This window comes from Hypanus sabinus, chromosome 3 (assembly GCF_030144855.1).
Source record: "Hypanus sabinus isolate sHypSab1 chromosome 3, sHypSab1.hap1, whole genome shotgun sequence".
NCBI lineage: Eukaryota > Metazoa > Chordata > Chondrichthyes > Myliobatiformes > Dasyatidae > Hypanus > Hypanus sabinus.
In genome coordinates this window covers 66,938,443-67,073,134 of record NC_082708.1, presented here as the reverse complement: position 1 = coordinate 67,073,134, position 134,692 = coordinate 66,938,443, and the positions used below count along the sequence as shown (strand labels likewise).

The window sequence follows — 134,692 nt, the reverse complement described above, 5'->3', positions numbered from 1 at the left end:
ATGAGGGTAGAAGCAAAAAGTAGTAAGGTGAAAAGTAAAAGTGGCAGGTAGGCAAATCCAGGACAAAAAGCAAAAAGAGCCACTTTTCAACATAATTGTATAAGGACTAAGAGTGTTTAAAAACAAGCCTGAAGGCTTTGTGTGTCAACGTGAGGAGCATTCGTAACAAGGTGGATGAATTGAATGTGCAGATAGTTATTAATGAATATGATATAGTTGGGATCACAGAGGCATGGCTCCAGGGTGACCAAGGATGGGAGCTCAACATCCAGGGATATTCAATATTCAGGAGGGATAGACAGGAAAGAAAAGGAGGTGGGGTAGCATTGCTGGTTAGAGAGGAGATTAACGCAGTCGGAAGGAGATTAGCCTGGAGGATGTGGAATCGATATGGGTAGAGCTGCATAACACTAAGGGGCAGAAAACGCTGGTGGGAGTTGTGTACAGGCCACCTAACAGTAGTAGTGAGGTTGGGCGTGGCATTAAACAGGAAATTAGAAATGTGTGCAATAAAGGAACAATAGTTATAAAGGGTGACTTCAATCTACGTATAGATTGGGTGACCCAAATTGGTAAGGGTGCTGAGGAAGAGGATTTCTTGGAATGTATGCCGGATGGTTTTCTGAACCAACATGTCGAGGAACCAACTAGAGAGCAACCCATTCTAGACTGGGTATTGAGCAATGAGGAAGGGTTAGTTAGCAATCTTGTCCTGCAAGGCCCCTTGGGTAATAGTGACCTTAATATGGTGGAATTCTTCATTAAGATGGAGAGTGACATAGTTAATTCAGAAACAGAGGTTCTGAACTTAAAGAAGGGTAACTGAAGGTATGAGACATGAACTAGCTAAGATAGACTGGCAAATGATACTTGAAGGGTTGACGGTGGATATGCAATGGCAAGCATTTAAAGATAGCATGGATGAACTACAACAATTGTTCATCCCAGTTTGGCAAAAGAATAAGGCAGGTAAGGTACTGCACCCGTGGCTGACAAGGGAAATTAGGGATAGTATCAAGTCCAAAGAAGAAACACATAAATTAGCAAAAAAAAAAAGCGGCACGCCTGAGGACTGGGAGAAATTCAGAGACCAGCAGAGGAGGACAAAGGGATTAATTAGGAAAGGGAAAAAAGATTGAGAGAAAGCTGGCAGGGAACATAAAAACTGACTGTAAAAGCTTTTATAGATACGTGAAAAGAAAATGATTGGTCAAGACAAATGTAGGTCCTTTACAGTCAGAAATGGGTGAATTGATCATAGGGAACAAAGACATGGCAGACCAAGTGAATAACTACTTTGGTGCTGTCTTCACTGAGGAGGACATAAATAATCTTCTGGAAATAGTAAGAGACCGAGGATCTAGTGAGATGGAGGAACTGAGGGAAATGCATGTTAGTAGGGAAGTAGTGTTAGGTAAATTGAAGGGATTAAAAGCAGATAAATCCCCAGGGCCAGATGGTCTGCATCCCAGAGTGCTTAAGGAAGTAGCCCAAGAAATAATGGATGCATTAGTGATAATTTTTCAAAACTCCTTAGATTCTGGATTAGTTCCTGATTGGAGGGTGACTAATGTAACCCCACTTTTTAAAAAAGGAGGGAGAGAGAAACCGGGGAATTATAGACCGGTTAGTCTGACATCGGTGGTCAGGAAAATGCTAGAGTCGGTTATCAAAGATGTGATAACAGCACATTTGGAAAGAGGTGAAATCATCGGACAAAGTCAGCATAGATTTGTGAAAGGAAAATCATGTCTGACTAATCTTATAGAATTTTTTGAAGATGTAACTAGTAGAGTGGATAGGGGAGAGCCAGTGGATGTGGTCTATTTGGATTTTCAAAAGGCTTTTGACAAGGTCCCACACAGGAGATTGGTGTGCAAACTTAAAGCACACAGTATTGGGGGTATGGTATTGATGTGGATAGAGAATTGGTTGGCAGACAGGAAGCAAAGAGTGGGAATAAACGGGACCTTTTCAGAATGACAGGCAGTGACTAGTGGGGTAACGCAAGGCTCAGTGCTGGGACCCCAGTTGTTTACAATATATATTAATGCTTTAGACGAGGGAATTAAATGCAGCATCTCCAAGTTTGTGGATGACACAAAGCTGGGCGGCGGTGTTAGCTGTGAGGAGGATGCAGGGTGACTTGGATAGGTTAGGTGAGTGGGCAAATTCATGGCAGATGCAATTTAATGTGGATGAATGTGAGGCTATCCACTCTGGTTGCAAGAACAGGAAAACAGATTATTATCTGAACGGTGGCTGATTAGGAAAAGGGGAGATGCAATGAGACCTGGGTGTCATTGTACACCAGTGATTGAAGGTGGGCATGCAGGTACAGCAGGCGGTGAAAAAGTCAAATGGTATGTTGGCATTCATAGCAAAAGGTTTTGAGTACAGGAGCAGAGAGGTTCTACTGCAGTTGTACAAGTCCTAGGTGAGACCGCACCTAGAATATTGTGTGCAGTTTTGGTCCCCTAATCTAAGGAAAGACATTCTTGCCATAGAGGGAGTACAGAGAAGGTTCACCAGATTGATTCCTGCGATGGCAGGACTTTCATATGAAGAAAGACTGGATCGACTAGGCTTATACTCACTGGAATTTAGAAGATTGGTGGGGGGGATCTTATTGAAATGTATAAAATTCTAAAGGGATTGGACAGGCTAGATGCAGGAAGATTGTTTCCGATGTTGGGGAAGTCCAGAATGAGGGGTCAGAGTTTAAGTATAATTCCCAGAATGGCGGGACTGTCATACGTTGAAAGATTGGAGCGACTGGGCTTGTATACACTGGAATTTAGAAGGATGAGAGGGGATCTGATTGAAACATATAAGATTATTAAGGGATTGGACACGTCAAAGGCAGGAAACATGTTCCCAATGTTGGGGGAGTCCAGAACTAGAGGCCACAGTTTAAGAATAAGGGGTAGGCCATTTAGAACAGAGATGTGGAAGAACTTTTTCACCCAGAGAGTGGTGGATATGTGGAATGCTCTGTCCCAGAAGGCAGTGGAGGCCAAGTCTCTGGATTCATTCAAGAGAGAGTTAGATAGAGCTCTTATCCCTTTACCCCGCTATCTATATGGGGAGAGGGCAGGAACGTGTACTGATTGTGTATGATCAGGCATGATCACAGTGAATGGCGGAGCTGGGTAGAAGGGCTGAATGGCCTACTCCTGCACCTATTGTCAATTGATAAAGGGGAAGCCTTTTAGGACCGAGATGAGGAAAAACTCCTTCACACAGAGAGTGGTGAATCTGTGGAATTCTCTGCCACAGGAAACAGTTGAGGCCGGTTCATTGGCAATATTTAAGAGGAAGTTAGATATGGCCCTTGTGGCTAAAGGGATCAGGGGGTATGGAGAGAAAGCAGGTACAGGGTTCTGAGTTGGATGATCAGCCATGATCATACTGAATGGCAGTGCAGGCTCAAAGGGATGAATGACCTACCCCTGCACCTATTTTTTTGTTTCTATGTCTCTTTGAGCCTTTTTCCATTATTCAAAGAGATCAATTATAGATCTGATCTGTAAATTCATTCAGGTTTTAAAAAAAAACAATTTGTATTCTTCAGTCTTGGTCCCATCCACCTCTGGTCACAGGCATTATAATGAATGACCCATTTATGGCCAGCCCTGAGGTAAAAGGATGGAGAAAGATCATCATTTTTTCTACCAGTCCCATGTTGTCAGCACCAGATTGTAGGAAGTACATCAGTGTTGTGCAACAAGGTTGAATCATTTGCCTGCTATAGTTAAATTGATGCCATTATGTGCAGAAAGATGTGGGCTGGAGACTTAACACAGTGGATGAGGATGTGCTTTAACATATAATGGCTAGCTGTTATTCATAAGTGATGGAGATTGGTAGTAGGTGGAGTATGTGGTGCACTGGACACGTCTGAGCTTAATAGCAGAGTTGGCAGGATATAGCAGATATCGATGTGTGTGTGATGATTAAACGTAATTTTATCAACATTGCGTCCTGGTTTACATCTGTCTGCAGCTGTTAACCTCTCGAGTTGGCTTATCATGTGCTGAAAGCCTACTGAAGCAAAGGACTTCTTGCTTTGATTCCAACTTGTCATAAAGGCGTCTAGTGTTGTATAGGAAAATCTATGTGCCTATGTACTTCAGTTGTCTTTTCCAGCAAATTGCAAGGATCTCATCAAATGTTCCAGCTGCAATGCACTATTTCTAGTTACAGTTATTATAGGAGATATTGTATCTTTGCCAATCATGTTGATTTAAGTTTCCTAGTGTCTCGTAAGGAAAGTATTACATACCCTTACTAAGTAATTGGTTGCTATTGAGTCAAGCATCTAAACTAATGAATACTAAGTCGTGACAAATGTGGAGGTGACCATTTCTAACTTAACTAAATAAAATAACTTAAAATCACAGCATATTTTACAAATTTAGAAATTGTGTTAAAGCATTTTCAAAGTCATTATATTAATGGTGATTATTGTTATGCCACCTTTCACATCATACATATCTCTTCACAGTCAATGAAATACAATTAAATGTAACCACTTTTAAGGCAGGATACGTAGCTGCCATTTTCCACACAAACAGCTCCCTCAACCAATGGCCAAAAGTGTCTTATGACATCTGCTCAATAGATAAGTTTTACTTGCGATACCAGGAAAATATTCTTTTTAGTGAAATAGATTTTATATATTCACCAGATAGAACAGGTATTTTTAATACTTCATGGAAAATTCTTCACTTGTGATGGTGAAACACTCCTTCAGTATTCTCTGTTTTATTCAAGTCTCTAGAGCAAAACTGATTACTTAAGGTTTTCAAATACACTACTCGTAGTGGTTACTTTAAGATGAACCAAAAATGCTGAGGGACTAACCCAGGAGATTGGTACTTTATGACGTGCTTCCAAATAACGAAGTTCCAAACTCAAAAGGGTATGTTAGTTCCTTTATTATGAAACCAGCAAAGATGAATGATCTTGGAGTGATTTATTTATTTTTAAACTAACAAAATTAAATTAATATAGCAATCTTAAAGCTCCAATCAGTGTAGCTAAGTGTTCTAATTAGCGATATCAGAATTGGTGTTCTATACATTTTTAAGCAGTCAGCAGAATTGTATCATTCTTCATGGCTCAACTGCCTCTACTAGACTAAACAACTAACTAAGAAAAAGTGAGAATACATAACTATATTCACTTGCTCCTTCCATGCCCCAACCCATGTGAGAGATTAATAAATGTGCTACAAAATACAATACAGGCAGAAAATAGAAATGTGGCTCCAAAGGACAGAAAATGGATACAGGGCTCCTACATCCCAGCCCCTTAATTATTACAACATAGTAAATACATTTCATACTACTAAAATAGGCGATTCAAAATCTTCAAGACCTAACATCCTAACATTTAGGCAAATGTCTTTTTTCCCTTCCTGCAGTCAAGTCATGTAACAGTTGCCAAGACCACAGGTTGCCAGCAGTTAGCCCAGTACAGAGTGATCTTTACCACCACTCTCTGTAAAGTCAAAGTCATAAAACCATGAGAGAAAGGAGTAGAACTAAGCCATTTGGCCCATCAAGTCTGTTCCAACATTTCATCATGGCTGATCCAATTTTCTCTGCCCTAATCTCCTGCCTTCTTGCCATATCTCTTCATACACTTTCCAATCAAGAATCTATCAACCACTGCTTTAAATATACATGAAGATGGCCTTCACAACTGCCTGTAGCAAAGAATTCCACAGATTCACCACTCTCTGGCTAAAGAAATTCCTCATCTCCATTCTAAAACTATGCCCCTCTATTCTGAGGATGTGTCCTCTCCCACCATTGGAAGCTCCTCTCCGCACCCACTCTATCAGGGACTTTCACCATTCAATAAATTTCAATTGGGTCACCTCACATTCTTCCGAATTCTAGTGATACCAGCCTGGAGCCATCAAATGCTCTTCTTGTGACAAGCCATTCAATCCTGAACCTCTTTGAACCCTCTCCAATGTCAGCACATCCTTTCTAAGATAAGGGGCCCAAAACTGTTCACAATACTCCAAGTGAGGTCTCACCAGTGCTTTATGAAGTCTCAACATTCCATCTTTGCTTCTATATTCTAGTCTCTTCAAATTTGCCTTCCCCTCAGACTCAGCCTGCAAATTAACCTTTATGGTATCCTGCACAAGATCTTCCAAGTCGCTTTGCACCTCAGTTGTTTGTCTTTTCTCTCCACTTTGAAAATGGTCTACCCTTTCACTTTTTTTCTATCAAAGTGCATAACCATAGACTTCCCACCATTGTATTCCATCTGCCTCTTCTTTGCCCATTCTCTTCATCTAAATCTTCTGTAGCCTCTTTGTTTCCTCAAAACAGCCTGCCCCTCCATCTATCTTCATATCATTCGCAAATTTGCAACGAAGTCATCAATTCCATCATCCAATTGATTGACTTGTAACTTAATTGGTCCCAACACAGGCCTCTGTGGAATACTGCTGGTCACTGTCAGCCAACCAGAAAAGCTGCTCTTTATTTTCACTCTTTGCCACCTGCCAATCAGCCACCGCTTTGTCCATGCTCGAATCTTCCCTGAATATCATGGGCTTGTGGCTTGTTAAGCAACCTCACTTGTGGCACCTTGTCAAAGGCCTTCTGAAAATTCAAATATACAACATCAAGCAATTCTCCTATTTTATCATGTACCTCCAAGTACCCTGAGACCTGACCCTTAATAATAATGAAGCTTCAGGAGCTGTCGCTTCTCAAACCTCTACCTCCTGTTGAAGACAGTTCTTGGTTATAGACCTGTCCAGATAGCTTGGAGTCTTGATGTGCACCAGCCACACAAATCCTCTTCTGTCTGGAAAGACTTGAATGACTCTTCCCCGTCATCCATGAGTTTCAAGATGCTGTGTCATCAGCTATAAGTACAAAGTCTCCTTGGAGGTAATTACATTTTATACCTGACCATTTCTGACATTCCTGTGACTGTGGTACATACTCTTTGCCCCACTATCTCCAAAACAAGTTTGACATGCATTGAACCTATGTCCACCTGCAATGAGCATAAGTATCTTCCATTTGGAGTTTTCTTGGTGATAAGGATGATGGGGTCTTCAGAAGCAACAGATGGTTGAGTGTTAGTGCTTCCATATCATTGCAATCAGAGGATGCTTAAGTAGTTGAATGACCATTCATGATAGCCTCTACTTCGCAAAGGACTGTGTGGAAATCTTCAAGATTCTGTACTCTCATGGTGGAATTGAGGACCTTTTTCACAGACCGGATTACTCTATCCTATGTTCCTCCACGATGGAAACCAGGGGTGTTAAAAATCCACTTGATTTTTTTTTTTTTTGAATGATTCTATTTCTGAATGGCTTCTTCTAACCTACATTCAGCTCCAACAATGTCTGTCACATTATCAGAGCACAGTTCACTAATGTGTCCTTGTCCTGGTATAAAACGTCAAAGTACATTAACAAAGGAATTTATGTCTAAAGAAGAGCTACTTCAATGTGTACAGCTCATATAACTAGACAGACAAATATGACCCCAAATCTCTTCACTCCTTCTGCTCTTCATCTCAAAAGGTCGAAAGTAGTCCACTCCTACACATGTATCTGGAAATCTTTCTTTAGCAAAACCCAATAATCTCCATTTCAGCCTTTCTAAACTCTTCCACCAAGAGACAACCTTCGCTGATCTGATCCTTGGACTTTTCGCAAGCTCTCCCTCTTTCTTTCCAATACTCTGTTCTTCATCCAATCAGACTGAGCAAGAGTGATGTGCAATTGTTTCCTCTTCCAACTAAGAAATGAGCAGTTTCTTAAATTCAAGAACCCAGTCCACTGTCTTCCTCAACAGATCCAAGATGAGAAGTCATGGATTACGTGTGTTACTGCACCCACCTCCTCTTCAATCTGCATGGCATTCACTGTAACACTCCTCTTGACCTCCGGATCATCCAGTAGAAGAATTGAGATTCACAGGCCATTCCCTTTCATGCTGGAAAAGATACTTAGGCCCTGACTCACATGTCACATTCTTCAGGAATGCTTTTACCTACAACCCTCCAGCCACCCTACTACCCTGTAAGTGTTTATGTACCTCCATTGAGATGCTTGTGGGAACTTGTGAATTTCTGAAATTGTTTGCAACAAAGGTTCAGAGCCTGTTAGTTTCATTTCTGATATATGGTACCTCCAGCACACAAAACACTGCATTCTGAAGCTGCATGTGCAATTCCTTCCTTCACAACATGTCCATAAATCTCTTTGTCATAGCAGTGCTGAGCTTTGTATGAAGGACGAAAACTGACTTCAATGGAGCTACCCTGGATTTTTCCAGGGTAAAAGCAATATGCAGCTGAGAGCACATGCTGACCAACAACAGGCAAGTCACAGTTCCACAGCTATCTTCTTTTGCATCTTAAAGTGCTGTAACAGTGCAGCAGTAATTTTTCAAAAATCCAGTGGCTTCAAACCTCTAACAGCCTTGAAGTCTTCCAACCGGCAGATTTCTTCCAATCATGAGCAACTGATGTTGGTATAGTGTCATCTCTTTCTTACATAGATCTTGTAGGATCATCTTAGCAGATAGAACCAGCAGACTCGAGATACCTGAAGGATCATGGACGGAGCTAAATGTGGAGAGGATCCCCCTTCTGCTGAGTAGTCAATCTTGGATCATGATCGTAGGCTTGAAATTATCAGACTGAATGCACCATTGCACATCCAGTACTCTACTAGAGGAATGTTAGTAAGATCTGATTCCTGTAAAAGCTGAGCATTAAGTGATATTCTCTGAAAAGTTGCTCCACAGTCAAACCACAACACAAAGTTTCTCTTTTGAACATTATGATGTGGAATATACCAGCCTTTCCCATCACTGTGTTTTAGATTTTCTGCTAGCACTCTTTTGGCATGTTCTTGAGAGATAATATCTTTCATGAAAGCTGTGGAGTCAGTGTGAAATGACAAATCCTCCTGAAGCTTCTTTACATTTAGAGCACGCTGTTCAGCAATCTTCCTATTATTTGACACGTTAACATCCTCCTTTCTCAAAGGTTAGCTAATCTGGTAGTGCCCATCCACCAGTTTTGCAGAATTTGTAACCGGTTCTTTGAACTTGTGTTCTTCTCTTAACCGACCAGGTTGTTCATCCTGACTGCATTCAGGAAAGCCTGCCTTAAACTACTGCTGCCAAAGCTCGTCAAGTTCAAAACCTGAGATCCTGTCAACTGTCAGCTCAGCTCAAGCTGTGCAGAGCTTCTCCCATCTCCATTGCCTCTATACAGTGGTTCATTTATAGTTCAACCCAACATTGTCTTAATTGCATTGGGTCCATCATTAACACGGCAAATCACTCGAATGCTTTAGCCCAATTCGGCTCTATCAACAGCTCAATTTCCGAATCAATCTCTGGCAAATGGACATGTTTCAGGTGAGACCATCCCTAGAGATCCATCTGTCATGGAATGTTCCCTTTGCGGACAGGTCTACTAATAAATATTAGGTAGCTCGCCGTAGTTTTCACCATCTAAGCCAGCCATTTGCAAACCTGAGACCATCCCTGGAAATCTCTCTCTGCAGAACACTGCTGTAGGTCCTTGATCTGGGAAAGCATAAGCAACTACTGTCTTGTCACCCTTCTTAGACTTCACTTGTACTGGAACCATGGGAAGTTAGCAATCATGATCATCAGCGCCTGCAAGGCCATTCGATACTCACTGAATAGTGATATCAGAAATAGTGTTCAATATATATTCAAGCAGGAAAAAAAATCATTCTCTGTGGCTCAGTCCTGCCCACTAGACTAAATTAAACAACTAAGACAAAGAGAGAATACGTAATTAAACTCTGCTTCCAGCACACCCCGACCCACATGACAGACTACCATATTAAACATGCCAAAAAAATACAATACAGACAGAAAATAGATGCATGGCTACAATTGACACAATGAATGGAACCTGCAATCTATTTGTGTTGCTAGGTCCCATGTGTGTCAGATAGGTAAAATAGAAAATCTAATATAGATCTGAGTTGTGAAATCAATTGGCAAATTTTCCATGAGCATTTTCCTATTCCTTGAAAAGTTGCTTGAGATCTTTTGACATCAATAGGTCAAATTCTAGGTGTTATTAAACAAAGCAGCCTGCTGTTCTTACTAATGTAAAATTTCCTTAATATTGATTTTTCTTATTAAAATGAGATCTAAATAGTGAAAATTCATTCATTTGTAAAATATTAGCTCAAACATTCATTTCTGCTGGACATTGCTGCTAAATTTGATATTAGATGTCATTTTGAATCCGTGATATGAATAATCAATTCTTGCAGCTGCTTGACAATTTTCAGAACTGCGACATTTGTAAGACTCTAAATCCTGATTTGAATGATTTTAAAAACAGGTTTATTCCCTATTTTTCTTGCAAATGCATTCAGAAGTATGCACGTTAAATGCATAAACATTCAGAAGTATGAATGCTTTACATCAAAACAGCACTTTACTTTGTCCAATTGATTTCGGTTCATTCAGCAGTTCTTTCTGGTGAGGAAAGAACACGTACTGACTTATTGCTTTCCATCTATCTGAAAGTATAACAAATGGAATTTGGGAATGATAAGGAATTTCAATCACTCCATGGCAGATGTTTTGGAACAGCACAATAGACAGCTTCAATTTTGTGACTTGTGTTATAGCGTAAGGTAGTTTTCATTTTGCAGTAAAATAAAATTAACATTGTAATGCAAGATCTGATCTCACTGCAGAACCTTGAGCTGCAGCTTCCCTTGGGCAAGCTATCTGGCATTGTTTAAAGTGGTATAAATAGACCAAGCCATATTTAACTGTTAAACAGATTATTTAAAAAATAATCTGTATATAAGAGAGCTGCTGCCTGTGGTTAAAAAAACATGAAAATTTGGTAGTTTGGAATAAATTTCCAAATTGATATTTTGCTACTCGAGCTGTTAAGAAGGCCTTCAAAATGATTTATTGTTTGTTTGTTTTTAATCAGCAAATTTTAAAGCAAATGTCTCATGGAAGGAGAGGCTGTTTTCATTTCATTTTCCTCTTCTAAAATGTACAATTCCAACCAAATATCATTGAGTGTTTTTCATCTTTGCATATGAAAAAATCTGATAATAATTTGTACTACTTTAAGAGAACCATTTCATGACCCCCCCCCCCAACTCCAACTCATAGAATCCCCTGGACTGATGACCCTCAATTTCTGTGTATAAACTATTTACATAACTATTAAACTGCAATTAATAGCAAACTCAGCAAGATTAAGCTAACAGGAGTCAAACATTTCATGCAAATTAAATTTACAAGCATTGAACATAGAACCATAGAACATTACAGCACAGAAACAGGCCTTTTGGCCCTTCTTGGCTGTGCCGACCCATTTTTCTGCCTAGTCCCCCTGACCTGCACCTGGGCCATATCCCTCCAAACCCCTCTCATCCATATACCTATCCAAGTTTTTCTTAAATGTCAAAAGTGAGCCCGCATTCACCACTTCATCTGGCAGCTCATTCCACACTCCCACCTCTGCGTGAAGAAGCCCCCCCCCCCCCGCCCATGTTCCCTTTAAATTTTTCCCCCTTCACCCTTAACCCATGACCTCTGGGTCTTTTTCTCTCCCCGCCTCAGTGGAAAAAGCCTGCTTGCATTCATTCTATCTATACCCACCATAATTTTATACATTGGGACTATTAATGGGTAACGTCCTGAGTAAAGAAGACAAAATGTAGAGATTTTCTGCAGCAAGTTAATATGTATCTGATTGGAAACTGTGCTATTGCTGCAAAGAATTAAGAAGCCACAAGCCAGGTGACAGAAAAGGGATTCATGAACCTGTGGAAGAGCAAGGGTGTGGCTCAACAATTTGCCTTTACTCCCTGCTTTTAGCAACCAAGTGCAAGGACCAACGATTTGCAAGGTCTTTCCCACAAGTCAGATTTGCATCGTCAATTATGTGTAGCCACTCTGAACCTATAAATGAGCAAAATCTAGAGATAAAGAAAGACTTCCATCAATGTTAATACCACATGAAGCCTCAAGTTGCTTTAAGTCTAGGAGCTCTTACAGTAAAACTTTGAGCCTCTGGACTGGCATATTTTCCCAGTTGATTCATATTTATTTCTATTAATACTTTATCACTTATCTGATTTACTTTTATTTTTAAATGTTTCTCAGCGTTATGATAGATTTTCTGGTGAACCTGGGAAGTTGAAGTAGAGTGAGGGACAGGGTCCAAATGAGTCGGAAGGGAAAGCAGGAACTAAGGCCCTGGTGAGTGGGAAAAGGGTACAGCAAGAATCATCTGAAGTGTGATACCAGACCATGGGCTTTTCCAAATTGTCAAATAGTCAATTATCAAACTTTTACTATATGTAATAAAACATGCCAGCAAATTTGTACGTCAATTAGAAAAAAGTTGTGATTATAAATTTCCTTTAATCAAAACTAAAAATATAAGGCCCTGAACACCTAGAGAAATCTCCTTTGTCGTAGATCGTATTCTATCTTTTAATAAATGTATCCACAAAACTATCAGAATCAGGTTTATCATCATTGAGACGTACTTTTAAATTCATTGTTTTGCAGCAGCAGTAGAGAGCAAGGCATAAAAATTACTATAAGTTACAAAAAATAAATAAATAGTACAAAAGAGCTGTATTAAGGTAGTATGCATGAAGCATTCAAAAATCCGATGGCAAAGGGGAAGAAGCTGTTCCGGAAACACTGAGTGTGAGACTTCAAATGAGAACTGGTGTGTGTTCTCCCAGCTTCCCCTTCCTGAAGTCCACAACCAGCTCCTGGTCTTGCTGACATTGAGCATGAGATTGTTGTTGTGACACCACTCAACCAGCTGATCTATCTTATCCCTGATGCATCTAAATGATGATACTACAGATGGTATAGCACTCGCTCAGTATTGAATTGAATTACCATAATAAACCGAGTGCTTAATTCAAATGCACAAGTTTTAGACCCAACTGATTCCCAAGCCAAGCCAGACATTCTATGCTGAATAGTATCTGCTTTGCAAATGATAAATATAAGGTCCTAGATTAGCCATGAACCCACTGAAAGGCAGAATATGTCAAGGAGCTAAATAAGCTGCTACTAATTTTATATTCTTAGGATAATGAAGAATAAAGTAAAGGAATGGTATTTACGAGAATTAGTAGGCTCATCTATTAAGTTTAGGATGATGGCACCTAACTGTGACTCTTTTGCTTGCACCTTTGGAAACAGCTCTATTTCTATCTTTAATATCTCTTTTTTTCCCCCTTTTCAGGGTTCTTTTGAAGACCCTGACTTGGAGTTACACGCTGACTTCAGCTCTTTGTGGGAATGGGACCCGATCTCTGAGCCTCACGACCAGACACTTTTTAATATACCAAGGACGTGGCCTAGAAGACTAGTGCGCCTTTTGGGTGCCGATTTTTCATTGCTCTGGAGGCGGTCGGTGCCGCCACAGAAAACTGGTGTGTCGGGGGAGACGGAAGATCGTAAGCAGTGAGCTGGCTGTGTGCTCAGAGACCCGAGATCTTTGGGTACAGAGCTTGGAAAAAGCAATGCAACCTACTTTTAACACCATAAATTGGTGAGTTGTTTTGTTATGTCTCCCCTCTTGCTTTCAAACGGGGACACCTCTTTTTCCCTTATTAGTGAGAGAGAGAGCCTGTGGTATGTTGAATTACTGGGTGAATGAGTAATCTTTGGGGTACTGCAAGTCTGTGTCTTTATTGGTGCTTTGCTGCACATTTGATTAGTCAGTGGAGGGTGCAGATGCTTTTTTGCTGGTGGGGGAGAGGGGGTCATCGCTTTGCTGCTGCTTATTGGTGGGGGGAGCTGGGGAGGCTGCGCAATTGTAACATTTAACTATCATTCATTCTTTGGGGCACTCCTCTGTTTTTGTGGATATTTGCAAAGAAAAAGAATTTCATGATGTATATGGTATACATTACTCTGACATTAAATTGAACCTATTGACCTATTGAAAGTGAAAGTACCACTTAAAATCCTTCCTGCACTTAGATGTGCCCATGACTTGGCCCTTTGAGTTATTATTAGAGTGAACAAGACTTGGGATTCAGCAAACTGCTGGAGCCAAAGCTCCCATGGAGCCTCTTCCTTCATTAAATTCCCATTCAGTCCTGACCTGATCTGACTGTCTCATACACATAGCTACAGATTTGTGGCTTCTTCTCTTCTAACAGCACTTTGAGATCTGCAAAGTAGGCAGATCAGAAAAAGAAAAAAATCAAAACAGCCCAATTAAGTTTGCACAAGTTTCAATTTACTGTTGTAATCTTATTTTGGAGCCTGAGCTAGTGAATTGCACTTTTTTTTTGGAAAGCTTTGAATTGTGTTGTTCTTTTAACTGTATTGGGAATAAAAGTAAAACCGAATGGCTGTAGATTCTTCAAAACAACTCAATACAAACTGCTGGTGTTAATGGTACAGGTATACACAGTCCTCAGTACTGATGAAATACAGTTCCTAAACAAGTCAGGTCAAGAGGTTCTGCTGAAAAAGTTGAATACCTGTACCATCCTTTGGAAAAAAATTAAGAAACATAAACACATTCAGCTCAGAATCTCACAAGCATTTGATATAAGACTGTGCAGCTTATGTTACCTGCAGCTTTCATTATAATTATAGCAGTCATTGTACAAATATCTTCATACATATGTAACATGTGCAGTATCATTTCATTTATGAATATCTTTTTCCATAAATATATTGTTAAAGACATAATGCACACCTTTAGTTTGTATAATTATTTCTCAAAAGAATTATAGCTTTCTTGCAAAAAAAATATGCTTTGAAATATTTCCTCTGCATCTCATCACAGTTTAAGAAAATATGGAAGTTCCAACTTTCAGAGTAATTTTGTAGGATCTAATTTTTTCAGTAGAAATATGAATCATTAGATTGTAAATCTCTTTGGCACTTCTCCAAAGTCAGGAAGGAACTTCTGCATACAGATGAAACTATCATGGATGCTAAAACCATTTTTGGTATCAGAGAATTCAATAACTCATTCCATTATTACCATTACTTTATCATTTCCTCTCAGTCACCTTGTGTATAGACACTCCTGTGCCTAGCGTCACTTTATGGACATATAATCAATTTAAATCTATAAGCTATCTTATTTACTTATTGTGTTTTATATTATAGTTTACTTTATCTTCCTATGTGTCTTTTTGTGCTGCATTGGATTCGGAATAACATTTATTTAGTTCTCCGTTACACTCGTGTACCAGAAATGACATTAAACAAACTTGAATCTTAAATCTGTAAGTATGTACACAGTGAGCCGATATCAGAAGTCTACAGGAAGTATGATCTGTGTAGGGTACTAACCATTTGGTTATGAGATAGAACCTTGGGGGTGCTTATCTGAACAATACAGGAGAGGGGGAAAACACTGGAGTGTTAAAAGATTGCATTTTCCATATATAGTTTAAATACTTTTTATTCATATCATCATAGAGATGGAAAATAATAGTGTTTGACTGAATAACATGAATCTAGCGAATGTGTAGTCATCACACTGTTTGCTTTCCAATAGGCATTGGAATGTGATGTGTACAGCCTGAAGCAAACTCTGTGTCGATAAATTTCAAAGTAAGGCACCACAGTAGTGTAGCAGTTAGTGCAACACCATACAGCTTGGGGCAGCGGAGTTCGGAGTTCAATTCTAGCGCCATCTGTGAGGAGTTTGTACGCTCTCACTGTGACCACGTGGGTTTCTGCTGGGTGTTCCAGACTCCTCCCGCAGTCCGAAGATGTACCAGTTAGTAGATTACTTGTTATTGTAAATTGTCTTGTGATTAGGATAGTGAAAAATAAGTGGGTTTCTGAGCAGTGAGGCTTGTTGCGCTGGCAGGACCTGTTCCGCACTATATCTCTGAACAAGATAAATTTGTTATCAAAGCACATATGTATCTATCACCAGATGCTATCCTGAGATTCATTTCCTTGCAGGCATTCACAATAGAACAAAGATATACAACAGAATCAATAAAAACCTACTCACAACAAAGACTGAGAAACAACTGAAGAATTTTGGCCTGTCCCCGCACCAATTTTGATAGGTGCACCATAGAAAGCATTCTTCTAGAGTGCATCACAACCTGGTATGGAAGTTGTCCTGATAAAGACCAGAAGAAGCTGCAGAAGATCGTGAACACAGCCCAGCACATCACACAAACCAATCTTCCATCCTTGGTCTCACTTTACACCACACACTATCGGAGCAGTGCTGCCAGGATAATCAAGGATAAGTCCCACCCAGCCAACACACTTTTTGTCCCACTTCCCTCCAGGAGAAAGTTCAGGAGCATGAAGATACGTACGGCCAGATTTGGGAACAGCTTCTTTCCAACTGTGATAAGACTGCTGAATGGATCCTGACCCGGATCTGGGCCGTACCTTCCAAATATCTGGACCTGACTTGCACTACCTTACTTTCCCTTTTCTATTTTCTAATTATGATTTATAATTTAAATTTTTATTATATTTACTTCGATTTGTACTTCAGGGACCACGAAGCGCAGAAACAAATATCACTGTGATGATTGTATGCTCTAGTATCAATTGTTTGATGACAATAAATTATTTGTATTTGTATGTGCAAAAGAAGATGTTGAAAATACAAAAATAACAATAATAAATAAGTAAATAAATAATACTGATGGTGTGAGTTGCAAAGTTCTTGAAAGTGAGTTCACAGATTGGGGCATCAGTTGAAAGTTGAGGTGAGTGAAGTTATCCACACTGGTTCAGAAGCCTGATTGATGGCTGTCGGGTAGTAACCGGTTTTGTGGCACCCGAGCCTCCTGTACCTCCCTCCCGATGGCAGCAGCAAGAAGATGGCAGAACGGAGATGGTGGAGGTCTTTCTTGTGGCAGTGCTTCTTGTAGATGAGGCAGGGAGGTTTTCCTGTGATGGATGGGAATGATTAAAAGCTTTATGTCATATGAAAGACCACAAAGTACATGACTAACACAATTTGATGACTGTAAAGCTGAATTGGTCAATGAAAAAAGTTGATCTGATCTTCAGCTGTAAGCTGTACAGAGGACAATGTTGATGTAATTACCTTGCTTTGTCCAGAGCCTATAAAAGTTTTCACCTGCCTTGGAAGTTTTCATGTTTTATTGTTTTACAACATTGAATCCCAGTGGATTTAATTTGGCTTTTTTGACACTGACCAACAGAAAAAGACTTTTGTGTCAAAGTGAAAACAGATCTCTACAAAGTGATCTGAATTAATTCCAAATATAAAACACAAAATAATTGATTGCATTAGCATTCACCTCCTTCAAGTCAGTGTTTAAGGGATGCACCTTTGGAAGCAATTACAAACTTGAGTCTGTGTGGATAGGTCTCTGCAACACACACAAAATACTGGAGGAAATCAGCAGGCCAGGCAGCATCTATGGAAAAGAGTCAACAGTTGGCATTTTGGGCCGAGACCCTTCATTAGGACTGGACAAAAAAATGAGGGGTCAGAGTGAGGAAGTGAGGGGATGGGGAGGAATAACCACAAGATGATAGGTGAAACTTGGGGCGGGGTGGTGAGAGGTGAAGAAAAGAGCTGAGAAGTTGACTGGTGAAGGAGATACAGGGTTAGAGAACAGGGAATCTGACAGGAGAGAACTGGAGGCCATGGAAGAAAGAAACAGGGATGGATCACCAGAGGGAGGTAATGGGCAAGGAAGGAGATAAAGGTGAGAGAGGGAAATGGGAATAGGGAATGGTGAAGGGGGGGCTTTTCCAGAAGTTCAAGAAATCGATATTCATGTCATCAGATTGGAAGCTGCCCAGATGAAATATAAGGTGTTGCTCCTCAAATATGTGTGTAACCTCATGTGACAGTTAATGAGGTCATGGACTTCTCTCAAATGCCATCCACTTCTCTCAAGTCTTCCATCACTGCCACATCTACTCTCAGGATCAGGCCTTTTCATTCCAGAACGTAAGAGATGTCCTCCTCCTTCAAAGAAAGGGGCTTCCCTTCCTCCACAATCAACTGTCCTCAACAGCATTTATTCCATTTCGTACATGTCTGCCCTCATCCCATCCACTCGCCACCACACCAGGGATAGGGTTCCTCTTGTCCTCATCTACCACCCCACCTACCTCCATGCCCAGCACATAATTCTCTGTAACTTACACCATCTCCAACGGGATCCCACCACCATGCACATCTTTCCCTCCCCACCAACCCCATTTTCTACTTTCCACTGGGATTTGTCCCTGCGTGACTCCCTTGTTCTTCCTAGCACTTATCCTCACAAGTGGGACAAGTTAACTCCAAGATGGCGGCGTGACGCAGCGCACAACGGCCACTCCAGGAATGAATATCTGTTATCTGTAAGTAGAGGCTGTATACAATCCTGATTTGATGGAGACGGACGTGTGAAGCATGGAGGAACATCTGGTGGAACTTTTGAAATGCCTGTTTCGCTGCCGCTGTTACTGTGTGATCGGAGAAACCTCTGGGAGGAAGGCCCCGAATCCTTGGCCTTGCCTGTTGTTTGGCGGCCGGTGCCAGGGTCGAAGCGCTCGGCAGAGATGGTGCTCGGTGTCGGAGGGCTGGTCAGAGGCTCGAAGTTTTCAGACGGACTCGGAGTTGGCTGTGGTCGGAGCTCCCAAAGTGCTGTATCGGCAAGCTGCGGTGCTGGAGGTTCATGGCAGGAAGAGTTTTTCTTCCTTCTACCATCTGTGTAAGATGATGGGCTGTTGGGACTTTGAGACTTTCCTCTAAACCGCGCATGGACTGCTCTTTATCAGATTATGGTATTGCTTTGCACTGTTGAAACTATGTGTTATAATTAAGTGGTCATTGTCAGTTAGTCTCTTATCAATTACGGTATTGTCTGCACTGTTGAAACTATATGTTAACTATAACTATATGTAACTATGTGGTTTTGTGTAGGTCCTGTAGCTTTAGGTTTATCTGATGGGTTTGGAGTTCCTTTCCGGGGAACATGCTAAGACGGTAGCGCGATATCGATACACAGCAGCCTCTCCGGACTCTGGATTGGGGATTACCAAACACAACGTGATTTTTATTGTATGGTCTGTTTTGTGCTTTTTCGTGATATCATTCCGGAGAACGTTGTCTCATTTTTTAACTGCATTGCATTTGTGGTTTATAAATGACAATAAGCTGAATCTGAAGTGCTACTATTCAGGGCCTCAAACAGTCCTTCCAGGTGAGGGGACACTTTACCTGCCAGTCTGTTGGGGTCGTTTACTGTGTTCAGTGCTCCCGGGGTGGCCTCCAGTATATCGGTGAGACCCGACGCTGATTGGGAGACTGCTTCGCCAAGCACCTAAGCTCCACCCACCAGAAAAAGCAGGATCTCCCAGAGGCCACCCATTTTATTTCCACTTCCAGCATGTCAATCCATTGCCTTTCTACTGCCACGATGAGGCCACACTCAGGTTGGAGGAGCAACATCTTAAATTCAGGGTAGCCTCCAGCCTGATGGCATGAACATTGATTCCTTGTACAACTGGTAATTGCCTCTACTCTTCACCATTCCCCATTCCCATTTCCCTTTCTCACCTTATCTCCTTACCTGTCCATCACCTCCCTCTGGTGCTGCTCCCCCTTTTCTTTCTTCCATGGCCTTCTGTCCTCTCCTCTCAGATTCCCCCTTCTCCAGCCCTGTATCTCATTCACTAATCGATTTCCCAGCTCTTCACTTCATCACCCCCCGACTGCCGGGTTCACCTAACACGTTGTTGTTCTTCCTCCCCTCCCTCCACTTTTTTACTCTGACTCCTCATTTTTTCCTATCCTGTTGAAGTCTTGGCCCAAAACGTTGACTGTACTCTTTTCCATATTTGCTGCCTGGCCTGCTGAGTAGGCCTCAGGCATTTTGTGTGTGTGCTTGGATTTCCAGCATCTGCAGACTTTCTCTTGTTTGTGATCGGATAGGTCTCTATCAGATTTGCATATCTGAACACTACAATTTTCCCCCGTTCTTCTTTACAAAACTACTCAGGCTCTGACAGATTGCATAGGGATTGTGAGTGAGCAGCCCTTTACAAGGCTAGCCACCATGTTCTCAATTGGATTGATGTTTGGACTCTGACTTGGCCACTCCAGGACATCAACTTTGTTGTTCTTAAGCCATTCCTGTGTAGCTTTGGCTTTATGCTTGAGGACGGAGTCTTGCTGGAAAACAGATCTTTTCCTCTGTCGCAGTTCTCTTGCAAACTGCATCAGGTTTTCCTCCAGCAATTCATTTCACCCTCTACCTTCATAAGCCTTCCACTGCCAGTTGCAATGAAGTAACCCCACAGCATGCTTCATGGTAGGGATGGTTTGTTTTTGATGATGTGCGATGTTTGGCTTATGCACATTCAGTCTGATGGCTAAAAAGCTTAATTTTGTTTCATCAGACCTTAGACCTTCTTCCAAGTGAATTCAGAGTTTCCAACATGCCTTCAGGCAAACACTATACAAGATGTGAGTTTTTTATCTCCCAACAGTGGCTTTCTCTTTGCCTCTCTCCCATAAAGCTGTGACTGATAAAGCACCTGGACAACAGGCTCTCCTATCTCAGCTACAGAAGCTTATAACTCCTCCAGCATTGGCACAGTTCTCTTGGTAGCCTCCCTCACTAATCCTCTTCTTACACGGTCACTCAGTTTTTGAGGACGGCCTGCTCTAGACTGTGCTATATTCTTTCCATTTCCTGACGACTGACTTGACTGTACTCCAAGGGATATTCAGTGACTTGGAAATTTCCTTGTATCCATCTCCTGACTTGTGTTTTTCACTAACTTTTCGCGGAGTTGCTTGGAGTGTTCCTTTGTCTTCGTGGTGTAGTTTTTGCCAGGATACTGACTCACCAGCAGTTGGACCTTCCAGACACAGGTGTATTTTTAGTACTGCGCGCAGGTCTCCAAAAACAGATCTCAATATACCTAACACGAGGAAATCTGCAGATCAGGACAGACGAAGGATCTCGTCCCAAAACGTCGACAGTGCTTCTCCTTATAGATGCTGCCTGGCCTGCTGTGTTCCACCAGCATTTTGTGTGTGTTGTCTCAGTATACCTAAAACCTATTGCCTGCATCAGTGATTATTTGGTGTATCATCTTAAAGGGTGGGTTAGTGTGAATACCTATGTAATCAATTATTTTGTATTTTATATTTGTAATTAATTTAGATCACTTTGTAGAGATCTGTTTTCGCTTTGACAGAAAAGAGTATTTTTCTGTTGATCAGTGTAAAAACATTAAATCCATTGGGATTCAATGTTGTAAAACAATATAACATGAAAACTTCTGGGGGGGTGAATATTTTTAATAGGCACTATATAGGAATCAATTCAATTAGACCTTCAGTGGAATCCTTTGACTAATATCAGAGACAGTAGTTTCAGTAGAATTAAAAATATGTTATGCAAATTAATATAATCAACTTTAATCAGTGACTATTCAGAAATGTTGGAAACATTTTGCAATTATAATAACAAGGGTCTAAAAGGATTTTTAAATGCATTAGCAAAAGGAATTGAAAATAATAATTTCTTGAAAAAAATTTTGTAACCAAATGGGGTGCTTTGTAACCATTCTTAATAAAGGCAAATCAAATAACTTCAATGTAATGGTCCTCTGACAAAGCTCTAGTTTCATTGTTAGTACCATTATTTATCCTAAATGTGATTGAGAGAGATATGCATTGTCATGATCATCAAATCCTTTTAAGGGAATGCTAGTATAAAACTAAAACAAGGTAGAAATGGTAATAAGTAAATGATTTTGATCTCTTTTGGCTTTTATTTTGCTATTTAATTACATTATTACAAATTAACTAAAGCTGTATTAATAAATTGTAAATTGTAACACTAACAGCAATTTTCAGAAGATTGCCTTTTTAATAGAAAAATAATTATCAATTGCTAAAAATTGTCAATTAACATGGAACTAGCCAGAGTTTTTATAATTATCGAGTTTCATTTCACTCAGTACATAGAGTTATTACTTAAGATTCAGATTCAGATTTATTTATCACATACACGAGGGGTGATTGATAAGCTTGTGGCCTAAGGTAGCACATTTATTTTTCAGCCTCCCCTAGTGTTGCTGCCATGTCCTCGTGGACCTCCTTGGGTGATAAGCACTTGAGACCGAGGTAGCGGATGACTTCACGAACGCCAATGTTGACCATTTTCTCAGACAGTGCTTACTTGCAATTTTCAGTGATCTGAAACAGAAATAACACAAAAGTTATTAACTTCAAACTTTCTGCATAGTCACTCAGAGTTGAACTGCACGTACATGTAACGAAAGCTGTATAACTCATCTCCTACCTTGGGCCAAGAACTTATCAATCACCCCTGCTGTGGACACTTTCTGGTGGTCCAAGATGCCGACTTCTACAAAGAAGGGATCCGTAAGCTCCATGACGACTGGACTAAGTGTGTAAATGTAGGAGGGGACTATGTCGAAAAATAAATGCGCTCAGTTTTCTAAAATTGACTTCTTCTACCTTTGGCCACGAACTTATCAATCACCCCTCGTGTATTGAAACAGATAGAGAAAAACTTCATTAGTGTTAAGAAAACAAAGCCTAAGGATGTGCTGGGTGCAGCCGGCAAGTGTTGTCACACATTCCGGCGCTAACATAGCATATTGACAATGCTTGGCAGCACGACACAGAGCACAGCAAGCAATGAAACACTTCCCAACCACCTGCCCGCAACACACACAGACCTCTGATCCCACGACAGGGTGTCTCTGGCCTCCAGACTCCAGTGAACTCGCTGATTTGCAGACGTTGGGACTTCAAATTTCAGGATTGATACCAAGTGGAATGGGGAAGAAGTGGGGCAAGTGAATGACAGGCATAAGTTTAATCAAACCTGTCTTTCAGGAGAAGGTAGGGATCAGGAATCCCTAGATAGAGAGATTGCACTCGAACAGGCTGGCTTCAGGAGTGGCCAAGGCACCGGAGACCAGCTCTTCAACATGCCCCTAATAATGGAGCAAATGAGAGAGGTCAGTACCCCCCCCCCCCCACCACACCGTACATCCGTTTCATAGACTACCCAAAGGCATTTGACTGTGTTCAATACACCAAACTATGGACAGCAATGATTCAACTGGGCGTGACACCACACCTAGTGGCTCTTCTAGAAACACTGTATGCTACACAATCCTCCAGCCTTTGGACCACATCTGGTGAGGCTGAATCATTCTGCAATGGGAATGGAGTCTGCCAAGGCTGCATCCTTTCTCCACACCTTTTTAACATCTACACTGAGATGATCATGAGACTGGCAATTCCAGACGACACAGGAATTAGAATAGGAGGAAGAACCACCAGTAACTTGAGATACACAGATGACACAACCCTGCTCGCCACAAGAGAAGAAGACCCACAGGCTCTGCTCAACAATGTTGCAAAAGTCTCTGCTGAATTTGGATTGCTGATAAGTGGCAAAAAAAAACAAAGTAATGGTGATAAGCAAAACTGCAATTCAAGCTGACATCCACATCAGAAACAACAAGATCGAACAAGTGTCCTCCTTTATATACCTTGGTGCAGAACTAAATAGCACAAATGAATCCAGCAAGGAAATAAGGCGAAGGCTAGCAAAGACACGCACAAGCACTATCAAACTCTGGAACATCTGGAAAGATAGATCTGTGAGCACTGACACCAAGATTTGCCTCCTCAGGAGTCTCGTCTGGCCAGTAGCCCTATTATGGCTGTGAAACATGGACCCTAAAAGCAGCTGACGAAAAGAAGTTGACAGCGTTTGAGATGTGGACATACAGACAGATCCTCAGGGTATCATACATTGAAAGGAGATCCAACAATTTCATCCTAGAAGAGATTGGCACGAAACCAATACTTCTGGAAACCATTATCCAAAGGAAACTTTGTTAATTTGAACGCATCTCAAGAACTGATGACACACTGGAACGCACAGTGCTTGAAGGCAGATTAGAAGGAAGCCACTCCTGAGGCAGACAGAGGACAACCTGGATCAACAACATCAATAAATGGACCAGCCTCACGGCCAGAAATGCAAGAGATTTGACTGCCAACAGATCTCAGTGGAAAGAAGTGGTTGCCAAGGTGCTGGCAGAGTATGGAACATGATGATGATGATGAGGGATCAGGTATAATACTAGCTTAACACAATGCTGAAATTTACCTTCTATTGAAAGTTCAACATTATTACATTGGATCCCAAGAGTTTCCACATGTCACATTAAAGTTATACTCAATAACTCTTTAACTAACATTAAAGCTTCCATTATTTTTTGTTTTGAGTATGCGAGTTATCTTATTTCCTGCTAGTATTTTTCCAGTATTATTATTGTCTCCTATCTTGTTAGCAGCACCTTGTCAAAAGCCTTCTGAAAACCCCAATCAACATCCACTTCTTTTTATATTCTGCTTGTTCCGTCCTCAAAGAATTCCAGCAGATTTATTCGGTAAGATATCCCATGAAAGCTATGTTGACTTCAGCCAATTGTATCATGTGCTTCCAAGAACACAGAAAACTCACCCTTAATAATAAAACACAGAACTAGTAGCAGTAGTGCACAGTATGGGCCCTTCAGCCCACAATGTTGTGCTTAAGTATATAAAACTACTGCATGATCAATCCAGACCCTGCCTCCTACAAAGCCCATGATCCTCCATTTTTCTTTCATCCACTTACCTAGTAAGAATCTATTTCATTGCACAAAATCACATCCAGAGCAGATTTTTTTCCCTAGTAGTTTCAGCTACAAGCTACTCTTCAAAGCCCAAAAATACAACTACAGATGCTGTGGATCAAAGAATACGTACACAACGCTGGAAGAACTCAGCAGGCCAGGCAGCACCCACGAGAAAAGAGTAGCCAATGTTTTGGGCCGAGACCCTTCAACAGGAATCAGGAAAAACCTTCCTGATGAAGGGTCTCGGCCCAAAACGTTGACTACTCTTTTCTCACGGATGCTGCCTGGCCTGCTGAGTTCTTCCAGCAATGTGTACATACTCTTGAAAGCCATCTGGCAGGCACTCTACAAACTCCTTCTCTTTGAATCCAGCATCAATCTGACTTTCCCTGTCTACCTACATATCTGCAGTTCCCCATGACCACTGTAACACTGCCCCTCTTACCTGCCCTTTCTATCTTGTGTTGTAATTTGTATTCCACATCCAGGCTATTAGTCGGAGGCCTGTATACAACTCCCATCTGGGTCTTTTTACCTTTTGTAGTTCCTTAATTTTATCCAAAAGAATCCTATATCTTCTGATCTTTTGGCACTCTGCAGGATCTAATGTCCTGCAAATAAAATATTTAGGGCCCCCCCCCCCCATCTCTCCTCCCTCCCTTAACCCTCTGTTCTAGATGGGTTAAAACTAAGGATTAAATATGCCCGAAAGAAGCAAAGATCTTATAGACAGAATTGTGTAGGTTTCCTTTTAATCTACAGAATGTGAGATTCAATGTCATGCATAGTATTTAATAGAGCTTGCTCCTAGCACCATTCATTCTTCCTTATTTTTTGCACTTCTAGTGATTTTTGAAATTTATATGTCATATGTCACTGTCATTCATATGTCCTTGCACTGCACTATTGCCACAAAGAACCAATTTCATGTCACATGACAGTGATAATAAATCTGGCTCTCATCTTGTAAGACCTGACACTAGAGTAAAAAGACCTGAAAAGGTAAGTCCTAAAGGTAGGTGGATGGACGTATCACTGAGTTCTTAAAGAATAATGTGGACAGCTACCTCTTAGGACTGTTAGAATATTGCACAATCCTTTAACGGTGGACAAATCAGTCTCCAGGAACTGTGTTATTGCAAGTTTTTCTGTATCGGAAGTATATTCAAACAGCAAGCTAGAATACTTTGCAATTCTACTCTCCAATGATTAAAATGTATCATTTATTTCTCACTTAATGTCTAAAGCAATTTAAATCAATTTTACATTATGACTTTTGCAAAATATCTCATCAAAAAGAAAGTGACCAGTTCTTTGTCACTAAATAACAGACTTGCTTCTGGACACATTCTTTGATTTCATTTTACTTACATCTTTATTTATCTCTGTTGAGATACAGCGCGGAATAGTCCCTTCCTGCCCTTTGAGCCGAGTTGCCCAGCAACTAGACTAGTCATGAGGCAATTTACAATGACCAATTAACCTAGCAACTGGTGCATCTTTGGACTGTGGGGGGGAAACTGCAGCACCCAGAGGAAACTGACACAGTCACAGGGAGAACGTACAGGCAGCAGCAGGAATTGAACCTGGGTTGCTGATACTGTAAATGTATCATGCCACACTTTTTATAGTACTTGCATACTTATAAAGGTCCAAAGGTGCTTATGAATGAACCAATGCTAATTTCTGTTCAGAACTTAAACGAATTATTTTGTTGGCTTTATACACTAAACTCTGATCACTTTTCTATGTCCCTGCCATGTTCTTTTCCCCTTCACCTTCATCTGCACAGTATTACATTATTTCAGCTTGTTACTTTAGAGATGTTTCACTTCCGGTTCTTACCTGATACGCCGGTTTGCTCTTTATGCTGAAATTTTCTTCTTTGCCTTGGTTTATGAATATGATTCATTTAATTAGCATTGGTTGCTGTTACTGTCTAACCTGTGGGGGATCAGACCCAATCAAATGTGGCAATCAAATGTGTAATTGGTTACCTAATGCTATTTGATCAAACTTATTTCAAATGGTAACATCATTTGACAACCCCCAGCAATATAAACCAATACTTAACCTTCTGCATGCATCACGGGCACTGCAAGATAAAGAGTGATGTTTACAAAAAAGCAGAAAATAAACAGGCCAAAGCCTGTTAAAATCATACTGACATTACACGGTGAATTAAAGTTGAATTAATCATAGAAAGATGTAAAAGTTGAAACTTTTATATCTTGTAAGAATTTTTTTGGGATGAGTGAAGGTAGGAGCAACCTAGGTGGCCTAAATCATAGAGGTGGTAGATAAGTGATATCTATGGATTGTGCTATCTTTTTTGCTGCAGATTGAAAATCCTTTATTATTAAGGGTTAGAATTCCGAAGACATTGCACCAACCTGTAATGAGCTCTTTGGGCCTGTGTGGAGCGCCAGAGAGCACTGGGCGCCAAGGATTTAGAGCACCTGTACTGGTTAAATTGTTGTTTAATGAGGGTCTTGATCTTTCAGATTTCCTTGAGCTTTTCTGAAACAACCTGCTCTTTGGATCACGGTCTCTTGGTGCTTTCTGTTAAACTTAAGTTTATTTTGATAGACTCAGGGATTCCCAGTTACTTGTATTATTTGAGCAGACACCCAATTGGTGCTAATCACAGAGTCTTAATTTTGAGAATGTTACATTTCATGTTGTCTCTCGGCCAAGCCACCAATGTTCTGCTGGAATTCTTATGAATAAACTCTGGTTGCCATCTCTGCACTTGGGTTCCAACATTGCCAGTGCATATCGTGACAGAAGGACCCCTCCATATAATGGATTCAGTGGCATTTTGATATCGTTCAGGTTTAGGTGAGAACGTCATCTATTCTCAAGTCCATGTTCTAAGTTCCTTAAGTTTACATTCCGCATTTTTCAAATCCACATTCCAAGCTTCTCTGTCTATGTACAAGCCTTCTTCTAGGTCTCATTGAGGTTCTCAAGGTCATCAGAGTTTTCAAGATTCTCAAGGTTGTCAAGGTTCTCTAGGTTCTCAAGGTCATCCAGGTTTCTTAGGTTTATTCAATGCTTCCACTCTCTCAAGGTCCCTAGGTGTCTCTCAAGTTTTCAGGTCTCCCTGGGCCATCAGGTGCTGGCAACAGTGAGAGGGGTACTATAATGAGATCTTCGGGCCTGTGTGGAGAGCACTAGAAATGGTTAATCGTTGTTTAATAAGTTATTAATAATTTAGATTTGCTTATTTTTCCCGAGCAACTTGCTCTTTGTAATGCAGTCTCTGGTGCTTTCTGTTTGATAGGCTTGGGGATTCCACATTACATGTATTATTTAAGTGGACACCCAATTAGCTCTAATCACAGGTGCTAGTTTTGAGAATGTTACGTCTCGTGATGTCACTCGGCCGAGCCACCAATGCTCAATTGGAATTCTTATGAGTTCTTTCATCACTGTCTCTACATTGGAGTCTATTCCTCCACACTTGGGTTCCAGCATTGCCAGCGCACATCGTGACACCCAGCAGGTTGAATGTGACTTCTAGTACTTAAAGGATTGCCTTAAGGAATTGATCATATTGTTGACAGTGTCCTTCAGGCACAAATAGAAATACAATTCATTCCTGAGGACTATACATAGTGGCACAGAGCTAAGACTGAGAGACCTAGGATAACAAGGAAGTGGCAGCGCAGTTGGTGAGGGTGGTGGAGAAAGTGTTTGCATGCTTGCCAAAATCAGTCAGGGTAATGAGTACAAGTTTTTGACTCTATTGTTACAACTGTACGGGGTGTTGGTGAGTCCACACAAAGTATTGAGTGCACTTCTGGTTGCCTAGCTAAAGAAAAGGTGTCATTAATCTAGAAAGGGTGCAGAAAAGATTCACAAGGATTTTAACAGGACCAGAGCGTTGGACTTACAAACAGCGTCTGGATAGGCTGAAGCATTTTATCCCCAGAAATGCTAAAGACTGAGAGGTAGCCTTGTAGAGGTATACATAATTGTGAGGGCTTAGATAAAGTGAATGGACGCAGTCTCTTTGCCAGGGTAAGGGAGTCTAAAACTAGTGAGCATAGATTTAAGGTGAGAGTGAGAAAACTTGAAGGGGAACTGAGGGTCCATTTTTTTGTGCAGAGGGTTGTGGGTATGTGAATTAGTTGCCATTAAAATGGTACAGGTGGGTACAGATGGCTCTAGAAATCGTGGACGCACTGGTAATCATTTTCCAATGTTCTATAGATTCAGGAACAGTTCCTGCTGATTGGAGGGTGGCTAATGTTGTCCCACTTTTCAAAAAAAGGAGGGAGAGAGAAAACAGGGAATTATAGGCCGGTTAGCCTGACATCAGTGGTGGGAAAGATGCTGGAGTCAATTATAAAAGAGGAAATTACGACACATTTGGATAGCAGTACAAGGATCAGTCCGAGTCAGCACGGATTTATGAAGGGGAAATCATGCTTGACTAATCTTCTGGAATTTTTTGAGGATGTAACTATGAAAATGGACAAGGAAGAGCCAGTGGATGTAGTGTACCTGGACTTCCAGAAAGCTTTTGATGAAGTCCCACATAGGAGATTAGTGGGCAAAATTAGGGCACATGGTATTGGGTGCAGAGTGCTGACATGGATTGAAAATTGGCTGGCTGACAGGAAACAAAGAGTAGCAATTAACAGGTCCCTTTTGGAATGGTAGGCTGTGACCAGAGGGGTACCACAAGGTTCGGTGCAGGGACCACAGCTGTTTACAATATACATTAATGATTTAGATGAAGGGATTAAAAGTAACATTAGCAATTTTGCCGATGACACAAAGCTGGGTGGCAGTGTGAAATGTCAGGAGGATGTTGTGAGAATGCAGGGTGACTTGGACAGGTTTGGTGAGTCGGCAAATGTATGGCAGATGCCGTTTAATGTGGATAAATGTGAGGTTATCCACTTTGGTGGCAAGAACAGGAAGGCAGATTACTTTCTAAATGGAGTCAAGTTAGGAAAAAGGGAAGTACAACGAGATCTAGGTGTTCTTGTACATCAGTCAATGAAAGCAAGCATACAGGTACAGCAGGCAGTGAAGAAAGCTAATGGCATGCTGGCTTTTATAACAAGAGGAATTGAGTATAGGAGTAAAGAGGTCCTTCTGCAGCTGTACAGGGCCCTGGTGAGACCCCACCTGGAGTATTGTGTGCAGTTTTGGTCTCCAAATTTGAGGAAGGACATTCTTGCTATTGAGGGAGTGCAGCGTAGGTTCACAAGGTTAATTCCCGGAACGACGGGACTGTCATATGTTGCAAGATTGGAGTGACTGGGCTTGTATACACTGGAATTTAGAAGGATGAGAGGGGATCTGATTGAAACATATAAGATTATTAAGGGATTGGACACACCAGAGGCAGGAAACATGTTCCCGATGTTGGGTGAGTCCAGAACTATAGGGGTAGGCCATTTAGAACAGAGATGCGGAAAAACTTTTTCACCCAGAGAGTGGTGGATATGTGGAATGCTCTGCCCCAGAAGGCAGTGGAGGCCAAGTCTCTGAATGCTTTCAAGAGAGAGTTAGATAGAGCTCTTATAGATAGCGGGGTCAAGGGATATGGGGAGAGGGCAGGAATGGGGTACTGATTGTGAATGATCAGCCATGATCACAGTGAATGGAGGTGCTGGCTAGAAGGGCCGAATGGCCTACTCCTGCACCTACTATCTATTGTCTAATTACAATGCTTAAAATCCAGACAGGTAGATGGATAGGAAAGGTTTAGAGTGATAAACAACAAAGGCAAACAGAACTAACTCAGGTAGGCCACTTGTTGGGCATGGTCAAATTGGGCCAGAGGGCCTATTTCCATGCCCTCGTGCTCTGTGACTCAGTTAGAAAGCTGCAGCTGGTAGCATTTGGTTCAAAATTCAAATGCCTTTGAGAAGATGGTGGTCTCACTGAACTGACTGAGGAGCACTGAAGGCAGAAGTATTAGCAGAGTGTCATTCCTTCAAACCTGCACCGTTCTAACGCTCTTATAATATCACTGTATTGCCTTACCCGTTAGTTCTGCTGTCGAATTAGTCCCGCATTAGGCTGCGTAGTGAAAGGAAACTTTATAAAGTCTTTGAAGGAAAACTACTCAACTGCAATAAGAGCCAGGGAGCCGCGTTTCTGCCACATTCTTAGCATAATTGCACGTCTGACTGATGGTGATGTGTCTGTCCACGGCGCCCGGGTCAGTGGTGAGATTGTACGTATTCAGACGTTAGTAGTGCAGCCCTCGCTGTAAGTCTCCTGTAAGCCCTCGTCGTCAGTCGCTCGCTTCGCTTCGCGGACAGTGTACAACGGGTTATGACCCTGCAGCTTCGAAAATGCAGAAAAGCCAGACTGAGCACCTCTATAAAATTTTAGTCATCGGCGACCTGGGGGTAGGAAAGACGAGTATCATAAAACGTTACGTGCATCAAAACTTTTCCCAACATTATCGAGCTACAATTGGTGTGGATTTCGCTCTCAAAGTTATCCACTGGGACTCGGATACTGTGGTCCGGCTGCAGTTATGGGATATCGCCGGTAAGGTGTTCCGACACCCTACAAATGTTCATGTTGAAAAGTGGAACCTGAGGTTTGATAATGAATTGCAATATATTGTGTTACGCAAAGTTGGCTGGACAGACGTCTGTTCTGAATTTTATCAGATTCAGATAAAGTAAAATTAGGCAATTTTATAGTTCGGATAATTATTTTATTTACATTTATAGATAGAAATTTAGGCACTGCCGCTGTATAAACTAGCAATCATTACATTCCAGTCATTAAGTATTTAGTTACAAGTCATTTTATGCCATAATTGCTTGGAAATTAACTTGCTGTAATCTTCGACTCAAAGAAGCACAGTGGCACAACGGGACAGTTTATGGGAATAATAGCGGGACACAACGGGAATAATAATTTTGCTAAACCATAGCGCGAGTATCCGAACACGTCACTGTATCGATTACAGGCAGGTAACGTTTCTGCCGGCCCGAATTTAGGAAGTATGTCAATTTATCATTCGGATGTATATTTGGTCTGCTGTTATGAAAGACAGGAAAACTTTGCAAATGCTGGAAACGCACAAAGTGCTGGAGGAACTCAGCAGGTCAGGCAGCATCTATGGAAATGAACAAACAGTTGACGTTTCGGGACGAATGGACAGGGAATTCACGGAGGGAGGGATCCTTGCAGAAAAACGGAGGGGTTAGTGGTATGTTAAGTGGTAGGATCCCTTTGGAAATGGTGGAAGGTGCGGAGCCTCGTGGGGTGGTAAGTAGGGACAAAAGGAACTCTATGACTGTTAAGGTCTCTGGAAGATGTTGGGGAAATGGAGGAGATATCAGTGAGGGCAGTATCAATGGTGGAGGAAAGGAAGCCCCGTTTTTTGAAGGAGGACATCTCTGATTCCTGGAAAGGAAGCTTATTCCTAGGAACAGCTGCGATGCAGGCGAAGGAACTGAGAAAAGGGGATAGCGGTTTTACAGCAGAAGGTGGGAAACGTATAGTTCGGATTGCCGTGCGAATCGGTAGGTTTATAAACGATGTTGGTCGACAGTTTTTCTCCAGTGATGGAGACAGAGAGATCAAGAAAGGTGAGGGGAGGGGGAGGTGTCAGAAAAGGACCAAGTGAGTTTAAGGGCAGGTGGAAGTTGGAGGCAATGTTGGTTGAATTGGCAAGCTCAGCATGGGTGCAGGAAGCAGCACCAAAGCAGTTGTCAACGTAGCGGAGGAAGAGTCGGGGGGGGGGGGGGGCATTATAGGGGAAGGCTTGGAATATGGACTGTACTTGTAGCCAATGAAAAGACGAGCATAGCTGAGCCCTATGCGGATGCCCATGGCTAGCCTTCGAGTCTGAAGAAAGTGGGAGGAGCTGAAGAAATTGTTGAGGGTTCTTCCGCACGGGGAAGGAGGGTGGTGGAGGGGAACTGGTTGCTTCTTTTACAGAAAGTTCCACTAACCTTGTGGCATGGAGTTCTCTGGAATTCTTTGGTGTCATGTTCTATTAAGTAACTAACTCTCATTTTGAGAATTTTATTATCTCTTGGTTATCTAGCTGAAAGGATATATTTATCCTGCTGTCCAGGAATGTTATTTACAAACCATGCTTTGCTGCATCATATGATCCATTTCTGGAATCCGACTTTCATAATTACTCCAGTTGTACCATTTACAGATCAAATTGCAAGCAATCAGGGGAAAATGTAAACTTTTTCTGAAATTCCCCTGAATGTCAAGCCGTAATTTACTTCACTGTGTATTGTGAAAGGAGGTGCATATTATCCTTTTGTACATTGCAAATCTGAACCTGTACTTAGTTGTGTCTGCCTCTTGGGGTTGATCCTTGGCAATATGAAGAGATTTTGGAGGCTCTGTTGCATGTACAAAAGGTACTTAAGATATGTGCAATATTATATAATGAAGTACTCATGGTCACCAGTTATTGTGGCCCACCTTTTGTCAATGGCAATCTAACACCTGGCTAGTCCCTCCTGACACCGGTAAGAATCAGAGCAGAACAGCAGCAAGGCAGACTTCTTTCCATAAAGGTAAAACGGGAGATACATAAATATTAAGGCATAATATTCAAGTTTAATTCACCTTGATATGGAATCAGGTGGAGCATGAAGTTTCCCCCACAGCAAACTCCCCATCTTCTGGTAACCCCACCCCACAGTCCTAATGTACCATGTCCATTGCTCCAGCTATTCTATGCCTGTTATATAACCGATATTTATCTTCACTTTGTCCAAGACCTTCAAAGAGATCAGCCAAAGTTCCTTGATCCAAATGAAGCCAGTGAACTGTGTCAGGACACTCGATATTAATCTCAGTACTCCAAGCTGAAGCTTATCCATTGATCTATACATTATAGCATCATTGCTTTGGTTTATATTGGATGTTGTTATTTATAATCACAAATTAGTCATGTTCAATTTTAATTCCATTACCAGTTTTAAAGATTTGTACATCTGGACATTGCAGTCTCTCTGATCCTTTACATGTTTCAGAATCTTCCTATGCACATGATGCATCTCTGGAGAGATATAATTTCGCATTTCTTTGTGTTCGATTCTATCTGCTAATCTTCATTCCTTTTCATCAACCTTTTTGTCATTTTGAAGCCCAGTATTCTGAACACCCTCAGTATACATTATTTATGACAACATCAGTAATAGCATACTGTTGTATTTTGAACTGTATATGTACTTACAAAAAGTATATGTACTTTATGTCAACTTGTATATCTACAGCATTCTTTTTTATTTGGCAATATTACTTCATGTGATGATTGTGTTATATATACTGTGTTTTGAGGAATGTAGTTTTGTTTAGCTATATACATGTGTACAGTTGAATGATAATTAACTTGAACTTGGACTTGTATTTGAACTCTCCTGATGACCATCCATCAAGTTTTTAGAAGAGAACGTCACTAACAGCCTTTCCTGGTCCAACCATGTAGATGCCATGACCAAGAAAGTGCACCAGCATCTCTATACTTCCTCAAGAGGCCAAAGAAATTTCACATGTCCCCGTGGAACCGCAGCAATTTTTGTAGATTGAAAACATCTACACAGCATAAATCACAGCTTAGTATGGCAACTGCTCGACCTGACATTGCAAAAAAACTTCCAATAGTGGTGGACATAGCCCAGCACATCACGAAAGCAACCCCCCCTTCCATAGATTATGTCCATACTTCTCACTGCTTTGGTAAAGCAGCAAACAACAGATGCAAGAGCCTGAAAGCACATAGAACTAGACTCGAGGGCAGCTTCCATACCTCTGTTATATGGCTATTGAACAGCCTGCTAGTATGATAAGATGGGCTCTTGACCTCATAACCTACTTGGTTATGGTCTTACAACATTATGGTTTGGCTGCACCACACTTTCTCTATAAGTGTAGCACTTTATTCTGCATTCTGCTATTGTTTTCCCTTTTACTATCTCATTGTAGTGATGTGATGAAATAATCTGTATGGATGGCACATAAAAGAAAAATTTTCTCTGTACAGACAATGATAAACCAACTGCCAGTTTCCACTTTGCTATGCTTCCCAAACCATCTGCAAACTTTATTAAATCTCCATTATTAATAAAAATGAAATAGTGTAAAAACTTGCCCTGTAAGTCTCTTTAATCTTTCCCTCATTTACTTTCAGGGTGTGATCCCAAGTACTTAACATTTCTACCCTGGTCCACCCTGGCTAAAAGACTGACTATCTACCCTTTCTATGCCTCTGATAGTTTTATATACTTCAATCAGTTTGCTACCCAGTCTTCAATGCTTGAGAGTTCACAATCCAAATATGTCCAAAATCTCCGTACGGCCAATGCTCTCTAATCCAAACAATATTATGTCGAACTTCTTTATTCTGCAAAACCTCCATATCTTTCCTGCAATGTGGTGACCAGAACTGTAGAGTTTTCCAAACACGGCCAAACTGAAGTTTTATACATTTGCAATATAACTTCTTGACTTTTATACACAACATCCTGACTAATGAAGATATGCAGGCCATATTCCTTCTTTGCCGCCCTGTCTACTTGTCCTGCAAATTTAAGGGAGTTATGGACTAGCACCCAAGGGTCCCACTGTATGTCAATATTCATAACGAGAAAATCTGCCAATGTGGAAAATCCAAGTAACACACACAGAATGTTGGAGGAACTCAATAGGCCAGGCAGCATCTATGGAAAAGAGTACAGGACAAGAACCAGACCTGCTGAGTTCCTCCACCATTTTTCAGATTCAGTTTATTGTCATCTAGAAACCACAAATGCAATGCAGTTAAAAAATGAGACAACGTTCCTCCAGAATGATATCACAAAAGCACAAGACAAAACAGACTACACCAGAAAATCCACATAACGTTTGGCAATTGCCAATCCAGAGTCCGGAGAGGCTGCTGTGTATTAATATCGCGCTACCGTCTTAGCGCGTTCTCCGGAAAGGAGCTCCAAATCCACCAGACAAACAAGACCAAGAACTAAAGTTACAAGACCTGCACAAAACCACATAGTTACAACAGTGCAAACAATAGCATAACTGATAAAAAAAAACAGACCATGGGCACAGTAAAAATAGTCCAAAGATGTTAAAAGACTATAAGTTTGAAAGAAACCATCACACAGTTTTCACAAGTACTCAGGGTCCTGATTGACTCGTCGTCCCACACCAGTGGCCAGAGGGAATACCCCCGCTATGGACTTCCATGGCGCTGCCCGACTCAGCCTCGCAGACACAGCACACAGTGAAAGCGACCTGACCGCAGCAGCCTCTGAGTCCGTCGAACCTCCGACCATCCCCTCCTGCACAGCTTCTCTGAGCACCATCCTCTGCTGAGCGTATTATGAGCCAATGGCCATCAGCAATGCGACCCCAAGGACTGGGGGCCTGTTCTTCCCAGCAGAGACCCGGACCTCACAGCAGCAGCAGCAATGAAGAAGGTCTTCCTGGAGATTTCCAGATGTTTTGTGTGTGTTCCTAAGGGCCCAGACATTTACTGCATATTTTCCCCTTATATTTGACTTCCAAAAGTGCAAAACCTCACAGTTGTCTGGACTAAATTCCATCTGCCATTTCTTTGCCCACACTTCCATCTTGCTGCATCCTTTGACAACCTTCCTCACTATACACAACACTGACAATTTTTGTGTCAACTTGTTACTAGCATTTAGCATAGATTCCATTCTTGAACCATGATATAATTCTTTTCCATTTATTACAATTACATATGGCCATATAATTAAAATTCCTTGACTCTGTCCACTTTTTCCTCATCACTTCTTTGATACCCAAAAATATTATGAACTCTTAGCCACATCATGACACCTTGTCATAATCTTATCTTGCAGTATGCACTTGAATCTCACCTCTCTTATTAATTTGATTATGGACACCCACATACACATAGGTTAATAGCCCCTTTCTCAACATTTGTATGAGCTTTAATATTTTAGGATATGTTCAAATTTACTGCTGTTAATATTTCATTTTACTCTGCTACTTTTTATTTGCTACTTTCTGGATCTATCTACATTTTCAAACTGGTCTAAACTTTGCCCACAAGTGATGATAAAAATATTGATCCCATAGGTGCAATTCGGCCATCTCTTATTGGTGCTCGTTCTGCAACAATCTACGTGCCCTCTCCCAACAACTAAGGAAACACTACCTAAATAACTTCTAAATAGATATTTCACTACTATAACTTTATTCACTTGTTGTAGGTTATTTTAAAATGATAAAAATTACAAAATATTGATTAACTTATCTCTAATATTAATTATTTTAAAATTAATATTTATTCTCTATTACTACTCACATCCAATAGGAAATTGACTCCTATTGGCAGTAAGTTGAAGGATGAGCTGAAGTTTTGAATAATATATTTCTTAAAAGCCATTGAATTGTTTCCTTATTCAAGTTTGTTCAATTCAAGATGCAGAGGATTTGCACTCTGTACCCAATGTTCTTAGGTGTGAATGACCTTAAGAAAAAGTAGAGTCATGTTGAACATTAGGAAGTCATTGGGGTCAAAATCTTGGTCAGATGTTTGACCATAGTGAATTGCCACTGGTGTGTAAGTGAGTGATTGAATCTGGAGGGGTGGGGTGGGGTGGGATTGGGGAATTGACTGGAATATGGAGAAAATAAAATGGGATTTGTGCAGGATTAGTGTAAATGGAAGCTTGAAGATGGGCATAGCCTCAGTGGAACTAAGTGCCTGTTTCTGTGGAGTTTTAACTTGAATCTCTTAAAATTGTAGTAAGGAATTACAGTGACACAAGTGCATAACCTTTAGTCTGCCAGATATTTGGGTAATCAGCAAGAACTGGTTAATTATAGCAAGATTATTGTGTATTTAATCTTTCAGTAATACTTAAGTAATTTTGTATATACAGCCCCTTTTAAGAGTATTCAGCACACAGCCCTTTGTTCACAAAAATGAGAATTAAATTTGACCAATTTAACTAAAAAAATTACTTTTGAGTCACATACTCCTTTTTTTCAGAGTAGAGCCCAAAAAGTAAAGCATGAAAAACTAAAAATTCAAAAACCGAATTGTCAGCAATTCAAAAATATTCATCCCCCTTTGCTGAGTACTCAGTTGGACAACCTCTCACAGCTATTCCAGCCAGCAATCTTTTTGGATACATCTTTATTAGCTTTGCACAATGGGATGGAGCAAGATTTGCCCATTCCTCCTTGCAAAATTGCTCAAGCTGTGCCAGGTTAGTTGGGGAGTGGCAGTGGATGGCAATCTTGAGGTCTTGCCAGAGATGCTTAATCTGGTTGAGGTCAGAACTCTGAATGGACCACTCAAGGACAAAAATTTTCTTCATTTGAAGCCAATCCATGGTTGCTCTGGCAGTGTGCTTTGGGTCATTGTTCTGCTGAAAGACAAACTTCTTCGCCAGTTTAAGCTTACTGGCAGAGGCTAGCAGGTTTTTATCCAGGATCTCTTTGTAATTACCAGCATACATCTTCCCATCAATTGTGACCAGATTTCCACTCCCTGCTGCTGAAAAGCATCCCCATAGCAAGATGCTCTCTCACCATACTTTACAGTAGAGATGCTATTACCTGGCTAATGTGCAGAATTAGATTTATGCCATACATACCACCTAGTGTTGAGGTCATAAAGTTCTACTTTAGTGTCATATGACCACAAGAGCTTCTTCCACATCTTCACTGTATATTCTAAGTGACACTTTGCTAAGTCTTTACAGGAAAGGCTAATTTTTTTAGCCAGGGCTTCCTCCTTGCCACTCTTCCAGAAATACCCTTTTTGGACAGGGCTTTAGATATTGTGGTGCCATGAAATTCATCTTCATTTGCAGCCAGTGACTTCTGCAGCTCACTCAAAATAACAGTTGGCATCTCAGTAGCCTCTCTTACAAGGACCATTCTTCTCCGCAACTAAGTTTAGAGGGGCGGTTTGACCTAGGCAGTGTGGCTGTGGTTTCGTATTTTTTCCGCGTTTTCATTATGGACTGCACTGAGCTCCAAGCTATGTTCAGTGCTTCTGAGATGGTCTTGTACCTTTTCTCAGATTTGTGCTTCTCTGTTATCATTTTCTTGACTTGTCTTGAATGCTTTTTTTGCCTTCATTTTGGTGTGGGCTGTTAAAAATCTACCAACAGAGTGGACCTTACAGAGAGAGGGTTTATTTATTCTTGTGAATTTATTGAAAATAGGTGATCATCCAATTTTTCTACATCAACAAATTGGGCAAGTTGGTAAGGTAATATCAGTTCTGCCCCTGAGGAAAGTTAGCTTAGTAATTACAAAGGGGATGAACACTTCTCCAGCCACTCAATTTCAGTTTTTAATTTTTAGTAAATTGTTGATTTGGAATTTTTCTTTTGATTTGACATAATGCACAGTGTTTTGTAGATTAGCACAAAAATCTTACTTCAATGTATTTTAAATTTAGAAAAAGAGACAGTAAAATGTGAAAATAGTTGTGGGGGCTGAACATTTTTATCAAGGAACTGTGTATTGTTAGATTAAGCATTCTTGTTTGTTTAAATTTATTATGAGTTATATGTATAAATGCCTGAACTGGATACATCATCACCATGTGCCAAGGCAGTCAACTTAAATAAATGGAAGAATTCACAGTTCATGAAGAATGAGTATCAGGTGATAATAATCATTAAAAAAGCTGCCAACATTGGGAAGATTGGCACGTTTGATCATTCAACAGCTAACTGGCTCATGTATACTGATCAAATTGAACAATATTTTGAAGCAAATGAAATAGCCAATAACAAACGAGCAGCTATGTTGCTGAGTGTGTTGAGTTTAAAGGAATACTATTTGCTTCAAAGTTTAGCTGATCCAATGAAACCATCTGAAGTGAGTTTTGCTGATATTGTCAAAGTAATGCAGGAACGTTTAGGAATTGAAGCTGCAGATATTCAACTAAGAAATGGAGAAAAGATAACATTTGTGACAGTGAAATGCAACAACCAGCAAGCCATGTTGAACTTGTACGTGGTAAAAATATGAGGACCAGTGTTGTGGGGCTGTGAGTGGCTGAAACAACTAAAACTTGATTGGAGAGCCATCCACTATTTGCATGCCACATCCCTTACAATAAAGTCAACTGAAAGCAAATTAAGAACGATACTACTGGATAATGCCACAACTGTTTCCAAGCTGAGCACCATGAACTGTTGCCCATCAGAAGGCAAACAGGTGTTGGAGCAAACTTCTGTGCCTCAGGTTTGAATGTGTGTTGGGAAGGACCGTGCTGCTGAAAGGAATTGTGAAAGTGACAAAAGCAGTAGCCCAACTACAACAGTTTTGTAGGCAACATATCTGAAAAAAGCTTCTGATATGTTCATCAGAGAGTTACTTGCAAAATGTGGCTTGGTATTAAGCTGGAAGAGAATTCAAAGAGCTTCAGGAAAGTTGCAAACATTGGGCTTTTAGGAGTATAAAGAAACAGAATCTACTTTGCGTGCCTATGCTTATTGCATGAACTTCAAGTGGGAAACAGTAGCTACTCGTAAAAGAGGATGCAAAGACCGAAGCCTAGTCTAATGAATAGAAGGCCAAAAAGGAAAGAGTCAATGAAGATAGGAAAACAGAGGATTTGTCAAATGACGTTGTGGATGAGGAAACCAAGAGAAGAGGTCAGATCGTGAAGGGAGCAATAGAAGGATTAATAATAGAATGCTCCAGTGAAATAAATGCACCTTCCCAAGTTCAAGATGCTCAAGCTAGAAGAAGAAAAAAGGTAGCTATCACTGTTACAAGGTTGGTGGATAAATGGGACAAGTCAAATAAATTAAACACATTTAATATTTTATCTAGACACTGTAATGTTGAATCAGGTTTGGGCATCTGGTGAGTGAAACAAAAAACACTGAGTGTGAATAAGTATATTAATCATTTATTTACAACCAGCAAAAAATCAGCCATATATTCATGTTGCCCAAGTTACAAAAACTACAAAGCTGAATATTCAACGAACATTCTTAGTTGAAAGTGCATGCACAGCTTACCTTCCGAATTATCATGTGCACTGCTTGCCTTAAACAAAGGGAGAGAGAGAAAAAACCTTCCACATGTTCTCCCTATATACCCCTGATATTTGAAACTGGACACTAGATAGCTAACCAAATGAAAAAGCAGCTGCGATTTCTAAACTAACCAATTACAATGAAAGCGACTATTGACAATCAGAATAAACCACACCGCCACAGGACAGAGACTGAAATGCCAAGTATTCCAGGATACTTTTATAAGTGTTAGACAAAATGGAAATAGATCTGGAGATAGTCCTGATACTAAAGAATGGAATTGCAGTAGAGAGGACAGATCTTAGCAAGAAGATCAAAAAATACAATCAGATTGTTTGGAACAGAGAAACACCAGAGTTTGTTAAGCTTCAGTGGGTGAGGAAGCAACCATAGGGTGAAAAACTTTTTTTCCTGCTGAGCTCACCAGCTGAATGTTTCTAGTGTTCCATGTTTTGATTTCAAATTCCTGGCATTTACAGTTTTATTTCATTTTCAGTTATGGGCCCTCAAACACTAATGGTGACATTGAGGCCCTCCATTGGTCCAGGTTGACCATGGATGTTCCATCCCAGCTGTTTATGTAATACACAAGCTGGGGAAATATGATATGGAGAGCAAACTGTTGCTCATGTAGCAGGCTTCCCCTCTCCATGTAGCTGATAAATCTGAATGAACGGCAGAGACTCATACAGTTTAGCACCAGCGGCGTCGCATGAGTTGCAGTCAGTGCTGAATTTTAACATAGGACGGCTTTAGAGACTCCAACTCTGGATCTTTCCTCTGGGTTTACTCCCAAAGCTTTCCCCATGAGTGGTATAGTGGCAAAACAGTGGAGGTTTGAGCTCTTCTCCAAGATAAGCTGCCAACTATGGCAGATGAGTGCCATCCTCTTGAAGCAACTGGTTTTAAGGCAGCAGTAACCTGCGTTTGTTCCTTGTCAGTAGACATGACTGGTCTGGGCTTAGTAGCTAAGCCATGTGTGAAGGCCAGGAACTGGGTTGACAGGTGCTATTTGAGATGCATGCCATTGGGGGCATTTAATAGGTAGTGGGAGCTTATCCCCATTACCACCTCTGGCAATAACAATCTTAAGCAACTTCTATAATGGTGATATAGAACAGAGTATAACTCATGAAATCAAAGGAGAATGTTACAAAAATATTACAATTGTCATGGTGGACTTTAATCTACCTATACATAGGCTGTACCCACCAAGTTAGTAAAAAGTACTTCAGAGGATAAATTGACAGAATGTGTAAGTGATGGTTTGCAAGATCAGTGTGGGAGCAGACTATTTTAGATTCAATATTGTGTAATGTGAACAAAGTCATTGATGATCTGCTAGATTTGAAGATTTTAAGATGCAATGTTCGTAGTGTGATGGATGTTTGAATAAGGATTAAATGTTCAATCTGAGACCAGAGTTTCAAATCTGAAGAAAGCAAACTATGAAGGCAAGAGGCATGAGTTGTTGGGTCAACTGGGAAACTAAAGGATTTAAGAGTTTACAAGTTATGGATAAATTTTAAATAATAAATCTCTTTATGGCAGACAAGCTGAAAATATGACCATTTACAGCTTCTTCAGATCTGAACAGCAGCATTACATCAAATCATAATGTTACTGAAACAGTTGTCGGCCTATGGATTAGGAACATCTGAGAAACGAGCATAGGAAGTCCAAGGCATTGTTAAGATAGGACATGGCAGAATGAGTACGTAGGCTGGTGAGAAACATAAAAAACACTTATATGTCCCTCAGACTGAGCAGGGAGAAAATACACTGGGAAACAATGAAGTAGCAGAGAACTGGGACCAACCTCACAGAAGAAAACCTTTAGGAAATACAGAGTATAGTCTAAGAATATAGGTTGAGAGTAAATGAGGAGTTAGCAAAGCAGAAAATAAACAAATAATGGAGAAGTTAATGAGAGTGAAAGACAGTAAATTTCCAGGACATGATTTCTCACATCCTTGGCTTTGAAGGAGGTAATTACAGAGCTGAAGGATGCACTAATTGTCATCTTCCAAAGTTCTACAAAATTTGACAGTTTACATTGTGTGAAGGCATTTTCTCTGATGGCAGATGCATCTGATTTTAATCAAATGTAAGTCAAAAAAACACTTTTTTAAATGAAGATTAACATCTCAGATAGTGTAAATGTAATCGGCTGGATCAATTCAACATTTCATTTCAATGTAAGTAAGTGGCTCACAGCTTGGAATGCTTGGATGGATGTACATAAACTTTCAGTCAAGAGTGTGTTTGTCTTGGGCAGGGGTAGGGCCAGGATGCGGTAAGCATGTCACTAGACCATGGTGCAGAATCCTATCTGCTTAACCACTTGCTAATTTCACATGTATAATAAATATAGTAATATAAAAAAACAATTGACAGTGTTATCAGTGACCCGTTAATGAGAGCATTGCCTTGGAATCTCGTGTAATTGCCAGCCCTAAAGCCATCCTTAAAAACGGAACTCTGTGCAGAGATTGTGAAGAGATGTGTGATGTGCAGAGCCCTGAGGATATATGTTGTAAACTGCACAGCATTACAGAGTACATACTGCATTCTTTGCTCATAAAAAAAACCTTATTTAATTTTCAGTCAGCTGATACATCCACGAGTTCAGAATTTCCAACAGTGATCACTGCTGTCTAATTTTCTGTCCTTGAGATGTAATAATGTTAAAGGTTTTTGTGTGGTTTGAAGACTAGTTTTTTATACTTACTGACTTTTAATGATTTTGATAGGATTCAAGGTTAGAAACAAAGGGATTATTGATTAGCATGTGATTGAGCTGCTCAGCTGATAAAACTACCATTTAATCATGCAGCCCTAGGAGAATGTGCTAAGAAAACAATATATCCATTTAGCATTTAGAAATTGAGTAAATCGTGATTGACCACAAAAGCCTTTATTCAAATGGGTCATTGAGAATGAACGTTAGCAAGATACTGAAGTCAATTTGTGCCTTTGGTCATGAAAGTAAAAGTTGCATCTCTATAGAAAAAATGAACAATATAGGTTCAGTGGCTCAGAAACGTGTTACTCTCTCCATTTTGCTAATGCTGGCCATTCCAAACAACCGTCTCATTAGTTTACCTGCTTTATCCTCATATCCTAGCTTTTGGGCTTTAAAACAAACATCCTTTTCACTTAAAATTCATAGTAAAACTTGCTCTTGCCACTCGTTTGAACTTTCTGGGCAGGGATAGGGTTAGTGAAAAAGGGCACATTTAATACTTAAGAAAATCACTGCATTACGTTCTACATTCATAGACAATTAAGTCAGCTCCACTTTAAGTACTGCAGAACCAGGTCTTACTTGTCTTCCGAAGTCTTATGTGTGAATATATTCGAGAACTATGCAAGTCAGTTTGGTTGAAATGGTGTCAAAGTGGCACATTTTCTTTATACAAGTGCATATGGGTATCATCAAACTTTGGTGAAGAATTAACATGGTGAACTCTGCAACCCATGCATTAAGGTAAATGCAGTGGGCATTAAGGTAACAAAACAATGCAAAAAACATTTGCAAAATGCTGTTGAATTTCTAGGCCTTTCAATTTTTCCATTGAAATATTAATAACCTCACATGACCTCTGTTGTGTCTGTGCACAACTACATATCAATTAAACAAAAGCACAAAGCACACAGACGGGAGATGGCTTTAACTGATATATTTGGGAGAGGGGAGAGGGAGAGAGAGAGAGTGAGGGAGAGAGAGGGGGAGAGAGAGAGAGAGGGAGGGAGAGGGGGGAAGAAAGAGGGGGAGAGAGAGAACAATGCACGTGCATAGACATGTGTAGACAATAGATCAATATGTAATTCAGGGGGCATTGCTCTAAAAAATAGTTATTTACATTACTCTTCCTCCACTTTAGATTAATGCAACATAAAACTACATGTTCAAAGCATTCAATTTCCCTTTCATAAACCCATATTGCAATAAACATGCTTTCACAATAACTAACTTCACAGTTCTAAGGGTTCCCTCTTTTGGGCAGCACTCTGTTTCTTACAGGATAGCAGCTCTGGACCTGTGGAGTGGCATCAGGTTCAGCAGGTGTCTTCCCAATGATAATGTTCTCATCACATCTTTGGACCTGTGGAGTGGAATCAGATTTGGTAGGTATCTAAGACAATATTCTCAGTTTCTGCTGTCATGTTGTTGTCAATTACATCACTAAGAAGTAAATCCAGCGACTGTAATGCATCCAACTCGTTGGATGCAATTGACTCAGGTGTGTTCTTTGGTTGAGTATCCAGTATCTGCTCCACATGTGGTCTCCATGTCTGACCTCCAACATCCACTGTGTACATCAGAGATCCAGTTCTTGTAACTACCCTAACAGATGTTCACGTCTTCTCAGTAATCACACGCTAGGACTTCCTGTCCAATCTCAGAGCTCCTTGCTGCTTCACTTGGCAACTGGCTGAACTGTTTATTCTGCACTTCTCTCCATAGATCTGGTTTCAGGTGGTCTTTGCGAGATCTCAGATTCCTGTTCATGAACAGCATTGCAGGTGTGTGATTTGTCATCGCATGAACAGAGCTCCAATACACAAAAAGGAACTTGTCCACCTTGTGCTGTAGAGGAATGTTCTCCTTATCCAGGGCTTTAATGGACTTCTTGAAGGTTTGGATAAACCTTTTTGTTAACCTATTCATTGCTGGGTGGTGAGAAGCTGACTTGAAATGTCTGATGCCATTTTTCTTCATGAACAGTCAGAATTCTTCTCATGTGTATTGAGGTCCTTTGTCACTCACAATTTGTTCTGGTAAGCCATTTCTGGCGAAGATAGTCCTCAAAGCAGAGGCAGTCTTTGTTGAGTGGTTGACTTTATTGGTATTACCTCTGCCACTTCAAATGAGCATCCACAGCAATCAGAAACATGGAGTCCATGAATGACCCAGCAAAGTCAAAATGTACGCTTTTCCATGGTAAGAACAACCACTCTCACAATGTCTGTGAGGTGCATTTTGAACTTCCTGCATTCCGAACATCTTGTAGCCAAATCTTTAATCATCTTCTGATTGGCATTCAGCAGCTGTGACAGCTTCTGGTTACTGCTACCATTTGGGCTGCTGTTGCCTGTTGATGGCACAGTGAGAGCTTTGATTGAATGCCAGTCTAGTTGGATGTTTCTCAACCATTAACATCCAAAAAGTGCTGGCCCTCCACTTTCAATAGGTAAAGCTCTAACTGCTGTGTTTGGCCTCCATACGTCACATTTACCTTCAGTGTGCCTTTGAGAGATACTTTTTCACCTATGTAAGTCTTTAGCATCACACAGGTACTCTCTAGTGGTATCTTAGAAAACAGTTTGTAGTAGTCAGCCTCTGGGATTATGGGCAAAGTTGATCCTGTAACCAGCTCCATTTTCAGTTTTACACCAGACATGTCTATTGTGATCCATATTGTGATCTGCTTCAGAAATACTATGTAATACTAGTTCACCTTTTTTAGACTCTACGTTATCTGATTCTGTTTTATGCATTTGCATAGTTTTGTGTTTGAGACTTTTCACTGGGTTGTGCTTTTTGTCTGACTTGTACATTCTTTCTCTGTGACCTTGTCTGTGACACTTTCTGCAGACCTTTTCTTTGCGTCATGGGAGGATTTACCAAACTGATAACATTTTTGGCTTTTTGCACCATTCTGGGACATTTTGTGTATTTCATGTTCTAACTTTCTTTTCTGTAGTTCCACTGCATGCTTTGCTGCAGTCTGTAATGATATTGCAATGGTCAATGACTTTTCTTTAGGTCTCTTTCTGCCAGCAGCCTCGTTTGAGTGCTTTGACTATGCATGCCACATATAAGCCTGTCCCTTAATGCATCAGAAAATCCATCTCTAGAGTCACAGTACAAGGGAAATTTGCACAGTTCTGCATTACATTCAGAAATACTATCATCTGTTGACTGAATGCTTTTGTAACACCTATATCTCTCAGCTATTACCGGCTATTTAGAGCTCAAGTGATTTTTGTAAAATTGTAACAATTTCTTTGAATGTCTTGCTTGCTGGCCTTGCAGGGGTTACTAGGTTGCATCAGAGACTGTACGTTCTTGGGCCTATTAAGCTAAGAAGCTTAGGGGCTTTCTTTATCTCCTACATTTTGTTCTCATTTCAGTACAGTTCCACCTTCTCGATAGACGACTCCCAGCCTTCATTAGCATAACATGTTATTTTCGCTTTAAATTTAGTGTGTCTTTCACTGTTACATGTCTTTGTTAGTGCCCATGACTTTCTTGTGCTGTTTAACTCTCGCTGTTTCGTCTGTGACTGTCGCGGCAGTTGGTGATACTTTCTGATACTCAGGTGCATACTCGTCACCAATCTGTTGTGTCTGTGCACAACTACATATCAGTTAAATAAAAACACTTGCGGGAGATGGCACTAACTGGGTGTAGTAACATTGCATTAAGAGGGGGAGTGAGAGAACAATGAGCATGTCTAGACAACAGCACACGTGCGGACGACAGATCAATATGGTGGGGGTGAGGAGGGGTCATGGCTCTAAAATAAATATATCCATTACAATCTCCTGCAAGCTGCAGAAATGGTCACCTCAGGCTCCGACCATGGCCCCAACCACCTTTAGGCCTAGACCTTTCTCATTGCTGCTGGATCCTATTGCTCCTCTTCTTCCACCTCTAACCCTCCATGGGTAGGTTATCCTCTACTCATTGTCCCCTCTACCGTCATCTCCCCTCCATTCCTCTGAGTCCCCATCTTCCTCCCACCCCGCTTTCCCTGAAACCCTAAACTGCCTCTCTTCTCTGACCTCCTCCAATCCTCTACCCTCTCCTGACCCTAGCTCCAAACCCAGCCCTGTATTCACCTTCCCCACTTTTGTTCCTCTGCAAGGGCCTCAGTTTTGCTCTGTGCATCCACACCTCAAAGAGTTCGCATTGACGCCGAGCTCTTCATCCTTCACCTCCATCGCCGAATCTACATCTTTGCCAAAGATTCCGCACCCCCCACTGATGACCTTTTCTCCCATCTTCAACCCTCTTCCTATTGGACACCCCGTATGATCTTCTGCCCACTCTGGATATTTGCACCTCTAACTGCTGGCGAGACATTAACCGTCTCAACCTCAGCATTCCTCTCACATCTTGTAACTTCACTTCAACTCATTGTCCCGCACTCTTTCTGCACCAGTCTCAACCTCACCACCAAATCCGCTTACAAGAGTGATGCTGTCACAGTCTTCCAGACTCACCTCTACCTTGCTGCTGTTCTCAGATGCCTCCTCTTACTTAGCCTTTGCATGAGACCCCAGCGAGGAGCACCATTGTCTACCGCATGATCACCAACCTCATTTACTCCGGAGATCTCCTATCTAGTCCCACCATCCTCATAGTTCCCTTACCCCACACTGCTTGTTTCTACCTCCTATTCACAAAACCTGATTGTCCAGGTAGGCCCATTGTTTCTGCCCGCCCCTGTCTGACTGGACTTGTGTTAATGTACGATACCTAAACCCCATTTTGTCCCCCTTGGTTCAGTCATTTCCTACCTACATCAGTGACATGTCACACACTCTCAATCACTCCAGTAACCTACTGCTTCCTTGCCCAGATTGCCTCATTTTCACTATGGATATCCAGTCCCTACACACTTTCACACCCCCCCCCCCCAATAGACAGAACCAGCTCCCCTCCACCACCACCTTCTCCGTCAGGCAGAATTGGTTCTTATCCTCAACAATTTCTCTGTCAGTTCCTCACACTGTCTCCAAAGCAAAGCTGTAGCCATGGGCACCTGCATGGGCCCCATCTATGCCTGCCTTTTTGTTGGCTATGTGCAACAGTCTCTGTTCCAAAGCTACAATGGCTCATTTCCTATCCCCTTCTGAGCTACACTGAGCTTGTCAATTTCAGCAAGTTTATCTCCAGCTTCCACTCCGCCCTCAAATTCACTTTGTCCATCTCTGACACTTCTCTCCCCTTTCTCTGTCTCTCGGTCATTATTTCTGGGGACGGAGAATCCACTGACATCTTTTACCAACCTACCGACTCTCACCATTCTCATGACGGTGGAGGAGGCCATGAACAGATACACCAGAATGGGAATGGGAAGTTGAGTTAAAATGAGTTGCCACCAAGACATCCTGTCTCTTCTAGTCTCCAACCTCATGGCTGGATATCGATTTCTTTAACTTCTAGAAATTTCTCCCCCTCTCTCTTTTTCCATTCCCAATCTGGTTATCCTCTCACCTCTTCTTTTTTCTTCACCTGTTTATCACCTCCATTTGGTTCCACTCCTCCTTCTCTTTCTTCTATGTTCCATTATCTTCCCCTATTAGATTACTTCTTCAGCCCTTTCCATCTTCCCCCTATCCCCTCCTAGATTCTCATTTCACCCACCCACCTTCTCCCTCACCTGGTCTTACCTATCAAATACAGCTTGTATTCCTTCCCCTCCCCCCCAACATCTCATTCTTTCTTCTGCCTGTTCTTTTCCAATCCTGATGAAGGAATTCAGCCTGAAACATCGACTGTTTATTCCCCTCCATTGATGCTGTCTGACCTGCTGAGTTTCTCCGGCATTTTGTGAGCATTGCTCAAGATTTCCAGCATCTGCAGAAACTCTTGTGTTAACTCACATTAGCCTGCATTATTCTTCAACTGGTACCTTCTTGGTCATATTCTATTTTAGACACTTTGCTTTCCTCTCACAGCTTACTTTCAAATGTCGTGGCAGTCATTAATCGTGAATAGTTGAGTCTCAAGCAACAATCCTAGTACTGTGCTGCTACATACAACGTATCTTACTCTATTTCCAGCCTTTTAATTAATCTACTTTGGACATGAATATGTTTCTCCAACCCTCTGAACTCTCATATGTCAGCCTTCTGCTGGGCAACATATTTGATACTTTTAAAAAAAGCTACATTAATCCATTCTGCTGCTCTCATGCTCAATAAAAAAAATCAGCAAATTTGATTACCTTTGCATAAAACAAGCTTCCTTGCAAATGTTCTTCATTTTGTTGAGCCTTGTCTTCAATTTCTTAATAGTCGGCTTCATTTCCAGTTAATTGTGCAGTGTCTTTGACAAAATCTACCAGACCTGTGGCTCCAACCATCCAGAAAGTCAAAGGCTAACTTGCTTTATTGTGGCTTTTGTCCAGTAATTTCTATGATTGTAACATTAAATCAAACACTGAGTGTTGCTCAGCATCAGTGAAGTTTGCGATTTGTGCCCTTGCTACTTGGATTATTGACTGCCTGCAGACACCAAATTGGTGACACTCAGAGTGTTTCTGTCCTTGGAAGCGCCAAGGAAGCAAACTAGAGTAAGGAAAAAGAGAGTGTGGTAATGGAAGGTGCTGAATGTACCGGTTGTGTTGGTGAGCTAGAAACATATGAAAGTCACCGCTCTGTGCTCAACACGTAGAACGCGTTTCTGATATTGCTGAAGTCTGGAGGAAGGGTGGTGAGGGTGTGCAGAGAACAACAATAGGATATACATGTCAATGGCAAGACTGCTGTTAGTAGTGGGCCAGAAGTGTAGGAGAGGCCAGGGAGTATAATGCAGCACAAACAGTCGAACCTTGTAAGATTCTTGAAGGGGCATTTTATCCCAGAGAGTTTGCATGTTACGTGTTATAGTTGTGGCTAGGCAGAGGGTCACAACTTCAAGACCCTTTCTGCCTCGTGATTGCATGATTGCTTGCCAAAAGGTTAACGCTCAAAGGGAAATGGAAGACGGCCTCCAGCGGATGATTAGCATTCCAAAATGTTAGGCAGCTTGATGAGAGGTGTGCATTGATAGGCCTGGCAGAGAGCCTGTGCAGAATGTCAGGGAGCATCGCAGCATCCAGCAGTACCCTTGCAGTGAGCACAGAAATGATGGCAACACCATTACTGCATTTGCTTACCTTCGAGTTACTCATCAGCTGCTGTTCATGCTGAGAATGTGTATTCAGAGAGCCCAGAGGATCACCCAAAGCCTCCTCTGACTGCACTTTCCTTTGAGAAGCTTCAGCCATGTACCAAAGCATTGATAAGGAAAGGGAAATTAGAAAACAAGAGTGGTTGAACGAGAAACAAAAAGATACCCAGTTTTGTATCAAATTATAAAGTTATCCACAAAGATAGAAAAAGATGAGAACTGCTTACTTCTAAATGGTGAAGGATTGAAAAGTATTTGTACTCAAAGAGACCTTGATGACTTTTTCACTGTAATCTAACATTAATGTATAGCAGGCAGTTGGAAGGATGAATAATATGCTGGCCTTTAGTGCAAGGAGATTCAGGTGTGTTGTTGAGAGATCCAAAATGCTCACATTGATGCAGGAATTCTCTTCCTTCTGGTTTAGACATCTGAAGCAAGAGAGTAATAGTCACAAAATAAAGCTATTCAGGACTGGAATGGAAAGAAGTTTTCTTACCTAAAAGATAGCGACCCTTTGGAATTCTATACCTCGGGGTATCTATAATCTCAAGGTGCATGACATCCTGGTACGAGAGGGAAAGCAACCAGAAGTCGTGATACATGTTGGGACCAATGACATAGGCCGGAAGAAGGATGAGGTCCTGAAGTGTGAGTTTCGGGAACTAGGCGGAAAGCTGTAGAACAGGACCTCAAGGGTGGCATTCTCAGGATTACTGCCAGTACTATGTGATTGTGATGGTAAGAATTGGAGGAGGTGGCAGTTGAATGCGTGGCTGAGGAGTTGGTGCAGGGGGCAGGGTTTTAGATTTTTGGACCATTGGGGTCTCTTCTGGGGAAGGTGGGACCTGTACAGATTGGATGGGTTGCACCTGAACTCGAGGGGGAGCAATATCCTTGCTGGTAGGTTTGCTTGCATGGTTCGGGAGGGTTTAAACTAACTTGCAAGGGGGATGGGACCCGGAGCGATAGAGCAGTGAAAGAAGTGCATGGAGTAAAGCCAGATCTAACATATAGAGAGGCTTTGAGGAAAGAGCAGCAGAATAAAGGGTGTAAAGGTAGTAAGATAGAAGGGCTAAAGTGTGTGTACCTCAATGCAAGAAGCATCAGGAATAAAGGTGATGAACTGAGAGCTTGGGTACATACATGGAATTATGATGTAGTGGCCATTACAGAGATTTGGCTGGCACCAGGGCAGGAATGGATTCTCAATATTCCCGGATTTCAGTGCTTTAAAAGGGATAGAGGCGGGTTGGATGGGGAGGAGGGGTGGCATTACTGGTCAGGGATACTATTTCAGCTGCAGAAAGGGTGGGTAATGTAGCAGGATCCTCTTTTGAGTCAGTATGGGTGGAAGTCAGGAACAGGAAGGGAGCAGTTACTCTACTGGGCTATTCTATAGGCCCCCTGGTAGCAGCAGAGATACCGAGGAGCAGATTGGGAGGCAGATTTTGGAAAAGTGCAAAAATAACAGGGTTATTATCATGGGTGACTTTAACTTCCCTAATATTGCTTGGCACTTGATTAATTCCAAGGGTTTAGATGGGGTGGAGTTTGTTAAGTGTGTCCAGGATGGATTCCTGTCACAGTATGTTGACAGGCCAACTAGGGGGGAATGCCATACTAGATCTAGTATTAGGTAACGAACTGGGCAGGTCACAGATCTGTCAGTGGGTGAGCATCTGGGGGACAGTGATCACCACTCCCTGACCTTTAGCATTATCATGGAAAAGGATAGAATCAGAGAGGACAGGGAAATTTTTAATTGGGGAAGGGCAAATTATGAGGCTATAAGGTTAGAACTTGTGGGTGTGAATTGGGATGATGTTTTTGCAGGGAAATATACTATGGACATGTGGTCGATGTTTAAGGATCTCTTGCAGGATGTTAGGGATAAATTTGTCCCAGTGAGGAAGATAAAGAATGGTAGGGTGAAGGAACCATGGGTGACAAGTGAAGTGGAAAATCTAGTCAAGTGGAAGAAGGCAGCATACGTGAGGTTTAGGAAGAAAGGATCAGATGGGTCTATTGAGGAATATAGGGTAGCAAGAAAGGAGCTTAAGAAGGGGCTGAGAAGAGCAAGAAGGGGGCATGAGAAGGCCTTGTCGAGTAGGGTTAAGGAAAACCACAAGGCATTCTTCAATTACGTGAAAAACAAAAGGATGACAGGAGTGAAGGTAGGACCAAATTGTGATAAAAGTGGGAAGATGTGCCTGGAGGCTGTGGAAGTGAGCGAGGTCCTCAATGAATACTTCTCTTTGGTATTCACCACTGAGAGTGAACTTGATGACGGTGAGGACAATATGAGTGAGGTTGATGTTCTGGAGCATGTTGATATTAAGGGAGAGGAGGTGTCGGAGTTGTTAAAATACATTAGGACGGATAAGTCCCCGGGGCCTGATGGAATATTCCCCAGGCTGCTCCATGAGACAAGGGAAGAGATTGCTGAACCTCTGGCTAGTATCTTTATGTCCTTGTTGACCACGGGAATGGTACTGGAGGATTGGAGGGAGGTGAATGTTGTCCCCTTGTTCAAATAGGTAGTAGGGATAGACCAGGTAATTACAGACCAGTGAGCCTTACGTCTGTGGTGGGAAAGCTGCTGAAAAAGATTGTTAGAGATATGATCTATGGGTATTTAGAAAATCATGGTCTGATCAGGGACAGTCAGCATGGCTTTGTGAAGGGCAGATCATGCCTAACAAGCCTGATAGAATTCTTTGAGGAGGTGACCAGGCATATAGATAAGGGTAGTGCAGTGGATGTGATCTACATGGATTTTAGTAAGGCATTTGCCAAGGTTCCACATGGTAGGCTTATTCAGAAAGTCAGAAGGCATTGGATCCAGGGAAGTTTGGCCAGGTGGATTCACAATTGGCTTGCCTGCAGAAGGCAGAGGATCGTGGTGGAGGGAGTACATTCAGATTGGAGGGTTGTGACTAGTGGTGTCCCACAAGGATCTGTTCTGGGACCCCTACTTTTTGTGATTTTTATTAACGACCTGGCTGTGGGGGTAGAAGGGTGGGTTGGCAAGTTTGCAGACGACACAAGGGTTGGTGTGTTGTAGGTAGTGTAGAGGATTGTCGAAGATTGCAGAGAGACATTGATAGGATGCAGAAGTGGGCTGAGAAGTGGCAGATGGAGTTCAACCCGGAGAAGTGTGAGGTGGTACACTTTGGACGGACAAACTCCAAGGCAGAGTACGAAGTAAATGGCAGGATACTAGTTAGTGTGGAGGAGCAGAGAGATCTGGGGGTACATGTCCACAGATCCCTGAAAGTTGCCTCACAGGTAGATAGGGTAGTTAAGAAAGCTTATGGGGTGTTAGCTTTCATAAGTTGAGGGATAGAGTTTAAGAGACGCGATGTAATGATGCAGCTCTATAAAACTCTAGTTAGGCCACACTTGGAGTACTGTGTCCAGTTCTGGTCGCCTCACTATAGGAAGGATGTGGAAGCATTGGAAAGGGTACAGATGAGATTTACCAGGATGCTGCCTGGTTTAGAGAGTATGGATTATGATCAGAGATTAAGGGAGCTAGGGCTTTACTCTTTAAAGAGAAGGAGGGTGAGAGGAGACATGATAGAGGTGTACAAGATATTAAGAGGAATAGACAGAGTGGACAGCCAGTGCCTCTTCCCTCGGGCACCACTGCTCAGTACAAGAGGACATGGCTTTAAGATAAGGGGAGGGAATATTAGAGGAAGGTTTTTCACTCAGAGAGTGGTTGATGCGTGGAATGCACTGCCTGAGTCAGTGGTGGAGGCAGATACACTAGTGAAATTTAGACTACTAGACAGGTATATGGAGGAATTTAAGGTGGGGGGTTATCTGGGAGGTGGGGTTTGAGGGTCGGCACAACATTGTGGGCTGAAGGGCCTGTAATGTGCTGTACTATTCTACGTTCTATGTTCTATATGGGTATAGAGGCTAAGTTGCTATGTATATTAAGGACAGAAATCAATAGATTTTTGTATGTTAAAGGAATCAAAGTATATGGATTTCAAAAGGGATGCTGAAATAAAAGATCAGCAAGGTACCCACTCTGCCCTCTATCTCTTTAACTGGTGGAGCAGATACGACAGACAGAGTGGTGTACTCCTGTTTCCATTTCTTATATGTGCTACCATCTATGCTGTCGCCATTTGCTGGGTCTCTAATACACTCCAGTCTCCAAAAGGATAGGAACAGTAGTAGTACAAATGCCAGTTAACCTCCACAATATCAGCTTATTTCCACTGTCGTCTGCAACAAAGTAAGTGACTCCTGAAAATGGGCTGGTACACTTTCAGTTTCCGTGTGAAACTAGACCAGCCCAGATTCTGAATCCAATGCATAAAGGTCACAAATATGGCTTTGTCGGGTACCACAGTCCTCTACATTAACACTGGGGAGATTGAAACATCGAGGGAATTGCGGTCGGTGAGCGCTGGCTGCCTGCCTTTTGATCACTGGTGGGATTCCAGTGGTACAGAGAGGGGAGACTGCCTTTTGATCACTGGTGGGATTCCAGTGGTACAGAGAGGGGAGACTGCCTTTTGATCACTGGTGGGATTCCAGTGGTACAGAGAGGGGAGACTGCCTTTTGATCACTGGTGGGATTCCAGTGGTACAGAGAGGGGAGACTGCCTTTTGATCACTGGTAGGATTCCAGTGGTACAGAGAGGGGAGACTGCCTTTTGATCACTGTTGGGATTCCAGTGGTACAGAGAGGGGAGACTGCCTTTTGCTCGCTGGTGGGATTCCAGTGGTACAGAGAGGGGAGACTGCCTTTTGCTCGCTGGTAGGGATCGCTCTGCAACGGAAAGGAAAAGGCTGGCCACTGGGCCCAGAGAGTGTCACTCCTCAATACCCTAAGCCTGGACTGACACCTTGCCCTATTGTTCTGCTTATTATTTATTGTAATACCTGCACTGTTTTTGTGCACTTTATGCAGTCCAGTGTAGGTCTGTGGTCTAGTGTAGCTTCCTCTGTGTTGGTTATTTTATTATGTAGTTCAGTCTAGTTTTTGTACTGTGTCATGTAACACAATTGTCCTGAAAAACAGTCTCGTTTTTACTATGTACTGTACCAGCAGTTACGGTCAAAATGACAATAAAAATGACTTGTCTTGACGACTTGACAACTTTTGCATTTTGGATATGGGCTTGGACTACAGATTTTTTAAAGGCTTATAGTTTTTTTATATTCTGTATTTTTCACCTGATCTTTCTTGGTTTTTTGTTTGTGGGGGGCAGGGGGATTTGGGGGTTGATGTGCCTGTTCCATTTTTTGTTCACATTTTTGTGCAGACAGGAGGGATTTTGGGGTTAATGATCGTGCTGCCATTCTCTACTTTTTTGGTTTCATGGCTATCTGGAGAAGAATTTCAGTTGTATACTTTGACAACAAATGAACCTTTGAATGTGAGGCATGCAGTGGCTGAATAATATTTTTGAGCAGCAAGAAATAACAAAAAAGTGTTTTAATAAATATGTTTCATCCATCTTTGAAAACCTGTAACAGAAATCTCAGAATCTTCTCTCTATCCCCAAACCCTCCATCATCAGTCTGTTATTACAGGAGATGGTACCAATTACTTGTCTTTGATTCACACAAAGCTAAAAGTATTACTAACTAAAGCGACTATGACTGAAAGCAAAATAATTTTCAGAAATATTATGAATCAGCTTGAAAGTTATTTTGCTGTATTTATGGCTTGATACATCAGTTTCAAATTGTTAATTGATATGAAGTATCTATAGCTTAAATTTTTGTTTCTGTTATCACAATTCATCTAGTATTGATAAAAATGCAGCCTTTGGTGAATGACAGTTGGTTTAATGTCACTGTGAAAGGTGTGGTTGCTTGTAACTTACAGTTTCAGCAGAAGATCAAGGTGGTTTTATGGAAGAGAATCGATTGTGCCTTTGCAATAACAGAAAAGGTGTCAGGCTGAAATTTGTCTACTCGTAGTTTCAAGCATTGAAGAGAATTTCCAGGGAGTTGATTTGAGACCCCAAGTGTGCCTAAATCTATCACGTACGCATATCTAAATGTTCCAACTGGTTGGACTGAATTGTTATGCACACTGATTTTCTCCTAAATCGACAGAGCTGGACATTGTAAAGAAAATAATTGGGAAGAGGATTGGGAGATAGGATGAGAGAGTGGATGGAGATGGGGTGGTGGGTGAGGTTGGGCATTTAGGGAAAGGAGGTTGGAGGGACAATGTTGGATGCTATTGATTGAGATAAGGCTAGAATAACTGAGGGGGAAGATGAATGAATGTTGGAGGAGGATGAGGAGAAGATGTGTGCTGCTGGGCTGGTAGAAGTTAGTGGAGTGGATTGGTGAAAGAGGATATATAGAAGGGGGGACTGATGATGAATTCTGAATTCTGGGTTGAGGGAGGAAATCAGCATTTCAGGTTGAAGATCAGGGTACCATGGAGATAATGTTTTGTGGCAAAGTGCCAGAAAGAGATCCGATAACATAAGGAAGGCAATAAAAGAGAATGGAGATGGATCTCTGTGGGGAGGGGGAGGGGTTGTGGTGATGAGGGGGTAAGGGGAGGGGCTGATTGCTTCAGATGAGAAATAAAACACAAGATTTGCCTTATGGGGAACCTATAGAACCTACCAGTGTGTGTGGCCTCCATCGGTCATTGTCAACCATGGATACTGCACCTCTGGTAGTCACTGAAGTGAAGCTGGAGTGGCCTCTCCAGGGCACAAGCCAGGGCAGAGTTCATATGTGGATCCATCTGTTGCCCATGCAGTGGGACCCCCCCCCCCCCCCTGCTGATGACGGGTCCGAAGGAACGACGGAAGTCGATACGGTTTGGCGCCACCAACATCGCAGGAGTTGCCGTGCCGATGCTGGGGACAGCAGTCAGCCGCCTTCGGGACTCCGACTCCGGATTTTTCCTCAGGGTTTACTCCTTTCCCATGAGCGGGTATAGCTGCAAGGCAGAAGAGGTTTGAAATTGGAGTTTTCAGTCTCCTAAATGAGATACCATCTGTGGTTAACAAGCCCCATCCGCCCAGAGCAACTGGTTTTAAGGCACCAGTGGCCCACCTTTGACCCTTCTCCTGTCAGTGAGAACAGCTCCACCGGGCATAAGAACTACGCCACACATGAAGGCCAGGAGTTGGACTTGGTTGTCAGAGGCTGTTTGAGACGCACGCCATGAAGAGCATTTGTTTAGCAGTGGGAGCAGTGGATGGGTGGGAACTACCACCCTTCAGCTGTGACTACCTTTGGAGCCAGTGCATCAGATCCCTTTTAACAAAAGAGCAGGCTTCATCTCTCTAGTTAAGAGCTTTTCCATTATTTGAAGGAGCTCTGCATGCATCAAGGTTGTGGCATTAGGTTGCAAGGGCACTGGGTCTTTCAATAATTAAAAATCATATTAATTAAATGGGTTTTTATTATGTAGCAATGTCATTTTATACAATATGCTGTCATCCCTCAAGAATTCTAAGACTTAATATTTAACTATTTCTTGTACTATTTTGGAATCACTAGTGGGGTTTTTCATCATGTCTGTCTCTTATCATTCACATTTCTATTTTGATTTTACTTTTTATCATTTACATAGAATAGAATATTTAGAACACAGAGGAGCATTTTTCTATTTTATTTCTCTTGATCATTTACCCTCGCATTTATTGACTGCCTGTTCCTTGATCCCTGCTGTCTTCATGATCTCTCCTGTAATGCTCTCATTTACTGTCAGTGGGATTGGTACATGTCTGCTTCTGGAATTGTTATTCATCTATAATGCCTCATTAGGAGGTTGTTCCTTTTTTTGTGAAATGTGATTTTTCTGGATCCTGTTGTACACCATTTCATTGTTTACTATTGCTCTAATAAATTGATCTTCACCAATATCACTGTCTATTCTAGTTTTTTTTTGAAAATTCTCTTTTCTGATCTGCTCTCTTGCTTACAGTCATATTTATGGTATATAAAATTACAGTAATGTATTATATTACGGTCGGTGGTTTGGGGTCCCCAGCTTTTTTTTCTTTTGTCCGGGGCAGATCATTCTGCACAATTATATCCAACCACTAATCCTCTGTACCAGGCTTCTTACTGCTTATAAGACGATTTACTATAGTAGAAAATGAGGGTATGTTACAATTCTGCAAAGTATGTTTGAAGACTTACTTTTTGATGCTCAGTCATTTTTAAGGTATGAAACAGGAGTGCATAAGATTATAAAGGATGAGGTAAAACACTCAAGTCAGAAAATGCATCAACTTCACCTTTTTGTCCTTTAGCATGTTCAGAAATACAGCCACAATTTCTGAAGCAGAACCGATGTTGCATTCTAAGAACTAGTGCAACATAAAAAGTCTTGTAAAGTGATCTTGTTTTAATAACTTGTCTTAATATTTGTATTGAGGAATAAATAATGGATGGAACAACCATGAACTGCCCTGCTCTTCTTTGTAAAATTTCTACATTCACCAGAGAACAGAATTGACTGAATAACTCTCTGGATTGATGGCACCCCTGACAACACAGCACTCCCTCAGAGACATCACACTCAAATTTGAGAAGTGGGATTTTGACCAATAACCTTTTGCTTCAGGCATGAATGCTCTCACCAAACCTTTCCTGATATCTAAAATCTGTTCCAGGTTAAGTGAGAATATCACATGACAAAAACTCTAGGATAAAAACATCGTGATTCTTATTTTCATAGGTCAAGAACGATTTGGGAACATGACAAGAGTATACTACAGAGAGGCCATTGGAGCATTCATAGTCTTTGATGTGACACGAGCCTCAACATTTGAAGCAGTGTCTAAATGGAAAGATGACTTAGACTCGAAATTGACTCTCCCTAATGGCAAACCTGTCTCTGTTGTCTTACTGGCAAACAAATGTGATAAGGAGAGTGAGTTCATATCCGCTAATCCTGGAAGAATGGAACAGTTCTGCAAAGAACATGGATTTGTCAGCTGCTTTGAAACTTCAGCGAAGGTAAAAATTAATTCTTAATGTACCAGTTGATAATGATAACTGATTTTAAAAAATTAATTTCAACAAATTGCATAGAAATACAAACAGGCCATCAACATGGTAACATCATCATATATTAAAGTTAGCACAGTTTAAAGCAAAAATGCATTAATCCAAATTGCCTCTTAATCCTGGATCACTGATGAATGAAACTAAATCAAAACTGACAATTGCTTCTAATCATGTGCTTCTATTTTGAAGAGGCTGTATGGAATAGCTGGCTTGAATGATGGGACTCTGAATGATACAACTACATGAAGCAAGCTTAAAATGAGGGAGTGAGGATGAAGAGATAGGAGTAGCTGAATGGGGGAGCAGAGTTAGAGTAGCATCAGTCTAATTCTAAATTAACATACTTTAAGACCATTGACAAGGATGCAGCTTTGAGGCCCAGTTGTTTCCCTGCAGCCATTGTGCTCCTTGTCTGGTTTTACTCACCTCGGCACTAAAAAGAAGTATGTTCAATTCTTTATTATGAAATGAACCAAGACAAACAATGGTAGAGTCATAGAAAAGTACAGCATGGAAATAGGCCCATTAGCAGATTCTGTTGATGCTGAAACCTTTTAAATTGCCTACTCCGTTGACTTGCACTAGGGCCATAGGCCTCCACCCCCCAGCATCCATGTACCTATCCAAATTCTGCATAAATCGAGCTCACATGTACCACAGGTGCTGGTAGCACATTCTACACTCTCACAACCCTCTGAGTGAAGAAACTTCCCCCGTGTTCCCCTTGAACATTCACTTTTCACCCTTAACCCATGATCTCTGGTTGTAGTCCAACCCAACCTCAAAATGAAAAGCCTGCTTGCAGTTACCCCATCAATATCCCTCATAGTTTTGAATACCCCTATCAAATCTCCTCTCAATCTTCTATGTTCTATGGAATAAAGTCCTCACCTATTCAATCTTTCCTTATTAGACAGGTCCGCCAGACCCAGCAACATCCTTGTAAATTTTCTCTGTACACTTTCACCCAGTATTTTTGTATATTTCACCCAGTATTATATGGCCACCATGTCCCACCTCTTTATACACGTGCCTCAGAATGTTGTCTGAGGTAGGAAGGTGCTTTGCCAATATAACTGTGTTTTCAGACTCTTCAGGCATTGACAGCTGAGCTATCCACCAAAAGCCTCTAAGAAAAAGTCTGTAGTTTTATAGAGCTTCACCTCTTTAGATTTGATCAATACCCACAAAAGAGCCTTCTGCATATTCATTACCAAAATGTTCCTGAGGTAAATCCTTAGCCTTTCTTAGGGTCGACATGCTCTCTAGGCAAGCTCCCTAGGGCGAACTCTAGTGTACTGTTCAAGGAAATAGAGGCAGTCACTGTTGCTGTCAGTCTTACCTTCAACACTATTTTCAAAAGCCTTCACGAATGCATGATACTGCAATGGATCACTATCAAAGATTTGAATCTCTCGTTTAGCCAAAGATAAAGTACTTTGTTTTTGTACTAATAAGGTTGTTACTTCATTTTTTCCCCTCATAATATCAATAATACTATTTTGACCTCTTCATCTGAAACAAGAGTATTTCCTTGCTGTAAGTGAATGTCCCCATGAGCCCTTTGAGATGTTTGATATAAGTTATGTTCAGAGTGCCTCGTTAATGCAGGCTGAGGGTAAACACCCAGAACCACTTCTTGAGGATCTTCTTCATGTTTCACAGGAACCAATGAAACGACAGTGACGTTGGGTGCTTTTGCTTTTCTCTGTGCCTTTTCAATATAGGAACTCACACAAAAGGACTGTCCTGCTGGCACATTCTTAGCACCCACTGTGTTGTTCTTATATTTATACATACTGTGAGTTAACAATAAAAAATCATATTCTGGAAGAATTAGAACTTCTATTTACAGTAACAAAACTAAACCACGTTTTTACCAAGCCATGTTCCAGACCATTCCATCATTTCTGCACATGCTCAGAACTCTCTCCAATCACGTTCTGACATGTCATATCACCACATCTTCCTTTCCTTAAAAAGAAAAACAATTCGCAACATTAACCAGAACAAATGCATAATTTAACATGTTTCTATCAGTCTCTCTGGGGGTTTATGAACATGAGTAGATCTTCTCAGGTTCACACAGTTCTTGTGTTTCATTGTTATTTCCATATTTTGTCGGTCTGCATCAATTAACCAAAACTCTGAAGTTAGCTCTTTCTTGAGGTCTTTGCAATTTCTTCTTAACACTGCTTCTTTTGTTTGGACCATGTATGATCTGGGTTGTACTTCTTCAAGTACTGTATCTTTCTTAATTCCTTCCACTTCCATTTGAAATGAAATACAAGTCTTCTTTTCTTCATCTAATTCATTCATTAACTGTGTAATCTCTTTTTTATGCTGAGACTTCATCATTTCAATAAAACTTCTCAATTCCTTCACTTGTGCTTTCACTTCTTCAATTGAATCTTGATTCTTGTCACTCTTTGGCTTCATATAAACCGTATAACCACATAACATTTACAGCACGGAAACAGGCCATCTCGGCCCTTCTAGTCCGTGCTGAATGCTTACTCTCACCTAATCCCACCAACCCACACTCAGCCTATAACCCTCCATTCCTTTCCTGAACATATACCTATCCAACTTTACTTTAAATGACAATACCGAACCTGCCTCTACCATCAGTATTGTACTGTACCGGCAAATCTGGCCTCTGACCTTCTGCAGAGGTGAGATTGTGATGGAACGCATGGCCCATTTGATGCCTATGTGTTACTTCTAGAGGGCAAAATTGCAACTCCTGGTTTTGGTGGCAATGCTTTGTCAGATACTGGTAACAAAAGAATGGGTCTGGGAGCTTTCTTTGTCTTCTAGCCGTTCCATTCTGTCACTGTATTCTGACTCTGTGTCACTGTCTGGGACTAATATCCCCAAATTCAGTCTCTCACAGGCAGATAAACCCAGTATTGACTGTACATTCCTTGGCACCACCACAGATGAAAGCATGTGCACAATATTTTTGTATGATACTTTTGCCACACATGTTCCTTTAACTGGAATGTCTGTACCTGAATACCCAGTCACTTTTATACTTGGCTTAAGTAAATTTGGTCTTGGCTTCAATACATTAAACTCAGATTCAGCAAGAGCATTTATTTGTGCTCCAGTATCAAGTTTAAACAGAATATTGTTTTGGTTCACTTGCAATGGAATAGTCCAGTCATTCTTACTTCCTTTATTTTCACAAAGCACATCTATATAAAACACTTCAAATTCATTTTCAAGCACTGCATTTACTTGTTTTATTTTCTTTCTGCTTCTGCAACAGCGTGAAAAATGATTACTCTTACCACAGTTGTTGCACATTTTCCCATATGCTGGACACTGTTTTGGTCAGTGCTGCAGCCCACAGCGATCACATAGCTTTTCTCTCTCAGATGACATCTTGCTCTCTGTCAGTTTTATTGTCATTTATTCTAATATGTTTGCGCTCTTTCACAGTGTGTATGTTGCTGTTCTCAATAAAAAGCTCTTTAGCCTGCGACGTCATGGTTTCCAAAGCTCTGCAGAGCATCAAAGCTTTTTCCAAATCTAAGTCTTGTTCACTTAACAGTCTTTCTCTCAGACCATTACCAGAATGCCACAAACAATTCTACCTTTAGTGAGAGAGTCTGTCAGTTCAAACATGTGCAAACTCACATGTTTGACTGTTGTGTCTCAACTCCGTAACAAATTGATCAATAGTTTGACGAGCTCTTTGCCAACTTGTATAAAATTTAAGCCGCTCATACATTACATTATGCTTTGGTATACAGAATGCTTCAAATTTGTCCGTTATCGATTTGAAACTTAAATTATCTCCATCTTCAAAAGCAAAATGACTATATTCTTCAATTGTGTCATCACCTATTACATGGAGTAGAAGTGCAGCTTTCATTTTCTCCCAGTTTGTTTTCAGCTTCAATCGCCAATAGATAGAATTCAAAACGTTTCTTAAATTTTCTCCAGTTTTCAGCTACGTTCCCAGGCAATTGAAGTGTCAATAGAGGTTGCAACCCTTCCGTTTGTAAAACTGTTAGCAAACGCCAAAACAGTTCAACCTCTTTTTTTTCTTTTTTCTCCCATGTTAGGAAACATGTTATTCTTCCAGACCAACTTCTGACACCATGTTATGTTCTTTAGACGTGCAGTAGGTTACTAATCAAGTGCTATATTCTGGAAGAATAGAACTTTTATTAAACAGCAACAAAACCACATTTTACACTGCCATGCTTCTCGATCATTCCATCATTTCTGCGCATGCTCAGAACTCTCTCCATTCGCATTCTGACACGTCATATCACTATACCCACCACACTTGCAGCCCTTAGCACATTAACTTTAGTCATATGTGCGGCAATTCCTTCTCCATAGCTCCATAGCAAGTAATCACTCCCTTACTGCTTGTCCTTCATGTCATTAATGCAGCTAAATCAGCCTCTGTTTTAATGTGATCAGAGGAGGTAGTAGATACAGAAGGTTTTCTTCCTACAGGAGATCTTTGAGAGCTGACATTTGACTTACTGTTATTTGGGTTTACTTCATCTTGTGGGTCCTCTGCTATATGCATAGTCAAAACATGCCTTGGAATTAGAGAAACATAGTCTGATGGATGGTGAGAAACATGTTCACTTGTTGCAGCAACTTAACATTCAATGTAATCTGTTTTGGTCAACTATTGTTTCACATCCTCTATGAAAGCGCAACCATAGCTATCAATGTTTGAAAGATATTCATTCTATTTTCTTGCTCGTCCTTCGAACTAATGAGATTAGCATGTGATATTGATTAGCATGAGCTACACAGAGATTAGTCAGGTCCTCAAAATGACATTGCACTTGTAAGGCATTTTCCTTATTTTCCATAGGATCCTTAATTGATGGTATTAAACCATTAATTTTGTTCACATTTATTTTATACTGCTTTTGAAGAACTGCAATTTGATTTACCTTTACTTTCAAAATAAGTTTAATTTCTCTTTGCAAATCCCGGTTTCAGGGTTGCTGATGTCAGTTCCATGCTTCGATTCTCCGTATTGCGCAACTCACAATGAACTCTTCATTCGTCCACAACGCATTCGTAAAACACAATGGTGATACTCCATTGAATAAATGTTGGTGACAAACTGGCTGTCCATGCATCCATAGTGCATAAACCAGAGCAAACAAACAGCATTCAATTCAAATGTCGGCAGCCAGAATAATGCTTCATTAAAACAAAGCAACGTACCCTCAGGCAAACACCATGCCTGAGGTGTCCCCAATGGACAGCCAGCAATGACCATTCAAAACTGTGTTCAAACCACAAATACACAGGACAAGTCGTCAAACTGTTGCAGATAATCTGACCACAAGTTGTGATTCCCATTTCACCAACAGGTCCAACACAATCCTTTGCAATAGACTGCTGTTCATTTGGTATAGCCATTTTTTTTGTTGACAAAATGTAGCAGTTACTTGAAAACCAATCATAACTACTGAGACACAAACAAGAAAAGAATCTGCATATGCTGGAAATCTAAGCAACGCGCCCAAAATTCTGGATGAACTCAGCAGGCCAGACAGCATCTATGGAAAAGAGTAAATTGTCAACTCAGTATAGGAGTTGACACTCTATGATGCGCTTCCAAATGACTGATTTCCAAGACAAAGAAAGTATGTTCAATCCTTTAATATGAAATAGCAAAGACGAGCAATCTTATAGTGATAAAAACTAATAAACCTGAAGTAGCCATGTAGTGAAGTAAGAGTAATTAGCATTCAAATTGGCATAATTAAGTGTAAATCGTAAATAAGTGGTCAGCAAAAATATATCACCTCCCCAGCTTACTCCCTCTGAACTAAACTAAACTAACTAACTAAGACAAAGTGTGACTTGGTAACTATAATTATTTGTTTCTACCATGCCCTAACGCACGTGACAAATTACCATAACAAAAAATAAAAACACGCATCACAAAATACAATACAGGCAAAGAGAAAATAAATATATGGCTCCTACACTTTGTTTTGATATTTAGATAATAACTTTGAACTTTGAGGTAATCACCTTTCTCTTCCTGTGTCTGTTGAGGAATTGTAGAGGATTTATGTTAAAAGAGGGTGAGTATTACCCCTTTACTATTAAAGGTATATAATGAAGTATGAGGTCTCATGCCATTGTGATGTTTGGAAGTGATACAGTGCAAGGGCATTTTCCTACTCAGTACAGTTAAACATATTGCCAATCAAGATAAATGAGGGAAGCGAGTCAAATGTATTCAAATGAGATTAGAGAACCATTAAAAGTTGTACCAGCATCCATTTACTGTAGACTTCGTCATGTAATGTATTCAAAACCACTTCCACAAAATGAGTTTGAGAACAGGATTAAAATGTGTAGGATACAAGGATTAATCATCTCACATCTGAAATTAATGAGGGATTAAGCATTATACTCTGCTTTAAGTTGTTTTGTGATTCTTTACGAAATGCTTGGAAAGTAAATTTGAAAATCTACTTTCTTGTTATTTTTAGAAATGTTCTATCCTGTGCATACCAGGATAATTTTATGAATGCAGATACAATTATCCATGTAACAACTTAATTTGCATTCCTTTATTCTTCTGATGTGACACACTTCTTTAAGGTTTCCTTAAAATTCAGCAGAACTTTGAAAATTATTGCTACACTAAATAATTTAATTTGCATTTCAAACTCATCAGGAGCTTTTCCAGTTAATTATATATAATAACCTACCTTTTAGCATCAAATGCTTCAGCATACATAGAAGTACCGACTAGAGATGGGGCAGTGTTGGATCTCCTGTTAGGGAATGCGATAGGTCAGCTGACAGATGTATGTGTTGGGGAGCACTTCGGGTCCAGTGATCACAATAGCATTAGCTTCAATATAATTATGGAGAAGGACAGGACTGGACCTAGAGTTGAGGTTTTTGATTGGAGAAAGGCTAACTTTGAGGGGATGCGAAGGGATTTAGAGAGAGTGGATTGGGTCATGTTGTTTTATGGGAAGGATGTAATAGAGAAATGGAGGTCATTTAAGGGTGAAATTATGAGGGTACAGAATCTTTATGTTCCTGTTAGGGTGAAAGGAAAGGTTAAAGATTTGAGAGCACCATGGTTTTCAAGGGATATTAGAAATTTGGTTCAGAAAAAGAGGGATGTCTACAATAGATATAGGCAGCATGGAGTAAAGGAATTGCTCGAGGAATATAAAGAATGTAAAAGGAATCTTAAGAAAGAGATTAGAAAAGCTAAAAGAAGATACGAGGTTGGTTTGGCAAATAAGGTGAAAGTAAATCCGAAAGGTTTCTACAGTTATATTAAAAGCAAGAGGATAGTGAGGGATAAAATTGGCCCCTTAGAGAATCAGAGTGGTCAGCTATGTGTGGAACCGAAGGAGATGGGAGAGATTTTGAATGATTTCTTCTCTTCGGTATTCACTAAGGAGAAGGATATTGAATTGTCTAAGGTGTGGGAAACAAGTAAGGAAGTTATGGACCCTATGACAATTAAAGAGGTGGAGGTACTGGCGCTTTTAAGAAATTTAAAAGTGGATAAATCTCCGGGTCCTGACAGGATATTCCCCAGGACCTTGAGGGAAGTTTGTGTAGAAATAGCAGGAGCTCTGACGGAGATCTTTAATATGTCATTAGAAACGGGGATTGTGCCGGAGGATTGGCGTATTGCTCATGTGGTTCCTTTGTTTAAAAAGGGTTCTAGAAGTAAGCCTAGCAATTATAGACCTGTCAGTTTGACATCAGTGGTGGGTAAATTAATGGAAAGTATTCTTAGAGATAGTATTTATAATTATCTGGATAGACGGGATCTGATTAGAAGTAGCCAGCATGGATTTGTGCGTGGAAGGTCATGTTTGACAAACCTTATTGAATTTTTTGAAGAAGTTACGAGGAATGTTGACGAGGGTAAGGCAGTGGATGTAGTCTATATGGACTTCAGCAAAGCCTTTGACAAAGTTCCACATGGAAGGTTAGTTAAGAAGGTTCAGTCGTTAGGTATTAATGCTGGAGTAATAAAATGGATTCAACAGTGGCTAGATGGGAGATGCCAGAGAGTAGTGGTGGATAATTGTTTATCGGGATGGAGGCCGGTGACTAGCGGGGTGCCTCAGGGATCTGTTTTGGGCCTAATGTTGTTTGTAATATACATAAATGATCTGGATGATGGGGTGGTAAATTGGATTAGTAAGTATGCCGATGATACTAAGGTAGGAGGTGTTGTGGATAATGAGGTGGGTTTTCAAAGCTTGCAGGGAGATTTATGCCGGTTAGAAGAATGGGCTAAACGTTGGCAGATGGAGTTTAATGCTGAGAAGTGTGAGGTTCTACATTTTGGCAGGAATAATCCAAATAGAACATACAGAGTAAATGGTAGGGCATTGAGGAATGCAGAGGAACAGAGAGATCTAGGAATAACTGTGCATAGTTCCCTGAAAGTGGAGTCTCATGTAGATAGGGTGGTGAAGAGGGCTTTTGGAACGCTGGCCTTTATAAATCAAAGCATTGAGTACAGAAGTTGGGATGTAATGCTAAAGTTGTACAAGGCATTGGTAAGGCCAAATTTGGAATATTGTGTGCAGTTCTGGTCACCGAATTATAGGAAAGATATCAATAAATTAGAGAGAGTGCAGATACGATTTACTAGGATGTTACCTGGGTTTCAGCAATTAAGTTACAGAGAAAGGTTGAACAAGTTAGTTCTCTATTCATTGGAGCGTAGAAGGTTGAGGGGGGATTTGATCGAGGTATTTAAAATTTTGAGAGGGATAGATAGAGTTGATGTGAACAGGCTGTTTCCATTGAGAGTAGGGGAGATTCAAACTAGAGGACATGATTTGAGAGTTAGGGGGCAGAAGTTTAAGGGAAACACGAGGGGGTATTTCTTTACTCAAAGAGTGATAGCTGTGTGGAATGAGCTTCCTGTAGAAGTAGTAGAGGCCAGTTCAGTTGTGTCATTTAAGGTAAAATTGGATAGGTATATGGACAGGAAAGGAGTGGAGGGTTATGGGCTGAGTGCGGGTAGGTGGGACTAGGTGAGATTAAGAGTTCGGCACGGACTAGGAGGGCAAGATGGCCTGTTTCCGTGCTGTGATTGTTATATGGTTATATGGTTATAATTTGAAGATGGCTTGTGTTCTAGAAGGGGATTCCACTCTATATTACACTACATCATTCTATATTCACTCCACATCAGCGGAGAGGGAAACGTGCCCAAAAGTCTCATGGTGTTAGAATTAAAATTCCATAGTTAATTCCTGGTGTTGTTGTCAATTTTAGAGATTGTGAAAAAAATATACCTGATATAATTCTTCATGTTTTTGTCATTCATTAGTGAATATTCATTAAGGAGAAGGATATTGAATTGTGTAAGGTGTGGGAAACAAGTATGGAAGTTATGGAACCTATGACAATTAAAGAGCTGGAAGTACTGGCGCTTTTAAGAAATTTAAAAGTGGATAAATCTCCGGATCCTGACAGGTTATTCCCCAGGACCTTGAGGGAAGTTTGTGTAGAAATAGCAGGAGCTCTGACGGAGATCTTTAAGATGTCATTAGAAATGGGGATTGTGCCGGAGGATTGGCGTATTGCTCATGTGGTTCCATTGTTTAAAAGGGGTTCTAGAAGTAAGCCTAGCAATTATAGACCTGTCAGTTTGACATCAGTGGTGGGTAAATTAATGGAAAGTATTCTTAGAGATAGCATTACTAATTATCCGGATAGACAGGATCTGATTAGGAGTAGCCAGCATGGATTTGTGCGTGGAAGGTCATGTTTGACAAACCTTATTGAATTTTTTGAAGAAGTTACGAGGAATGTTGACGAGGGTAAGGCAGTGGATGTAGTCTATATGGACTTCAGCAAAGCCTTTGACAAAGTTCCACATGGAAGGTTAGTTAAGAAGGTTCAGTCGTTAGGTATTAATGCTGGAGTAATAAAATGGATTCAACAGTGGCTAGATGGGAGATGCCAGAGAGTAGTGGTGGATAATTGTTTATCGGGATGGAGGCCGGTGACTAGCGGGGTGCCTCAGGGATCTGTTTTGGGCCCAATGTTGTTTGTAATATACATAAATGATCTGGATGATGGGGTGGTAAATTGGATTAGTAAGTATGCCGATGATACTAAGGTAGGAGGTGTTGTGGATAATGAGGTGGGTTTTCAAAGCTTGCAGGGAGATTTATGCCGGTTAGAAGAATGGGCTAAACGTTGGCAGATGGAGTTTAATGCTGAGAAGTGTGAGGTTCTACATTTTGGCAGGAATAATCCAAATAGAACATACAGAGTAAATGGTAGGGCATTGAGGAATGCAGAGGAACAGAGAGATCTAGGAATAACTGTGCATAGTTCCCTGAAAGTGGAGTCTCATGTAGATAGGGTGGTGAAGAGGGCTTTTGGAACGCTGGCCTTTATAAATCAAAGCATTGAGTACAGAAGTTGGGATGTAATGCTAAAGTTGTACAAGGCATTGGTAAGGCCAAATTTGGAATATTGTGTGCAGTTCTGGTCACCGAATTATAGGAAAGATATCAATAAATTAGAGAGAGTGCAGATACGATTTACTAGGATGTTACCTGGGTTTCAGCAATTAAGTTACAGAGAAAGGTTGAACAAGTTAGTTCTCTATTCATTGGAGCGTAGAAGGTTGAGGGGGGATTTGATCGAGGTATTTAAAATTTTGAGAGGGATAGATAGAGTTGATGTGAACAGGCTGTTTCCATTGAGAGTAGGGGAGATTCAAACTAGAGGACATGATTTGAGAGTTAGGGGGCAGAAGTTTAAGGGAAACACGAGGGGGTATTTCTTTACTCAAAGAGTGATAGCTGTGTGGAATGAGCTTCCTGTAGAAGTAGTAGAGGCCAGTTCAGTTGTGTTATTTAAGGTAAAATTGGATAGGTATATGGACAGGAAAGGAGTGGAGGGTTATGGGCTGAGTGCGGGTAGGTGGGACTAGGTGAGATTAAGAGTTCGGCACGGACTAGGAGGGCCAAGATGGCCTGTTTCCGTGCTGTGATTGTTATATGGTTATATGGTTATAATTTGAAGATGGCTTGTGTTCTAGAAGGGGATTCCACTCTATATTACACTACATCATTCTATATTCACTCCACATCAGCGGAGAGGGAAACGTGCCCAAAAGTCTCATGGTGTTAGAATTAAAATTCCATAGTTAATTCCTGGTGTTGTTGTCAATTTTAGAGATTGTGAAAAAAATATACCTGATATAATTCTTCATGTTTTTGTCATTCATTAGTGAATATTCATTAAGGAGAAGGATATTGAATTGTGTAAGGTGTGGGAAACAAGTATGGAAGTTATGGAACCTATGACAATTAAAGAGCTGGAAGTACTGGCGCTTTTAAGAAATTTAAAAGTGGATAAATCTCCGGGTCCTGACAGGTTATTCCCCAGGACCTTGAGGGAAGTTTGTGTAGAAATAGCAGGAGCTCTGACGGAGATCTTTAAGATGTCATTAGAAATGGGGATTGTGCCGGAGGATTGGCGTATTGCTCATGTGGTTCCATTGTTTAAAAGGGGTTCTAGAAGTAAGCCTAGCAATTATAGACCTGTCAGTTTGACATCAGTGGTGGGTAAATTAATGGAAAGTATTCTTAGAGATAGCATTACTAATTATCTGGATAGACAGGATCTGATTAGGAGTAGCCAGCATGGATTTGTGCGTGGAAGGTCATGTTTGACAAACCTTATTGAATTTTTTGAAGAAGTTACGAGGAATGTTGACGAGGGTAAGGCAGTGGATGTAGTCTATATGGACTTCAGCAAAGCCTTTGACAAAGTTCCACATGGAAGGTTAGTTAAGAAGGTTCAGTCGTTAGGTATTAATGCTGGAGTAATAAAATGGATTCAACAGTGGCTAGATGGGAGATGCCAGAGAGTAGTGGTGGATAATTGTTTATCGGGATGGAGGCCGGTGACTAGCGGGGTGCCTCAGGGATCTGTTTTGGGCCCAATGTTGTTTGTAATATACATAAATGATCTGGATGATGGGGTGGTAAATTGGATTAGTAAGTATGCCGATGATACTAAGGTAGGAGGTGTTGTGGATAATGAGGTGGGTTTTCAAAGCTTGCAGGGAGATTTATGCCGGTTAGAAGAATGGGCTAAACGTTGGCAGATGGAGTTTAATGCTGAGAAGTGTGAGGTTCTACATTTTGGCAGGAATAATCCAAATAGAACATACAGAGTAAATGGTAGGGCATTGAGGAATGCAGAGGAACAGAGAGATCTAGGAATAACTGTGCATAGTTCCCTGAAAGTGGAGTCTCATGTAGATAGGGTGGTGAAGAGGGCTTTTGGAACGCTGGCCTTTATAAATCAAAGCATTGAGTACAGAAGTTGGGATGTAATGCTAAAGTTGTACAAGGCATTGGTAAGGCCAAATTTGGAATATTGTGTGCAGTTCTGGTCACCGAATTATAGGAAAGATATCAATAAATTAGAGAGAGTGCAGATACGATTTACTAGGATGTTACCTGGGTTTCAGCAATTAAGTTACAGAGAAAGGTTGAACAAGTTAGTTCTCTATTCATTGGAGCGTAGAAGGTTGAGGGGGGATTTGATCGAGGTATTTAAAATTTTGAGAGGGATAGATAGAGTTGATGTGAACAGGCTGTTTCCATTGAGAGTAGGGGAGATTCAAACTAGAGGACATGATTTGAGAGTTAGGGGGCAGAAGTTTAAGGGAAACACGAGGGGGTATTTCTTTACTCAAAGAGTGATAGCTGTGTGGAATGAGCTTCCTGTAGAAGTAGTAGAGGCCAGTTCAGTTGTGTTATTTAAGGTAAAATTGGATAGGTATATGGACAGGAAAGGAGTGGAGGGTTATGGGCTGAGTGCGGGTAGGTGGGACTAGGTGAGATTAAGAGTTCGGCACGGACTAGGAGGGCCAAGATGGCCTGTTTCCGTGCTGTGATTGTTATATGGTTATATGGTTATAATTTGAAGATGGCTTGTGTTCTAGAAGGGGATTCCACTCTATATTACACTACATCATTCTATATTCACTCCACATCAGCGGAGAGGGAAACGTGCCCAAAAGTCTCATGGTGTTAGAATTAAAATTCCATAGTTAATTCCTGGTGTTGTTGTCAATTTTAGAGATTGTGAAAAAAATATACCTGATATAATTCTTCATGTTTTTGTCATTCATTAGTGAATATTCATTAAGGAGAAGGATATTGAATTGTGTAAGGTGTGGGAAACAAGTATGGAAGTTATGGAACCTATGACAATTAAAGAGCTGGAAGTACTGGCGCTTTTAAGAAATTTAAAAGTGGATAAATCTCCGGGTCCTGACAGGTTATTCCCCAGGACCTTGAGGGAAGTTTGTGTAGAAATAGCAGGAGCTCTGACGGAGATCTTTAAGATGTCATTAGAAATGGGGATTGTGCCGGAGGATTGGCGTATTGCTCATGTGGTTCCATTGTTTAAAAGGGGTTCTAGAAGTAAGCCTAGCAATTATAGACCTGTCAGTTTGACATCAGTGGTGGGTAAATTAATGGAAAGTATTCTTAGAGATAGCATTACTAATTATCTGGATAGACAGGATCTGATTAGGAGTAGCCAGCATGGATTTGTGCGTGGAAGGTCATGTTTGACAAACCTTATTGAATTTTTTGAAGAAGTTACGAGGAATGTTGACGAGGGTAAGGCAGTGGATGTAGTCTATATGGACTTCAGCAAAGCCTTTGACAAAGTTCCACATGGAAGGTTAGTTAAGAAGGTTCAGTCGTTAGGTATTAATGCTGGAGTAATAAAATGGATTCAACAGTGGCTAGATGGGAGATGCCAGAGAGTAGTGGTGGATAATTGTTTATCGGGATGGAGGCCGGTGACTAGCGGGGTGCCTCAGGGATCTGTTTTGGGCCCAATGTTGTTTGTAATATACATAAATGATCTGGATGATGGGGTGGTAAATTGGATTAGTAAGTATGCCGATGATACTAAGGTAGGAGGTGTTGTGGATAATGAGGTGGGTTTTCAAAGCTTGCAGGGAGATTTATGCCGGTTAGAAGAATGGGCTAAACGTTGGCAGATGGAGTTTAATGCTGAGAAGTGTGAGGTTCTACATTTTGGCAGGAATAATCCAAATAGAACATACAGAGTAAATGGTAGGGCATTGAGGAATGCAGAGGAACAGAGAGATCTAGGAATAACTGTGCATAGTTCCCTGAAAGTGGAGTCTCATGTAGATAGGGTGGTGAAGAGGGCTTTTGGAACGCTGGCCTTTATAAATCAAAGCATTGAGTACAGAAGTTGGGATGTAATGCTAAAGTTGTACAAGGCATTGGTAAGGCCAAATTTGGAATATTGTGTGCAGTTCTGGTCACCGAATTATAGGAAAGATATCAATAAATTAGAGAGAGTGCAGATACGATTTACTAGGATGTTACCTGGGTTTCAGCAATTAAGTTACAGAGAAAGGTTGAACAAGTTAGTTCTCTATTCATTGGAGCGTAGAAGGTTGAGGGGGGATTTGATCGAGGTATTTAAAATTTTGAGAGGGATAGATAGAGTTGATGTGAACAGGCTGTTTCCATTGAGAGTAGGGGAGATTCAAACTAGAGGACATGATTTGAGAGTTAGGGGGCAGAAGTTTAAGGGAAACACGAGGGGGTATTTCTTTACTCAAAGAGTGATAGCTGTGTGGAATGAGCTTCCTGTAGAAGTAGTAGAGGCCAGTTCAGTTGTGTTATTTAAGGTAAAATTGGATAGGTATATGGACAGGAAAGGAGTGGAGGGTTATGGGCTGAGTGCGGGTAGGTGGGACTAGGTGAGATTAAGAGTTTGGCACGGACTAGGAGGGCCAAGATGGCCTGTTTCCGTGCTGTGATTGTTATATGGTTATATGGTTATAATTTGAAGATGGCTTGTGTTCTAGAAGGGGATTCCACTCTATATTACACTACATCATTCTATATTCACTCCACATCAGCGGAGAGGGAAACGTGCCCAAAAGTCTCATGGTGTTAGAATTAAAATTCCATAGTTAATTCCTGGTGTTGTTGTCAATTTTAGAGATTGTGAAAAAAATATACCTGATATAATTCTTCATGTTTTTGTCATTCATTAGTGAATATTCATTAAGGAGAAGGATATTGAATTGTGTAAGGTGTGGGAAACAAGTATGGAAGTTATGGAACCTATGACAATTAAAGAGCTGGAAGTACTGGCGCTTTTAAGAAATTTAAAAGTGGATAAATCTCCGGGTCCTGACAGGTTATTCCCCAGGACCTTGAGGGAAGTTTGTGTAGAAATAGCAGGAGCTCTGACGGAGATCTTTAAGATGTCATTAGAAATGGGGATTGTGCCGGAGGATTGGCGTATTGCTCATGTGGTTCCATTGTTTAAAAGGGGTTCTAGAAGTAAGCCTAGCAATTATAGACCTGTCAGTTTGACATCAGTGGTGGGTAAATTAATGGAAAGTATTCTTAGAGATAGCATTACTAATTATCTGGATAGACAGGATCTGATTAGGAGTAGCCAGCATGGATTTGTGCGTGGAAGGTCATGTTTGACAAACCTTATTGAATTTTTTGAAGAAGTTACGAGGAATGTTGACGAGGGTAAGGCAGTGGATGTAGTCTATATGGACTTCAGCAAAGCCTTTGACAAAGTTCCACATGGAAGGTTAGTTAAGAAGGTTCAGTCGTTAGGTATTAATGCTGGAGTAATAAAATGGATTCAACAGTGGCTAGATGGGAGATGCCAGAGAGTAGTGGTGGATAATTGTTTATCGGGATGGAGGCCGGTGACTAGCGGGGTACCTCAGGGATCTGTTTTGGGCCCAATGTTGTTTGTAATATAAAAAAATGATCTGGATGATGGGGTGGTAAATTGGATTAGTAAGTATGCCGATGATACTAAGATAGGAGGTGTTGTGGATAATGAGGTGGGTTTTCAAAGCTTGCAGGGAGATTTATGCCAGATAGAAGAATGGGCTGAACGTTGGCAGATGGAGTTTAATGCTGAGAAGTGTGAGGTTCTACATTTTGGCAGGAATAATCCAAATAGAACATACTTGGTAAATGGTAGGGCATTGAGGAATGCAGAGGAACAGAGAGATCTAGAAATAACAGTGCATAGTTCCCTGAAGGTGGAGTCTCATGTAGATAGGGTGGTGAAGAAGGCTTTTGGAATGCTGGCCTTTATAAATCAAAACATTGGGTACAGAAGTTGGAATGTAATGTTAAAATTGTACAAGGCATTGGTAAGGCCAAATTTAGAATATTGTGTGCAGTTCTGGTCACCGAATTATAGGAAAGATATAAATAAATTAGAGAGAGTGCAGAGACGATTTACTAGGATGTTACCTGGGTTTCAGCACTTAAGTTACAGAGAAAGGTTGAACAAGTTAGGTCTCTATTCATTGGAGCGTAGAAGGTTGAGGGGGGATTTGATCGAGGTATTTAAAATTTTGAGAGGGATAGATAGAGTTGACGTGAATAGGTTGTTTCCATTGAGAGTAGGGGAGATTCAAACGAGAGGACATGATTTGAGAGTTAGGGGGCAGAAGTTTTAGGGAAATACGAGGGGGTATTTCTTTACTCAGAGTGTGATAGCTGTGTGGAATGAGCTTCCTGTAGAAGTAGTAGAGGCCAGTTCAGTTGTGTCATTTAAGGTAAAATTGGATAGGTATATGGACAGGAAAGGAGTGGAGGGTTATGGGCTGAGTGCGGGTAGGTGGAATTAGGTGAGATTAAGAGTTCGGCATGGACTAAGAGGGCTGAGATGGCCTGTTTCCATGCTGTGATTGTTATATGATTATATGGTTATATGTTATATTTATTATAATAATGGCTTATAATATCTTATGAACATTCTACTTAATTTACATTTTCTGTTGTTGGATCAGAGTTAACTTTAAACATTTATATGCTTCGTATTTTAAATGGTGCATTTTATATTCCTCGATACATAATGTAAATGGAGAACCATTGTTCATATTATAAATGATGTTACTTTAGCTATCTTTGTAGAGTAGGCTTGTCAGCATTAGTAGCAACAAAAGAACAAGTGGACTACACTGTTGAGGGGCAATTTTGGAATGACTCCATTTATATTTACTGTCAGCAGTGATGTACCTCAGGGCGCAGATGAAAAAGTGTGTATCACATCTGCAGACGTGCTGACAGATCTGGAATTCTAATGCAAGTGCAGCATTCCAACACTGCCCTGCTTCTGGCATTTTAATTACAGTTTAAAGCTACATTAAAGTGAGAAACCCATGCAGAATTTCTCAGTCATGTGATAAAAGTATCATGATATTTGGGTGGCTGAGGTCACAATTGGTTGGCTCTGAGGAATGGTTCAAATCTGCACTCTTCCTGCAGATTTGTGCACTTTGTTCCATTATGTACTTGCTGATAGATAGCTAGGCTGTCTCTGTTATGATCCGAGTGAACCATAAGAACAGAAGTAGGTTCAGGCTATTTGGCACACTGGGTCTGATCCACTATTCATTATGGCTGATTTATTATCCCCCTGAATCTTATTCTCCTGCCTTATCTCCTCTGATGCTCTGAGTAATCAAGAATACATCAACCTCTGCTTTAAATATACCCAATGACTTGGCCTCCACAACTGTCTGTGGCAATGAATTCCACAGACTCACCACCCTCTTTCTTCATCTCTTCTAAATGGATGCTTCTCTATTCTGAAGCTGTGTCCTTTGGTTCAAACATAGAGTAACCTGTTAATCCCTTGTAAATGGGCTGAGGCAGTACAGCTCTTTTTATCTCTTGTTCTTCAAGAATGGTTACCTTTACTATATCTGTTTAAATTGGATCTCTTCTGGCTAATCAGCATTCTTTATTTCTTTTTATCTAGAGAAACTGCGCAGAATGTGCCCCTCTGGCCTTTTGAGCCATGCCGCCCAGCAACCCCCGACACCCCCAATTAGACCCTAACCTAATCACGGGGCAATTTACAATGACCAGTTAGCCTATCGACCAGTTTGTCTTTGGACTGCAAGAGGCATTCAGAGCACCCACAGAAAACCCATGGGAAAGACATACAGAAACTCCATATGGATGATGCCGGGATTGAACTTGGAACCCCGACACCCCAAGTGCCGTGCTAACTACTAGGCTAAAATGGCACCCCAATTCTAATGTTTAGTAGGAATCCATCCTATTTATGTTGTTAGATGGATGTTACAGAGAACTAGTAGACTTCAGACTATCAACTGGATGAAAACAAATGTGCAAACTCGTGGTATCATTGATTTTAAAAAAGTCATGATTCTATCTTTAATTTACAGACTTCAAACTTCACTTGATAGCAAGAAACCTCAAGAGGCTAGAAATAAAATTCCACACTACTGCTTTGAGAAGACAGATGTGCTAGGAGAAAATAGCCTATCATCCATTCAGCAATGTTCGTGAAAGATTCTAGTGCCATTGATTCTGCGTGGTTTGAGAGGAGATGCTGTGTTTAGATTGCATCAAGTTTCTAAGAGTTTGAAGTCAGATTGAATGGGACATAACAGTGAAGAAATCTGTTAGTTGTAAATATTACCAGTTTCAAAAACAGGGAAAATGGATTCCAACAATGTGGTGATGCTGAAGTCAATGTGGAACACTTGGAAATTGGCTCTTTTACTAATCAAGAACATTGTATACAGAGGCAAACTAGTAACAGAAAAATGACTTGCAGAAGTGTAACACTTTTAGTAAAGCAAGGATATCATGGCATGTCAGCAGAGTAATATAAATCAACATATTGACTTGATAAAATTATTAATGGAGACACTAGGACAAAAACAACATTATAGGAGTGAGGGGTCTCAGAGACTGAAAAAGAGGGGGTGCGTGGGTTTAACTGAGGAATTTCAGAACTCAAGTATCTTGGTAGCTGATGACATGTTTGCTGATATTCATGGACAAGTGAAAGACAAGAATTAGAAGAGTACACATATCTCAATGTCTGATTCGGCTTGAAAATATTAAAAGGGGCAAGACAGTGGAATGATTGAATCATTTAACCACAAGAATGGTAGTTTAAGATCAAGGCTTTAATTAATCTAAGTGTGAACTTGGAAGTTGGTGGAGAAGTTTAGCATAGTTTCACATTCATGAAGAATGAAATGAAGAAAATTAACCAGGGATGTATTGTCTGGAAATTAAAGGCATGATTGAGGCTTTCAGCAGCAATGATCAGAGGCAAGACATTTGGGTGATGTTATGGAGAGAGAAATAGTTGTGATGTTACTAATGGAAGGTCTGATATTCAAATCAGATTGAAATTTGAGTGGCTTGGTGATGCACTATAGTTTCATAGCCCCGAAGTCTCTGGTTCAGTCCTGACCATGGATGGAGTCTGCATATTCTCGTCGTGGCTGGGATTTTCCAGTGGGTGCTCTAAGTGCTTTTCATGTCCTAAAGATTTAATAGTAGGATTTTCTGCTGTAAATTAATCCTTAACTGTACACAGGTGGCAAAAGATTTAATGGGGATTTAATGGGCACAGGAAAGAGAATAAGTTGCAGAGGTACAGGGAAATGATAGAGGGCATCAAGTTGATGGGATTGCTCTGCAAGAAGCCATCATGGATTTGATTGGCTGAATAGTCTAGTGTAGTAAGTGTAGCAGAAATTTAAAACACCACGCATCAGTTCCAAATAGTCCTTAGTGATGGGAAATGAAGACAATCATTTTGGGCCTCACTGCTCATCCAGCATTGGATGTAGTTAAAACAATCTGACAATTTAGAACCAATGTCAAACGATGGTAGTGAGGGAAGTTGGCTGTCATTAACATACATCTTAAACACGTTTTGCCTTTTTGGAGCAGTATGCAGGTACAGGCTAAACTGGAAATTAAACTGAACAGATGGGAGTCACTCACTTTGATCCTGTTCTGCTTGCATAGTTAGTGGTTGGTGTTAATGATTCCTTATGTCAGGTTAGTGATATGAAAATTTACTTTGATCTTACTTTACTTTTTTCACTTTCTGGAAGAGCATTACCCTGGCATTAGAGAAAAGTAATACAAAATGCTTTTAAGTATCATGCCTTTATTGTAACTCTCCATCTTCTCGAAAAAGTGTTGATTTTGTGGGGCACAGTTCCATGCCTTTGGCTTTTCTCCATCAACAAGCTGCTGTCTGAGTATTCCAAATATATAAACTGCATTTTATATTTGATTAATAGAAATTATTTGTACTTTTAAACACATTATAGTTTTTGCACTGTGTGTTTTCCATCAATCTTGCTTAACACTTTGTTGTTTTAAGTTTCCACATGCTAATAATTAATTTCCATTTTAACCTACCTGTTGACTTTTAAAAATATTTTTTAAAATATCTTGAGCAACACACGCAAAATGCTGGAGGAACTCTGCAGGTCAGGCAGCATCTATAGAAATGAGCAAGCAGTCAATGTTTTGAGCTGAAATCTTTTACCAGGACTAAAAAAAAAGGGATGCCAGAAAAAAGTGAGGGGAGGAGAAAGAAGACAAGGTGATTGGTGAAGCCAGGTGGGTGAAGTGAGAAGCTGGGAGATGATAAATGGAAAATGCAGGGGGCTGGAGGAGAAGGAATCTGATAAGAGAGGAGAGTGGATCATGGAATAAAGGAAAGGAGGGCAAGAGGGAAGGGAGAGGGGAAAAATAACTAAGTTGAATAAATTGATGTTAATGCCACCAAGACGTTGCTTCTCCAACTTGAGAGTGGTCTCTTAGTGGCAGAAGAGGAGGCTCTGGACCAACATGTCAGAACAGGAATGGGGAGAGGAAATTAAGTAGTTGGCCACCAGGAAATTCTGCTTTTTGAGGTGCCAACAAAATGGTCCCTCAATCCACATTGGGTCTCACCAATGTAGAGGAGGAAAGTAGACAACCCTAACCTCTGCAGGTGAGGCGTTGCCTCACCTGGAAGGACTGTTGGATCTGTACGGAGGTGAGGAGATGGTGAATGGGCAGATGTAGCACTTTGCTGCTTGCAGGAATATGTGCTAGGAGGGAGATTAATAGGGTGGGATGAATGGACAAAAGAATCACAGACCCCTGCAGAAAGTGAAGAGTGGGGGGAAGCAAAGATATGTTTGGTTACAGAGTCCTGTTGAAGATGGTGGAAGGTGCAGAGAATGGCTGTAGAGGCTCATAGGGTGGTAGGTAAGAACAAGAGGAACTCTCTCCCTGTTAAGGTGGCAACAAGATACAGTGAGTGCAGGAAGTGCAGAAGATGCGGGTGAGGGCAGCAATAATGGTGGAGGAAGGGAAGCCTTGTTCTTTGAAGAAGGAGAACATCGCTGATGTCCTAGAAAGGAAAGCTGCATCCTGGGAACAGATATGTAGGAGATGAAGGAATGGGGTAAAGGGAATGGCATTCTTATAGGAGATGGGGTGGGAAGAGGTACCATCAGGATAGCCATGGGAATCAGTAGGTTTATAAAAGATATGGGTAGACAATTTGCCTGCAGTGATGGAAAAAAAGAGATAGAGAAAGGATAGAGAGATACCAGGAATGGACCAAATAAATTTAAGGGCAGGGTGAAAGTTGGAGGAAAAGTTGATGAAATTGAGGAGTTCAGCATGGGTACATGAAGCAACTGCTAGGGAAGTCTTGAAACATGGACTGTTCCACGTAGCCAACAAAAAAGCAGGCATTCCTAGGGCCTGTGTAGGTTCCCATAGCTACACACTGAGTTTGGAGAAAGTGAGAGGGGCCGAAAGAGCAACTGTTAAAAGGGAGGACCGGTTCAGCCAGACGGAGGAGAGTGGTGGAGGGCAACTGGTCGGGCCTTCTGTCAAGAAGCAAGCAGCCGAAGTGCTAAACCTGCCCATTCACCTCCTCCCTCTCCTCCATTCAGGGCCCCAAGCTGTACTGACATGTTGGCACATGGCCTCCTTTACTGCCATGATGACGCCTTTCTCAGATTGGAGGAGTAACATCTCATATTCAATCTAGGCAGCCTCAACCTGATGGCATGAAGGTCGATTTCTCCAACTTACAGTATTTTCCCCTTCCCTCTTATGTCCCACTCTGGCCTCTTATGTCTCCTTCTCACCTGACTATCTCCACCTACTGGTACCCCTTCTCCTTCTCTTTCTCCCATGATCCACTCTCCTCTCCTATCAGATTCCTTCTTCTCCAGTCCTTTGTCTTTTCCACTTAGTAGCTCCTAGTTTCTCACTTCATTCCCCTCTCCCATACATCTGGCTTCACTTTTACCTTGTCCTCCTTTCCCTCCTGTCACCTCTTATTCTGGCATCTTTCCCTTCCTTTCCAGTCCTTATGAAGGGTCACGGCCAGAAATATTGTCTGTTTATTCATTTCCATTGATGCTGCCTGACCTGCTGAGTTCCTCCAGCCATTGTGTGTGTTGCTGTGGATTTCCAGCATCTGCAGAATCTCTTGTGTTTTTAAAAGACCTTATTTATTTTCCTCTTGGCGCCATTGGCTGTAATTCTCACATCAGGTACAGATGGTTTATCGCTTTGTTAGGTGACCATATCTTTCATCATCCCATCCATCTCCATCTTCATTCTGACTGGCATTAGTTGGATAGCCATTTTCTTTCAAATACATGTGCACATGTACGTACACGTTTAGAGTTATTTCCATCCAAATGTAATGACATGGGGACAATAATTGATTAGAAAACCACTTCACATTTGGCACACATTTAAAAATGATAGATATTTTTCACTCTGCAGAAGCTTAAATTGAACATGTTGCTTTTTTAATGGTAGGTGCAGAAACGAGCTGAGTAACAAATGAACGTGAGAAGTACAGCGACAAATGGACACTCTGATTGCAGCCTACTCAAATGTGGCAACAGAAGTGAATTTCCTGGGAAGATGTACAGTATTTAAAATTTCAGCTCATATTTATAAGTACCAGACATCGAATCAGCAGTATGCCTCTGTTAACTTGGCATACTCAGAACTTTGATGTGACACACATTCTGGAGTACTGGATGTTATTCAATTAAACAATTATCCAAACTATGCCCCAACACTTTGTTAATTTACCTTTTTTTCCATTGAACCCAGAAAGTTTCAAGGGAGTGTGGGAAATAGACCCGGTGACTTCTAAGGAGGCTTTGGAAACAGGGTCCCAGCAAGTTTGTTTGGAGTATGGAAACCAGGTACCCATGTGTTAGGGGGAGCAGAGGAAATGGTGTCCCGTTCTGTTAGCAGGAATGTGGAAATAATTACACCCTGATGTACAAGGGGAAGAGCAGGAACAGGTGTATTCGAGGAAGTATGGGAACTAGGATTCTGATATATTTCGGGGGCATGGTTATCAGCATCTTGTGATCTGGAGGCTGAATCATAGGATCTTCAACTGTTAGTGATTTTAGGGCCACAAAATGCAGGGGTAGTGTCTTGCAGGTGGTGACTTGGAAAAGAGAACAGGGCCATATTCTACAGGCTCTTCAGCCCAGAATGTTGTGCCAACTTTGATAGCAATTTACACTAAAGGTACTTACTCCTCCTGTGTATCATTCATATCCCTTTTTTCCCGTCATATTTATATGTCTATCTAAAGTCCTTGTAATGATTACCAACAAACCACTTGCAGTACCAGAGGAACCAACATACTGGACCACTGTTACACAGTTACTGTTACATCAATAGCAGTTACCGTGCTATCCCAGGCCCACACTTTGGAAAGTCTGACCTACTCCCTGAGTAGAGGCAGAGACTGAACACTGCAGCACCAGCAGTGAGGACCAAGAAGGAGACACAGGAGCACTTAGAGGAATGCTTTGAATCAGTGGACTGGACTGCATTCAGGAATTCTTCTTCATGTCTGAATGAGTACACTACAGCTGTCACTGACTTCAGAAACTTCTGCCATCCGATTTCTGAGTGGACATTAAACCCATAAATACTACCTCACTACTTTTTAAAAAATATATATTTTTGCACTAATTGTTTAACTATTCAATATATATACTTACTGTAATTCACAGTTAATTGCATTGGAGACCTGATTCTGATTCTGAACTCCATCAAGCACCCTGCTTCCACTGCTATCTTTGGTCACTCATTCCAGGCACCACCACTATCTGTGTAAACAAAATCTTTAAACTTTTTCCTTTAATCTTCAAAGGATGACCTTAGGTGTTTGACATTTCTATCCTGGGGAAAGATTTGGACTGATTATATTATCTCTGCCTCTAATAATTGAAAATAAAACTCTATCAAGGTTCGGATATTCATAAAAGAAGGTTTTACTGATGCTCCATTTGATTGGGCCACAGTCTTAAAATAAGGGTTGTTCATTCAAGTCAGAGAATGTCTGCATGCAACAGCTGGTGAAACTTTGGAATTCCTTACAGAAAATTGTGATTGATGGGTGTCTTCTTCAGCTCAGGATATATTTACAAACAAACTGATGCTGTCTAATGTTTAAAAACCTGCAGGATTAAGGCTAGTATGTACTGCTGACATACAGTGCCTATAAAAATTATCTTCCCCACCAGAAGTTTTCATGTTTTTTTGTTTTACAACATTGAATCACAATGGATCTAATTTGGCCTTTTTGACACTGATGAACAGAAAAATACTCTTTCATGTCAAGGTGAAAACAGATCTTTGCAAAATGATCTAAATAAATTATAGATATAAAACACAAATTAATTGATTGCATAAGTATTTCCCCCCCCCCCTTTAATATGACACAGCAAATCATCACTGGTGCAGCCAGTTGGTTTTAGAAGTCACATAATTAGTTAATGGAGACCACCTGTGTGCAGTCATGGTGTTTCAATTGATTGTTGTAAATATACACTGTATTTGGAAGGTCCAACTGCTGGTGAGTCAGCATCCTGGCAAAAACACCATGAAGACAGAAAAACACTGAGCAACTCCATGAAAAGTTTATTGAAAAGCACAAGTCAGGAGATTGATACAAGAACATTTCCAGGTCACTGAATATCAAGTCGATCAACAAGAAATGGAAAGAATATGGCACAGCTGTAAATCTGCCTAGAGCAGACTGTCCTCAAAAACTGAGTGACCATGCAAGAAGGGGACTAGTGGGGGAAGCCACCAAGAGACCTATGGCAACTCTGGAGGAGTTACAATCTTCAGAGGCTAAGATGGGAGAGACTGCATACAACAACTGTCATCCGGTACGACACCAGCCACAGCTCTATGTGAGAGTGGCAAAGAGAAAGCCATCGTTGGAAATAGCTCACATGAAATCTCAGCTAGAATTTGCCAGAAGGCATGTGGGAGACTGAAGTCAGTTGGAAGAAGTTTCTATGGTCTGATGAAACCAAAATTGAGGTCTTTGGCCATCAGACTAAACACTATGGTGTAAGCCAATCACTGCACATCACCAAAAACACTCCATTCCTACCATGAAGCATGCAGCAGGCCCTGGAAAGCTTATGAAGGTTGATGGTAAAATACAGGAAAATCCTGGAGGAAAACCTGATGCAGTCAACAAGAGAACTGCAACTTTAGAGAAGATGTGTTTACCAGCAAGACAATGACCCCAAACATAAAGTCAAAGGTGCACAGAAATGGCTTAAAAACAACAAAGTTAATGTCCTGAAGTTGCCAAGTCAGGGTTCTGAACTCAATTCAATTGAGAATTTGAGGCTGCACTTGAAAAGGGCTGCTTACTCAAAATCCCCATGCAATCTGACAGAGCTTGAGTAGTTTTGAAAAGAAGAATGAGGAAAAATTGCAAAGCTGAATGAGACATATCCACACAGTCTCAAGGCTGCAATTGCTGCCAAAGATGCATCTACTAAATACTGATTTGAAGGGGATGAGTAATTATGCAATAAATTATTTTATGTTCAATAATTGTTATACATTTAGACTAATCTGTAGAAATTTGCTTTCACTTTGACATGAAAGAGTCTTTTCTGTTGATCAGTTTCAAAAAACCCAGATTAGATCCACTGTGATTCAATGTTGCAAAACAGTAAAACATGAAAACTTCCAAGGGGAGGGTGGGGTGAATATTTTTATAGGCACTGTAAATGATCAACGAGACTGAATAACTGAACAGACTTAATTGGTCAAAAGGCCTACTCTTAATCCATTTCTTATGATTCCTTTCCAAATCACCTCAACTCAGTGTCAGTCTGGTGCTTTTTTTTTGTTGTACCAACACTTTGGGATCTTGAACACAATGATTAAATCTCCCATCATTCTGTATTCATCATCAGCTTCCACAGCCTTTCAATGCAGCAGAAACCCCTCATTTCTGGAACCATTCCAGTAATTCTTCCATCATCTTAAGGCCAGCTTGCAGCTCTTTATTATAGAGTCATAGAGGAACGCAGTACAGAAACCAGCCCTTCAGCCCATCTAGTCCATGCCAACCATTTAATCTGCATTCTGCATTCAAACTGCATTGGGACCATAGCCTCCGTATCTGTACTGTCCATGTACCTATTCAAATCTCTTAAACTTTGAAAGCAAGCTTGGAGGCACCACTTGTGCTGGCAGCTTAGTCCACACTCTCACGAACCACTGAGTGAAGTTTCCCTTAAACATTTCAGTTTTATCCTTAACCCATGACTTCTAGTTGTAGTCCCACCCAACTTCAGTGTGTTACGAACCCCGTAACTGAGTCACTTACCAGCAAAGATAGAGAGGTCCGTTGAAGTCTGATGGTACTATTTTTAACGGTATTTATTGATAAAAATACACAAAAATAATATCAATGCAAACATACAGATAATATACGTCATCAATACTAAATCTAAAAGCGCGGGTATAATAATAATCAATAAGAAATAGCTCTATCATTGTCTAGGGGATAATGTATTGTACAATGGAAATATAAAAGTCACTTTAGTTCATTCAGGCTGCAGCCTTAGGTTGGAGTCAAGAGAGACAGATGTTGGAACTTGCCCGTTTTCCTTTTTATGATGTCGATCCTTCGAAATGTCGTCGGCGGTGATCTCTTCTTTAGCTAAGTCGTCTTCCATGGTAAGGCCTCAATCCCGGGCAACGGGAAAGGACACACGTGGGCCCTCCACCGGCTGTCGCTATTAAACACTGTCACGGGATTTCTAGCATTTCTCCTGGTGCGTCTAAAGGGGTTGTTCCCCAGACCCTCTTTTATCCTTACTCACAGGGTCTCAGATGTCAATCAGGTTGGGAGGATGCCATCCCCCAACCAGCCCATGTTGCTCATTCCTTGAGGGCTTCGATGAATAGCACAGTGCTCAATACACAATTCCGTCTCCAAGAGACAACGGCCGTATCCCGTGACTTTGTATTGCTGAGCGGCCAGGACATTCCAAACCCCTTGTGTCTTTCTCTCATTTCCTGGGTCTCATGACCTGAATTAATAGCGATCTTGTGATTCTCAAAAAGGAGGGGGCTACTTTGTACCCTTCGGCCACTCAGAGTTGGGGCACAGGCGTAACAAGTGGAAAAAGTCTGCTTGCTTATACCCTATCTACACCCCTCATAATGTTGTATAAGTCTATCAAATCTCCTCTCAATCTTCTAAGTTCTAAAGAATACAGTCCTAACCTATTCAATATTTACTTATAAGTCAGGTCCTCCAGACACAGCAACATTCCTGTAAATTTTCTTTGTTTTTCTTGTTTACGTCTTCCCTGAAGGTAGGTGATCAAAACTGTACTCAAGACTCCAAATTAGACCTCACAAACATCTTACACAAATTCAAAATAACAGCCCATCTTCTATACACAATACATTGATTTATGTAGGCCAATGTGCCAAAATCTTTTTTGTGACCCTTTCTGCCTGTGATGCCACTTTCAATGAATTATGTACCTGTGTTCTCAGATCCCTTTGTTCTACTGCATTCTACAGTGCCTTATCGTTTACTCTGTAAGTCCTACCCTGGATGGTCCTACTAAAGTGCAAAACCTCACACTTGCCTGCGTAAAATTCCATCTCCCATTTTTCAGCCCATTTTTCCAGTTGAAGCAGATCCCTCTGCAAGCTATGATAACCTTCCTCACTGTCCACTACACCCCCAATCTTGGTGCAATCTGCAAATTTGCTAATCCAGTTAACCACATTATTATCCAGATTGTTAATATAGATGACAAACAACAATGAACCCAACACCAAATCTTGCAACACTCCACTAGTTACAAGTCTCCAGTCAGAGAGGTAACCATTCACTCTGTGGCTTCTCTCCCAAAGCGAATGTCTAATCCAGTTCACTACCTCATCTTGAATGCTGAGTGACTGAACATTCTTGACTAGCTTCCCATGTGGGACCTTGTCAAATGCTTTACTAAACTCCATGAAGACAACATACACTGCCTTGCCTTCATCGACTTTCCTGGTAACTTGTTGAAAAAATCTCTGTAAGATCGGTTAGACATGACCTACCATGCATGAAGCCATGCTGACTATCCTTTATCAGACCGTCTATCCAAATACTTGGACAGTATATCCGGTCCCTTAGATTATCTTCCAATAACTTTCCACAACTGATGTCAGGCTCACTGGCCTATAATTTCCTGGTTTATGTTGAGAGCCTTTTTTAAACAGTGGAACAAGATTGGCTAACCTCCAATCCTCTGGTCCTTCTCATGTTGCTAAGGATGATTTAAATATTTCTTGCAGGGCTGCGGCAATTTCTGCACTTGCCTCCTGTAGGGTCCGAGCGAACACCTTGTCAGGCCCTTGGGATTTATCCACCATGATTTGCCTCAGGGTAGCAAACACCTCCTCCTCTGTAAAGTTCCATGAAAGTGATGCCACTTTGCCTCACTTCTGTTGACTCAGTATCTGTCTCCCATGTAAATACAGACGCAAAGAGTGCATTTTAGATCTCCATTCCCCTATCTGTTTGGCTCCACACGTGGATTACCATTCAGGTCTTCCAGAGGACCAATTTTGTCCTTTGTAATTATTTTGCTCCTAAGATATCTATAGAATCCCTTGGGATTCTCCTTCATCTTGTCTGCTAGGGCAACCTCATGCCCTATTTCAGCCCTCCTGATTTAAGTTCCCTTGTATTTCTCGTACTCCATAAGCACCTCATTTGTTCCTACTTGCCCATATCTGCTATGCATCTCCTTTTTTCTGTCAATATCTCTTGAAAACCAAGGTTCCCTACACTTGTTATCTTTACCTTTTATTCTGACAGGCACATACAAGCTTTGTGCCCCCAACATTTCACTTTTGAAGGTCTCGCACTTTCCAATTACACCTTTGCCAGAAACCAGCCTGTCCCAATCCACACTTGCCCAATCATTTCTGATATAATCAAAATTGGCTTTTCTACAATTTAGAATCTCAGCCCAAGGACCAGACTGATTTTTTTGCATATTTGCATTGGAACTAATGGCATTGTGGTCACTGGATGGAAAGCGTTCCCCTACACAAACTTCTGTCACCTGCCCTGTCTCAATCCCTAACAGCAGATCCAGTGTCACAAGCTCTCTCGTTGGGACTTCTACATACTGATGAAGGAAACTTTCCTAAACACATTTAACAATCTCTATCCTATCTAGACCTTTTAAAGTATGTATGGGATTCCCAATCAATATGTGGAAAATTAAAATGACCTACTACAATAAACTTGTGCTTCTGGCAACAGTCTGCGATCTCTTTGCAAGTTTGTTCCTCTAAATTCCTAGGAGCATTGGTTGGTCTAAAATATAGTCCCACTAATCTTTCTTATTTCTCAGTTCCACCCATTACACCTCATTTGTCGAGTTCTCCAGTCTGTCCTGATGGAGCACTGCCAGTTCATTTTCCCTGACTAGTAACACCACTCCTCCTCATTTAGACTGCTCTGTCACATCTAAAGCAATGGAACCCCAGAATATTGAGCTGCCAGTCCTGCCCCTCCTGCAACCCAGTGTCAGTAATGGCTACAACGTCATAATTTCAGGTGTTGATCCATGCCCTGAGCTCATCTGCCTTTCCTACAATATTTCTCACATTGAAGCATACATGGCTAAGGGCACTAGTCACCCTATGCTCAACCTCTTGATCCCTGACTTTGTCTAAGGTCTTACCAACATTTACCTCACAATCTCTCCACTAACTGCTCTGGCACTCTGGTTCCCATCCCCCTGCAATGCTAGTTTAAACCCCATCAAGCAGCATTAATAAAGCTTCCCACTAGGACATTAGTCCCCCTCAAGTTCAGGTGCAAACTGTCCCTCCTGTACAGGTCCTATCTTCCCTGGAAGAGAGCCGAGTAATCCAATAATCTTGTGCCCTCCCTCCTACACCAACTCCTTAGTCACGTATTAAATGGTATAATCTTCCTAGTTCTGGCCTCACTAGCATGTGGCATAGGTAGCAGTCTTGAGATCAGAACCCTGGAAGTCCTGCCTTTTAACTTAGCACCTAACTTCCTGTGCAGAAACTCATCACAGGTCTACTCAAGCCATTGGTATTGATGCACCATCAATAACTCACTCTGAGACGTAAAGGCGAGATATCAGCTTTTATTGACTGGAAGAAGGAACAAGCACTGAGTGACCACCATACTACATCCTGGAGACTGAGAGGCCGGGCTCAGGCCTCAATCGCCTTTATACAGGGGTCTGTGGGAGGAGCCACAGGAGCAGTCAGCAGGGGGCGTGTCCAGACAGGTATATGTAGTTCACCACAGGTACCTACATGGACCACGGCCTCTGACTGGTCATCTTCCACTTAAGAATGCTGAGGACTCAATCTGAGATGTCCCAGACCCTGGCATCCGGAAGCAACGTACTATCTGGGAATTTCATTCTCACCACAGAATCTTTTGACTGTTCCTCTAACAAATCCCCTATCACCACAGCTTTTGTCTTCTCCCCCCCCCCCCTTCCCTTCTGAGTCACAGAGCCAGACTCAGTGCCAGAGACCCAACCACTGTGACTTTCCTCTGTCAGGTCAACACCCAACACTATCCAGAATGATATACCTTTGCTGAGAGGGATAGCCACAGGAGTGCTCTGTACTGTCGCCTTAACCCTTTTCTCCTTCCTGACTGTCACAGTTTGCTGTGTTCTGCATCTTGGGTGTAACTACCTCTCTATATGTCCTATCTGTCACCCCCTCAGCCTCCTGAAAGATCTGGAGTTCATCCATTTCCAGCTCCAACTCCTTAACATAGATTGTTAGAAGCTGCAGCTGGATCCACTTCTTGTAGCTGTAGTCATCAGGGACACTGGAGGTCTCCCTCCCTTCTCACATCCTGCAAGAGGAACATTCAACTACTCTGCCTGCATATCTACTGCCCTAACAAAGCAGATAAAGAAGGAAAGAAAAAAAAATAACCTACTGTTTTCCTTTTCTTTGCTTTCTCTGACTAAAGCCTTAAAGAGCTAAAGCCTTTAACACCTGCCGGACGATGCTGAGGATGTTCTACGAGTCTGTGGTGGCCAGTGCTATCATGTTTGCTGTTGTGTGCTGGGGCAGCAGGCTGAGGGTAGCAGACACCAACAGAATCAACAAACTCATTCGTAAGGCCAGTGATGTTGTGGGGGTGGAACTGGACTCTCTGATGGTGGTGTCTGAAAAGAGGATGCCATCTTGGACAATGACTCCCATCCACTCCATAGTGTACTGGTTAGGCACAGGAGTACGTTCAGCCAGAGACTCATTCCACCGAGATGCAACACTGAGCATCATAGGAAGTCATTCCTGCCTGTAGCCATCAAACTTTACAACTCCTCCCTCAGAGTGTCAGACACCCTGAGCCAATAGGCTGGTCCTGGACTTATTTCCACTTGGCATGATTAACTTATTATTTACTTATTTATGGCTTTATATTGCTATATTTCTTCATTATTCTTGGTTGGTGCGGCTGTAACGAAACCCAATTTCCCCTCGGGATCAATAAAGAATGTCTGTTTGTCTGTCCATCTGTCTCAAGATCACCACTCTGACTCTGTCCACTCAGACAACAGCCACTGTGACGATGGCTGCTACATTTGCCCTGGCCTTCCTTTAATTTTCTCTTGCTAATCAATCCCAAACACGGATTGTTCAGTGGTCAGAGCTGAACTGTGCTGCTGTGATTCGCTGCTGCCTTTTTCTACTCGGGCAGTGGACCTGAGTGAAATCGCCTCCTCAAACGTCTGCTGGCCAGATTGGTTGCTGGACGACGCCCAATATTCTATGAATTTCATTATAAGCTAGCAAATTCAAGAGGAACTAAGAGATAACTTGAGTGTGGAGGACTTAGTGTCTGGAGACGCTTCAAAATGCTCTATACTTTTGCACTGCACTGTTACGGTATCAGTCCCTTAAACATTTTCTGTAAGTATTTCTGCAGTTGGTCATGATGTTCATTGGTTACATCACAACAATAAACTTCCCCCACCCATTTTACCTTTATTAAAAGCTACACTTAAATAGTATTTATTTCACAGACAAGATGCAATTATATATTTTTATGATGTGATCATATGGATTTTTAACTTTTTTTATCATTTGCAGGAAAATATCAACATTGAGGAAGCAGCTCAGAGTCTGGTGAAACACATCATTGCCAGTGAGAATGATCTAGCACGATCTGCTGAATCTGACGTGGTCACTCCGACACTCAAATCCTTCAGAAGCAATGGCAACTGCTCATCTTGCTTCAAGGCTTAGACTTCCAAGGCTTATAAATCAAGATTTCATTCTAACTACATTTCTGTCACAGATTTCTTACTAAGTTGCAACATTGACATTTACAATAGAGACATTTTTTAGTCAGATCTTGGAAGATGATGGGGTTGGACACAAAAGTAAATGCAGTTCAGTAATAAATTTTTCCACTTCCGTTGGATGTGTAACATGTGAAGCAGCCTGGGGATGTTTTCTTAGGAGTAAGAAATTAAAGGAAAGTTTGTGTTATTAAAAATGGATTTCACTGTATTGGATTGACTTTAAAGATGATACAGCTTGCATGCTTGGGAATCAAAGAAACAAGAGATTAAAATTCAACTTTATTGAGACTAATTGGGCTGTTTCGGTGGTGGAGAAAATTAGGCAGGATGTTTATCAAGAGGCTGATCTAGCACATTCCATCTGTGCCCTACCAAAACTGAATCTCACCCGGCAGGCATCATTTTCATTATCAGCAGAAAGGAAGACTGCCTTTTTACATAATATGTTCACGTGCTTTTCCATCACTTTACAAAATAAAAATTCATCTTCTATTGCTTCTGTTAAATGAATTTTCTATAACGGCTCTGTTCTGTACTCCTGAAATTTATTTTCGTCAAATTTCGCTTTTAAATTTCCAATTATTCAAGGTGATTTTTCTCCCCATTTCTAAGTAACTACAACACCTTTGCCCTTCCCTTGACTGAGATTAGAGTATTTAATACAGCACGTGACATGGGTCAGACCAGTCAGAATCTGCATTGAATCATAGCTTCATTTCAGCTGGTACTCTGGAAGCACAATCTAGTCAGTCGCAAACTCCAACTCTCACCATGAAGCCTAGTTTAACAGCAAAGCAATCCCTACTTTATTTCCGAACACTTCAATCAAATCACCTCTCTGTTTTCACTCCTTTAAACAGAGCAATCTGAAATTCTTCAATCCATCCATGAAACTAAAATCCTTTATTGTTCTTTTAACATTTTGGATTTCTCTGTATTAAGCATCTTGCATGTATCCTCCCATTTCAACATCCTGCATATCTTTTCTATCACTCTCGATAGTTGCACATTTTGAAATGCTGCGATGTATACTGCACTCTAGTTCAATATATATGAAGGAAACAGTAGTCCTGGTGCACCGTATCATCATCCAGACAGAATTCAACTGCTCACCATATTGTTCCTGGTCCCTTAGACTGTTTTGTATCCAAACTGCTTTTCCTTTCATTCCTAAGATTCCAATTTTGCTGATGAGCTTTTATGTGATATTTGAGCAAATGTCTTCTGAAAGTCCATGTATGAAATACCAACTGCATTGCTGTCAAAACCCTTCTCTCTTATCATATTGGAAAATCCGGACCGATTTGCATTTAACAGATCTGTGCTGATTTTCCTTTGATTACCCATACTTGCCCAAATGTCTTTAAATTTTGTTCCTGACTACTGTTTCTATCAGCTTCCTCAACAAGGTTAAATTTTCAGTCCTCTTGTGAGAAAAGGTATAACATTTCTAGGCACCTGGTCCTCTCGGACTACCTCATGTGTTAAGACTGTGTTAAGTATCTCAGCTGCCACATGTTTGCTAGGATTTTAGCAACAGCTTCATTGATGAAGTGTTTAACATTTCTGCTAATGCCTTTCCTTCCATGCACAGATCTCCTATTGGGTGTCTAATCAGCCTTAACCATCTCCAATCTACACATTCATTATACAACTGCCAAAACAAGATATTTTGATTTCTTAAACTGGAGTATGGTTCAGCTGTTTAAGTACTACGGTGGTTCAGTTATAATGTTCTTATGCTGAGTCTCAAAGGATGGAATGAATTTGTGAAACCCCATTCCAGTACCAGAAAACATAACACAGTTAAGAGCAATGCTGCATTGGCAAAAGTATCAACTTTGAAGTGAACATTAAGAGTTCTATGGTACTATTTGAAGTATTTTAATCTCAAAATTTGCTACCACATTTGCTTACGTAGTGTTACTATACTTCAAAAGTGACGCATTGTCTGTGATGACTTTCTGTAATGAGGTAATAAAGTATACAGACTCTTTGTCCAAATGAGGAAATGTGTTGTATTTTGCTGATTATATTTCTCCAACTTGCACTGTTTCTCATTTTCCAGCAACTAAAATTTACATTTTCAACATGTACAAACAAGCTGGATGAACTCAGCAGGTCGGGCAGCATCGGTAGACTGCTCATTTCAATGGATGCTGCCCAATCTGCTGAGTTCATCCAGCTTGTTTGTACGTGTTGATTTGACCACAGCATCTGCAGTGTACTTTGTGCTTAAAATTTATATTTTTATCTTTATATTTAAATTTATCCATTCTGTCACCCCTGGCCATCTCTACAGTGGTTCCCAACCTTGGGTCTCTAACCCCCCCCCGCTTAATGATATTGGTCCACAGCATGAAGAAAGTTGGGAACCCCTGTCTGACAATTTCTTCAAAGAAATGACATTCTATAAACAACTGGCATCTCAGCCAATACACACAAAATGGAGGAGGCCAGGCAGCATCTATGGAAAGGTGTACAGTCAATGTTTCTGGCTGAAACCCTTCAGCAGGACTTGAAACGTTGAATGGTCTCTTTTCCATAGATGCTGCCTGGCCTGCTGAGTTCCTCCAACATTTTGTGGGTGTTGCTTGGATTTCAGCAACTGCAGGCTTTCTCTTATTTGTGACATTTCAGCCATTATTTTCCTTTTGTTCCATTATGCCCATACATTTCTTCATCATCTCTGTAACCTCTACCTTTCCCTCTAATGCTAGTTTTTATGAGCTTTATATTTTTATTCTTTCTTTGTTTCAATTGAGGATGCTTTTATTTTACATCAAAGGCCTGTTGAACTTAATAATAAGGAGTAATTTTCTCTTTTAAAAAATCTAATTGTAACTCTTATGTTTTCATGTGAAGTAGTGGCGATAGTTCTCTAAAAGAGGAATGTATTAGGGTAATAACTTTTTATTGGACCTTTGCACTGGAAATTCTGGAAAGAGCTGTACTAGATTTAATAAGAGGGCAGCTCTTCTGTTGCCTCTAGTGGCTGCACCCCTCGGGCCCTGCCATTGATCACTAATGGTATCTCTTGCTGGTGTCTTCTGAACGTGAGCTGAGAAGGCCTAGTGAACCCTTTGGAAATAGTAGATTTTCCTCCTTATCTGCTGCATCAGGACCTCCAGTGATGGGGTAGCCGGTACAGCCTATATTCTTCCATATTGTACCACGGATCAACCAGTGCTCAGTGATCAATCAGCTCAGCAATGCTTTCCACCACTTCCCTTCAGTATGAGTGCACCTTCCCTTTAAAAGGCAAGAGGCACAAAGTTATCCCCTGGTGCTCCCTACTCACTGTACTGTGGCCTTTTCTGCGATAAAAAGCCTCTCAACAAGTGATATTATTAAAGCACACCACTTCCTGAAACCTGTTGGGTTGCCTCTATTGTTAAATTGCATTTCTCATGCTGCTTTTGCTAGACAACCAATATAAGTTTTTACATCTCCGATAACATGATTCCTGGTTGCACCGTGTTATTTTTCTTAGTGCACTGTTCTCTGCCACTGAAACAAAATTCACCACCATCTACTACTTAGATGCTCTATACGCTTAAGCATGAAGTCTAGAATCTGAACTGTAGATAAAATGGTAGTGAGATGGGGGTCAGTACATTCTTCTATATGCCACCAGAATCCATGATTTTTAACACCCACACCTTGAGCTTAGAAATCAATAAACACAATCCCCTGCTTATTCATGCACATACATTGTGAATGAAGTCTGGAGTCCAACACAATAACTGTAATTACCAAGTTAACATCATAAAGTGCAGGTGAGCACTGAATGTGCCTATTTGCTGGAGAAACCCACAACAACAGGGCAGCATAAGCATAGGATGGGACCTCTGTTTGACTGCATAGAGTGATGTATATCCAGAGAGAAGTCCTGAATGTATGGGTGCTGATGGACCCAGCATGATCAGAAATGAAGGAGGTGAACAGACGCATTTCCAGAAGTATAAAGATCTGGTCGAGGCATAATGATCCAACCTGTGGTCAAACTTGGTGTAAGCAGCAAGAAATTTCATCAGTCAAAATATGTATATTCTTCTCATTTACCAATGTTCTAATATTCACATGCAGAATATACAGAACATCTCCCCCTACAATACAATATAATCTCACACTTCTTCCACCATTGATGCTGCCGTCACCCATATCTCCTCCATGTCCCAGACATCTGCACTCACCCCCCATCTTCCTGTCACCTTAACAGGGGTAGAGTTTCTCTTGTCTTCACCTACCACTCCATGAGCCTCAGCATCCAACATATCATTCTCTGTAACTTTCACCAACTTCAACATCAAACACATCTTTACCTACTCCACACTCCATGCTTTCTGCACAGATCACTCCCTCTGTGATTTCCTTTCTATTTGTCCATCCCCACTAATCTCCCTCCTGGCACATATTCCTGCAAGCAACATAAATGAAACACCAGCCCATTCACCTCTTCCATTACTTTCATTCAGGGTCCCGAACAGTTCTTCCAGGTGAAGCAACTCGTCACCTGCAAATCTGTTGAGGCTGTCTGTTGCATCCAGTGCTCCTGATGTGGGCTGCTCCACATTGGTGAGATCTGATACAAACTGAAGGACCACTTTGTCGAGTACTTTACTCCATATGCCAAAAGTAGAATTTCCTGGTGGCCAACCATTTTAATTCCTATTCTCATTTCTGTTCTGACATGTTGGTCCACAGCTCCCTTTTTTGCCACAATGAGGCCACCCACATTCGGGGTGGGGGAGCAACACTTTATATTCCATCTAACCTCCAACCTGATGGCATGATACTTAAAGTATTTTCCCATCCCCCTTCTTACTTCATTTCCCCACTCTGCCCCTCACCTCTTCTCCTCACCTGTCTATCACCTCCCCCTTGTGCCCCTCCTTCCTTTTCTTTCATCTCCACTCTCCTCCTTAGTAGATTCCTTCTTCTGCAGCCCTTTACCTTTCCCACCCATCTGGCTTCACCTATCACCTCCTAGCTAGTCTTCTTTCCTCTTGCCCCGCCTTTTTATTTTGGCATCTTTGCCTTCCTTTCCAGTCTTGAAGAAGGGTCTCAGCCTGAAATTTCAACCATTCAATTCCTTAGTTTCTACCTGACCTGTTGAGTTCCTCCAGCATCTTATGTGTATTACTCTGGATTTCCTGCATCTGCAGAATCTCTTATATTTATGTTAACTTTCTAACCATATAATCACATGCTTTACACATTCTAGTTATGGGAAAATTAAAATCCCTACTATTATTGCTGTTGTACAATCTTGGTGATTGATCAATTCTCTTTCTAACCATGTTGGGTCTGTTAGGTGGCCTCTTGACAAGAAAACAGAAGCAGAGACAATGTCACTGTTCTTTCCCACTTGACTTACCTGGAAATGAAGCCTTTGTCCTATTGACCTCTTTTGGGTTGGCCAGATTGTTCAGCTGCCCAGTGCCAGACTCCCAAAACAGACGTACTTTTCAAGTTCTGTTAAAGAAGGATGTTGCCAAAAGGAGATTCAAGGATATGTGTGAAGTTCTCTTAAGTGGAACCTTCCCATTGTCTCCTGGGAATCTTAGACGCATGGATACCCAAAGTGAAGAAGGAATATTCAGACAATAACGAGCCTCTTGAGGTCATGCACACAGTGGATTTGCATTGCGGTGGAAAGAGCCCAAGAGTTTACAAACAACACACCCAGACACCTCCTGTAGAAGTCTGCAGTTCCCTCACTGGCTTTGTCAGTCATGTAAAGATTCACAAATTTGCAGTGGAAGCAGATACAACTCAATCCTGAAGGTTTGCTAAGACACAAAACATATGCTTCATGACTAAATTTCTAGATCTCAATTTTTGTTGTCCTTATATGGGAGAAGTTAAGCAATTATGACTTGAAAATTAATGGCTATACTAGAATAATAAAACCTTGTGTTATTTAACCAGAGATTACAATAGAATAAGATTTAATTCCAGGCTTCAGTACCTCTTCTACCTAGTATTTGAATGGGGAACAATTTGATTCCTGAATTGTTGAATCTAATCTTTTAGTTAAATATATAAATGAGTAGTCTATTAATGAAACTTGGTAATGATCAGTAACTAGCCAGCATCTGCCCTTTTAAGGTCAGTCATCAAGGATTCTCTGTGGGAATGTAACCTAATTAGATGAATCTATACTGCTTGTAAACTAAGAGGTCAATTACAGATGATGTAATTCTCAGACAGCACACCAGCTTTCTTTACAAGGATGATATTGCAGCAACACAATGATATAAAGTATGACTTTTATTTATATATCTAATAGTAAGAAAAATATTAACTGTTACATAATTTTAGCAAGCGCAGCAAAATAATTTCCTAATTGGCATTTACTACTTAGACACATTTAGATTAAGTTTTGTAAAGTCATTTTTAACAAAACAAGTATTGATTTCTCCTGATTCCCATACCTGGTAACCACCAAGCTAATAAAACCCCAGCCTTTAAAATGGAATTTTGTGTGTGGGATTTGGGGGGGGGGGGCGCAGTGGGTGGTGGTAGTTGATGGTGTTTGAGAATGAGGTAGGTGGTAAGGTTACACTATAGCAGGTAGCTGAGAAAGGCAACCTAATAAAGATAGAAGAGGTTGTTATGATGATTTTATTTGGTGAGTCACCATGAATCTATTCATATCATTCAGCTGTCAGTTTGTACCCCAGACTACAAGCTGTGCTATCTTCCTGAACTTGGACTATATTCCTCCATCCCCTGCCTGTTCATTTGCCTGGACAAAATGCCTCTTAAATATTGCTGTTGTATCTGCTTCTACTATCGCTCTGGACAAATGATCCACTTGGCATTATTTACCATTTGCACATCAGTTATATAAGGCTTTCCTGTGTATTCACCATATCAAAGATGTCTTCGACTTGTGCAAATGTTGGCAGTTGGTGAAGATGGACTTCACTTTCTTGTTGTTTCCCTGGTTCCACAGGGAAGAAATTGTGTTATATTATGCATACAACATCATAGCACGGCTTTGAGAATGATTGTTCTTTTGATGCAATGATGAGATTGTATATGACTATTGTGTCCTGAAGCTGCCTAGTAGGATCCAATTGTAAATACTAAAAGTACGTTTGTGAGGACATCAAGAGATGAATATCCCTTTGGGTACCATGAAAATTACCAGACATGTTCCTTCTGTCTTGATCTCCTATGACTGTGTTCTGCCTTCAAATTTCTTACATCCAGGATGGTCTTGGGGCATCCTTGTCAGATGTTTGTTGATTTGGCTTGGATATCTGGCTGGGTCTAATCTCCCTCCACTAGTATATTACTAAGAATCTTAAATACCCTCAAATTCCCTTAATGTTCCTTTCCTTCAAAGAAATGCTTTTCCCCTGTCTAAAGCCTTCAGGAAGTATTTGACATTTCCTTCATAAACTACAGAAGGACAAAGAACCAGTGATGGTCAGAAAAATGAAACTGAGCCTTTCATGGTGTATAAGCTCTGGAAATTGGACTTTTGGGTTAAAGGCAAATATACTTTATGTAATATCTCATTTTGAGTGTTAATAATCTATGCTTTTCCATGCACTTGTTCTTCTCTGCAAGGTTTGAGAAGAATCGCCATTTAGAAGTCAATATCCCCAGTATAAAACAGTACAGACATCATGACTCCATGAAGTTAGAACTGACTCTGCCAAATCCCGTAGTTGGTAAAAGGTTACTGTTGTATTTCAACAAGTGATGGCAGACTACAATGGAAACACACAACTGGTGACCTCAACTTCGATTAGAACTTCAGGAAATTTCCTTGTAATTCCTACCACTACTTACATTGTTGCCATTGTATATTTTGAAGTTAGGGCAGGAAATGGGTCATTTGATTTACTGGAGTATTTTGACACATTCAGCTGGTGGACTGTAAAACCAAATTTTCCCTTCACTTCTGACTTACGTCAAGTATCTGTAGTAAAATCCTGACATGGTTGATGAGCGTTGTCAGAATGATCAATCTTTAGTTGGAAGAATCAAGTTCGGAGGGTCATCAGAGGGAATAATGGAAGAAAATTTGACATCCAACTTAAACTGGTTCATCTATCATCTGTAATATCAGAAGAACAAAAATCCCTCAGAAGTTGGAAGAGAACAGAAGGTATTGTAGTTTTGTATTGGCTAACAAAGGAGAACATTGCCTAGTCACCATATACCAGTGTTGGGAGACATGGTCCATTTTGAAGGTCATATTGAATTAATACTGTATACATCCTGCAGAAGTGGACCAAGGGTGGACCATAGCCAGAAGAAAACTAAATCTTTGCAACAATAGCAGAGACTGAGAGAAGGTACACCTTCAGGTACTGATTCAAATGGAGCCCTGAGGGTCATTTCTATATCTCATAGTCTTACACAAAATTAAAACCATTTTAACCATGAGATTCCAATCCATGTTTTATTAAGAACAGAGTTCATAATGCACACTGTCATGTGGACAACTTGGATTTCAGTAAGTTCTTTTATACATTACATTAATCTACATTGAACTGTGAAACTCCCATATGATTGAGTCAGATTGGTTAATTAACCATAAAGTTTCTTGCTACTGCAATGAGTGAGAACAATGCAAGAACCAGAAAGGGCATATAATTTTAACTCTCAGTGCATCTACCAGTTAAAGTTACTGGTTTAATTCTGAATTTTGAAGTGTGATGGTATTGGGTACCCTGTCCACAAAGCCCTAAATGGAAAAGAAGATTTTCAGCCCTATCCAACATGGATATCTACAGGTATCTTCACTATAGGGAGGTTGTACTCTATCCACCTACTCTTCAAGGGCTAATTTACTTCCATGTCTAGCCTCTGCAGTGAGGTTTAGCTGCCAATATCCACTGCTTGAGTAGTGGATCCTCCCTCCCTACCAAGGTTGAGATACTTCCATTTAACAAAGTAGTTTAAGCACAGTTCGTTTTATTTTTAGTGACACACATTTAAATTTAGACGAATAGTTGTTAACAGACATTTACTATTCACAGAGTATTTCTAATTTATAAAAGATTTCCCAATTACAAAAGATTTACAAGCTACTGATTCTCAAACACAGATACAATTCTTGCAAACTAGAAGAGCATACCCCAATGAGTTGCAGACAAACGCATCGTCTGTCACAGAAACTGAAAGTTGAGGAATGAATTCTAGTTCTTCTTTTGGTCACCCCATCTTCCTATCATTCTCTCTGTCATTCCTAATAATATCTAATGCTTCTAATATTTATAGTTTTTCTATTAGAAGACATCAACTGCATGTGAGGTTTCCAAATACCTTTGCTGGGACAAAGTAACTCACACTCTTAAAAGCTTTTGGTGACAGAGATACCAAACATCCACAATACTGTGAGGAATGACCCTTTGAGTAAATAAACTTCCCAACTTGAAACTATGCAGCAATGAAAAGCGGGCATTGAGGATCCTTAATGATGGGTGCCACTGACTTGAGGCATATCTACATGATTGCTTCAAAGTGTAGGGCCCAAGACAGGTCTACTGAAATGTTGACCCCCCCCCCCACCCCCCAAGACACTTAAAGCTGCTCACCCTTTCCACTGCTGATCCCTCACTGGTGTATGCTGTCCTGACTTCTGCTTCTTGAATTGCACAGTTAATTCTTTCATCTTGCTGATGTTGAGTGTGAGGTTGCTACTGCAATAAGATTCAACTAGTATCTCACATACATTCAAATGATACATTCAAATGTATCTCACTCCTGTACATCGCCTCATCACCATCTGAGATTTCAGTTCCAGTAGTGTCATCTGCAAATTTATGAATGGTGCTTGAGCTATGCTTAGACATAGAGTTATAAGTGTGGAGAGAGTAGAGCAATGAGTGGTGAGCTTATGTTGATTGTCAGTGAGGAGGAAATGTTATCACTGATTTGTAGTGACTGTGGTTTCCCAAGAGGAAGTCAAGGATCAGTTGCATAGCGAGATAGAGAAACCTATATTTAGATGCTTGAAGATTAATAACTGATTAGCTGTTCATATTTCTGCAGGGAATTCTTATTTGTGCTTCTACAAGGCAACAACAAATAAATCTAGATATGACACTATCCTGAATACAGTCATCTACTGTGGCTCTGCGCTTTTTATATAATTTGTTGTACAGATAAGCAGAGAGATTAGAGAACTGAACGCAGCAATGAATTTATTTCTGTTTAGTTGAGTGTTTTTAAAATAATTGTACTGCAGTAGCTGTCAGTGGCTCTTGTGTTAACCTGCTCATTTGAAAGGCAATTTAAGACACTAAAAAGATCAAAAATATATATTTTTACAATCGGTGGAATTTAGGACATTGGGATCAAGGCTATCATTTATTGTTTATTCCTAATTACTTCCTTCTTGAATCGGACAGTCCTAAAGGTGAAGTTACTTGAAAATCGTAGTTAGTTGGGAAGATTTATGACTTAGCTCAAGTTACATGATAGATCAATGACATAATTCTATGTCAGATTTGTAGGGTGCGTGACCTGGAGAGGAAACATGGGGTTTCATATAGCTGGTGAACCTCAACAATGCATGCTGAAGGTTCGGGAAATACTGTCATGAAAGCCTAATTGAATTGTTGCTTTGCAACGTAACAGTGGTGCATGTTGCAGCCATGATTGCTCTTTCACGAATGAAGCATAAATTAACAGGTAAGAACTGGTATTTGTTTTTGAGGCTGTCGGGTGACTTATATTATGTGGGAACAGTCAAGCAGTGGGGGGAGGGGGAGTTTTCCAACCCAATGAGACTGTGGCTTTTTTGTTGGAGGAAAGCCAATGAGCGGTAAGGCGATAAGTTACTTACCATTGAATCCCTGCTGTAACCTTCTATAGTCATTGCAGTGTTTATGTGTTGGTCTTACTGCTTTTCAGTGAATTGTACTGTATCTGCAATAGAATGCAAAATCTGGCAAGTTTTGTCTTCAAGGCATTACATTGTAAATCATACTTTCCCAGAAGCTAAACTAGATAATGATCTATTTTCTTCTATAGACATTGATCTATTGTTTGAGTGCAAGATTTTAAATTAATCTATGGGAAAACAATTGACTTTTAACTCTCAGTAATGTTGATAATTGTATTTTGGACACTATTACATGAAATTATCTTTAAAGTCTAAAAAAATCACATGACATTTTGATTTTCATTACTTGTTACAAAATACACTCACAACTGCTTTTTAATGCAAATATCAAATCAACCGATCATGTGGCAGCAACTCAATGCATAAACGTATGCAGACATGGTCAAGAGGTTCAGTTGTTGTTCAGACCAAACCTCAGAATGGGGAAGAAGTCTGATATAAGTGACTTTGACCATGGGATGATTGTTGGTGCCAGGCGGGGTGTTTGAGTATTTCAACAACTGCTGATCTGGGATTTTCAAACACAGCAGTCTGTAGAGCTTACAGAGAATGGTGCAAAAGAGAGAGAGAGAAAGAAACATCAAGTGACCAGCAGTTGTGTGAGAAAAAGCCTTGTTAGCGAGAGAGGTCAGAACGGCCAGGCTGATTCAAGTTGACAGGAAGGTGAAGGTAACTTAAATAACCAGGCATTATCACAGTGGTGTGCAGAAGAGCATCTCTGAATGCACAATGTGCCAAACCTTGAAGGTTACAGCAGCAGAAGACTATGAATATACACTCTGTGCCCATTTTATTAGGTACAGAAGGTAGCTAATAAAGTAGTCACTGAGGTATGAAGTATATTCTTAAATAAACAATAGGCAGAAGAATGAATACATAACATGCAGTATAGAAGTTGTTTCAAAGAAAATCTAAAAAAAGTAATTTCGTCTTGAGGATAATCATTTTACAAAATGAACCACATTTTATTATGTAATATCTTTCAACAGAAACAATAGATGAGTTTCTAAATTGTGAGAAGTGTAAGTAAACCATAAATTTTAAGTATACTACCATAGTGGAGCCTACATAAGATCAGTTCTTGTTTTGAGAATATTATTCCTCGTTGTTTCTTAATATTTAAAAAAGAACAAAGGATATTCTGTCTTAGAAATTGTGCTTTATGTGTGCACATTTCCTCTGGAACTCTTTTTTGTGAGGTGAAGTAGTCCTATGGCCTTTTTTTCAATCCAAACATTGTTAATTCATTCTTATTGATTGTGCATCTTAAACATTTGTATTTTATCCATTAGCATTCAACAGTTCTTCATTTCTTCAGATCAATGTTTTTGTAACAGCAGGGGGCAGAGTGGACCACAATTGTCAATTCTTCCCCGCCTGAAGAGAATGCGTACACTGCCTGCAGCTGCATGAATTCTATAAATTGATGGATGCTTCTTACATGGGAGATTCATAAAAATTTTTACATTTTCAGTAGTGTGGTTTCTTTTACAAACTTCGTACATTCAGATTTCTGATTTTATGTTTTGTTTCTGGCAATGGTTCAGCCATTCAACTTTCAGCTCCGGAAGCTGGGTTTAAGCGCAGCTATAGTGAAAGATAGCTCTTTTAACCTCTTCATTGTCTTTTGTGTTGTCAAGCTATTTGCCTGAAAATCAGTATTTCTTCAAGCCAAGCATGAGGAATGGTAGCAGCAGAACAGCGATGATTTCCAGATCTTCTGTAAGCTCTGCATATTGCTGATCGTTCAGTCTCTGTCTGAATCTGGCCTTATGGACCAATGTTTGCACTAATCCGGCACTAATTTCATTTTAGTCTCCCCACGGTCCCATCAAACCTCCAGATTCTACAACTCACCTACACACATTTGAGGGAACATATAGTGATTAATTAATTACCAGCATACATGTCTTTGGGACTTGGGAAGAAACTTCGACACCTGGAAGAAACAGATGTGTTGACAGAGTGAACATTCAAGTTCCACTTAGGCAACATTAAAATCACTAAACCCGGGATCTATGAAGCTGCAGCTCTACTAGTCTCAGTCTGAACCACATTATTTTCAGTTTCTATGTCCTACATAATCTGGAGCTGACGTTTTGATCCCAAATCTTTTCCATCACAAAGATCACCTTATTGTGTCTTCATAACTTGGTGGTTTAGGTAGTGGGTGGTGTCTCCATATGTTACTACTACAGGGTGTGACGACCCTGCCTTACACGAGTCCCAGGCTCAGCTGTCTCCGGCTGACAGTACCCGGTATGGACTCGTATCCAGGGTTACAGATCCCACTGCTTTGTGGGTACCTTCGGAAGAGGAGAAGGCTAAGGAATAAACCCTACACAAATCCAGAGTGGAGCCCCTAAGGCGATTGGATGATGTATCATGTCACCTCCCGGCAGCTCCTGCAGCCAAGTTGATGCCAAATGTGCTGCTTCACATTCCTTTGGACCACGAGGCCGAGAGGGGGATCTTGATGTCTGGGCAGTCCAGGATCTCCATATTCATCACCCAGGTCTGCGTCCCAGGGAATTGGGCGCATCCATTGTCTAATTAGACAGATGGAGCCATTAATTAACTTGGTGGTTGCTACGGCTTGGTGTCCTCAAGGCCTGTTTCCATGCTATGTCTCCCTATGACCCTACAACATTCCATGCCTCCACCATTTTTCAACCCTTCTGCTGCTGAAACCTTCATAAAAGATCCTTTCACCCTTCAGTGCCCTCCTGTCCAAAAGTCTTTACCTCTGTTATGATTGCCCAGATTTTATTCCCAGTCCCCCAAGAATTTCACAATTAATATTCCTATCCTGGTGATCACTTACATACACAAGAAATTCTGCAGATGCTGGAAATCCAAACAACCCACGTAACATGCTGGAGGAACTCAGCAAGCGAGGCAGCATCTATGGAAAAGACTCCTTATCTTTTCCTCCAGTGCTGATGAAGAGTCTTGGCCCGAAACATTGACTGTTTACTGTTTTCCATAGATGCTACCTGGCTTGCTGAGTTCCTCCAGCACTTAGTATAATTAGTTACATATGTAGGTCTTTATATGCCTGCAGCTAAAGTGTCGTTAAGAGCTTTCCCAAACATTGAAAACCCTCAAGTTCCCAATTTTCTGCCAATGTTGGAAGCCATATATTCAATGCTTAAATCCTATATCAATAATTTCATTGCTAAACATTACTGCCTTTCTTCCTCCATCATCTTTAAAGGAAACTTGGACATCCATCTCTCTAGACCTTCCTAATTTGACTCTGTTTAGCTTTCCTCTATTCTTTGCATTTGGTCTCAATCAGATATATTAAAAAAACATAATTTTAAGGCTAATTGCATCCACAACATGGGATGTCATCCATGGGCCACTAACCAGGTTGTAGCAGCCCAGCAGCAACGTGCTTACATGTACAGACTCTGAGATGCATTCCCTGACACTCAGGGTCACTTAACACAAGGGAAATCTGCAATTGTGATGTCTGATGTTGCAGTTCTCTGAAGCTTTTCATGTGTGACCTTTGGCAATCAAATTGTTGCCTGCTGATTTCTTCAAGGACACTGGTGTAAACTACAGGTGTAAATTGTGAATGCTCAATAGCTGCCAACATTATCAGTGGGCTACCCTTTCACTCCTGTAGTCATATACTGTACTGTCTAAGCTGGTAAATAATGTTGTAGCCTGAATTCTGTTACCAGATATTTTTTTACCCCAATCTTATTGTATTTCCCTTAAATAATTTTACCACTAGTTCCCAATGACAATGGCCCAGGAATCTTTTTGATCGTGGCACACTTACAGCATTCACTATTACAATAATGTCATACCACATGGCACACATAATTTTCAAAGTCTATGTAAATCCAATATACTACACTGCCTTTCCTTTGAAAATTATACCACACCTATAATTACTGTATCTATGCATATGAATGTTTTTAATTAAATGTTTATACACAATGTAAAATTTTACAATTAACTGATTATATACAAACACATATAAACAATAAACATTTACACAGTAAATATAACCATACATAAATCTATTCATTTAGTTATCCTTTCTGCTACTTTATAATGAAAGCCAAATCTTTCTTATCCACAGTCAATGGCCCAGCAGTGATAAACCCAATGAATGACTTCTCCTGTGGCCTTCACAAGTAATTATAATAGCATCACCTTCCTTTTTTGATTCACAGTGGCATTACTCTGTTTCCTGTCTACCCTGGAGGTCTGTCGATACCATCAATACTCAGACGCACCTACAGAACAGATTACAGTAATTTCTCTCTCTCTCTCTCTCTCTCTCTCTCTCTCACACACACACACACACACACACACACACACACACACACACCCCTCGCACCATTATTACCAGCCATTCTCAGGTCCTGCTGAAGGGTCTCGGCCTGAAAATATTGACTGTACTCTTTTCTATAGGTGCAACCTGGCCTGTTGAGTTCCTCCAGCATTTTGTGTAAGTCATGCTTATATAGTTGTTTTCTATGTTATCGAGGATCTTTTCTGGAATGCTGTGGAGTAAGATAAGCAAACTAAGGTTCTTATGATACATCCTTTGTCAATGATAAACATCTCAAGCAAAGTGTTCAGACTGAGTCTGAACTGTTGTACGCCATGCAATTGCCATACTATTCAGTTCATGAGGTCCACTAGTCTTTTGTGGTCCTCTGGCCCCTAAGATCCCTGGTATCACTGTAGTCTTGGCTCACTGGTGACATGGTGTGAGGGATGACCTTGCCCTGGATTGCTCTGATCATTTAATGTCACCTGGAGCTATCAGAAGGCCTTCTCTCTGTTTCCAAGTTTCTCTGATGGTTAAAGACCCTTAAGAAACAATCCGAAAAAAAATTAAAAGAATCATGAAAATAATTTAGAAATTAATATATAATTGATTATATATGACTAAAAAATAAAAATAAGCAATTTAATAAAACACATTAAAGTATTGCTAACTAAATAAAACATAAATGTACATTGAAATATAAATACCTCCCTACATATTTTGTTTAAATAGATCAATGATCCTATTTAAATAGACGGGACGATGTCAGATACACTGGTTATGAAAGGTGTGAAAGTAAGCAGGCTACATGTGAAGGCTCAGCAGCTCTCAGAATTGCCCCTGAACAAACTGTAAGCCACGCAAGTGGTCGGCAGCGCAGGTGAATTCAAAATTACTCCTTCTGAACTCTACCCGGAGCTTATTGTGCTGGATAATGTACGCTCATACATTACATATCTGCGGAGCAGGAATAATAGGTGAAACGTATGTCATTTTGAATTAAATTCTGATTCATAATAAATCACTCACAAGACAATAGTAGTGTAGTGTTAATCAAATCACTCCTCTCCTTGCATGCTGATATAATGGGTCAGAACAGAGGATGGCTGCTCCAACCCCAACCAGCTAGATTCAAGTTGTATTTGAAGACCAAAGTGACCCTCTCCAGGGCTTCAAACTAAAGTTAAGACACTCTTTCCTCTCAGCTATTATCCTATAATGATTGCCACTCCCTACTTACAAAAATAACAGTTATTAGATAAGAATCAGAATTAAGTTTTGAAGAAGGTGAAAGCTTTCTGCATTAAACTTCAGCTGAGTCTGTCAGCAAGCAGGGAAAGGTCAATAGAAATACCTATGGGATCAGTGGTTCCTGAGTTACAAGGCCCTATACACACTGTAGAGCTTTTACAGGATGTGCCACCAAGTCTACTTTCATGGTCTTTTGCTGCTGTGGCCCATCCACTTTAAGGTTTGACATGTATTACATCCAGGGATGCTTTCCTGTACACCACTGTAGTAATGCATGGTTATTTGAATTACTATCATCTCCCTGTCAGTTTGAATCATTCTGATCATTCTCCCCTGGCCTCTCTCATTATAAAGGCATTTCTGCCCACAGAACTGTCGCTCACTGCATATTTATTTTTATTTTTTGCACCATTCTCTGTAAACTCTAGAGAGTGTTGTGCGTGAAAATCCTAGAAGATCAGCAGTTTCTAGTATACTCTAACTAGCCCATCTAGCACCAACAATCATTTCATGGTGAAAGTCACTTAGACCTGATTTCTTTCTGATTCTGAGGTTTTGTCTGAACAACATCAGAACCTCTTGAACATATCTGAAAGTATTTATGCATTGAGTTGCTGCTGCACGATTGGCTGATTAAATATTTCCATTAACAAGTAGATGTACTGGTGTACCTAATTAACTGACCACGGTATGTGAAATCCAATTATTAAATGGAATTGGGTCCATGGTGAAGTCATTATACATTTCTACAGCTTCATTGGGGGCCTTTCAGTCTTCATGTGTAACATCATCTGCAAGAAGTTTACCACCATTGTACATCAAATTTTTTTTAACAAATGCAATGTTTTAAACTAAGTTATTTTTTGCACTCAAGGGCCACAATAGCATGGATTTAGTTTGGTTAAAAAGGCTTATCCACATGGTAATGATTGGGATTCAAGGCTTCTATTGCACTGTGTGTGAGTCCTCTTTTAAGTATTTTGCTTGGTGTTTGCTTCTACAACCCAACATCCTGCTGAGAATAATTGGCCCCTTCTCCAGTAGCTAACCTCACCCCTCCAGACTCCAGCTTGCTGATGCACCCATTGTCTGGCTCTGGCTGTGTCTGATTACCAGCAGCTGATCACTGACGACCTCATCATGCATCTGGCCCCACCTCCAAATCTCCATCCCCAGCATGCTCAGTGTTTGATATTTGACATTCTGTCATCTTTCCCCTCCCTTTCCAGTGCTGAAGAAGGGTCTCAGCGTAAAGTATCGACCGTTTATTCATTTCTGTAAATGCTGCCTGACCTGAGTTCGTCCAGCGTTTTGTGTGTGTTGCTTTGATATTTGATACCCAGTTCCACTATTGCCCCATTCAATGACATTCCCTCCTTCCCAAATCTAGATCCAGTCTCCTGTTCCTGCTTGCCACCTATGGTATTCGGGTTAGCTGACTCCTTCACGGACTCTAATACCTTAGATATTGTTATTAGACGGGCTTTCATTAGACATCAACAGGATCCTTTTGCTACCCTGTTCTACTGTTCCTTTCCAGACACTGAAGGATTTCTATGCCTCAGCTTTAAACACTCAGAAGAAGTTAGAAGAGACATAGGAAGAATATGTTTTGTGGCATGACACCAATAAAGGTCTTAATATTCGGACATAGTGATGAACAAGATGTATTATAAAAATCATTCAGCTCCAAATGATTCCTATTGTTCCATTAAAACTCTGCCAGTCCTTTAGAAGAGCAATGTATTATTCCACATTCCCCATATCCCTGAACTTCATTTTCTCCTTGAAGGATTTATCCAATTCCTTTTTGAAAACCACAATTGAAACTCTATCCACCATACGGTCAGGGATTCCATAATAGATCTCAACCAGAAAATAGTTTTCTTTCCTCAACTAGCCTCTGTTATTTAGTCATTTGATTAAAATCTTTGCTGCGCCCTCTGCTTGTGACCTTTTAGCCACTGGAATAATTTCTGCTTTATTTACTCCATCAAAATCCATCATTGTTTTAAATACTTTGAGCAAATCTCTCTTTATCAATCTCTGCTCCAAAGAACAAAGCTAGCTTCTTCAGTCTGTCCACATAATGCAATCTTCCATGTCAGGAGCCATTGAAATCTCTGTTATGCAATTTTCAATCTATTATGTTTTTCCAAAACTACTATATCCTGGATTGGATGCAATACTCTTGTTGAGACCAGAGTGATGCTAAATAGAGGTTTAAGCCTGTAGAAATTACTGGCTTTATTTTGAAATTCTAGGATACCACAGATTTAATTGTTTGTTAAGTTAATCTGTCCTGCAAAAATTCATCATTTGTACACCAGTTCTTTTGCTCCTTTTGCTTCTTTGAAATGGCATCATTTAGCATCTCCTAATCCAATTAGCTGATATTCAGAGAGAAGCACCCGAACTTAGCATCTAAGAGTTACACAACTGAAGTCACTTCACCAGAAATTGCTCACTAAAATACACTATAATTCATCTGAATAACCTTGGTGTTTAAAGTCTATAGACTGTAACTTATAAAGCCTATATTACAGTATATAAAGTCTATATTATGGTAACTCATTTATAGCCAATCATGTGCATCTCATTCTGAGAAGCTTGAACCTTAGATATAGCACTTGACTTTGTTCACAGTTCAAAGTTCTAAGTAAATTTATTATCAAAGTACTTAAATGTCACCATATACTACCCTGAGATTCATTTTCTTGAGTGAATTCACAAAAGAACAAAAAAATACAATGGAATCCGTGAAAAACTACACGCAGGGCAAGACTGACAAACAACCAAGTAAAGTTGAAGGAAGCTAGCAGCCATAAGCAGAGCTTTATTTCCTCCCACTTGGCAGGATGTGTTCCTGACAGATTGATCGTCCATTGTCAGAATTGCCAGGTCAGTCTGGAAAGGTTAGCAACCCAATTATCAGCCAGAGTTGTGCCTTGTGATGAAGCTGTGCAGTAGAAGTATCAGTTCGCCAGCTCTAACACCTATCAACACTTCAAATTTCAGTTGTGAACACCAAGGACAAGACAATTTTGTGCCTGATCACTCAAGATCCCTGAATGAAGATCAATAGTCATCATCTTTTCCTGAAATCATGATGACTTCATCTCGCTCTTTAAGCCTTCAATATTTAACAGCATCAAACAACATCAGAAACAGCAAAATGTCAAAAAACTGTGATTTCCATCAAGAAATAAAGTTTTATGTTTCATATGGAACGCAAGAGATTCTGCAGATACTGGATATCCAGACTGATACACAAAATGCTGGAGAAACTCAGCAAGTCAGGCAAATTTATGGAGAGGAATAAAGAGTCGATGTTTTCATGATGAAAAGTCTCTGCCTGAAAATTTGACTGTTTATCCTCTTCCATGGATGCTGCTTGGCCTGCTGAGGTCCTCCAGCATTTTGTGTTATGTTTCATGTGGAAAAGTCTTCCTGTTAAGAAAATTGTTGGAATATCTGTGATCCTGTGCTGCCATGAAGGATTCTACGGGTCAAGCAGCATTTGTGGGAGGAGAGGAATTATCTACATTTCGGTTTGAAAACCGCATCAGGACTGACAGTGGAGAAGCAAGTCAATTTCATTCCTCCTGCAGGTGCTTCATGATCAACTGTGTTCCTCCAGTACATTTATTACAAATAACAATCCTCCACTCACTGCATTTTCTGAGAGAATTTGCTATATTGTTCTTCTCTGCTCTTTGTAAAGATTCTATAGTCAGGGGGTCAGACAGGCGATTCTGTGGACACAGGAAAGAAACTCGGATGATAGTTTGCCTCCCAGGTGCCAGGGTCTGGGATGTTTCAGATCACGTCCACGATATCCTGCGGTGGGAGGGAGAACAGCCAGAGGTCATGGTACATATTTGTACCAATGACATAGGTAGGAAAAGGAAAAGAGGTCCTGAAAGCAGACTACAGGGAATTAGGAAGGAATTTGAGAAGCGAGACCACAAAGGTAGTAATCTCGGGATTATTGCCTGTGCCACGTGACAGTGAGTATAGGAATAGAGTGAGGTGAAGGATAAATGAGTGGCTGAGGGATTGGAGCAGGGGGCAGGGATTCAGATTTCTGGATCATTGCAACCTCTGTTGGGGCAGGTGTGACCCGTACAAAAAGGGCAGATTGCACTTGCATCCCAGGAGGACCAATATCCTGGTGGGGAGGTTTGCTAAAGCTACTGGGCAGAGTTGTAACTAGAATTGTTGGGGGGTGGGAACTGAAATAAAGAGACTGGGGAAGAGGTGGTTTGCTCACAAATAGACAAAGCTTGTAGACAGTGCGAGGTGAGAGGGAGGATAGGCAGGTGATAGAGAAGGGATGTGCTCAGACCGACGGTTTGAGATATGTCTATTTTAATGCAAGGAGCATTGTGAACAAAGCGGATGAGCTTAGAGCGTGGATCAGTACTTGGGGTGCTTGAACAAAACAAAAGAGATGGTTGTTGACTTCAGGAGGGCACAGAGCGACCACTCTCCACTGAACATTAATGACTCTTTGGTAGAGATTGTTAAGAGCACTAAATTTCTTGGTGTTCACCTGGCGGAGAATCTCACCCAGTCCCTCAACACCAGCTCCATAGCAAAGAAAGCCCAGCAGCATCTCTACTTTCTGCGAAGGCTGAGGAAAGTCCATCTCCCACCCTCCATCCTCAACACATTCTACAGGGGTTGTATTGAGAGTATCCTGAGCAGCTGCATCACTGCCTGGTTCAGAAATTGCACCTTCTCAAATTGCAAGACCCTGCAGCGGATAGTGAGGTCAGCTGAGAAGATCATCAGGGTCTCTTTTCCTGCCGTCACGGACATTTACACTACACGCTGCATCTGCAAAGCAAACAGCATTATGAAGGACCCCACACACCCCTCATACAAACTCTTCTCCCTCTTGCCATGTGGGAAAAGGCACCAAAGCATTCTGGCTTTCATGACCAGACTTTGTAACAGTTTCTTCCTCCAAGCCATCAGACTCCTCAATATCCAGAGTCTGGACTGACACCGACTTACTGCCCTCTACTGTGCCTATTGTATTGTTTATTATTTATTGTAATGCCTGCACTGTTTTGTGCACTTTATGCAGTCCTGGGTAGGTCTGTAGTCTAGTGTATATTTTTTCTTTGTTGTTTTTATGTAGTTCAGTGTAGTTTTCATACTGTTTCATGTAGCACCATGGTCCTGAAAAACGTTGTCTTGTTTTTACTGTGTACTGTACCAGCAGTTATGGTCAAAATGACAATAAAAAGTGACGTGACTTGACTTGTCTTGACTTGCGATATTTTGTGGTGGCCATTACAGAGACTCGGATGGCTCAGGGACAGGAATGGTTACTTCAAGTGCCGGGTTTTAGATGTTTCAGAAAGGACAGGGAGGGAGGCTAAAGAGTTGGGGGTGTGGCACTGTTGATCAGAGATAGTGTCACGGCTGCCGAAAAGGTGGACATCATGGAGGGATTGTCTACGGAGTCTCTGTGGGTGGAGGTTAGGAACAGGAAGGGATCAATAACTTTACTGGCTGTTTTTTATAGGTTGCCCAACAGTAACAGGGATATCGAGGAATAGATAAGGAAACAGATCCTGGAAAGGTGTAATAATAACATAGTTGTTGAGTTGGGAGATTTTAATTTCCTAAATTGGCATCTCGCTAGAGCACTGGGTTTAGATGGGGAAGAGTTTGTTAGGTGTGTTCAGGAAGGTTTCTTGACACAATATGAGGAGAGACTGTACTTGATTTGGTATTGGGAAATGAACTTGGTCAGGTGTCAGATCTCTCAGTGGGAGAGTATTTTGGAGATAGTGATCATAATTCTATCTCCTTTACAATAGCATTGGAGAGAGATAGGAACAGACAAGTTAGAAAAGCATTTAATTAGAGTAAGGGGAACTATGAGGCTATCAGGCAGGAACTTGGAAGCTTAAATTAGAAACAGATGTACTCAGGGAAAGGTACAGAAGAAATGTGGCAAATGTTCAGTGGATATTTGTGTGGAGTTCTGCATAGGTATGTTCCAATGAGACAGGGAAGTTATGGTTATATTAAATCTAGTAAGAAGGGACAAAAAGCTTATGAAAGTTTCAGAGAGCTAGGTAATGTTAGAGATCTAGAAGATTATAAAGCTAACAGGAGGAGCTTAAGAAGGAAATTAGGAGAGCCAGAAGGGGCCATGAGAAGGCCTCGGCAGGCAGGATTAAGGAAAACTCCAAGGCATTCTACAAGTAAGTGAAGAGAAAAAAGATAAGATGTGAAAGAATAGGACCTATCAAGTGTGACAATGGGAAAGTCTGTATGGAACCGGAAGAAATAACAGAGCTACTTAATGAATACTTTACTTCAGTATTCACTATGGAAAAGGATCTTGGTGATTATACTGATGACTTTCAGTGGACTGAAAAGCTTGAGCATGTAGATATTAAGAAAGAGGATGTACTGGAGCTTTTGGAAAGCATCAAGTTGGGTAAGTTACCTGGGCCGGAGGAGATGTACCCCAGGCTACTGTGGGAAGTGAGGGAGGAGATTGCTGAGCCTCTGGTGATGATCTTTGCATCATCAATGGGGATGGGAGAGTTTCTGGAGGATTACAGGGTTGTGGATGTTGTTCCTTTATTCAGAAAAGAGAGTAGAGATAGCTCAGGAAATTATAGGCCAGTAAGTCTTACTTCAGAGGTTGGCAAGTTGATGGAGAAGATCCTAAGAAGCAGGATTTATGAACATTTGGAGTAATATGATTAGGAATAGTCAGCATGGCTTTGTCAAGGGCAGGTCGTGCCTTACGAGCCTGATTGAATTTTTTGAGGATGTGACTAAACACATTGATGAATGAAGTGTAGTAGATGTAGTGTATATGGATTTCAGCAAGGCATTTGATAAGGTACCCCATGCAAGGCTTATTGAGAAAGTAAGGAGGCATGGGATCTAAAGGGATATTGCGTTGTGGATCCAGAACTGGCTTGCCCACAGAAGGCAAAGAGTGCTTGTAGACAGCTCATATTCTACATTGAGGTTGGTGACCAGTGGTGTGCCTCAGGGATCTGTTCTGGGACCCTTACTCTTCGTGATTTTTATAAATGACCTGGATGAGGAAGTGGAGGGATGGGTTAGTAAGTTTTTGATGACACAAAAGTTGGGGGTGTTGTGGGTAGTGTGGAGGGCAATCAGAGGTTACAGTGGGACATTGATAGGAAGCAAAATTGGCCTGGGTAGTGGCAGATGGAGTTCAACCCAGATAAGTGTGAAGTGGTTCATTTTGGTAGGTCAAGTATGATGGCAGAATATAGTATTAATGGTAAGACTCCTGACAGTGTGGAGGATCACAGGGATCTTGGGGTCCAAGTCTATAGGATGCTTAAAGCAGCTGTGCAGGTTGACTCTGTGGTTAGGAAGGTGTATGGTGTATTGGCCTTCATCAATCGTGGAATTGAATTTAGGAGTTGAGAGGTAATGTTGCAGCTATATAGGACCCTGGTCAGATCCCACTTGGAATACTGTGCTCAGTTCTGGTCGCCTCACCACAGGAAGGATGTTGAAACCATTGAAAAGGATGTTGCCTGGATTGGGGAGCATGCCTTATGAAAACAGATTGATTGAACTTGGCCTTTTCTCCTTGGAGCAATGAAGGATGAGAGGTGACTTGGTAGAGGTGTACAAGATGATGAGAGGCATTGATCGTGTGGAAAGTCAGAGGCTTTTTCCCAGGGCTGAAATGGTTGCCACAAGAGGGTACAGGTTTAATGTTCTGGGGAGTAGATACAGAGGAGATGTCAGGGGTAAGTATTTTATGCAGAGAGTGGTGAGTGCATGGAATGGGCTGCCGGCAACAGTGGTGGAGGCGGGTATGATAGGGTCTTTTAAGGGACTTTTGGATAGGTACATGGAGCTTAGAAACATAGAGGGCTATGGGTAACCCTAGTAATTTCTAAGGTAGGGATATGTTCTGGACTGAAGGGCCTGTATTGTGCTGTAGGTTTTCAATGTTTCTATGTTTCTGCTATTTGTTAAATAAATTGACTGAGTGAATGAGGCCTCCGTTGGTCAGGGTGAACCACGGATGTTACGTAAGCCAGGGCAACACAATATGGAGAGCAAGCTGCTGTCCAAATAGCAAGCTCCCCCTCTCCACGCATCTGATGAACCCAACGGAATGGCAGAGACCAATACAGTTTTGTACCAGCAGTGTCGCAGGAGTTGCCGGGCAGCATTGAACACAATGTAGAACTGCCTTAGAGACTACAGTTCTCGATTTTTTTTCCTCAGGGTTTACTCCTGAAGCCTTCCCCATGAGTGAGTATAGCAGCGGAGGTTTGTGATCAGAGCTTTTCTTCTCCTGATGAGCTACTAACCATGGCTGATGAGCTACTAACCATGGCTGATGAGCCCCATCTGCCTGAAGCGACTGGTTTTGAGGCACTAGTAACCCATCTTTACCCCTCCTCCTGTCAGTAGAAGCAGTTCCACCAGGCTTAGTTGCTAAGCTACACATGAAGGCCAGAAGTTGGACTTTGGTTGTCAAAGGCTATTTGAGGTGCACTTCATTGGGAGCATTTAATAGGTAGTGGGAACGTGTTTCTATTACCACCCCGGCTATAACAACCTTATGGAATAAACCAACTTTGCAATGTAGAATAATGCAGCACAGGAGCATTTTTGGTGATTGCATTCAGAATTATAAATTGTTAGGTGAAAATTTAACAGAAAGTAAAGCATTTCACAAATAATGACATGTTTTATTTATGGATCTGGACAAATAATTGCAGAAAATAACTGCTCCAGAGCCCAGTGAAATTTCTGAAGATTTGCAAAGGCACATTTCATTGTGAGACTGGCAAAGTTGCATTACTGATCTTATACTGCAGAAGTGTGAAAGACTGCACTGTAAGTGGGACTTCTAATGCTAGAAAATTAAATATGCAGACAGATATTATCTGCTGTCTATGTCACAACCTCACAAATCTCAATTCCTGTATCACTACACTACATGTGCTTTCCTCAGCAATTCTTGTACAGAAAAGTTTATACAGGTATTAGGAAATAAAGGCAGTAAACATCAACAGAATTAAGTTAGATTCTACAGAGTTTCCTTCATTCAACCATGTAATTGCACACAGGAAAATAGCTTTATAAAAATTATTCAATGGTTTCTAAGTGCAAAAACTGCACTAAGCTGCATATCTATTGACATTAGTATTTCAATCACACACTTGACAGTTCACTTCTGTTGAGTAAACATGACTTTTTGCCATAAATGTAGAACCAAGTCTAGAGATCAGGGGTTTATTATATGTTATAATTTATGGAGTTGCTTATAAAATTGATTTGGCTACTCCATTTCTCAAGATACTAATTTGCTTCTTTTTTCAGCAGAAGAATTTTCATATTTCAGCAAAACAGCCTTTTATCACCATGGTTACTGGAAATGAAGAACAAAATCCTCTAAATGTCAGTGTATTTATGACACATGCTCTGTACATAAACACGGTCAGTAAAAAAAGCTGGCATAATTTTGATCAATTATAGCATACAGTAGGCAAACAAAATTTCTTAATCCTGGAAAAATAAACATACCTAAGTTTGAAATATTTATTTAAAAAGGTGGGTTTTATAACTGTGGTGTACAGTATATATAGATCAACTGAATCGAGTAAAAAAAATCCATTACTTTCTCTTTCTCTTTTTCTTTTTTCCCAAAGAAGTTGTTTTGGATTTCCTAATTAGCTTGCTGTCTGATTGTTTGGAAATCACAATGGTTTGGCATTTAGCTCAGCAGATGCTAATTCCCATGCTCCTTCTATCATAGCACCTCCCTCTCAGCCCAATTTCCTTCCTCTCTTCAAACTCTTTTCTGTTACCTGCACTCTCTTTAACCTCACCAAGTTCACTGGAAAACCTAATGTATTTTTCTCACGAAAGATGAATTTAAAGAAAGCTGGAATATTAACTGGAATGATGTCCTTTAGGAAAAACTACCTGTCCAGTCCTGGTGCCAGAAACTCCCATTACAACTATAGGAAGGTTCTCAAATTTAGAGGATATTCTCAAAGTATACTGTATGTCAGTACAATAGTGCAGTGGTTAGGATATGAGGTCACTAAACCATAGAAGTGGGCAGAAAAACCTAAATTACAATAGGTTTTGGTGGTACCTCCTATTGACTCTTCAGAGTTGCTTCTTGAAAAGCCAAATAATTAGAAAGCTATCATTGACATATCCCATTTTGAAGATGTGAACTCTCTGGCTGTGTCTGATACAGCTACGATACAGGAGTCAACCTGCTTCACGAATGTTCGCTTTACGCCCCTTCACTTTTACAAAATACCTACATTGGTAACCTGTTTTCGCATTACAAAGAGGATTTTTGCTTTTACGAAAATTTTTCCCATATAAATTAATGGTTCTATGCTTTACGCCACTTCGGCTTAAGAAAGGTTTCTTAGGAACACTCTACTTTTGTAAAGGGGTGGGGGATGCCTGTATATTCAATTCTTAAAAGTACATTTACACTTATGTTCACTCAGTTCTTAAAGGGGCATGTCATATGCACCTCATGTGGCAACATGATTTCTTGAGAAATTAAATTAATCTTAAAACATTTGGAAATAAAAACTGTTATCTGGGGCTAATGTGCTGCTGTTTTGCCATTAGAAACCAACAGTTTCATTAACACAAATATAACATATCCTAGAAGCTTGAAGTATAAAATAAAAATAACAAACTCTTGAAAATCTGGTAACTACCTTGACAGCACTTGTAGAGAAACAGAGAATTATTGTTTTTCTGAACTGGGAACTAGGAATCAGTTATTCTGGTTTAAGGTACAGAGGAAGATGTGAGAGGAATTGAACAAAAGGGGTCTGTAAAAGGGAGGGAGGTGGAAATTGAACGATGTGGTAGGTAGCGCAAGGTAACAACAGCCTAGAGGACAGGAGAGGAATCTGAAATAAAGTAACATGAATAAATACTGTAAATCTGAGGGAAACAGTCTATTCCAGCACCCACCAGTGCGGCTGTGTTTCATCTAACCATTGGAGCCGGCTTGCGAGGCTTCCACTTCTCACCTTTTCAGGAAAAAGCTGACACTGGGTTGGCAAATGTGGCAATCAGCATGATCCTACAAGCCATAAATACGTAATTAAACTTTTGGTAGAGGGATAAATGTCAGCCAGGATATCTGGAGAATTAGCTGTCAGCACGGCAAGCGACTGACATTCATTTTGTTGTAATGGATGAGCTGTCTGTGGAGGTTCAGCAGCTCATGTATAAAAAACTAGCCGTTGGAGCCCAGTTTTCTGCCCCATCACTGATAAAATAGTGCACAGACACTTCTGCCTCTGGGTGAACTGTAATTTGTTGCAAAGAGAATGTTATGTTAAAAATCACACAGTAACTTGTCAAATGCATCTGCCGCATGTTTATAACAATACAACTAATGTGCCCTGGCAATGAAATATCTATTGTGATTTATTGATGCTGAGCAAAGACTCCCTTAGGAAGCTCACTGACCATCTGTAAATAAAGATACATATTAACTTAGCAACAAATAAAATCTATCTCTTCAATGCATGAATCCTTTTTCAAAGGCAGCATATTACTTTAATATCATTATAAATAAAGCATGCATAACAATAGCTCTAGAAATTACAATTACCAAAACCATGAAATGCTAACTATTATAAAACATAAGGATTGTGGACAAAATTAGATAGTGCTGGAAGGTGTGGATTTGGATTGCAATGTATAATCAATTAGTGCAGGCTTCATCACCCCCTCCCTCTCCCGTATATATATTGACAACCTTCCCCCTACATTCTCAGCCCTGATGCATGGCCGCTGGTGGAAATGTTCACAGTCTTTTTCATTACAGCCTCTGCAGTCTCTTTCTCTTCTTTGTTTTATAATCTCTCCAATTTACAATCCAATGTAATCAAGCAAAGGCACCGTGGGAAGGGCAATAAATTGTGCACTTACCAGGAAGCAAAGGATGAACTAAGACTCGCATCTCTTGGCTCTCTTGTTTTCTTTTGAATTAGCTTAATGTTTTGGAGATACAAAACAGAACAGTGGTGACAAGGTATTTTTAAAATGAACCTGAGACCTCTTGACGTGCAGCAAGATGTTTGAGTTTTTTAAAAAAAAGCGCAGCAAAAAACAATCAAGTGAAAAAAAAGCACGTATAGTCGAGTTAAAAAAAGGCAGAAAACAGAAGAATTCACAGTTTCATAAACAGTGAGTAGTGAATGATTATAATTATTTTAAAAGAGAACAGAAATGTCAGAAAGATAGATGCAGTTGGTTGCTGATGCACCATCAATAACTCTCGGAGACAGGAGGCAAAAGATAGGCTTTTATTAGCTGCAAACGTGACCACAACATCTCAGAGACTGAGGAAGGAGCAGTGCCTCCGATCGCCTTTATACTGGGGTCTGTGGGAGGAGCCACAGGAGCAGTCCGCAGAGGGGCTTGTCTAGACAGGTACACACATAGTTTACCACAGTTGCTCATCAGGTAATTGGCTCATGTGAACTGAACAAATTGAACAGTGTTTTGAAGTAAATGAAATAGCCAATGAAAAACAAGTACCAATTTTGCTGAGTGCATTGGGTCTAAGGGCATACAGTTTGCTTCAGAGTTTGACTGCTCCATCCAAACTAGCCAAAATGAGTTTTGCTGATATCATGAAAATAATGCAGAAACATTTAGAATCAGAACTGTTGTTGATTGCAGTTCTCTTTAGGTTTCATAAGCAGAATCAAAAGGAAAAGGAGTCCATTTTCCTGTACGTGGCTGAATTGAAGAGATTATCTGAGCATTGTCAGTTCAATGATGAGCTTAAGAATGTACTGAGAGATAGTCTAGTTTGTGGAATTTTACAAGAACGCATTCAAAAAAGGCATCTAACTGAAGCACAGCTCACATTTAAAAGAACAGTTGAAATTGCTGTATCAATAGAAATCCCTCCAGAGACGGAATTGAGTTACAGTCAGTAATGAAAGTGAGCATGAACAAAATCACGACATCTAAATAGAAACAGGCCTGGGCCAACAAGTTGTGTTATCATTGTGGCAGGGGCTCACATACATCAGATCAATGCAAAGTTAAAGCTGAAACCTGTAGAAAATGAAATAAAGTAAGACACATTCAAAGAGAACAAGCAAACAAAAATAAATTGACTGCATAGAGAAGATGAAAAGATGAGAAGTCAAGTTGCAGTTTCAAAAAGAGCACTGATCTACATGCTGTTGATGAAAAGTCTGATAATGATGAGAGTGACATAGGGCTGGGTACCACTGAGATTTACAATGTGAAAACAAATAAGAATCAAACAAAATGGCTTACACCAGAAACAAATGGCAAATTAATTAAAACGGAATTGGACACTGGCTCAGCCATTTCAGTCATTCCATAAAATGAATTTGAACAGTATTTCAAAGATAACAAACTGACATTAAGCCCTTTATTATTTAATCTTGTATTGGAGCCTTTGGCCATAACATTACATGAAGCTAAAAATATTCATGGTATCCCTATGAATGGAACCATACATAAGATTTCTCTTTATGCAGATGATCTTTTGGTTTTTATTTCAAATCCTGAGGAATCAATTCCTAATCTTTTGGAAACACTTAAAGATTTTGGTAAATTTTCAGGATATAAACTTAACTTGAATACAAGTGAATTGCTTCCATCAAATGCCCCTGTTTGTATACATAATGATATTCCTTTTAGAATTATTAATACTTTTAAATATTTAGGTATTATAATTACTAAAAAAATATAAAGATCTTTTTAAAGCTAATATAGTTCCTTTAATGGACTCCATGACACAACTATTTTCTAAATGGAATCCACTTACTCTCTCTTTAATAGGTCATATCCATGCTGTGAAAATGAAAATGAAATGAAAATGTGATTTTACCTAGATTTTTATATATTTTCCAAAATATACCTATCTTTTTAACTAAAAAATTTTTGATCAAACTGACTCTCTTATTTCTTCCTTTATTTGGAATGATAAGAGACCAAGAATTAATAAGTATCATTTACAAAAATCTAAAAAAGATGGTGGACTTGCACTTCCTAATTTAAGACTGTATTATTGGGCTGTGAATATTAGATAATTATGTTTTTGGTTATACTGGCTTGATAAGAGCCAAAATCCACTATGGGTTGATTTGGAATTAAAAGCTCTTAAACAATTTCATTTAACTTCAATATTAGGACCTCCATTACCTTTACAGCTCTCTAAAATTCCAAATTTAAATCTTTACCCAGTTATTAAACAATCCTTATGGATTTGGGTTCAGTTTCCCAATTTTTAAAATTTTAAACAATTTAAGTTGTCTAGTTTTTTTATATCAAAACTTTTTATTCAAACCTTCAATAACCGATCCCGTTTTTCTCCTATGGAGAAATAAAGGGATCCGTTCTTTTACAGATTTATTTTGTGATGGTCGATTGATGACTTTTGAAGAGTTAATGACAAATATTCTCTCGCTCATACACATTTTCTGCAATATCTTCAGGTTAGACAATTTTTACAACAATATTTATCTAAGTTTCCATATTTGCAAGAATCTGATTTGTTGGATACCATTTTGAAGTTGAATCCTTTAGTGAGAGGTTCCATTAGCAAAATCATTTATTTTTGTTACCAAAAGAGAACCACTCACTAAAGATTAAACAAGATTGGGAGTGAGAAATTAATATGACCTTTGTTAATGAAGATTGGCTTCGAGTTTTGAAAAACGTAAATTCTTCTTTATATATGCCAATCACTGTTTAATTCAATTTAAAATTGTTCACCGTTATTACTTAACAAAGGAGAGACTATCTAAAATATTTCCTAGTATAGATAACTACTGTGATAGATGTAAAACTGAAGTAGCTACTTTGACACATATGTTCTAGTCGTGTTCTTCATTAAAATCATTCTGGAAATCTTTATTTTCTACCATTTCTAAGGCTCTGAAAATTATTTTACAACCCAATAGATAGACTGTTGTATTTGGAATAGTTCCACATCATATTCAGGGTATTTCATCTTCAGATCAACATGTAATTCCATTTGTTACATTATTGGCAAGAAGGGTTATTTTATTAAAATGGAAAGATACCTCTGCTCCTTCATCAATTGAATGGTTTTCTCAAGTAATGTTATGTCTCAGTTTGGAAAAAATTAGTAGAACTTTTGATCCCTGATTCGATTTTGAGAGACAATGGGGCTCTTTTGCCAAATATTATCATTTAATTTGAATTATTTTATATGGTTTCCTTCCAATCTTATTCTATATAAATATGAATTGGTGGTTGATGACTCTTTTTCTTTATATATATATAGATGATGGTAAGACATATTACTCTGGGGGTTGATTCCTAATGGGGTTTTTTTCCCTTTTTTTTGTAGTCAGTGGGGTTTTTTTTCTTAGTTAGATGGGGTTCTTTTTTTTCCTTTATATATAATTTTTTTTTTCATTTTTATACGTTACGATCAGCTTTTTTTCTTCAGCTTTATTAATTGTACACATATTAATTTGTTGAAGTTTTGTATCATTTTATAGCTGTAGAAGATTATGTACCAATAAAAAGGTTCTAAAAATGAAAATGACAAACTGATGCCTGCAGATATCCAACTAAGAACTTATACTGGAGAAAAGATAACTCCTGTGGGAATGACATCTGTAACAGTGAAATACAACAACTAACAAGCTACATTAGGCTTGTATGTGGTTAAAACAGGAGGGTCGGCATTGTGGGGACATGATTGGCTGAGGCAACTAAAACTTGATTGGAGATCCATTCCACCATTTGCATGCCACATCCCCTGCAATGGAGTCAACTGAAAGTGAATTGAAACAGATACTGGATGATGCCTCAGCAGCGTTAAAGGATGGCATTGGAAAATTTAAGCATGTCAAGGGTAAAATAGTGTTAAATGAAGATGCTGCACCCAAGTTTCACAAAGCCCATCCAGTTCCTTATACCATCCATGTTAAACAAGCCAGTAAGCTAGAACGCATGGAAGCTGAAGGAATCCTTTCCAAGGTTGAGTGGAGCCCATGGGCAAGTCTCATGGTCCCAGTAGCCAAGAAGAATGGGTCTGTCAGAATCTATGTTGATTTCAAGGTTATCATCAGATCACTACCCTCTGCCCAGGATACAGGATATCTTTGCAAGCTTTCTGGAGGAAATCCCTTCAGTAAAGTGGACTTTGTTGAGGCCTACTTACAGATGGAGATGGAAGAAGATTCCAACGTGCTTTTACTATGCTGTGGATGTCAGTATATAGTAGTTACACTACATGGTATACTGTGTATATAGTTGAGATGCATACTCTATAGGGTTGGAGCTTATAGCTAAGCAAGGAAGAGTGTTGGGGTTTCTAAGAAAGTCTTACATTGAGTTCAATACTGACTGGCAACTCCTGCAACGCTGTTGATGCCAAAACTGCTGTTCCTTTGGGTTTATCAGATGCAAGGAGAGGGGGAGCTTGTCACATGGTCAACAGCTTGCTCTCCATGTTGTACTGCCCAGCTTTGCGTATCTAGACATCCAGGACACAACAGTCATTGTTGACCCTGACCAACAGAGGCTTCAACTTTGTAAAAATACATCAACTGAATATGTCATGATGCTAACATGTGATAAATGTGTGTCTCTCTTAAAGTAAAGAACGAAAGTGACTCACAGCTCTCAGCTCTTTTTTCCTTTAAATTAGTTCAATGTCTTGAAGTTACAAAACAGAACTGCTGTCCATTGGAAGGTGGTGTAGCCTGAAGCCAGGTCCCCTGGGCCAGAGAGATTCATAGCTATCCTTCAGGTTCTCTGCAGTCTCCTCTGCCAAGGCTAAGCAGTACTGCTACTTGATTCGGGGTCATCACTGAAGAGGAACAGGCGAGGCAAGGGCAACTAGAATCTATGTCATTAAGGGGGGTGCAGTCTAACAGGGTGTTGGAAGCTCCACATGTATAAAAATGCCTTGAACTGATTTGATTTGATCATATACTTATTCTTAATTATTGTCAAGGAGATGCTGAGATGACCAGCAACAAATGGCAAGGGCGAGGGTAATATTTAATGACGATTCCTAATCACTTGAGCTGCTGGAAGTGTTTTCGCAGGACTGTTAGGAAAAACCAGGATCTTGAGCCAATAATGATAAAGGAGCAGAAAGATGTTTTCAGGTTGGCTGCAGGTAAGACAAGAATCTTCAATTAGTGCCACTTTTGGCAAGCCATCCACAAATTGATAGTGCCTTTCTGTAATACACTGGAGTACACTTTCAGAGCAGTTTAGAGAGTGGAATCAAAATCCGGTTTAATAGCACCGGCATATGTCATGAATTGCTGCTTTTGAAGTTGTAGCTGATGGTATTCAAAAGGGCTGTGTGTCTGTAATGAGAAAAGCTTTCTGAAGTCAAGAACTTGCCATATGGAGGATTGTTCTTGTCTTTAATCAGCCTCTTGTTGAATTGATATAGTAGTTGAAATAAAAGGCCCAGGTGACTGGCCTACTTAAGGATGTTGTGTGAACTCCCTAGGTATCTGGCACTGATTATTAAGCCTGTCTGGGTATGTTAACTGAATGCTTCAACATTTAAGAGTGAAATCCTTGAAAATCTGAGGCAGCTCTGAGGGAGAATGCCCCTGATATCATGGGTATAATTGTTTTCTGTCTACAATATCAGGAAGTCTGTTGGCCTGCTCTCTATTATACTCTGCCCCAAGGAAAGAGAAATGGATTTGTCTCTCTCAAAAGCCCATGTTCTTTGCCAAGTTCAGCAGTGGATAGTATACTGGGATATGTTACTGATTCCGCCAGCAGTAAGTGAAAACAATGCAAAATAAATATGGGTCCACGTATAACACTGTGGATGATTTATGGATTCCCTAATGAACTGCTGCCTGTCAGTCTCCATTACTGGTTCACCTGATGGAGAGGGCTGATACTGGCAGTGAAAACTGACGTCTGACCCATAGATTGTCCTGATGGCTTGCTCACAATTCAGAATGTACAGCTGAAAAATATTTGAGCATTTAAAATCTATAATAATCTATAAAATAAACATTAAAAATCTATAATAATAAATGTACAGGTTTTTAAAATGTATTTAAATGCTATGAATCAATTAAAGCAGTCAATTAAATTAAAAAAGGACACACCTAATCTAATTTTTATCATTAACTAAATAGGGCTGCAAGAGATGTACATAAAGTGAAGGGACCAAAAATTAAATGTATTTCCTCCTCCTGACTCAACAAAGTATCAAATTTCCTGAATGTAGTGATGAGTGCAGAGTGAGAGGTCAGATGTGCCTGCAGCAGACCTTTTAGCAAACTCCAGACTTCCACACTCCAGTGCGCAGTCAAGAAGGTGCACAACACCCTGACACCAGCATTGCAGCTAGTTCGTATGATCTATAAAATATTACCTTTATCTTATGATAAAGAAAATGCTCAGACTAAAATCTTCAATCAAAATTCAAGAGTCACACTATTATGGGCAACAATTTTAAGGTTTGTTAGTGATAGTTTGGAATATTATTTTAGGAATATTTATTATTTTAAACTTAAGAGCTAGGCTTTAGTCCAGATCAGACAACTGCATTTTAGGACATTTCTACTCATTTTCTCATGGTGTTAAGTTCCAAGTAAAGTTGACTTCTGCTTCCTAATCAATGTGACAGTTTTATTGCGATTATCGAGTGACACTCCCAGACTGGAAAGTTGAGGTGGAGAGGTATAAAAAGGTGTTAAAGATATCCGGAGATGAGAAGATGTGGTTTAAGTGACCTCCACTAAAACATGACACATGAAAGCTAAATATAGAGAAGATTTTCTTTATATCAGCACCAATGAGTCTCATTTTAAAGAAATGATTAAAGAAAATGAATGTATTTAGCAAGCAAAGCCTTTATCACAAATTTCTTTAATCTCAACTCTATGATCTCACATGACGTGTGAATATATTCACAAATAAAATATGCTGCAAAACCCTTTTGTATGCTACATGAAGCTTCTTAATCCACTGTTCATTATTTGATATTCTATATTTTAATGATTGAATATTTGATAGGAAAAGAAAGTGAAAAGGTGAATCTGCATTTCAAAGTGCTAATAAATAATAATCTCTTGAGAAATAGAGGTAACCCTTCATAAATGCATATGATTAGTTTTGAATGATTCTGAGATTGGAGAGAAAAGGCTGGAAATTATTTTCAAACAAACTCATGCAATCTTAATTAAATTTAGCTGATAAATACAGAAAGCTTCATTTGAACAGGAAATATTTTGTCCCTGAAAAGAATTACTCAGACACTAATGATATCAAGTTTCATGGTAAATGAAGTTGTCTTGCACATGTGTATGTAATTTGCTTGAAAATATTGTAGTAAACAACATTGAACTTCCAGCTCTTTGGCTTGTGCTTCCTTTACAAGCCATTCAAACAGTGGACTGCCTCGAAGAATGCTGGAAAATGTTTGTAAGTTGAGAATTTTTGGTGTTTAACTCAGGTTTGTTAGGCATTGACTTTTAGGATCTTCTGGGTGTGGCCACTAAGTTGGACAGACTAAGGTAAAAAAAAAGAGTTTTATTGGGTTTAGAACTCATTTCTCCCCTATACTAAAGGTCTTGCAGTAAGGATTGTTCCACAATCATGATAATCGTTTTTTTCTGCTCTTGTTTCTGGTCATGGCTTCATTGCTCAAATGCACACATCTTGCCATTGTTTGGTGGTCAAATGCCATATTTTGCCTCAGCCTCAAGCAACTCTCTGCTCCACTACCCATGGATGAGAAGATATTAGCCCACTTGCAGCACTTTCATAATTTGACAGTCTCCTCTCCTAAAGGGTTATCATCCACTGTGGTCTGCTTCTTTCCTCAACCTGTGGCAAAGATTCTTCAGAAACAGAGACCTTCAGAAGCTGACCAAAACTCTTGCTTAAAAGGCTGTTGTGATGGCGACCCTGCTTCCGGTTTCTAAACCTGAAACTTCTTGGAGCGTACACAATGGACGATCTCACCTGGTCCCTCAAGACCACCTCATTAGTCAGGAAAGCATAGCTGCATCTTTACTTCCTCCAACCACCGTTCTAACCAATTTTTTACAGAAGCACCACTGAGAGTGTCCTGACCAGCTGCATCACCATCTGGTAAAGGCATCTGACCACAAGACTCTACAAAGGAATGTGAGGACTACTGAGAGAATCACTGGGGTCTCTCTTCCACCTATCCAACATACTTATCAGGAGTTTATTGCATACACGGGGCCCTTAGCATAGTCAAGGATCCTTCACAATTGTCCCACAATTTCTTTGACCCTCTATTAGGACAAGGACTGTTAGGAAGGGAAACAGTTTCTTCCCCCAGGCCTTGAGATTACTGAACTCCCTGCCACTGCCCAGATCTCATCACTTGTGAAGTGTCAGGAGCATTATACTGTTTATTTTTTAACTTGTGTCGTAAGTGCACCTTGAGCTAAATGTCAATCTTCTGAAATATATTCTAATATTTGTTAATTTACTTGTGGTAATATTGTATGTGTGGGAATTATTGTGTTGTGCACCTTGATCTGGAGGAACACTGTTTCATTTGACTATTTTCTATATATATAGTTGTTGTTGTTCGTCCTTCGGAGTCGAAGACGACCACGACTACTGTCAGGTGGAGGGTTTGTAACTGTGGGTCCAGAGGTGACTGACGAGGCCAATCCGGGTCCTGAAAGCTCTACCCACATGTGGGTCATATGAAGGTAGGTGCTGCAGTGGAAGTGGAGGTAGTTCGAGCCTGTTTTGAATGATGTAACACTCAGCTCTTCCAACTCAGGTTCGTCTAGGGCAGGTGTCGGCAACCTTTAACACTGAAGGAACCATTTGGACCCGTTTCCCACAGAAAAGAAAACACTGGGAGCCACAAAACCCGTTTGACATTTAAAATGAAATAACACTGCATACAACATTTTGTTTTTGCCTTTATGCTATGTATAAACAAACTATAATGTGTTGCATTTATGAAATCGATGAACTCCTGCAGAGAAAACAAAATTACATTTCTGCATGCAACAAAAACATTTTGAACTCCGAAAAAAAGACATTGGGTTGAAGGTTACTTTTAAAATACTCAATGTCTATTTGAGTCCTTCTTGTATTTATGAAAAACGCTGAACTTAAATTGTCTGCCAGCAGCAAACCAAAAATAACGTCAGCCAGCTTTCAACCTGAAAAATAAAAGGACTATTTCACTGAACAATGAAAAAAATATGAATACATGTAAAATAATAGGCAATTAAAATATTTATCATACTTGGTTAATGGGATTTCTGCTCCTGGACCTCAGCGCACAGTGTCTGCACATCAGGGCTGTATGACGTCACCTTCATCTTTACACAGGATCGCAAGCTGTCATCTGTGAGGCATGCGCGATGTTTGTTTTTGTTTCATGTTGGAGAACACCTGCTCACATACATATGTGGATCCAAAGATCGACAGGACTCCAAGCGCATACTTTTTAATGTTTACATAAATGTCGGGGATAGCATTCCATGTTTCGAACACAAGTTTGTCCGGTTTGGGGAGGTTTTCAATATCACTCCATTTGTGATTCTGAGCAAGAACGGCCTTCTGATGGGCAACATCTTCAAGGTCTGCTGTCAAGCGTCTAAGCTTGGACACCCATATGTCTTTGTCGGCTATGTTGGCCAGTTCCATCTCAAGGTCAGGTTGACTCACACCTGACAATGCAGTCGTATTCAGTAGGGATGGATCGATGCTTAGGGGAGTGACCGGAAAGGATAATGTGTTTTTTTCCTCTCTGAACTCACAGAAGCGTTTCCCAAACGATGTTTGCATTGCGATGATTGCAGAATGTAAATACTCCAAATTTATCATGTCGTGAGCTTGTTTGAACTCTCTCAAATTGGGGAAGTGAATCAATGTGCCTTTCTGTAAATCTCTGGCAAGCACTGTCAACTTGCGCTCGAATGCCAAAACATCCTCCAACATGTGCAGGGCTGTGTGTCCTTTCCCCTGAAGAGCTGTGTTCAGCGTGTTCAGGTGCGCTGTCATGTCTACCATGAAGTGTAGCTTTTCCAGCCACTCTGTCTGTTCCAGCTCAGGAAAGGTGAGCCCTTTGCTGCCCAGGAAAGTTTTCACTTCTTCTAGTCACGCGACAAAGCGATTCAGCATCTCCCCTCTTGACAGCCACTGGACTTTGTTGTGCAGCAGGAGATCAGAATATGCGCTTTCCAGCTCGTCCAGTAACAAACGGAATTGACGGTGATATAAACTTTTTGCCATTATTTTATTGACAATCTGAATGACAACATCCATTACTTCTGTGCATTCCGGAGGAAATGTTTGAGCGCACAGTGCCTCTTGGTGCAAGATGCAGTGAAAAGTCAGCAGCTTTCTGTCCAGCGACTTCTGCAGTAAAGCCACAAATCCCCTGTGCGCTCCTGTCATACTTGGTGCCCCATCAGTAGCTACTGACACCAGGTGGGTGGTCTTTATTCCTTTGGCTCTTAAACATTTCAAGGCAGCCTCACAGATGTCCTCCCCCTGTGTTTGGCCTTTTAGAGGTATCAACTCAATCATTTCTTCCTGTGGCCCGGCAGAGTTTACATACCGACAGAACAGCGCTATTTGTTCAATATCACCTTTGTCTTTAGACTCGTCACAGGCAATCGAGTAGGCCACAGCTGAATTGATGTCTTTAATTTTCTGTCTTGTGATGTCTTCTGCCATTTTTATGGTACTGTCTTTGACAGTCTTTGCAGAGAGGGGCATATCCCTGATTTTCTGCACAATTTCACTCTTGTTTTTAAAGTCCGTGAATAGATGTTCAGAAATCTTAATGAAAGATTCTTTTATATATTCACCATCTGTAAACTGCTTCCTGTGTCTGACTATTTCCTGAGTGGCAACAAAACTAGCATATGTAGTTGATTTTCCAGACTTCACCCACTTCTTGAAATGATTTTTGCTCAGATCAACCTTCCGCATCAGTTCCGAAACGGCTTTTTTCTCTCATCTCCATTCGGATATTTTTGAGCAAAGGCTGCGTGTTTATTCTGGAAATGTCTTGCGACTTTTGACTTTTTGTTGTTTGCTAGTTTCTCATTGCATATTAAGCGTACCGGTAAACCAGTCTCGTCAGCAGTGAAAGCAAATGAATCTGCCCACGGATCATTAAATGTTCTGTTTTCTTCAGTCACTCTTCTTTTTTTAGAATTTTCCATAGTTAGCCTACGTTGGATCGAAAAATTAAAGAAATCGCGCATTGGCAGGTGTCAGGCATTAGCAGTGGAGATGTATATTAATAGCGATGAAAAACACATTTTATTTAGATTGTACAAGATCACCATAATCTTCAAATTTAGAATTACATTTCAAAAACTAACAAAATAACATAAAATACATTTTAATTAAATACTCATCATTTATTTTCCAAAGCCACAGGGAGCTGCAGCACAGAGATGAAAGAGTCGCATGCGGCTCCGGAGCCGCGGGTTGCCGAACCCTGGTCTAGGGGAAACTGCCATCTGCCCACCAAACTGCATCTCTCTGTTGCGTAGATGCTATGTAATGCACTCACAATGTAAAATATCAGACAGTACACACTGTATAATTAAATGACTACACTTTGTAACTCTTTTTCGTGGTGTGGTTAGTAGAAAGACATAAAATAAAGGCACCACTCAGTAAATCTATCAGTTTTGTGCACAAAAATAGTTTGTTGGAGCTCACACCTTCCCAATCTGTCCACAAATGACCTCTGAACCGGTATCTGCTGTCCGGGAACTGCCAGCCACTCCCGCACTCACCCTTCCTCTTCGCTCGCCTCACCAAAAAGACCGCAAACTCTCCGGGTTCCCACCATACAAGATAGCATAACGGGTCCTTCATTGGTTAGCTTCCCCATGATCTGCAGTTATAGCCCAAACATTGCAGCTATAGGGAGCCATTACCTCATCAGTTAACATTACAGAGAACCCTACAATGACAATAAATGTGAACTTGACTTGTAAGTTCCTGCGCATCTCAGTTTTAAATGACAACACCCTAATCATGTCACTGTGCCTGTTTGCTAAATATTCTCTCATTAGTTGAAACACGTTGAAATTACATTCTCATGTCCCCTTAAGATCTATGATTTTCAGTGTGATCACTTCTCATTTACCTAAACTCCAAAAATAAACTTCATTATAGGGTAACCCTCTCATCCCAAAAAATCCCATATTCTCTTTTGAATTGCCCCCAATGATAATACAGTATATCTTTTCCTCAATAAGAGGATCAAAAACTGTTCACAGTGCTCCATGTGAGGTCTCCAGTATCCTGAACTATTGCAACAATGACTAACTATTTCTAAACTTCAGCCCTCTTGCAATAAAGGATAATATGCTATTTGCCTTTCTAACTTGCTACACTGATATGCCAACTTCTGATTTGTACTCACGAACATCCAAATCCATTAGTGCATTGTTCAAATGCATTCTTTCTCCATTTAGGTACTCTTCTACCTTTGGATTCCTCTTATTGGTGTAGATTCTTCCTTTTATATATTCCATTGCTCTTGTTTTGACTATCCATTTACCTAACTTTATCTTGTTGCAGCATCGAAAACTCTTCATCACTGCATTTATTTCTCTGATGTTGCGTCTTCAGCAAGCTTACCTTCTGCCCCATCCTTAAGTAATTAACATAAATCATAAATAATTGAAGGTCACAAATCAAACGTTGGGGAATGCCACAAGATATATCCTCACAGCCTAAAAAAGACATGCAATACGTTTTGGGGCAAAACTCTTTGGGAGGTCCTGCCGAAATGCCGACTGTACTCTTTTCCATAGTGGTGACTGACCTGAGTTCCTCCAGCATTTTGTGTGTTGCTTGGATTTCCAGCATTTGCAGATTTTCTCTTGTTTGTGACTAAAAAAGACACACACAGTTTGAAACTCTGCCTTTATTTGCAATAACTAGTCTTCAGCTCCTATCCTCTGCACCAACCATTTATGTGGAACCTTGTCAAGTGCATTCTAAAAATTCAAAAACACTACATTTACAGGCTCCCGGGTTCTCTTTTATTGACCCGTAGATAAATCCCTGGTCAGTATTCAAATGTTTTATAAAAATTGGTGGAGGTTCCATGGGATATACGTCTTTAGAGTATGGAAAGCTAGCCATAAGTACATATAAATATTCACGGCTTAGAGGTAATAAAGGTAGAAATAAAGGTTTATGCTTTCAGTTTACAACAGCACATAACTGGTTCAGTTGGGCAATGTTAAACAAGTGGCAAAGTGTGATCTTAATGTCAATGTGGATATACCCTTGGGAACCTGCCTCAGAATCCAATATGACAGCATGTTGAAAAACCTTTGACTTTATCTTTGGTCAGTTGTCATGCAGAGGGATGGTGCTGATGGCTATGAAAGGGAAAAAACAATGGGAAACCAATAAATAATAGTTGGAAGCAATATTTTGCTCATCTGAGATTAAAGTCTGTAGTGCCTTTATTTGAAGAGGGCAGCAGAGATAAGACAGTGAGCCATCCGTCAGTGGTGGGGAAGTTATTGCATGGAATTCTGAGGGACAGGATTTATTTGCACTTTTAAAAGAAAGAACCGATTAGGTATAGTCATCTTGGCTTTGTGCACGGGAAATCATGTCTCACAAATTTGATTGAGGGTTTTTGAAGACCTAAAAAAGAGGATTGATGAGGATAGGTCAGTAGACATTATCTACATGTATCTAACCAAGGCCTTTGAAAAGGCAACATGGCAACTTGCCTGGAATGTTCCAGCATATGGGATTCAGGGCGAGTTCTCCAAATGGCTTGGCAGAAGGAGACGAATGGTGGTTGTCGTTTTCAAATTAGAGGCCTGTGACCAGTGTGTGCCACAGGGATCATTGCTGGGTTCTTTATTGCTTCATAGATTCTTAATTGGATGTCAATGCAAATACCATGACTT

At 40.5% G+C, this 134,692-nt stretch overlaps 1 protein-coding gene and 1 long non-coding RNA gene across 2 annotated transcripts; one reads left to right on the top strand and one right to left on the bottom strand.

Annotated features, from left to right (window-relative positions):
• Positions 1 to 21,968: 21,968 nt before the first annotated feature.
• Positions 21,969 to 31,032, bottom strand: LOC132390771 (uncharacterized). Its single transcript, XR_009511003.1, has 3 exons — positions 30,732 to 31,032; positions 26,568 to 26,666; positions 21,969 to 22,248 (listed from the first exon to the last, which is right to left on the bottom strand). It is a non-coding gene; the product is annotated as an uncharacterized LOC132390771 (long non-coding RNA).
• Positions 31,026 to 94,281, top strand: LOC132390770 (ras-related protein Rab-38-like). Its single transcript, XM_059963321.1, has 3 exons — positions 31,026 to 31,247; positions 59,362 to 59,642; positions 92,075 to 94,281. The coding sequence occupies exons 1-3, from the start codon at positions 31,046 to 31,048 to the stop codon at positions 92,228 to 92,230; spliced, it is 639 nt and encodes a 212-aa protein (XP_059819304.1). The 5' UTR covers positions 31,026 to 31,045; the 3' UTR covers positions 92,231 to 94,281.
• Positions 94,282 to 134,692: the final 40,411 nt, after the last annotated feature.

Bases quoted from the DNA above. Each gene is read 5' to 3' on its own strand.
- LOC132390770 (XM_059963321.1), top strand. From the start codon at position 31,046: ATGCAGAAAAGCCAGACTGAGCACCTCTATAAAATTTTAGTCATCGGC. The intron at 31,248-59,361 runs GTAAGGTGTTCC...TTATTTTCATAG, and splicing joins GCAGTTATGGGATATCGCCG to GTCAAGAACGATTTGGGAAC. The intron at 59,643-92,074 runs GTAAAAATTAAT...TATCATTTGCAG, and splicing joins GCTTTGAAACTTCAGCGAAG to GAAAATATCAACATTGAGGA.